Here is a 144,179-nt window from a genome sequence, read left to right on the forward strand (position 1 = left end):
ACCATTTTTTGTTATTCTGTCTTTATACATTATATGTTAGACTTAACTTGAAATGCTATATTTTACTGACAATGAATGTATTTTCTTTCATAAACTGAAAGGGCATTCATACTACTTATCTCATTATCCCTACCACAATTTTATATATACATTAAATGGTCAATATTTTTGAGAAACCCATTAAATTATAGACAATGATAACTACTTTAGCAGTAATTTGAAAGAATAAAATTTAAATATTATTTTCAGTATTTATTGAGAAAGAGAATGCCAGCTTTCAACTGTGAGTTCACTCCTCAAATCCCCAAACATCTGGGGCTGGGCTAGGACCAAACCAGGAGCTGTAGACACAATCCAGACCTCTCAACTGGGAGCAGGGCCCTGCTGAGCCATCACCACTGCCTCCTGGGTCTCTACTGGCAGAAGCTGGAGTAAGGAATCGCAATCAGGAGTTGAACCCAGGTACCCCCATGAAAGACACTGGCATCTTAATCACTTTGCTAAAGCAACAACACTTTATTTACTCAATGTAGATGCCCATAAAATTACTTTCTTGCTTGTAATAAATGCCAAATAGTCAGGATAATAAACATAAAGCAAGAAGATATGAATAAGAGAATTATAGAAAAATACAGTTTTAATTACTTTCTCCTCAAAATAATAGGAAAATGTCACAAAATGTATGCTCCAAAATTACTTCTTTACAAGCATCAGCATCATTGTAATATATGGGTTTTGCCACAATAGAAACTGTGCTTTGTTTTTCTATCTTCATAGATAATGCCAGCTTTATAATATTTTATCAACACCGATTCCAATGTCCTTTGAGAGTACAGTCTATAAATGCATGGGAAAATGCTAACTAAAGTTACTTATAATTGATATTGTAAGGAGAAAAAGAAGAAAAGGTTGGCTTTGATTCAACTTGACTCACATGATGAGATTAAACAATAGCACTTCTGGAGGTAGAAGTGAAAGGCGGTGAAATTCTTATTACCAGAATGTCAACTTGATTGGTATAATCGTTATCTGTGTATAAATACAGGGTTTCTGAGAGCTACAGGACTTGGCTTAGTGATCTAAAAATCCACATTAAAGTGCCTAGACTGGCTGGAGCCACAGGTTTAAAGTCTGTCAACCAACCCTTTCCTCTTTCTGAAGCAGATAAACCAAATTCCAAAAGCCAGCTCATTGGATGGGATGGAGATGGTGCAATGGCAATTTCAAATCATGGCCTGACTACACTTTGGGGACATTTAAGATTATTTTGTCTATTTTAAGCAATAGCACATCTCTGTCCTTGCACTTGTCACAGTTCTGGAACCCAGACCAAAATGCCAGATGAACCAACAACCACCTGATCCCAAGGAGCATTGGAAATTCTAAGATAGCTTCATTTATTTTATTGACACTGGAACTTTCTAAATGAAACAAAGATATGAGGGATGGTTTTGTACAAACTTCAGGAAGATGATCTTTCATAATACAATATTTATAAACTACTTTGTTCATGCAGTTAGCAGTAAAAGGGGAAAAATAAAGCATCAAGTAGGAATAGATGATGGAACTCCTAGGTCAGAAGGGAAATGAGATTCAAGGAAATACAAAAGCTTTGGCCCTCCAGGGAGCTTTAATCACTCAGACATCTGTTGGGCAGCTAATGCAGCCCAGCGCACACACCTCATTAAAGCAGTCCTCACTTACTTGGCTGACAGCATAATGGTGCAAGGGAGTGAGAAGACCCCAGCCAGTGAGCTGAAGCAGCTTTATTTTACATGGTGTTACTTTATCAAAATATGATTTACCTGTTGAAAAAAATCTGAAGGTGACAACATAATTATAGCGAAGTTTGTCTTTTTTACCAGAAATGTTACTACTGTTTACCCAAGTGAAGACGTGTGCAATTTATTTCAAGGAGGTAAAGTGAAATGATGATGCCACTTTGTTAAAAAAGAAGATAATTCAGGTTATGAACACAACTAATAAAGGATGAAGAGCAACAGGTCACATAACTAGTTTACTCTAGAACAAACAACAAAAACTGAGTTGAACCCATGAAAGCAGTGAAAACAGGTAGGTAAGTCTCTTTTCTTTATATTATTAAATCAGAACCAAAATCACTTTCTACATAATCTTTGTTATTCATGTTAGTCCAAAGAATTAGCAATGTGAAAAGTTACTAAATATGAGAAGTGTTTTCAGTAAGTACCAGAGGATTGAAAATCTTCTAGATTGGGTTGTTCTGTCTGAAACTCACTGCAGGTATGCCCAGGGCGATGGGTCGGTGCACAAGTTCTTCCTTCTCCTTTTAATGGCTACATTACGATACTGCATCACTGCCATGAGCACAATCCACTGACAATGCTACCTCTGTGTGGGACTGTGGGCCATATTTAATTTATAGTTATAATATTTTCACAGCTCTCCAGTGGAGGCCATCACAGAGTTCTTTGGCTAAGTAAGAACTTTCTCTCTAAATGCTTCCTCGGCTATTAGATGGGACCAAAACAGAAAAATAAGAACACAACTCAGGAAAGTATTGGCATGGAAGGAGCCATCACATCTTTTCTCGAATGAAGGCTCAGACACTCACCCAGTGCAAAATATTTAAGAAGAAATTGTGTTTAATTCAAAATCCAAGAACTTTGCTTAGAAAAATAATTCCTTTTTTCTCCAGAGCACAGCTACTCTTTCTGAATTTCACCAAGCAGCCAGGAACTCCAGCTATAATCACATATAATGGACATGAATTTGCCTGTTTAGATATTTGTTTACAACATCCCTGGAATCTGCAGGTGCTGTGTCTTGGCCACATTCATCCATTGCATGCTGCAGTGATTGAAAGGGCAATCGACACATCTGGAAGAGTCCAAATGGGTTGCACACATCACTATACCTGTGACTGGGCTACATGACCATCTCCAGTCCCAATGACAATGAAGGCCATCATAGCAACACCATAGGAAAAGTCACTGAACAGTGGACCAACAGGCATGCTCAAGTGAATTCAAGCTTATGGTAAAGTTGTTGAACACACGTCTGTTCTACCCTTTGTATCTTTGGAAAGGAATCTGGATACAGAGCTGTCATTTAATCTTCACACAGATTACTGATCCTTTAACCTGCAAGAACCTTGAAGTAAAGGACTTTAAGTTTTATATAGTAACAACTCTATTTATGAAGCAAAAATCAAAATATATGGATCTTATGTAGGATGAGATATTTTATTTTTGATAGACTCTGGACATTTGGGACTCTACAGTCACTGGACTTTGACATGTTTAAACTCCACATAACCCTTTGCATGTCTTTCGTATATGTGTTTAAAAAATTACTAAATGAATAATTAATTAGTGGAGCAATTAAGGTTCGATTTAAGAGCAATTTGTTTTTTCAGAATTAGAGAGTTCTTCCAGGTTCAGGGAGTTTTATCAATGCAATTTAGAAGTTTTTTTTTCCCCTACATATCTGAAAAGAATTCACAGATTGATAGCATGGATTACCATATTTCCTCTATTAAACTAAAAAGATGAAGATAATGCTGCCTTGTGGTACAGTGGAATAAACTGTTTCCTGTGATGTCAGCGTTCCATATTGGAGTGCTGGTTTAAGTCCTGACTGCTCTACCTCCAAACCAGCTCCCTGCTGATGCACCTGGGAAGGCAATGGAAAATTGTTCAAGTACTTGGGCCCCTGTCACCAGTGTGGGAAACCTGGATGGAGTTCCCAGCACCTGGATTCGATTTGGCCCCACCCTGGATGCTGTGCCCATTGGGGGAATGAACTAGAAGATGGGATATCTATTTCTCTCTCTCTCCCTCTGTAACTTTGTCTTTCAAATAAACAAATCTTTAAAATAAATAAAAAGACAAATATATGAATGTACTTTTAAGTTTCAACAGGTACATTCTCATGTATGAAAATAAACTGTCCAAATCTAATTGAAATGCAGTACAAAAAATATTTAGATTTCGTGATTTAAAAGTGTATTATTATATAAATACATTAAAATCTAAATTGCGGTTGGGCATAAGTTTTACAGCTTTTATGGTTCAGATAAAATGAACTATATCTAATGTGTAAATGGTTACATAAATTAGAAAAAATAATTACTCACACATCATTTCTTCTCATCAACATTGAATATCATTGGTTTTCGAGTTCCTATGTTAACTTTTGCTAATTAATTACATTATTAATACGGCATCACTTTTAAGGGTCAATGAATGCTCAATTGATTTGAGTCACTTCTATTAGTTTCAGAACTGTTTCAGAAAAATAATTGGGTGGATCAATTAACACATGAGGCAGCTGGAACTTTCCAAAAGCTCTACAATAACATTACATACATTTTATTGCATTCATAGAATTTCAGGTTACTCTTTCATTGGGTTTCTACTATAATAGTGCCTTTCTTTTGACAAAAGAAGGCTTCATTAAACAAACCATTTATTTTTAAAAGCATTTACTCTACCTTGTGTTTTGGTTGTGAGTCTCAAAATAACTTACTGTAATAAATTTTATAAATTCATGCCCATTAATTGCTAATGTTCCATGTTGAAAGATAATATTAGCAGTTTTCTTTTTTAAAGGAATCTTGTACCATCTGGATGTGTGTGTGTGTGTGTGTGAGTGTGTACGCAGCATGTTGAGTTCTGTGGGAAGAAAAACAACTCTTCTTTGTACCATGGTTTCAGTGCACAATTAATGAAAGAGCTGGGAGAGTTGAACTGTCATCACTTAATATCTAACTCATATAGAACCGCTCTTCAGGATAATGATGAAGCAGATGACTTTTTTCTTCTGTTCCATAAATATATTATCAGTTTAAGTCAATTTGTAAAACACAAACTTTAGGAAACTGTAGCTTTTGCTCATGTAATTGAACAGTTTTCCTGTGGTTTTATCCTGGAATATTGACTCACACTCTCAATTTCTGTTATAACCCCACTCCCCCCACCCCACATTGTGCTGGTTACCAAGCCATTGTATTTCAGCTTCAAATCCTCCTTACTCTGTTCTAGGAGACTAAGGCTGGACCTCTGAGAACCACCGGCTCCCCATGAGGTTTTACTAGAGAGACAGATGGGAAATCCACAGGGGAAGGAACTGCACTCCTCCTGTGGCTTCCAGAGCCTTCCTCTTCCTGTCGGCATCTTCCTGGCCATTGACCTTCACTCCGGTCCCAGAAGGAGCCTCATGGGGTCTTCCAAACACCAGCTACTGGCCTGCACGTGCTCCTGGGAGGCCAAAGTCTCAGGAGTGCAGGGCCTCATCTGAGTCCGGAGGCACTGACCAGCATGGCTGCCCCCTCTCCTGGGATTCATGGGCCCCAGCAGGGTAGCAGGGCATCTCCCTCAACTTCTAGTCCACGGTCAGTCCCAACCTCTGCCTTCCGCTTCTCCTTCTTCAGCCCTCTGTGTATTGCCCTGTGCTACGTCAGCGCCCCAGTACTTATACTCTTATACTAAGGCTTTACTCTGAGAAAATGCCTGCAGCATATGTTCCTGGCCAGATCCTGACTTATGCCCTCACAAATCCCGACTAATCATAATTAGAGATCTCGCTTAAGCATAAGGCAATGTAAACAGTGGAGCCAAAAGCAAGATATACTTCAAACAGTTTTTAAATTCATCACTTAATTTAATGTCTACAATGATGTTTTATTTCATTTTGATTACGCTATACCTAATTGTGAATCAAGGAACTGTAAAAACGTAGAGCTGGAAAGGGTTTCAAAGATCATCTGGCCCAGTGCTACTATGGAAAAGCACCTGGAAGTCATAATGTTCTTTGTGGATTTTCATACCCATAACAAAAGACCATAAAATGCCGACATATTCATATGAACTGGAAACACTTTTGCCAGCAGAAACATAACTGTATTAGAACTGTGCAAAATAAGTTATTTCCTAAAGTACAAAGAAGGTAAGACAATGGTGGAGTATGATTTACCATTTCCAATTACTTCCACTCGCATTACTTAAGTCCTGTTTCATATGTGCAATGGTTTGCTGGGATATATTAGTTGGTAAGGCAAAAAGGTCTTGAAGCTATTATTGAGGAAAAAAATTTGAAAATTAAGAAAATGATATTGCTGTTCAAATGGGTATAGTTACAATTGGACAATGTAGAGTAACTCAGCCCATTCATTGGGGTTGAATAGCTTCTCAGAGATTTAGTGTAATGTCTTCAGGTTATGAAGGTCTTTTCTCTTAAAAGATATCACCCAAGAATTTGCATGGGCAAAGTCTTCTGATAAAACACACCAATTTGGTCTATCATGATGCAATTTATTGTTAAAATAGGATGTGATGGGGGCACCGGTTCAAGTCTAGGCTGCTCCACTTCCAATCCAGCTCTCTGTTACGGCCTGGGAAAGCAGTAGATGATGGCCCAAGTCCTTGGGCCCCTGCACCCACGTGGCAGACCCTGAAGCAGCTCTGGCTCCTGGCTTTGTATCAGCTCAGCTCTGGCCGTTGCAGCCATTTAGGGAGGATGGAAGACCTCTCTTCTGTCTCTACTTCTCCCTGTAACTCTTTCAAATAAATAAAACAAATCTAGAAAACAAAAAAGGATGTGATGCACTGTTTTCTAACATCAGCTTATTAATAAATGTCACTTAGCAATTAAGGTAAGCCTGGACAAAAATTAGTACATAGAAAATATGGCTTTCATTTTATAAGACAATTTGAAAAATAAGCAACTATACCTGTACTAAAAATAATTTGGTTTATTTTCAGGATTCTTTTAACAGTCTCAAAGCCATAGTAAAGAAATGAGAAAAAGTTTATAATGATGCATAAAACCCCAACATCATACATGCTACTAGAATTGGATATTCATATTTATATATTATAAAGTTTACTGTTCCTTGAATTTATAAACAAATTCAAATATACAATAATTTGTTTTTGAAAGACAAAAACAATTTCAGTCCACTATCTCGTTGGATCCAACATGCCAATCGAGAGTGGACAGGAAGACACATGTCCTCTCTACATGTGAGCACTAAGACAGGCTACCGAAGGTTTTGCATCCCAAGAGGCAGGACTTAGGGGCAGACTCAATTCAGTGCCATGGTTAATTTCTACTGTTTCTTTATCACTGAGACTTTAGTGGTCACCTCTAAGCTAATGTAGTTTACCCTTGCCTGTTTAAATGCTACAGACTCTGGGCTGTCTCAGAGCAGAAGTGGTCTCTCTCTCTCAGCAGCTCTTGTTCCTAAGCAATAGCACTGAAAGCATTATCATCGTTATCTGAATTAAAAATCTTCTGGATGTTATCCAGCTTCAAAGCATGTCTGCCTCATTAAGATGTGATTCGTGAGCCATGACAAATGTTATTACCTACACGTTCCATCGTGGCCAAAATAGCTTCAAGCAAATTTTCCATTTCTTCCCCCTTTGATGCAATAGGAGCCATTTTGGGCAAAGGGAGGAACAACAACAAAAAAATACAAAGAAGCCATCCATTACTGGGTTCTATTTCCATCTATCACAGGGGTTCTATCTCCCTTCATCACAGGGGTTCTGTCTCCCTCCATCACAGGGCTCTATCTTCACCCATCACGGGGGTTCTATCTCCATCACGGGGGTTCTATCTCCTCCTCAATGTTAGACAGTTGGTGCTGTCAGCTTCATTTCCCTTTTCCACTGTGCAAGAGACACGCTCAGGAATGCCCTTAGCAGAAAGAGTTTTAAAACGTGGGCCAAGAAACAGCAGCTTCAGCATTTTATTGATGACTATAGAATAAAAGAAAATTTACCTCAAAAAAGGAAAATAAGACTTCAGACACCAGGAGAAAGGAAAAGTAGGACTCACTAGGGCCATCTTAGGAGGTGAAGGTGACCGATCACTCCAGGTATGTTAGGAAGGGGCTTCCTTCTGTGTCCTAATACCTGACATTGGGTCACTATTTCACATAATCTCTAAGGAGTTCAGAGACATAGTCTCTTCCAACCTGGGAGTTCTGGAACAGGGAAATCTGGACTCTTCCATGCCCAACTCTGAGGTTCTGGGCATGGAAACTTTACCTCCTTGTAAAGACCTTCACCCTCTGGAGCCAGCCTCTCTCCATTCCTGTCTGCACAGGTGCATATCTTGTGTTAAATGATGACATTATCTGTTACTTCAAATATATTTTCAACCACTCATTATCCAGTGTCCCAAAACTCATGCCCACTAACTCAGAGATCATGAATTTTTCAGCAATCATGAATATTTTATTGTCATTAAAGGGTAGCCTGTTTTTGGAGATAATAGCACATTTTTGGAGATATTAATGTTTTAATATTAATAGTATTCATTTATTTTATAACATATTTATCCTACCTTTTCAAAAGCACATTGAGTCATGTACAAACTGATTGCTAGATGTTTTTCCAGATGGTGTAACAAGCCAATGTGTTTAAAAGAAGGCAGCTTCATTTATGAATCTGAAATAATGTATGCACTTTACATTGTGAATGACCTCGGAAGAGATTTAAGTATCTGAAAGTGCATGTGTATTAAGATACACTGCTGAAAACTCCCATTAACAAAACTTAGCTTTTATTTTCTCAGCTACATTTCATCATTTTCATCAGCCCCAAGCAGAGTGATTTATAAACAGGACTTCCAAGAACATTCACAATGTAATTCAAACAGAAAATGTCACGTTGGCATAGTCTAAGGTGGAAGGGTGAGCTAATCTTTCCTAAAGGAAGCTAAAAGAAGAGTGAATCTTCTGCGTTAGGGTAAGTGCATGTGTATGTGGTGAGGGGAAATTAATAGCTTGAAAATTTTATAAAACAATGTTCATTTCAACCAAATTAAAGTTTTATTTTTGCCAAGGAAAAGGCCTGATGAATAAATTCAGAGTTATCCATTTCTTCTTTTTGGGAATTCAACAGGCAAAGCAATCATATGCAATGAAAACCTGCTCAGTTCTCTTTCAACAATTCTGCGCTCAGTACTGGTCATGTCTCATTGATAAGCGAACTGCAACTTCAGGGCTTGATAGGGCTTTGGTGGGTACATATTTCCCACGCGGCATGATGCCTTGTCTCCCAGAATTCTCATTTCAGAGGATGCCTGTGCTGAGGCACATCAAGATGTCTCTCACCAGCAAGAACAAAGTGCCTTTTGACAGATTTGAGTCAGGTGTTGTTAAAAGTAAATCCGAGAAGTTACACTGACTTTAAATCCTGAACTATGTACAATGACTTCAAATTATGCAAATGCTTGAAGCTTTCTAGCCTTACAAAAGGGAAAATACTCTGCATCCTAGGTGGGCATTTTTTAGAAAAGATTTCCAAGATGTGTACTCTCGTTTACCTGAGTTGTTCCAGAAAAACTGAAACGTTTGTGCAAGGAAATCCAAAATACAGTGATACAGAATCAACACTAAGAACATCCACATGAAAGTCTCTTGATATTCACGTTAGCCTAATGAAAAGTACAATTACGAAATGAATTATCTTCACCATTTACTATAGCAGTACATGAAAACGTTTTCTGATTTGAGAGTTTAAAATCAAAATTGTAATTTTGAAAATGTAAACTCACAAGAATTTCTAGGTTTGTCAGCTGAAAAGGGAACAGAGTTATTAACGAAACACGTGAAAGAGACTATTTGTAAATCTCGGTCCAACACTAAAAAAACAGCACTGGTACAAAAATGGTGACTAAGCCAAATTTTCTTTAAAAAAGTTATATTCTGGTGAGGAAAAAGAAATATGAAGGTGCTTCAAAAATTTCATGGTAAAATAGGACCAAAACATGAGTTTATTTTGCTGCCCATTTTTAAAAATCGGTATTTTCTCCTTAACACGTGTGTTCCATGAACTCTTTTGAGGAAGAGACAAAATCAAGCATTGAGACAAAGCATGGTGAGGGGACGGGGACGTTGTGCAAAGAACTATAAGCATCCACTTCTGCTGAGAATCAAAGATGAAAATGCCCCAGGCCTGAATGTGCAGGACCTGAACTGAGCTGCTACTGACAGTGAAATTTTCCAGTAACTATTTTACTACTTAACTAATTGACGGTACCAAATGTATTGTGGGGTGGCCTTTTCTTACCGAGAAAGAGAAAATGGGAGAAAAAGAAAACCATGTAAAATTTTAATAATGGATGATTTTACCTTAGAGCTATATACATGAGTATTGTATGTTTTTTTATTCTGTCAACTGGAAATCTTTCTAAATAAAAAGTTGAAGTGAAAGAAACTTATTAAAAATGACATTAAATCCATCCATTTGCAGGTTAATTGCCAATTATACAAAGTAAATTGATTTTTAAAGTAGGTTTCCTTTCACAAAATTCTCTGTGATACTTCTATTTTAGGACAAAAATAATGCGAACAGTTCCATGTCCAGCAAAAACACACATATTGCCACATCCAGATAACGATGCACAAACGCTTAAACTAGAGGACAGGATGGTGAGTCTGCATAACGTCTAAAGCAGACACGATTCAACCCTGTGCTTCACCCCCTCCTGGCTCCTTGCTGTGTCTGACACATCCCACAATTCCACCCACGTCTCTACCCTGTCTCTCCAACCTCCCTAGTGCTACAGAGATGCAATCCTGGCTTCTGAACCTTGTGTATCTAGTTCTCCACTCCTTATCTTGTTTTTCATGGCTTGGTTTCTTTTCTCCCAACTGGACATCTATATCCCATCACATTCTCCTTAGCACACCATGCATGAGCCTGTAAAATCTGGTTTTCTCCTTGCCTAACTCATTTCTTGCAAAACATTCTGTGTTACTGTTTATTATAAGCCACCCTGAATCACTACAGAGTTCCTCTAAATGCAGGCCCTGACTTTACTGAAATTGCTTTATTTGAAATACTCTTTCCACAAATCCATCTGCACACTGCCTCCATTCGAGTCATTACTCAAGGTTGATTTCTAGGAATTTTTTTTCCTTCAGTTTCTCATCCCACTTCAGAATTATATCATAATTTAATATAATATATAATTACATCATAATTCTGAAACTATTCAGTAACACTTCAATAGTTACATGGATAGCTCTATTTTGAAGTGAACACAATTGTAAAGGAGACACACAGTACCAAGCTACCTGGGTGTCACCTGGAAACTACTGAATAAATATTTGTTGACATAATACATGGATTCAGTCATTATTTCTTCTTCCTCAGTATCATACATCATCTAAATTTCTGCTTGTTCTTAAAAATAGTTCAAATATGTGACGTTCATTCAAGAATATTTACTTAACACTTACTGTGTACAGGTCGAGGGTTAGTGACTAAGTATAAAGAGAAAAATAAATGTCATCGGTGAAGTCAATGGCAGCTATCAAAGGCAAAATTACTTGGAGTAATAAGTGTGTTGAAAAGATAGGCTACTGATCAAGAAGACGACACCTGTCATAGGCTTGAGTTAGAAGAAGAACGTGAATGGTAGCTTTCTTTGAAAAAAATGATGCAAACTCTGAGACTTAGAATGAGTAGGAATCACATAAATGGGGCTGTTAGTTAGCAGACTTAGGCAGTAACTGACCTTTTAAGATTTCCATTACAAAAAGATGACTGACAGCCAATGAGGAGACAGAGAAGAGGAAAAGATACTATCAGTGTATTGACTAAGACGAGCAAAAGGTAGTTTGAGGCTTTGCGGTAACAGCAGCAGCAATAGAGAGTGAGGATTTTGGAAATTATGAGAATTTTAGAAAATAGGATGGGAAGAAAGTGGTGTGTGATTGTGAAAATACATAAAAAGGAGAGAAAGTGAGAAGTTTCTTCAGTTTGTATCATGTAGAGTGAAATATTTGTGAATCCCACTTCTTCCATACAAAGGAAAAAGGGACAGGTGTGGAGTAGAAAGCAGCTTGATTTTGAACATGCTGAATTATTAATGTCAGTCACATTAAAATCCTGTCTCAAAGCTCAAGAAATGATTTAGATTTGAAATACACATTCAGAGATGAGTGTTTGAGTGTTCACAGTTTTTGTGGATGACAGTACTAAAGGCAGCAAAAAGTGTTCCTGGAAAACTTTGGCAGATAAGAATTAAATGTAGGGAAGCACTGGCAGTATCTACAAAGAGAGACGTATTCATCGCATGTGTACTTCAAGGACAAGGAGACTCAGAGAGGCTATGGACCACAGTTTCTAAGGTCTCAGTGGACTCACTAATCATTAAGCAAGCTTGCCAAGACACTAATTAGGTAACAATTTTTTCCTTTTAAAATTACCTCCAAATGTATAGTCTCATTTCTGCAAGGTTTTAAGTTCATTTATTTTATGATCTGTGTTGTTGGTAATGGAGAAACACATTTTTATCTGAATGTAGCCAACGAGCTCTCTAATACTTAGAGAGATGCCTGGAAAGTTATTGATCAAACAGTTAATGGTGGGCTTTGATTGTCTAGTTCCCTTTATTTCTCTGCATTGCATTGTTTTGAAGTTTTATGTGATTTTTGAATTTCATTTTTACAATGAACATATATAAGAAAAATACAAAAACAGAGAATACATGTTTTATACAAATATGTATAAGCACAAAAGAACATTATAGGATGTTCTTTTATAATATATGCACAAATTCAATGTAAAACATATGATTGTGGCTATTCTGTTTACAGAATTAAATTTTCCAAACTAGGTCATCTATATTGAAGCTATTATACTGATGTTTATTTTTGTCCTATATCAATTTTGTAATAAAGTGTCCATAACTTAATCATTACATTCAGTGAGTTTTGATAAATACTTGCACTTCTGTAACCAATACCCTCGAAGGTACTCCTGTCATTATCAAAATCACTATCATCATAGATTAGAATTTTTCTTAAGGTTTGATTGAGAAATGCAATCACTCTGCACTCTTTTGCATCTAGCTGCAGTTGCTTACATAATATTTTGAGATGCTTCTCTGCTGTTGAAGGTTCAGAAATCCATTCCTTTTTTTTAGATTTATTTATTCATTTTAATGGCAGGTTTACAAAGAGAGAGATAGAGAAAGAGAGAGAGAGAGAGACAATGCATCTTTCATATGCTGGTTCACTCCCCCAAATGGTTGTAAGGACCAGTACTGAGCCAGGCTGAAGCCAGGAGCCAGGATCTTCCCCTAGGTCTCATGTGGGTGCAGAGGCCCAAGGACTTGGGCCATCCTCTACTGCTTTCCCAGACGCATTAGCAGGGGGCTGGACTGGAAGTAGAGCATCTGAGACAGGAAAAAGTGGCCATGTGAGATGCTGGCACTGCAGGCTGCAGCTCAACCCATTCTGCCACAGTGCCAACACCTCATTTCTTTATTTTAACTTCTGAATGTGTTAGCTGCTATGGCTATACCACAATTTGTTCATTTTTTCTTTTGTAGATGGACAATGGACAATTGGGTTGTTTGTATTTGGGGATTATTAATAACTTCCTGCACAAGTCTATGTGGAAATGTTTTCATCAGTTTTATGTAACTAAAATTAAATTGCTCTGTTGCTTGGTAGATGTAGCCTCAATTTTCTAGCAAACTGTCAGTTGTCCACTGTGCTTGACAAGTTTACATTCCCAACAATGATGTATGACAGTTACTGGAATTCTCTCCAGTGCTGGTGTTAGTCATTTTTATTTGTCCATCCTCTGTGTTTGAAGTAATATCACATTATGATTTTAATATGCATTTTCATGATAGCCAGCAGTGAGCATCTTTTCATGTTCTTATTGTCAATTTATAACTTGTGTTTTAAAAAATGTATTCAAGTAATTTAACCACTTTGGGGACTGTTCAATTTTTTATTGCTAATTTTTGAGATTATTTATTCTAGATTAAAATTATTTGTCTGTCACATGTGATTGACATGTGACATCCTTTATTTTCTTAATGAGATCTTTTTATGGTCAAAGAATCATAATTTTAAGAAATCCTATTGTGTTATATTTTTTTCTTTTATCATTTGTTCTTTTGTGTCCTAACATATTTTCATACCCTACAGGCATTAAAGTACTTTCTTGTGTTTTGGCTAGCTTTATGAGTCTTAATTTTATTTGTAATCTACAACTTATCTCAATTTTTGATACAAATTGCCAGCATTACTTTTTCCTATACGAATGCCCAATTGTTTGGCAGCATTAAAGATACTGTTTTTCCTCACTGAGCTTCCCGATTTATTAGGGTTTTTTTTCATGAAAATTACTGACTCCATACATTTATGTTTACTTCTGAGTTCTTTGTTCTACTGGTGAATTTGCTTACCTGCATGCCAACCTCACACTATCTTGATTCTTGAATCCTTATGGAAAGCTTTGAACTCAGGTAATAACATTTATAGTTATACTATTTATAAAATATATATCAAAAGAATTCAGAATTCTTTTACATGATTGTGGCTATTTTAGATTATTTTCATCTGCATATGATTTTAGCTTCATCCTGAAACCTTCTAATTAATTGCATAGACATTGTAGCTAAATCTATTTATCAATTATGTAAGAATCAGCATAATACCATAGAGCATTCTTATCTACAGATGTGGCTTACCTCTGCTTTTATTTAGGTCCTGGCTGCCCTTTGCAATATATCCCAGGTGCCAGTGTAGAGACTTGAGTCATTCTTCTCCATTAGATGTTTCATCATGATACTGTTACAGCACATTGCAAATCACCCTCTGATTTTTTACTGTTAGTAGATAGAGCATAGTAATTGCTTCTCAACATTCTTAAATTATTGTTTGTATCAGTTTGTACATTCCACTCTATCCTCTGTGTTCCAGTAAATGTGATCCCTGAGTTTTAGTTCTTTTAATTCTTGCTTTATTGAAAGAACAATGAATACTAAATCTTATATAAAAAACACAAGTATATTTCACAATGAATTAAGATTTTACTTAAATATTTTTCTTAAGTGTATTTTATTTAAATGAAGAGGTTTGTATTTTGCTTTTTCAAATACATTTTAATTATAAAGATATTCCAGTTCTTTAACTGATGAGATTACAAATGTTATTTCCCTTCAATTCTCTTAATGAGGTTTATTATATTGACATATATTGAATTCTGTGGATAACTCCACTTGGTCAAGATACATTATCCATATTGTTTCATCCATTTGTATTTATGATGCACACTAGCCTAACAGTTTTTTTCCTTGTAATATTTTTTCAAGTTCTGAAATCGGGGCTATTTTGGCCTCATAACACAAGTGGAGAGGCAAATGCACTAATTTTGAAGTCAATAAACAAAGTAATGATGATTAATCAAATAATGGTTTTCGTGAAAGTCGTCACTCTGGAAACCTCTATAATTAGAATTCAAAAATAATTCATAACTAGTCTAATAAACAGGTAAGAGTTATTTTCAAAGTCCAGCATTAAGATTAAATGAGCCCACATTAACTCCGATGGCTGCAGCTCCATATTTCAGCCTTTGAGTATTTGGGTGGCCGGCTGCCTGTCTGGCAATAATCTTATGAAGCAGAATAGAATATGCTGAATTTTAAAACTCACTGGAAATTGCAGATCTGTCAGTGCTTAAGGGAGCAGACACTCGGGAGCACATACTCTCAAGTCAGTAAACATGGACCAGATGAGCATCAAATGCAGCTCCCAGAGTTAATTTGAAGGGAGACCTCTCAAGTTTTGCTACGCAAGAGATGAGAGGAAAATGACAGCTCTCTTCAACAGAAGTAAATTCATTTCAAGAAGGCTTATCTAGAATGTGGATTTTTTTTTCTATCATAGACATACCAGAGATACTATAACACTAGAGAAAACACTACAATTACTCTCTGAGCCAGGCTCTGCCCAATCCTGTGAGTTAATGACTTAAAATAATAACAGGAGCACAGTGGAGGCCTTTAAACAGGAAAGTGCATTCGGGAGCATGTCTGCTCTGTTTTCTTTCCCTTTAAAATGAAGTGTATTAATAATGACAGGTGAGTCAGGGCCTGCAAGAGATGTGCCAGAGGTGTGGTGACAGCCTGGTATTCACGGTGGATGTACTGGTGTGCCTCCAGCTTCTGTTTTATACACTGCACATTTTGGAAGCAAGTAATATGACATCCTTCCTTACATTTCATGAGATGTTGTAAGACGGACGAATGCATTCTCCCAGAAATTTGAGGTGGAACAGCCGTTTGTGAACATGGAATGCCAGAATCCCCAGTAAGGAGAATTTCCTGTTGAATCATTTCTAGTATCAGGAGCAAATTGCTACAGTTCTTGTTCCCCAATTCCCTAATATCATGTGCACAACTGATTTACTAGAAATGCACATACTAAATTATCCTCTGGCTAATAGTACTCAGTTATCTGTCCCTCAGAAGGGCTCACAGAGCCCATCTAGACTCGTTATACTTCGTAGTAGACTTAGTCACAAGCAGGCAGAAGCAAGAGTGCCCCCTCCTTAGGATTAGGAATGTGGGGTTTGACGTCCCCTAAATACCAATAGAAAATTAAATAACTTCATGTCACATCACTATAGTCCTGAATTATAGCACGAGGGACCAAGAGAGATTTACTCAAGAAGTAACTAGGAGTAAGAGAGACCGCCACAAAGACCCAAACTGCCTAACCAAGTGCCTTGAACACATGAGGGAGGGAGACAGGGGCATAGCATAGAGAAAAGAGATGGTAGCATCTATTTTTGCCTTTCCTTTTAAAGTTACTTGATATGAGAGAGAAATTTTGAAAGATCAGTGAGCCAGGCACATAGCCAATGTTATGTTCCAACCAGGGTTTTTGAGAACTTGACCTGAAACTTACAAAGCAGATACTCAGCAATATACATCAAGAAACTGCAATGTGAGGTCGATGCTGTGGCATAGCGGATAAAAGCCACCATGTGCATGCCAGCATCCCTTAAGGGTGTTGGTTCAATTCCATCTGTTCCACTTCCCATCCAGCTCTCTGCCATGGCCTGGGAAGGCAGTGGAAGATGGCCCAAGCGCTTGGACCCCTGCATCCACGTGGGAGACCCAGAAGAAGCTCCTAACTTCAGATCAGCCCACCTCCAACCACTGCAGCTATTTAGGGAGTAAACCAGTGGGTAGAAGAACTCTCTCTCCTCTCTCTGCCTCTGCCTCTGCCTCTGTGTAACTCTGCCTTTCAAATTTAAAAAAGAAAAGAAACCTTAAAAAAAAAAGAAACTGCAATGCCCCAACACCCAATTAAATAAAGTGATATACATTAGCAAGTTGGAAACAAGTATGGAAATATTGACATTATTTAAAATGTCTACATATTAAATGTCTTCTTATATGAAAATATATCTATTCTTTCTATATTATAAATATTAAAATTTATAAACAGGTTAATAGGCAAATATAAACTGTTTTGGTTAAAAAAAAGTAGTTAGCATAAGAATATATTTACTAGGGATATTTTATTTGGGGCTTCAAAAAGCTTTCTAATCTCCAAATTATTATGCCTTTTGATGCCATTGTCAAGATCCACCCAACGTGTAGAATCTGAAAAACCTTCTGCTGGAATAAGAGATTCAATGGCGTCGGCCCCAAAAATGTCCACAGGGTGCTGGACACATGGTGTGAATGAGTTCACAAGCCCATATTCCATTAGTCTTAGTTCTTAAAACTGACAAGACCATCACTGGGGTCAAGTCATGCATGAGATGTTAAGAATGGTTCTTTTTTCTCAAATTCATAATACATTTAGCCAGCCATTTAAAAAAGCAAAAATTTTAAAAACAAAATAGTAAAAACTAGGTCTAGACCACCTGATATTTTACAAAGGTAAACCTGCGAACTGTATTACTGGGAATGTATTCTCAGCACCCTGCATACCACCAGGAAGGTCAAAATCGGGGCTAAGATTCTGGAGGAGAACAGAAAGTATCATTTTTATGTCTACATTTAGATTATAAATTACTTCCTAAAATTCAGCTTAAATTCTACTTTTTACATTTCAGTATCAAGTAGAAGAGCAACTAAAGCAATGACTCTAACAACGTATAACATCACAAGTAATCAGAGTATTCCTGGGATGCCGAATGAGAGAATGACAGACTCGACCTGCCATTGCACTCACAGCCATGGACCTTCAGTGAGCATGATCTGGTAGGCAAGCCCACCTCAGTGCTATATTGAATTGTGGGCAAAAGACATCTATAACCTACTGTTTTATGAATAAGTTAGTTTTCAAAGTTCATTTTGTCTAAAAGTTGTTTTAGGCACACATTTTAAAAACCAAGCTCTTCTAATTTGCCAATCTACAATATAAACTTAAGCTATATTTTTTTAAAATATTAAGTTTCATAAAAGACAGTTTATAATTATATATAGAACATTATGCTAAAATACTGCAATATAAAGATATCAACCATACTATTAAAAAGGGATGTCCAAGTAGAATAATTAGCTTCCTGCTACTGCATCTGGGAAGGCAGATGCTTGTGCTTCTGCTACCCACGTGGGAGACAAGCACAGCGTTCCTGGCTCGTGTTCAACCTGGCTCAGCCCTGGCTGCTGTGGCCATCTGGGGCATGAACCAGTGGATGGACGATTTCTCTCTTTCTCTCCATCTCTCTCCCTCTCCACTCCTCTCCCTTTCCTTTTCCTGTTCTGCCTTTAAAACTAACATAAGTCTCTTTTAAAAAATAATTTAGATAATTTATAATTTTTCTTTGGTTAGAAAGCAAAATCAGAGGTCTTCAAAAATTCATGGAAAATATATATTATGAAAAAATATGCAAGGGTTTAAATTTTTTCACCAAAATAAGCTTTGCTTTTAACTCCATGTTCCACAAAGTCTTTTAAGTCCTCTCATGGCTTCACTGTTTCAATCGATGTATGTGTTGTGGAAAATCAGGAATAATAACAGGCTTTTGGGACTTTTGTGAATGAAGTAGCTGATATATTTTGAACACCTGCCAAAATGGGTATGAATATTAGCAAGCCTTAAGCCCAAAATGGAATAATTCTCCAAACTTTCCCTGACAATCAGGGTATCATTGATCAATTTCATTTTTCTTTTTAATTGAATGAAACAACTCATTTTCTATAGTACTGACATATAGTATAAACAAGAAGTAATTGTGATTTTCAAAGTCACCAATAATTTACAATTTTGCTATTTCTTAAAAAAATCAGTAATAGGTAATAGCACCTGGAAAAATGTAAATATAAGCTTGTCATTCCTATGGCTTATCGGAAAGATGGACTGAATAGCCTTCCAAGCCACATTTCAAATAAGAACCCACGTTCTCTCCTCTGGATTCCACGATGGCTGAATAGGAAAAGGATGTGCTGATTTTGAGCATGGGAAGACAGCAGGAGAAGAGTGGAGGAAGTGTATTCCCAGGGGAGAGCTGGAGAAAACTCTGCAACAGAAATTCTTTAGAGAGATGTTGTGGAGCAGTGTGGACAGTACAAACACATGGCAGCTAGCGGCTATGCTACCCATAGCTCCTGCATCTGGGGGCTGGAAGAGTGAGGTGAGGGCAGGCTGTGGCAGCTCCCGTCACTAGTCATGCTGCCCGAGAGAGAACCCTGGGGCACACATTGACCAAGTCCAGCTGGGAGCCTTGTGGGGCAGCATGAAAGAAAAGCCTATCTCTTTCCCCTCACCTCCCCACAAGGTTGCCCAGCATCCAGCAGAGAACGCACCATCTTAATGCCAGTAGAGGCTGCAGCGGCTCCCTTGCATGTGACCAGAGGATTTTATCCGAGGGAAAATCAGTTCCCCAGGGTCTTTGAGTCCAGCATGGATGGTTGGCAGGGGGCTGGACACCCACTCAAGACTGTGAGGTGCTCCCATCCCACCGACCTATCACAGGCTCTAGGGCTCAAACCACAAGGCAGAGCAGCCACAAGCATCTGGATCTGGGGATGCCTCCCCTCTCTCCGTGCATGGGGGAGGCACACGGGCCATAGAGTGGATCCCCTGGACCCTGTGGCCTTGGGATCCTATGCCCAGTGAATGTAGGAATTCTATGACTGCACTATAGAATGGAGGGTGTATCAGTGTCTCTGGGCAATCACTGTGTCAGGCATCAGAGGCTCAGCGCTCTCTGGCTGCCTGGGGTGGGTCACTGCAGAGGGTTCTGTGCTCACACTGAGAATGCACAGATCCTTTGTGTGGTTCCTATGCTTGTGTGTGTGTGTTGGGGGGGTGGGGAGTGGTTGTAGCCACGTGGGCTAACCCTGGGCATTGATCACCTTGGAAGAGATGCAGTGAGGTTGTGATTATACCACCAAATGTGATCATACCTTCCCCTGCTGACAATAGAGATCTACCACTCCCAACATGGACTCCATTCACATACTGGAACACTGACAAGAGCTGCCTGGCCCCACAGCACAGCCTCTGCATATCCACTGGAGGAACAGATTTCTCCACTAAGCCACAGAGTCATAGTTCAAAGATAAAAGCCATCAGAGGAGAAAACCAATTGTTTCCACAAATGCCTAATAATAAGCCAGAAATGTAAGAAGAATAAGGAAGACAGTATGACTCCCCAAAAGGAACACAACACTTTCAATATTAGAATGCAAAGATGAAGAGATTGATGAAATGCCTAAAAATGAATTCAAATTAATGATAAGAGTACTCAGATTACTCAGAAACACAGAGAAATGAATTCATGAGATAAAGAAATCCATATATGATACGGATGAAAGATTTTGGCAAGAGAGATACTGAAGAGAAATCAAACCGAAATATTAGAAGTAAAGAATTTAACATATCAAATAGAAAATACAGTGGAAAGCCCCAAAAACAGACTTGATGAGGCAGAAGAAAGAATATCTGAGCTATAGGACAAATCTTTGGAAATATCTTAGACCAAAAAAGGAGAGGAGGAAGAGGAAGGAGGGGGAGGAGGAGAAGCAGGAGGGGAGAAATAATTAGAAAAACTGAAAATAGTGTTCAAGATTTATGGGATACTATCAAATACCAAACATATGTGTGTTAGGAGTTCCTAAGGGTGGAGGGGGTGGGATTAGAAGGCTTAGTTAGTGAAATAATAGCAGAAAACTTCCATAATTTGGAAAAAGGGTGTCTAAGTACAGGAAGCACATAGCACTCCTAGTAGACACGAACAGAAAAACTCTTCATGACAACACATTATAGTCAAACTTTCAACAATAAAACAAAGAAAATTTTGTAAAATGTGCAGAGAGAAATGCCAGATTACATTCAGAGGATCCCCAATTAGACTAACAGCTGGCTTCTTGTCAGAAACCTATAGGGTAGGAAAGAATTGAGAGACATAGTCCAAGTCCTAAAAAAAAAGAAAGAAACCGTCAACCAAGAAAACTATACACAGCAAAGCTCTAATTTATAAATGAAGGTGGATTAAAGACATTCCAAAATAAACTGAAATTGAAAGCATTTGTCACCACTTGTTCAGCCTTACAAATGATTCTTTAGGATGTGCTGCACACAGAAACAGAGAATGATATTCATCATTCATATTTCATTCATGAAAGAAGGTGAAGACAGAAATTCTGCTAGCAAAAGTTCAAAGTAGATCTAAAGGAAAAAAAATAGGAATATTTATGGAAAAATGGTAGGACCAAGTCATTACTTACAAATAATAACCTTAAATATAAATGACCTAAATTTAAATTATCAAATTAAAAGATGCAGAATTTCTGTCTGAATGGATTAAAAAGAGCAAGACCCATCTATTTGCTGTCCACAAGAAATACACCTCACCAACAAAGATACACACAGACTGAAAGTGAAAAAGATAGAAAAATTTATTCCATGCTGACAGAAATCAAAAACAAGCAGGTGTACCCATTAATATCAGCCAAAACAGACTTTAACACAAAAATTGTTGAAAGAGACAAGGAGTGACATTATGTAATGATTAAGAGATTAATTCAACTATAATATGTGACTATAATAAACTTGTATACCCCAAAAGCCAGGTCACTGGTATTTAAAACAAATGTTAATGAATCTAAAAAGAGACATAGACTCCAATAAATAATAATGGAAGACTTCAAGATCCCATTTCATTAATGGACAAATCAACTAAACAGAAAATCAACAAAGAAACAGTGAGGCTAATTGACACTCTTAGCCAAATGGACTTAATTGATATCTACAGAATATTTCATCATACAGTGCAGAGTACACATTCTTTTCATCAGTGCATGGAACTTCCTCTAAGATAGACTATTTGCTAGACCATAAAGCAAATCTCAGCAATTTTTTTTTTTAAAAAAGAGATCATACCATGTATCTTCTCTGATCACAATGGAACGAAGTTGGAAATTAACAACTTAAGAAACCCTAGAAAACACACAAAAACATGAAGACTGAACAACATGTTCTTGAATCAATAGCTGATCATATAAGAAATCGAAATGGAAATCAATTAATCTACCATTGAGTCATGAAGACAAAGAAAACCAAAATAGACCAATTACCAAGACAAAGGTTGAATCAGTAATAAAGACTCTCCCCACAATGAAAAGCCCAGGACTAGATGGCTTCACTGAATTATACCTAACTTCTTTAAAAAAAAAAAAAAGCAAAAATTCAAATTCTTCTCAAATACTTCAAACCAATTGAAAGTGAAAGAATCTTCCTAAACTTCCTCTATGAAGCCAGCATCACCTTAGCTCCTAAACCAGAAAAAGATACAACAGAGAACTATATATCAATATCCCTGATGAACACAGATGCTAAAGTTTTCAACAAAATACTAGCTAATTCAATCCAAAAACACATCAGAAAGATCACTCTCCTGGACAAATTGGGATTATCAATGGTGTGCAGGGATATTTCAACATATGCAAATAAATAAATGTGACACATGACATTAACAAATTAAATAATAAAAACCATATGATTATTTCAATAGATGCAGAGAAAGCATTTGATAAAATACAACATCCTTTCATGATGAAAACATTAAGCAGATTGGGTATAGAAGGAACATGCTTAAACAGATTCAAGGTAATTTATGACAAATGAATTGCAGGCATGATATTGAGTAGGGAAATGTTGGAAGCATTTCCACTAAGATATGGAATCAGATAAGATTACTCACTTTTAACATTGCTTTTCAATGTAGTTCAGGAAGTTTTAGCCATACCCATTAAGAACAAAAAAAAGGGGGGGATACAAATTGAAAATGATGGACTCAAATTATCCCTTCTTGCATATGACATAATTCTGTGTGAAGGAGAACCAAAAAATTCACTAAGCGCCTAATAGAACTCTTAAGAGTTTGGTAAAGAAGCATGATATAGGCCGGCGCCACAGCTCAATAGGCTAATCCTATGCCTGCGGCGCCTGCACTATGGGTTCTAGTCCCGGTCGGGACACCAGATTCTGTCCTGGTTGCCCCTCTTCCAGGCCAGCTCTCTGCTGTGGCCTGGGAGTGCAGTGCAGGATGGCCCAAGTCCTTGGGCCCTGCACCCGCATGGGAGACCAGGAGAACACCTGGCTCCCGGCTTCGGATCGGTGCAATGCACCGATCGCAGCGCACCGGCCGTAGCAGCCATTGAGGGGTGAACCAACGGCAAGGGAAGACCTTTCTCTCTCTCTCTCTCACTCTGCCTGTCCACTCTGCCTGTCAAAAAATAATATATATATATATATATATATATATATATAAATAAAATAAAGAAGAAGCATGATATAAAATCAACACTAAAATCAGTGGCCTTTATATACAAAGGCAATGCTATGGTTAAGAAAGTACTTGTAAGATAAGTCCAATTTACAATAGCTACAAAAATTTTAAGTATTTGGAATATATTTAACCAACAATGCAAAAGACCTCTATCATGATCATTTCAAAACATTAAAGAGAGAAATATAAGAAAATACAAAAAATATGGAAAAATCTTCCACATTATGGATTGGAAGAATTAATATCAAAATGTCCATACTACCAAAAGAAATTTACAGATCCATTGTGATTCCAATAAAAATACCAATGGCATTCTTCTCAGATCTAGATAAAATGATGCTAAAATTCATATGTAAACACAAGAGAACCTTAATAGATAAAGCAATTTTCAACAACAAAAACAAAGCTGGAGACATCACAATACCATATTTCAAGACATACATAGGGTTCTTATTAATAAAAACAGCCTGTTGCTGGCCCAAAAATAGACATGTAGACCAATGGAAAAGAATAGAAACACAAATTAATCCACACATCTACAACCAACTATTTTTGACATATGAGCTTCAATCAATCCCTGAAGAAAGGAGAGTCTCATCAACAAATAGTGCTGGGAAAGTTGGATCTCCACATGCAGGAGTATGAACCAAAACCCCTTCCTTACATCGTACACAAAAATCAACTCAAAATGGACCAAGGATCTAAATCTATGACCAGATACCATCAAATTACTAGATGAAAACATCAGGGAAACTGCAAGACATTGGCATATGCAAAGACTTCTTGGAAAAGACCCCAGAAGCACAGGTAATCTGAACAAAATAGGCAAAGTGGATTACATCAAGCTAAGATGTTTCCACATGGCAAAGGAAACACTCAACAAAGTGAAGACGCAACTGATGGAATGGGAGAAAATATTTGCAAACTAAACAACTGATAAATGATTAATACCCAAGATCTATAAAGAGCTTAAGAAACTCAACAGAGTCACTTTTTGCACAGCCTTAAACCTGAAGAATCAAGCAGAGCTCTCTGGCCATACCCATCACAGCCTCTAAGGATCCATCAAAGCAGACAGCCCACTTAGAGGCATAGTATAACGAGAAAAAAACACCACAGCAAAAAACAACAACAACAACAAAAAAAAAACATAAATTATCTCCAACATGCCAAACAACAAATGTAGAAGCCGAAGTAACAAGAGCAAGGAAGACACTATGATGCCCCCAAATGAACAAGACACCCCAAACCAAGATTATGAAGATGAAGAGATAGAGGAAATGCAAGAAGCGGATCTCAAAAACTGATAAGAACATTAAGAAGTTCTCAAAAACAAATTCTTCAACTACAGAAATCCTTAATGGACAAGATAGAAAATCTCTCTCGTGAAAATGAAATATTAAGGAGGAATCAAAATGAAATGAAACAACTAGTAGAACATGAAACTGTGATAGTGACAAGAAACCATAATGAAATGAAGAACTCAATAGATCAAATGACAAACACATTAGAAAGCCTTAAAAACAGAATGGGTGAAGCAGAAGAGAGAATATCGGAATTAGAAGACAGAGAACAGGAAAGGAAACAGTCAAATCAAAGAAAAGAAGAAGAAATTAGAAATCTAAAAAATACTGTCAGGAATCTACAGGATACTATTAAAAAACCCAACATTCGGGTTCTAGGAGTTCCTGAAGGCATGGAGAGGGAGAAAGGATTAGAAGGCATTTTTAGTGAGATACTAGCAGAAAATTTCCCAGGTTTGGAGAAGGACAGAGACATCCTAGTACAGGAAGCTCATAGAACCCCTAATAAACATGACCAAAAGAGATCCTCACCACAACACATCGTAATCAAACTCACCACAGTGAAACACAAAGAAAAGATCCTAAAATGTGCAAGAGAGAAACGCCAGATTACTCTTAGAGGATCTCCAATTAGACTCACAGCTGACTTCTCTTCAGAAACCCTACAAGCTAGGAGAGAATGGCGAGACATAGCCCATGTACTAAGAGAGGAAAACTGCCAGCCCAGAATATTATATCCTGCAAAGCTCTCATTTGTGAATGAAGGCGAAATAAAGACCTTTCACAGCAAACAGAAATTGAAAGAATTTGTCGCCACTCGTCCAGCCCTGCAAAAGATGCTTAAAGATGTGTTACATACAGAAACACAGAAAAACGGTCACCAATATGAAAGAAGGTAAAGGTAGGAAACCTCACAGCAAAGGATCACAGGAATCTCAAACCATATATTAGAAAATATCTTTGGCTAATGGCAGGGCAAAGTTACTCCTTCTCAATAGTCACATTGAATGTTAATGGCTTGAACTGTCCAGTTAAAAGACACCGATTGGCTGATTGGGTTAAGGAACAAAACCCATCTTTTTGCTGCTTACAAGAAACTCATCTTTCCAACAATGATCCATACTGGCTGAAAGTGAAAGGCTGGAAAAAGATATACCATGCCAACAGAAATGAAAAAAGAGCGGGCGTAGCCATCTTAATATCAGACAACATAAACTTTACCACAAAAACTGTTAGGAGAGACAAAGAGGGGCACTATTTAATGATTAAGGGATCCATTCAACAGGAAGATATAACGATTATCAATGTATATGCACCTAATTACAGGGCACCAGCTTATTTAAAAGACTTGTTAAGGGACTTAAAGGGAGACTTAGACCCCAATACAATAGTACTGGGGGACTTCAATACTCCACTCTCAGAGATAGACAGATCATCAGGACAGAAGATCAACAAGGAGACAGTAGATTTAAATGACACTATAGCCCAAATGGATCTAACAGATATCTACAGAACATTTCATCCTACATCTAAGGACTTTACATTCTTCTCAGCAGTACATGGAACCTTCTCTAGGATTGACCACATACTAGGCCATAAAGCAAGTCTCAGCAAATTCAAAAGAATTAGAATCATACCATGCAGCTTCTCAGACCACAAAGGAATGAAATTGGAAATTGGCAACTCAGGAATCCCTAGAGCACGTGCAAACACATGGAGATTGAACAACATGCTCCTGACTGAACAATGGTTCATAGAAGAAATTAAAAGAGAAATCAAAAATTTTCTGGAAGTAAATGAGGATAACAGCACAACATACCAAAACCTATGGGATACAACAAAAGCAGTGTTAAGAGGAAAGTTTATATCAATAGGTGCCTACATCAAGAAATTGGAAAGGCACCAAATAGATGAGCTTTCAAGTCATCTCAAGGATCTAGAAAATCTGCAGCAAACCAAACCCAAACCCAGTAGGAGAAGAGAAATAATTAAAATCAAAGAAGAAATCAACAGGATTGAATCCAAAAAAACATTACAAAAATCAGCCAAACGAGGAGCTGCTTTTTTGAAAAAATAAACAAAATTGACACCCCATTGGCCCAACTAACTAAAAAAAGAAGAGAAAAGACCCAAATCAATAGGATCAGAGATGAAAAAGGAAACATAACAACAGACACCACAAAAATAAAAAGAATCATCAGAAATTACTACAAGGACTTGTATGCCAGCAAACAGGGAAATCTATCAGAAATGGACAGATTCTTGGACACATACAACCTACCTAAATTGAGCCAGGAAGACATAGAAAACCTAAACAGACCCATAACTGACACAGAAATTGAAACAGTAATAAAGGCCCTCCCAACAAAGAAAAGCCCAGGGCCAGATGGATTCACTGCTGAGTTCTACCAGACATTTAGAGAAGAACTAACTCCAATTCTTCTCAAACTATTCAGAACAATCGAAAAAGAGGGAATCCTCCCAAATTCTTTCTATGAAGCCATCATCACCTTAATTCCTAAGCCAGGAAAAGATGCAACATTGAAAGAGAATTACAGACCAATATCCCTGATGAACATAGATGCAAAAATACTCAATAAAATTCTGGCCAATAGAATGCAACAACACATCAGAAAGATCATCCACCCAGACCAAGCGGGATTTATCCCTGGTATGCAGGGATGGTTCAACATTCGCAAAACAATCAACGTAACACACTACATTAACAGACTGCAGAAGAAAAACTATATGATTCTCTCAATAGACGCAGAGAAAGCATTTGATAAAATACAACACCCTTTCATGATGAAAACTCTAAGCAAACTGGGTATGGAAGGAACATTCCTCAATACAATCAAAGCAATATATGAAAAACCCACGGCCAGCATCCTATTAAATGGGGAAAAGTTGGAAGCATTTCCGCTGAGATCTGGTACCAGACAGGGATGCCCACTCTCACCACTGCTATTCAATATAGTTCTAGAAGTTTTGGCCAGAGCCATTAGGCAAGAAAAAGAAATTAAAAGGATACAAATTGGGAAGGAAGAACTCAAAATATCCCTCTTTGCAGATGATATGATTCTTTATTTAGGGGACCCAAAGAACTCTACTAAGAGACTGCTGGAACTCATCGAAGAGTTTGGCAAAGTAGCAGGATATAAAATCAATGCACAAAAATCAACAGCCTTTGTATACAGAGGCAATGCCACAGCTGAGGAAGAACTTCTAAAATCAATCCCATTCATAATAGCTACAAAAACAATCAAATACCTTGGAATAAACTTAACCAAAGACGTTAAAGATCTCTACGATGAAAACTACAAAACCTTACAGAAAGAAATAGAAGAGGATACCAAAAAATGGAGAAATTTTCCATGCTCATGGATTGGAAGAATCAATATCATCAAAATGTCTATTCTCCCAAAAGCAATTTATACATTCAATGCAATACCAATCAAGATACCAAAGACATTCTTCTCAGATCTGGAAAAAATGATGCTGAAACTCATATGGAGACACAGAAGACCTCGAATAGCCAAAGCAATCTTGTACAACAAAAACAAAGCTGGAGGCATCACAATACCTGATTTCAGGATATACTACAGGGCAGTTGTTATCAAAACAGCATGGTACTGGTACAGAAACAGATGGATAGACCAATGAAACAGAATAGAAACACCAGAAATCAATCCAAACATCTATAGACAACTTATATTTGACCAAAGATCCAAATCTAATCCCTGGAATAAGGACAGTCTATTCAATAAATGGTGCTGGGAAAATTGGATTTCCACGTGCAGAAGCCTGAAGCAAGACCCATACCTATCACCTTACACAAAAATTCACTCAACATGGATTAAAGACTTAAATCTACGACCCGAAACCATCAAATTATTAGAGAGCATTGGAGAAACCCTGTAAGATATAGGCACAGGCAAAGACTTCTTGGAAAATACTCCAGCAGCACAGGCAGTCAAAACCAAAATTAACATTTGGGATTGCATCAAATTGAGAAGTTTCTGTACTTCAAAAGAAATAGTCAGGAAAGTGAAGAGGCAACCAACAGAATGGGAAAAAAATATTTGCAAACTATACTACAGATAAAGGGTTGATAACCAGAATCTACAAAGAAATCAAGAAAATCCACAACAACAGAACAAACAACCCACTTAAGAGATGGGCCAAGGACCTCAATAGACATTTTTCGAAAGAGGAAATCCAAATGGCCAACAAACACATGAAAAAATGTTCAAGATCACTAGCAATCAGAGAAATGCAAATCAAAACCACAATGAGGTTCCATCTCACCCCGGTGAGAATGGCTAACATTCAGAAATCTACCAACAGCAGATGCTGGAGAGGATGTGGGGAAAAAGGGGCATTAACCCACTGTTGGTGGGAATGCAAACTGGTTAAGCCACTATGGAAGTCTGTCTGGAGATTCCTCAGAAACCTGAACATAACCCTACCATACAACCCAGCCATCCCACTCCTTGGAATTTACCCAAAGGAAATTAATTTGGCAAATAAAAAAGCCATCTGCACATTAATGTTTATTGCAGCTCAATTCACAATAGCTAAGACCTGGAACCAACCCAAATGCCCATCAACAGTAGACTGGATAAAGAAATTATGGGACATGTACTCCATAGAATACTATACAGCAGTAAGAAACAACGAAACCCGATCATTTGCAACAAGATGGAGGAATCTGGAAAACATCATGCTGAGTGAATTAAGCCAGTCCCAAAGAGACAAATATCATTTGTTTTCCCTAATCGGTGACAACTGAGCACCAAAGGGGAAACCTGTTAAGTGAAATGGACACTATAAGAAACAATGACCTGATCAGCTCTTGTCCTGACTCTAGAGGTACAATGTAATACTTTATCCTTTTTAGTATTTGTTGTTGTTGTTGTTGTTGTTGTTCTAGTACTAGTGGTTGAACTCAGTAATTAACACACAATTATTCTTAGGTGTTTAAATTTTAACTGAAACGTGATCCCTGTTAAATTTAAGAGTGGAAAAAGAGAGGGAGGAGATGTACAATTTGGGACATGCTCAATCGGACTTGCCACAAATGGTGGAGTTAGAAATGTGCCAGGGCTCCACTGAAAGCAGACAGTCCACTTAATATAGAGCCATAGTGTAACAAGAAAAAACACCACAGTGAAGAAACCAAATATCTCCAACATGCCAAACAACAAACGCAAAAACCGAGGTAACAAGAACAAGGAAGACACTATGACGCCCCCAAATGAAAAAGACACCCCAATTCAAGATTATGAAGATGATGAGATCGAAGAAATGCAAGAAGCGGATCTCAAAAAATTGATAAGAACATTAAGAAGTTCTCAAAAACAAATTCTTCAACTACAGAAATCCTTAATGGACAAGATAGAAAATCTCTCTCGTGAAAGTGAAATATTAAGGAGGAATCAAAATGAAATGAAACAACTAGTGGAACAAGAAACTCTGATAGTGATGAGAAATCATAATGAAATTAAGAATTCAATTGATCAAATGACAAACACATTAGAGAGCCTTAAAAACAGAATGGGTGAAGCAGAAGAGAGAATATCGGAATTAGAAGACAGAGAACAGGAAAGGAAACAGGCAAACCAAAGAAAAGAAGAAGAAATTAGAAATCTAAAAAATATTGTCGAGAATCTACAGGATACTATTAAAAAACCCAACATTCGGGTTCTAGGAGTTCCTGAAGGCATGGAGAGGGAAAAAGGATTAGAAGGCATTTTTAGTGAGATACTAGCAGAAAACTTTCTGGGTTTGGAGAAGGACAGAGGCATCTTAGTACAGGAAGCTTATAGAACCCCTAATAAACATGACCAAAAGAGATCCTCACCACGACATGTTGTAATCAAACTCACCACAGTGAAACATAAAGAAAAGATCCTAAAATGTGCAAGAGAGAAACATCAGATTACTCTTAGAGGATCTCCAATTAGACTCACAGCAGACTTCTCATCAGAAACCCTACAAGCTAGGAGAGAATGGCGAGACATAGCCCAGGTACTAAGAGAGAAAAACTGCCAGCCCAGAATACTATATCCTGCAAAGCTCTCATTTGTGAATGAAGGTGAAATTAAGACTTTTCATAGCAAACAGAAACTGAAAGAATTTGTTGCCACTCATCCTGCCCTGCAAAAGATGCTTAAAGATGTGTTACACACAGAAACACAGAAACATGGTCACCAATATGAAAGAAGGTAAAGGAAGGAAACCTCACAGCAAAAGATCACAGGAAGCTCAATTTCTCTTTGACATAGAATTAAACTCTGATGCTCTGTTAAAGCAATGTGTTAAAGTAATCTATTATGTTCTCTTGATGTCTGTTAAATTCTAATTGTTCAAAAACAGCTGAATTTTTATTAAGAGCTATGGGTTATTTAAATATGTGCTTTTTTCAAAAATTTGAATAATCACCTTGTAACAATGATCAAATTTGGTCTATGTTATGTCATGATTTTAAGAAATCTTATTTCAACCAGATATTTTGGATTTTGAGCCTTCTTGGCATTCTTGACAGGCATTCAAAAAATCAAAGTTTCAAACAATCTGGTCTCTAAAATTTCCAGTAAATCCTGGACTTTGGATTTTCCAGTTTGGGCCCAACTGAAAAAAATTGAAGGACCTATGTCTCTCATCTTATAGAGACACCAACTAATCAGTCTATTTGGATTAAATTAGAAGGACTGTCAAGATGTGATGTGGTACCAGACTTTAAGTTTCTATAATGGAAAATGCTATTAATACAAATGTTTGAGAATTAAAAAGTCTAATGATCTTGTGTTACTAGACATGATAGTTATCTTAATGAGAAAGCCCCAGAGGCCTAAAGGGTTAAATACTTGTAAAATCCTACAGGTGCTTTCAAAAATACTGTGAAGTAAGCAAGTGCCTCTTGTTGGTTGATGAGTTTATAATTTTAAACATGGCGACTTAAAGTCTTTTGTCATCCACAGTTATATATGATGTGCTGCTCATAAAACTAAAGAGTTATTGGTTCTGTGTTTAGCTGTCCTCCTATAGGTTCCTATGGACTTTTTCCAGCCACTTTTATTGTATTCTGTACTTTGGGATGGCTCTGTAAACAGATGAAGCCAATAATGTATTAACAGTACCAACTGAGAGAAAGTATGGTTAACTGAGGTTACTAAAAACAAAAAGCAATTCAAATCAATTGGCAATCTACAAAAAGAGTTAAAGATTTTAAAAGCTATTATTAAAATTGCTATATTGGTCTATTATGCTATATTATATGTGTGTACATATTGTATGTCCACATGGGGAATTTTATTAAGAGTTTTATTTTAAATGGCTTATAGATAAGATTGTCCATAAATTTAAGCTGCTAAAATCAATCAAAGATACATTTTAATTTGAGTGACCTGAATCTGTGTATCATATGTTTTAAACGTGTTGGTAGAAAGAAACTAAAAACATTTTAGATGATTGTGCTTAAGTTTAATGGCTAAACAAACTACACCATGTTAGATATTTAAGAGGTGTTTTCAAATACATGATTCTTAAAATTTATAGAAGGCATTGGACCTTCTGGTAAATGTTTTCTTAAGTTGTTATCTAATGGTTGAAACGGTTTGCTAAGTATTCATGTGATATTGCTATTGTCAGCAAGCGATCTAGGACTTGCTCCCTCACTTCTCTATTCTAAGCCCAACTTGTTCTTTCATTTCTCTATTCTCTTCAAGGTAGGAAACTAATTCTATTATGAAGGAATCTGTAGGATGCACAATTTAATCTTTAGACCTTATAAAAGAGATGGCTAACATTTTTCTGTAATAGCATAGCCAAAATAAGAACGTAAATAATAATCTCATAGCTAGATTCACTTTGCCATCAGCGAAGTATACAGTAAGTAGAAAAAACCTCCCTTTCAGACCAAAGGGAAAGAAAGTTTTAAAGTGAGAATATAATTTTCCTCAAGGGCATTGTCTACCTTAGAAAAACTACTACAGAACGTGCCTGTGACTATAGACTTGTAGTTCAGGACACCGAAGATTAGAGATGGGAAACGGGCACTCCCTTGACTTGCATCCTCTGGTCTGCTTTAACACAAACCAGGAGGAAAAGAAAGCTCGGCATCAGAAGCAATGGGTGGCAGGCCGATTAATGGCTGATCTGTACAGTGATCTGCCCTCAAGGAGACCCAACAGGCCAGTGCACTGCAGTGGCTTTCAATGTGGTAAGCCTGGGCTTCAGCAGAAGTCAGCTTGTGAAGAGCCCTGGCAGCTCTGCCAAGAGTTGGATCACTGGAAATGGACCTGCCCTGGAGTCGAAGGATGCCCAGGTCAGAGCCACAGATCTTATTGGCTCTAAGCTGAAAAGCCCTTCACTCAGCCCAACTTCCAAAGTGACCACTGCAGCTGAGGGGATGGTCAAGTAGGGTCAGCAACATTGCAGGCAGAACTGTAAATTTCTTGTTAGAGATGCCACCTGCCTTTACCTGGCCAGCTCTCCTCCCAGCCCAGCCAAGTAATGAAAGTCAACAGAGTACCTTCCCCTAGGAGGTTCACACCTCCCTTAGGATATACCCCATGTGAAGAGATAGATAGGTCTGGGCCTCTGAATTTACAAGGCCTAAAGCCCACCAGATTATCAAGCCCCTTCTCTCAGGTTCTATTTGCCTCTCAATCAGAAAACTTAATTGTAGCTTAGACAGCACCTTTCTTAGCTCCTCTAATAATGACTCTGTCCTTTGTTCTAGGCCCTGTCTAGTGCACTTGGGCCTCATTCCTTTGTAATCATAACCTCTACTCTACCACCAATGGCTCTACTCCCAACCTGTGTGTACTGATGGTCCTCTTCCCCACTTAATGCTGTATAATTGTTCAAACCTGGTAAATGCCACTCTTAGGATCATTGGTTACTATCCTCACTCTGTCTTTTATGACCTTGTCTAAATATGATCAGAGTCGGCAAACTTGGAAGGCTTCCATAGCCTTGGCAACTCATGACGACAGCCTAGGATGGTTACTGGCGCCATAAACTAGAGTGTCAATTTTTTGGGTCAACAACAGGAGCCACTGTGCTGTTGCTCCTCATGTGGGATCTCTGTCCTTAATGTGCTGTACATTGTGATTTAATGCTATAACTTGTACTCAAACAGTATGTTTCACTTTGTGTTTCTATGTGGGTGCAAACTGTTGAAATCTTTATACTAAATTGATCTTCTGTATATAAAGAGAATTGAAAATGAATCTTGATGCAAATGGAAGGGGAGAGGGAGCGGGAGAGGGGAGGGTTGTGGGTGGGAGGGAAGTTATGGGAGGGGGAAGCCATTGTAATCCATAAGCTGTACACTGGAAATTTATATTCATTAAATAAAAGTTAAAAAAAAAAGAAATGTGCCAGGGGATTCCAACATAATCCCATCAAGGTGGCATGTACCAATGCCATCTCACTAGTCCAAGTGATCAATTTCAGCTCACATTCGATGGCTCTGATAGGTCTAAGAGTCAAAGGGATCACACAAACAAGACAAGTGTCTGCTAATACTAACTGATAGAATCAAAAAGGGAGAGAAGGATCCAACATGGGAAGCGGGATACACAGCAGACTCATAGAATGGCAGATGTCCTAAACAACACTCTGGCCTCAGAATCAGCCCTCAAGGCATTCGGATCTGGCTGAAGAGCCCATGAGAGTATAGTAGGCATGGAAAGCCAAGATATCATGGAAAAAAAAAAAGACCTAAATGAAAGATCTCTGTGAGTGAGATCCCAGTGGAAAGAACGGGGCCATCAAAGAAGGAGGTACCTTTCTCCGAAGGGAGGAGAGAACTTCCACTTTGACTATGACCCTATCGGAATAAGATCAAAGTCAGCAAACTCTAAAGGCTTCCATAGCCCTGGCAACTCATGACTAGAGCCTAGGGAGATTACTGATGCCATGAACAGGAAGTCACTGTGTACTTACATCCCATGTGGGATCTGTCCTTAATGTGTTGTCTAATGTGAAGTGATGCTATAACTAGTACTGAAACAGTATTTTTATACTTTGTGTTTCTGTGTGGGTACAAACTGATGAGATCTTTACTAATTATATACTGAATTGATCTTCTGTATATAAAGAGAATTGGAAATGAAAAAAACAACCTGGTGTTAAATTGGAAATGGCATAGAAAATTAATTAATTTAAAAAAATATTATGTAGGATCTCTGTCTTTAATGTGCTGTACATTGTTATTTAATGCTATAATTAGTACTCCAATGGTAGTTTTTTCACTTTATGTTGCTATATGGGGCAAACTGTTGAAATCTTTACCTAATATACTAAACTGATCTTCTGTATATAAAGAGAATTGAAAATGAATCTTTATGTGAATGGAAGGGGAGAGGGAGCGGGAAAGGGGAGGGTTGCGGGCGGGAGGGAAGTTATGGGAGGGGGGAAGCCATTGTAACCCAAAAACTGTATTTTGGACATTTATATTCATTAAATAAAAGTTTATTAAATAAAAAAAAAAAAGAACAAGATTCAGGGAACACCACCCAGGTCTCACATGAATGCAGGGGCTCAAGCACTTAGGCCATCTTCTCCTGCCTTCCCAGGCACATTAGTAGGGAGCTGAATTGGAAGCAGAGTAGCCAGGAGTTGGTAGTACTCACACTCTGATATGGGATGCTGGCCTCACAGGTGGCTGGTGACTCAAACTGCTGTGCCACAGTGCCAACCCCAAGACACACGCAAAGAAAAAAAAAAAAAAAAGAAACTCAACAACAACAAAATAAATAATCCAGTTAAGGAATGGGCAAAGGACAGAACAGGTAATTTTCAAATAGCCAAATTTACAAATAGCCAACAGACACATGAAAAAAATGTTCAGGATCACCAGCCTTTAAGGAAATGTAAATAAAAGTCAAAATGAGGTTTCACCTCACCCCAGTTAGGATGGCTATCAACAAAAACAAGAAATGCTAGCGATGATGTGGCAAACAAGGACCTTCTGCAGCTGTTTGTGGGAATGTAAACTAGTATAACCACTATGGAAGACAGTATGGAGATTCCTCAGAAATCTGAAAATAGATCTACCATATGACCATCCATCACATTCCTGGGAATTTACTCAAATCTAAGGAAATCAGCACATGAAAAGTTGCTTGTACTCCCATGTTGCTGCAGCTCAACTCACAATAGCTAAGATATGGAATCAACCCTTATGTCCATCAACTGATGACTACTAGATAAGGAAAACGTGGCACATATACACTATGAAATACTACTCAGCCATAAAATAGAATAAATCCTGCATTTTGTAACAAAATGGATGCAACTGGAATACATGATGCTTAGTGAAATAAGACAATCTCAAAATGTTAAGTATCCTATATTTTCTCTGATATTTGCAGTTAATATAGAATACCAAAACAGGTATAGGAATGAAGTGATCTTTTGGGGTTATGAGTATTGTCTTTAGCATTTGTTTATACTCATGTGGAACTGTGTTCTTCCTACATTTTACTTGTTGAATACTATATTCAGTGGTTAATTAAGCCTGTGAATATAGAGTAGATTAAAATCATGGCTTTGCAAAAACTGACAGAGTGGAGGGAAGAAGTGGGATTGGGGCAGAGAAGTGGAATAAGGGAATCATGGTTTTCTTCTTGGAACTGTACCTATGGAATGCCTAAAATCTCTTCTCTTCATATAAATAGTTTTTTTGAAAAAAAAAAAGAACTAAAGTTCTTGAAATTGTTAAAAATGGAGATCCTTGCAATAGCATAAGGCACACAGATTCAAAACAAATTTGTTTTTGAACCTAACAAAGCTAACAAGATTTTTTAAAAGAAACCAACTTTAGCCACATTGTCTAAAAGCATCCTGAAATACGATGATACACACACCTTCAAATACTGTAATGCTCAAAGCAGTTTAAATATTATGACCAAACCAAGTCCTGCAAATTGTCCCCGATTTTTCCTGTGTTTGAACTTGTTCAAATGGTTGGTTGAGAGACCAAACCTAAAAACTGACTTTGTGACAAACTCAAAATTTACATACCCTGATGTTATCAAGTCTTTTCCTATTTTCTTATCCATAATCTTTCATTAAAAATATGCATATATGTTGGAAAGACTACTTGCAGCTATGCCATTTTAACTTCCCTTTCCTTCAAAATCTCCAGCTCAAACAATTCTTTTCCCAACCCCAATCTACTTTTCATGCAGATGTCAGGATAATCTTCCCCAAAACACATCATGTCTTTCTTGAAAGAGAAGTACTAACATTAGACTGGGGAAAAAAATTCCTCTAATTAGTCCCCCTTACTTCTTGTTTACTTTTCTAGACTTTTTCAATTTAAAGCAAAGTCATTTCCTATAAGTTATTGAACCTCTTGAAAAAAATTCTCCATCTTTATATATTTCTTCTATGTTAACCTACTTTGTCGCCTTTCCTCTTCTGTCAATGTGAATGTCACCAAATTAGAGGAGTGAAAAGGTGTGAGTGGAGCCTGAGTTTTGTCTAAGTTTTTATGTCACAGGGAATATCGAGAAATCCACACTCACTATGGCCACTTGTCCCTTAGGAAGAGACTCCAATAAACACTAACAGGGGAAAAAATGCTCATGCTCAGGGCAGGCCACATTCAATGATTATTAATGCAAGAGTATGAAATCCTCACCATGTGACCCACCATGTGACCCAACATGTGACGTAGCTGAAGCATGGCTCTGACTCAAGTGTTTCCATCTGGGTGACCCAAGGCTGTGGCTGAGCATTTGTTACAGCCCAAATTACCTTTGTATCCACACTTTATCCTATACCTTCTACATGACTTGATCCCAAATGCCAGCCTTAATATTAGTATCCACTACACTAAACTCCAGCATGCATTACAGGTCAACCTACACACCTGTGTACTTTTTCTTCTGCTTTCAATGTGATTTGATCCTAATATCAGCATCTGCTATATTGAAACCCATGAGAAAATTCTTCCTGAGGATCCAACCTGAGAAAAATGAAAACTTCTACAAAATCTACTGCCTATGTTTAAATTATCAAACATAATTTTTACACTGTGAATATATAGAATTGGTACATTTTTGGAAAGGTTAGAAGTTTGAGGGGATAAAAGCCATTCTCAGAAGGAAACCATGATCATAATTTAACAGTCTATTAAGTCAAAAATTAGCCTCAATAAGGACAAAATATGTAAATGGGTAATATTTACTGTTTTTGTCTATTTACACTCCAGAATTTTGTATATATTACTTGAATAGAATCCATTATGTTCAGATGATTGTAACTATTCAGACAATGTATAAGTACCTTCTTTAACTGAGCAACTTATATATACAACAAAAGGTTTGTGATACTCAAAATAGAATGAACACTATGCACAGTTTACCATAGTCCAACTAAGCAGAAATGTGCTAGATTCAAATAAAAATGCATAGCACACTTGTACTATCGACTTGAAGTTCCTCTTTGTTGAGGGATGGTAATCCATCTCAATAATCTCTTCTACTCTCATTGTTTTCAACTGTCTGGGTTTTGCTGAGTAATGTCTTTTGGTTGCTTCATGTTCCAGGCATATATCTGTGGAATGCTGATATTCCCCACATAAATACTTTTAGTTTTTGAATTTCAGATATTGTTTAAGATATTTTTTTTTACAATCTAACAATGAACTTCAATGAAGGCCTACGACCTCCAATGTCTCCTCCACTATTTTGACTGCTTACATTCATGTGGACACCAGTGGGTTCTTCTGCTCAATTTTCTTTTCTTTCCTCATACCAGCCCGTTTCTGGTCTGTGTTGTTTGGCTATTTGGCTAGAGTGAAGAGTGATTCCATTTCTAATTGTCGGGACTCACTTCCAGATACCTGATCCTATTTAAACTATTTTGCTCACTGGGCTGTGCCCAGATCTCTCTTTAGTAAAAAATTAAATACTGGGCTCCCCTGTGCCTCGGTCTAGAGCCTACATTAATGGTGGCTATAGCGTACATGAATTACTCCTTAGCCAGCAATAACAATCACAGTGTGAACCGAGATTCCTGCTTTGTCTAATAATGCTTCAAAATAAAGGTGATTTTATTGTCACATTCACCTCCTTTTTACTTACACAAACTATTTAACAGCTTTTATATTAAACATACTTATAAAATATTCATAAGTAAATCATTAATTCAAGCTACATTTTAGTCTCATTTTCTCCATTCTGGAAGCAAATCTATTGGAAGAATATTAGTGATCAATATTTTTAGAATCAAATGAAAATTAATGCATTTTACATTTAACCTTAATTTCACAATCAATGTTAATACAGTGTCCATAAAGTGAAATAAAACAGCTAATGTTGTCCTCAATGTATTTTCCATTAATAGCATCAAAATTTTTACTAATTCATTTTAACATAATTACCTCTAAATATATTACCAACATTGTAATAGAATTATATATAATCAGGTTTTTAACATGATTGTCCAATAGAATGAGTCACATATATAATTTAAAATTTTCTAATAATCACAACTACAAAAAGCAAAATGAATCAGTTTTAAATAATGTTAATAATAGGTTTTAGATACTATGTCCATTTTTATAATTCCCATATATATTCAATATTTAATATTAATGATGTTTTGTCCTTTCTAATGTTGACTCTCCCCAAAGCACATATTTTATGTTTATAGCACATTGCAATTTGGACCATCTACATTGCAAAGGATCAATAGCCAAATGTGGCTAATGACGATTGTATCAAATAATTAAGATTCTAGAGATAAGAAAACTGAGGCATATAACACTTTAGAAATTTACCCTAAGATCACAGAATTAGAAATGGAAGTAAATCTTAGGTTCAAACCAAAGCTATTTGATCATAAAGTCCAGAGAGATTAGCCACTGAAAATAATTTATTACCCATTCATTAAATATGATGAAATACTTATGTAGCACAGGTGATCAAAACAAATAACTGTTTTGGCCATATCGGTGTGTATCTCACAAACTGGTAGCACCAGAATGCTGCTGGCACACTGTGTTGAGGGCTGTATTTCAATATAAGTCAGCCAAAGGAAAGAGTTAATTATAGCAAGTTTCTAGGAATGCCAAAATCCTAAAATTGGGACAGAAAAGGCACTTTCTATGAAACTGGACGTCTGCTTTTCTATTTTTCTGTGGACTCAAAACTCATAGACTCATTTTGCCAGAGTCAAAATGTCATCTATTTCATAAAATCTTGTGAGACCTAGGAGCACAAACAGCTCTACTCCAATAAGTGGCAGAGGAGATGTAATATTTTCTGCTAGAATATCCTACACATTTGACCAATTTAACACAGTTACTAGGTTAGGACACTCAAAGTAGTAGGAAGTGAGTCAGTAAGAGAAAGAAGAAAGAAATGGAAGAAAATGTGATGATACACATGGGAATAACATTGCCAGGCATTAACACCAGTGCTGGCCAGCACAGCACATTGTATAATACCCACTAGACATGGTGGAGAATTGCAAACACAGCAAAAGATAGGAATGCACAAAAGATAGATACCACTTTTTAGATAATGGAATGTTATTTAAATATATACATGTCATATGCTTGTGTAATAGCAGTATGCTTTGGATAGCAGATGACTTAAATCTATCAAACTATCTTAAAACAATGAGATAAATTTATGTAAGTAGAATAACCAAGACAAATCCAGCTTTGAGTTGTTTTGATCCAGAGGCTACTAGATTTTCAGGATTGCACTCCAATTCTTGAGGTTCTCTTGGCCCTACTCCATGAAACAGTGTTGGTTTCCATTTGGCTCCTCTCACTGAGAGGAAGAGTGACACGCACTTCACCCTCATATGGCTAAATGAAAACTTCCACAGCTATTCAATGAAACCACTGAAATGTATTCTAATGGAGAATGTATTACTTTTTCTTTACTATATCTAAAATACCCAAGAGGAGCTTCTTGGGAAGGCAAAGGTTTATTTTGGTTTGTAGTTTAGAGGTTCACAGCTCAAGATTGGGTGGTCCTATTAGTTTTAATCTGGTGGAGGTTGGCAGTGATGGGTGTTTGTGGAGGAACCATCACAGGGTGAACCAGGAAGCAGACACAAGGAGCACCTCCTCTTCTACCTATATGTAGTCTCTCATTATGCCATCAAGATTTGATCCTGGGCTCTACCCTCGCAAATGAACCCAATCCAGTTACTCTCCCAAAGGCCCCACCTCCAAATGTCATATTAGACTCCACTCTATGAAACATTGGCATGGATCCAATTACTGTTAACATGAAGAATCTGGGGTTCAACATCTGCATAACTTTGAGGTGCCAATTTCTATTCAGTCCCTAATAGGGATCTTCTTAGATTTCACACTCATTGTTGTAAGTTAAGGCCAGTGGAGTAGAGGCAAATCATGTACATTGTTCCAGTCTTCCCAGCAATTCCAAACAAGGCCATCCTATTTCAGTGAACAGATATTGAATCCCAGACCTGTAAAAGAATCCAGTTGAGTACAAAAAAATGCCATAAGGGATATAAAGATATATCTAGATCTTATGTGTGCATATACATATGTGGATTTATATATATACAATATTATATGTAAATTCCTTTCAGGTGATTATCACTTTGGGTGATTCATGGTGCAGTAATATTGTGGCAACAAATAACTCACACATCATGGAAGGAAAGTAAGCTATTTGATCAGTGATGACTGCCATTAGTCATGTTTGTGAATTGAAGAAATATTATCAAGAGAGTATCTTATGCTACAAGATTTTTTTCTTTTTTAGTTGCTCATTCAGAGATGTGGGTATCTGGGCTCTTGGGCTATTGTGAAGTCTATACCAAGACCCTGGGATTAAAGAGTTTATTTTGACAATCACATCAAGCTACATCTTCCAATTTAGCCATTTCAACAGTGTTTGCTTTCTCTGACTGCTAACTTTAGTCTTAAATCTCATTTGTTCCAAACCCAAGGAAAACAAGAATAGAATCATTGAATGGATGCCCACAATACCCCCAAAAAACTAACACAATGGCACCAATTGAATTTGAGAAAAACTTTATGTCCATAAAAATGTTAATATTATGGAGAAGGCTAAGTGTAAGTGTAAAAGCAGACTAATGTACTGCAATGTAAAAACAAACTGCTTATTTTGGCTTCAGTGGACCATAAAACAAAAGGGCTGTGCTCTAGAGTGTAATTTACTGCTCAGATTTTACAGAGGAGGAAACTGAAACCCAAAGAGCTCACATGATGTGCCTAATGTCACATAATGAGTTAGTGTAAAAGTAGAGCCCAGAAATTAACTTGCTGTTGCCCATGTTCTCAAGAGGCGGTAAGGTATTGTGGAAAGAGAAAGAAATCAGACGTCAGTAGACTTGTATTTTAGTTGCAACATCTTTTCTTACTTAAAGAGAAGTTTGGGGTCAGTCACTAGAACATTTAATACTTCAGTATGTGTAAAATGCGAATAAGATCAGTTGTGACTGTCATATGTTTGCATGAAAATCATTTATGATTTTAATGCACCATACTATGTGGATTGAATTAAATTTACCCTAACAGAAATTTATTATGAGTGAGGCATTATACTAGTTATTGAGGACATCTACATAATCTAAGGGAACTTAGAGTCTAAGAGAAAGATAATAACGTCAATATAAGGTGATAAAAGCTAAGTGAATGTGCAAGGAGGTGCAAGGAAGAATGATGTTCAAAGAATATAGAGAATTTAGCTCAAACAGAATAATAGGGGGCCGGCGCTGTGGCCCACTTGATCAATCCTCTGCCTGAAGGGCCGGCATCCCATGTGGGCGCCAGGTTCTAATCCCGATTGCTCCTCTTCCAGTCCAGCTCTCTGCTGTGGCCCAGGAAGGCAGTGGAGGACGGCCCAGGTCATAGGGCCCTGCACCTACATGGGAGACCAGGGGGAAGCACCTGGCTCCTGCCTTCGGATCGGTGCAGCACTGACTGCAGCAGCCGGGGAGTGAACCAACAGAAGGAAGACCTTTCTCTCTGTCTCTCTCTCACTGTCTAACTCTATCTGTCAAATAAAATAAAATAAAATAAACCAGAATAATAAATGTAACCAAGTTGCAGTTAAGCTAATTTACAGAGGATGAAATTGTCCAGGTGAAAATGACCTAGGCAGAGGGGAGGAATAAGGCAACAAAGCACTCCATTGCAAGGTATACTTAGAAGCCTACAATTTGCACCACTAAACCATACAAGAAGGAGCAAAAAGCAGAGAAACTACCAGTAAGCAAGTCAAGTAATGAATCTGGAGATTAGAGAACCATCGAAGAGTTTTTATCCAGGGTAGTGTGTAGTTTGATTTGTGTTTCAGTTATAAAATTCCAGCTACATTGGGAAGAAGACCAACAGTCTAGGGAGAAAATATACAAATCTAACCTAGGACAATACAGTAAGAATGGAAGGAAAATTAAAGACTAGAGAAATTGTTACTCAGTAAATGCTTTATTGCCTTTAGTATTTTTTCCTCATAAAATTTTTTGAGTACTGATGACTCCAAGAGTACTCTTTTCTTCTTATATTTATCACTGGCCTTGTCCCACTCATATGATCTGTTTAACATGATGAATGGAATACTCCCCTTTTTTTATTTTTGAACTTGGCTAGAGTCAAACAGAATTGCTTCACTCACATTTACACCAAAAGGAATGTTGAAATCAGCAAAAAATCCTATTATTTTCTAAATAGCAAGCCAGAAATTCAGTATCCCAATATATCCAAGGCAACACAATATAGATGGTTTCCAGAAAGATAATTGGTTCAGCGTACTATTAAGGGTTTTCCTGGCAATAAAACAGCATTTTTCTCCTTATCATAAATTTTATGCTCTAAGTTCTGTTTCAAATGCCTACGTAGTTGCAAATGTCTGGAGACACATGACACTGACATTTTGTGACATCTACAGGGACACAGGACACGTGATTGACTCCACATTTGCAATGGTAAATCCTCTGTGTGGACAGTCAAATGTGGCTTCTCTCCCTTGTGTACACAATTCCATGATGATTTCTCTTGCCCAAAGTTACATGGGAAAAGATGCAGTTACTGAGAAGCGTGAAGAATGGGGACATAGCATTTAATGGGACTTAGGATTTGATCATGATTCATCAGTTGTGTGGATATCTTCACGTACATCTCCTAAAATTTATTATCAATAGAATATTGGCAAGGTATAACCATAAAAAAATTCACGTGTTTTCAAAGTGCCATATTGAGAGCGTACTATTCCTTACCATAAAGGGGGATTAATTCTTCCCTTGCAGGAAAATGACTAACATGTTTGTTCATTTACATATTTAGCTTAACACATGATTTAATATTCTACCCAATATTAAAACTATTTCTTCTTCATAATATTCTGATGCTATGTAATTGACTTGTCAACTCTTAATTATTTTTAAATAAGAATTTGGTTATGCAGTGCTAGATAACTAACACGTGATATTCAAGGGGTTTGCTCAGGGACTGGAGACTTGTCTGGATCCTCAGTTTTTGTGACTTCTGTGCTCCCACCACCAGCAGTCAAAGCAAAGCCAAATAAACCTTCTGGAACAACCAACTTCTCAATGCTTCCTTGCAAGCCTCATAGACCAGAAGGCTTCAAGAGAGTCGTGTAAACTTTCTCGGTGGTCCTCTGGGTCAAGACCACCAAGTGTGCTTGGATTTGTCCAACATGGCCATGAGCCTGGTTTTCTGTCCACTACCAACTGTTCTGTTTTCACATATTGCCTTCAATTTTGTTTTAGCTAATTTCCTTAATAAATTCATTTTTGGTGTTCACATAAAGTTTAAAGTAACTCATAACTAATTTGCATAACTGCTCTAAATATACACAAACAGTATACACACAAACAAGCCAGCTTTTAAGAAAGGAAGAGACACACATGTTTCAAACAAAAATTACTTGATTCAATCGCTGAGTTCTTCCAAGGCGCCAAGCCACAGTTGAATAAAAAACGTATGTTGGGATTCCATAACCCACGAACACTCTTAGACACATTTGAAGTTGGAAAACAGTTAAAAAGCATGAGGCCGATTTTTTTTTTAACGAGATGGCTGCTTAATTTCTGCAGAGTAACATTTTGTTTTGTTCTTCCTAGGTTATAAGAGGACAATTAACCTTATATAAAGAGCTACAAAGTTTTTAAGTGATAAATATAACTGATGTTTTATAGAAATAAATCATGAAATGCAATATCAATCCCCCATGTTGTAAATTTATAAAAAAAAGTCTCAATCATGTACAAAGTCATTTTACTGAAATTAAATGACATTGCATTCAATCAGATCTATTAGCGCTGTGTTTACCTGCAGTAATATATCTTGTAATAATTATTATGAAAGATATCATCTTAAAAATATCTCCTGGGGCCAGAGTTGTGGGGCAGCAGGATAAGCTGCTGCCTGCAATGCCAGCATCCCATATGAATGCCTGTTGGAGTCCTGGCTGCTCCACTTCCTATCCAGCTCCGTGATAACGCACCAGGGGAAGCAGTGGAAGATGGTCCAAGTACTTGGACCCCTGAAACCATATGGGAGACCTGAATGAAGCTGTTGTCTGGCCTGGCACAGCAACAGCCACTGTGCCATTTGGGGACTGAACAAGCAGATGGAAGACCACTCTCCCTCTCTCTGTAACTCTCCCTTTCAATGAAAATAAATCAGTCTTAAAAGAAAAAGACCTGCTGATATATATATAAAAAAAGAGTGAAAGCAAAATATATAACATAAAATTTTCCTTAAAATCTATTCTACTTCTCTAGAGATGAGCACTGTTAACACCCATCTTCCAAAGAATCAGCCCCTCCAGAAGATGAGCAAGACTGTTTAAGTTTCTCAAACTGCAGAAATAAAGTCGCTGCACGATGGATCTTGTATGTAGTCTTTGGACTATGTCACAAAGTCCTCAGTTTATTCAAATTATTTATACACATTTAATGGATTTTTCTCAATTAAATCATTTTGCTTCGAGTGAAAGAAAACTCGGCCCAAACTGGCTTTTGGAAAATGAAAGGGGTAAGGGAGGGTGGCAATTTATTAGTTCAAATGTCCTATTGCTGCCATGACAAATGCCCCTAAACTTGATGATTTCAAACAGCACAAATTTCTTCTTTTAAATTCTGTAGGTTAGCCACTGGACCTGGGGTCACTGGGCCTCCATGAGGCCAGCAGGCTGTTCCTGGAGTCTTGAGAGCAACTCCTGGCTCTCTGGCTTCTGGAGCAACACACACACAGCAAAAGTCCTGGCTCTTCTCCTCCAGGCTCTAGGGCATCAAAGCGGAAATTTTCTGACCATTTTCCCATAGTGACATCTCCCTATCCCACTTTTTTTTATAAAAGATTTATTTATTTTATTTGAAAAAGTTACACAGAGAGAGAAGAGGCAGAGAGATAGAGAGGTCTTCCATCCACTGGTTCACTCCCCAACTGGCCGCAATGGCCGGTGCACTGATCTGAAGCCAGGAGCTTCTTCCATGTCACCCATGGGGATGTAGGGGCCCAAGGACTTGGGCTATCTTCTACTACTTTCCCAGGCCATATCAGAGAGCTGGATTGGAAGTGGAGAAGCCGGGACTTGAACCAGCACCCAATGGGATGCCAGCACTGCAGGTGGCAGCTCTACCAGCTATGCCTCAGCACCGGCCCCAATCCCTCTTCCAATTTTAAGACCCATTAATGGGGGTGGGGACTGGTGCTGGCATAGCAGGTAAAGCCATCACCCACAGCGCCAGTGCAGGCATCTCGTATGGGCCCCTATTCGAGTCCTGGCTGCTCAACTTTCAATCCAGCTCCCTGCTAATAAACCTGGGAAAGCAACAAAGGATGGTCCAAATGCTTGTGCCCCTGCACCTACATGGGAGACCCAGGAGAAGCTCCTGGCTCCTGACTCAGGACAAGCTCCGCTCTGGGTATTGTGGCCATCTGGAGAATGAACCAGCAGATGGAAGATCTCTTGATCTCTCTCTCTCTCTCTCTCTCTGTAACTCTGCCTTTCAAATAAATAAATCTTTAACAAAGGAACTATTAATATTAGGTGACTTTAGTTATGGCAGATAATCCCAAATAATCTCTCCAGCGGCTGGTGTTTGTTTCCTGTGGCTATGTGATGAAATATATCCAGATTCCAGGGACTGGGATCTGGCCCTCTTTTGGGATATTATTCTTCATTTCACACCCATACTCCTAAGCAGTCTGGTGAATAGAACTGGTCAGGCACAGCTCTATCAAAAACATTTGCAAAAATGACAGCAGCAGGGCAATGTGTCTGTCCTAATCTCTTGGATATTGCTCGGAGCACCTTCCATGAGCTCACCAGGCTGATGGGGCTGCTGTTACAAACACAGCAGCTCTGTGTAAAGAATGTGTTCATATCTCTTCACTGAAACGAAAGTTTGCCTGTGGTCTTCGGCTTTGCCTGCCTGCCTGGAGTCCTACATGTGATCATTGCTTCTGGGGCACTAAGGATTCAATCTTGGGTCATGTTCGGCATCTGAACTCTGTCAGGTGCAGCAGAAACAGATGGGTGAAAGGGTGGTGTGGAGTCTCAGGGCAGAGTCTCCTGGCTAAAGTGGCAGTAGAGTTCATGGAAACTGGCTGGCAAAACAGCAAATAACTAGGAAAACAGAAAAGCATCAGCTACTCCATCATTCACTAGCCAAGAAGGAGCAGCGGCAGCTGCTATGTGAAACAAGCAGAGAACACTGAAAAACAAAGCAGCAAACAAAACCTGAAAGCCAAACTGTATTGTCGTAGATAAACCTGAGTCCTTAACCGAAAAATCTTCCGGGGCAGACATCTGGCCGAGTGGCTGATGCTCAGACCCCATGTTGGAGAACACAGGTTTGGGCCCTGACTGCTTCCGACTCCAATTTCCCACTAATGTAAATCTTAGAAGTCATGATGATAGTCAAGTACTAGGTTACCTGCTACCCACACCAGAGACCCAAGTTTAGTCCCCAGCTCCTGGTTTCACAAATGCCAAGGGGGCGAGGGGGGGATTTGAAGAGTGAGCCAGTGACAGGGAGATCTCTGTTCTCTCTCAGAAATAAAAATAATTTTTAATCTTCCTCATCCGAACTTTTCTCATCTTTCCCAGTTAACCACCTGAACTCCTGGTTCCACTCCATTTAGACCCCTTGCTCCCCCGCTGCCACTGGCAGTCCCATCTCTGAGCCTTAGAGAAGCTTCTTCCTCTCTTCCCTGCTCTACAATTTCATAGATTCTTTGGGTCTCACTTCCACATACTGCAGAAGGAAATGATGCTAATCTTAAGAAAACTCTTGTTCTGTTTTTTAAAATGTAGATACTAGAAATTATTACCTTTGTTCTCAACATTGCTAATGTTCACTTTGAACTTATAATACTTTGTACTTTAGCCTATTTTCAATGCTTTCACATTTATACTTTTTACCCAAAAATGTAAAATTTGGGTTCCTTAAGAATAAGTGATTCTTCTCTTTGTGGTTCCCACAACACTTTAGTAGGATAAGTTCCCATTTCAAGGCACTGCTGTTTACCTGGAAACATAGTTAATACACATAGTATAAAATAATTGCTAATAGGTATGTTTCATTTTTTAAAATAAGGAAAGCTTGGAACCTATTAAATAAAAAAGAAAAGGCTTACAGAAGGCATTTGAACATGGTATGTCCAACTCAGTGTGCTGTTAAGGGTATAATGCTCTAACCCACAAGGGCATATAAGTATTTTTTCTTTTTACTAAGTGTTGTTTTAATCTCAAATATTTGAGATAGCGACACTCCATTACCTTGAGTCCAATGCCTGTCTACTGGACACAGTGAGATAAATGTGCTTGTGTGGTTGTCTTACTTTTTTTTTTTTTTTTTTTTTTTTTTTGCTACACAGTTAAGATATATTGTGCATTTGGCCATGGACATTTATCAGGAAAAGGTAAAATTTAAGACACAATCATTTCAGAGTGTGACTTGACTCTTACTGGTAAAAACTAGGATATGACTGCATTTTTGCAATCAATTAGAAGGAAACTGATAACAGTATATTATATATCTCTGTACTTTTCACTTGAAGATCCCAAGGAGGAAAACAAAAGTGCTCTGCAATAAGAATTAATGAAACCCTCAAAATTCCCCTGTGAGTTAGGTAAATATTATTTCAGTCATTTAAACATCTGCAAGCCAATGACTTTGACAATCTAGCAACCTAGGCAAGGCTACAGGTTCAACAGAAGTCAGGGCTAAACTTGAGCTTCCCAGCACGGCTGCCAGGTTTCCATGGTACTGTTTGTTGTCTCTTACCAAGAAAGAACCACATTTCAGACATGGAAGAGACATGTAGTTTTAATTTAAATCAGATTTATCAGGGACTTGACTGCCTCAGCTTTTAAAGTGCCCGTCTTGTTCTGGATTTGGTCCACAGGTCTCCAAAGTGCCACGTCACTCTACCCCTTGGCTGCTGTTTGTCTTCCCCGATTTCCTGCTAACCTTTGTGGATTCTTGAAAGCCCGCCTATCTCTTCCCCTATGTTCAGTGCAGATTCCTCTGGTGCAAAGGAATTTACATCAAATAGGGAGGAATTCTTTTCCATGTTGGAGGAGGGCCCTCGGGAGTTAAAATTGAGTGGTTGGCAGGAGGTCTTCCACACTGTACACTTCTTTCGGCCTCTTAAAGTCATGCCAGTAAAAGAGTTTTTCTTTTGTTTTAAATTTCTCTGCTATGGTATCCTCTTCGTCATTCTTGTTCTGGGGATGAACTTTGCACTCCTGACATGAGATACAGAGGTGTGCAGTATAGATGGGTTTGAAGGAATTCAAAAACTATGCATATTTTAAAGGGGATTATCTATAAACACACCCAAAGGTAGCCAAAATTTTGACAGGAAGTATGTAGAAGTTAACATGATGAAATCGTAGGGAGGAATATCTGTCTAATCAGAAATACAAAACTTGGTGGAAGTTAAACATGATTTTAAATTATAACAAAGAAAGTACTAGAGAATCTACAGCTCCCGTGCTATTACATAACTGAATTCACATGATTTCTAAATGTCATCTCCTTCCACTCGGAGGATTATCTAATTGGAACTCTCATTGATGACAACCTGCTAAGAATGACAGCTTCTTCATTAGCATCTTTAGAAATAGGTGTGATGCTTTAACCCACTTAACCATGTTTGCTGCAATCCTTCCTGGCTTTACTGCCAGACAGACAGTAATTCTCACCAGTGGCTACTGGGAACAAAGGAGGAGCCAGAAATCAGAGGATGGGGAATAACTGATATTTTGTGACATCTAGGCCAATCTTCATGAAGAATGGCAGAATATGAAGCCAATACTCAAATGTCAGAATTTGAAGCCAGAGGTTAATCTGAGGTGAACATCTATACTTTACTTTCTAGGGGACTATTACTTGGTGGAGAGGAATTTTAAGGTGTCATTTTTCTTAAAATATCAAAGCTTGAAGTTAGCTGTATGATAGTGTCATCATTTGGAGTGGCTAATTTTTTGGAGCAAAAGCCAAACAGCACATACTGCCCCCATATTAGTTTTCTATTTCCATATAAAATTATACAACAAGTGAGGTAGCTTAAAACAACACCCATGGTGTCACAGGTGTGTGGGTCAGCCGGGTTGCATTGTCGTTCGGAACTCAGGGTCCACTTTCAAACACATTCCCATGGTCAGCACAATTCAGGGCTTTGCTGCTGTGCAGCTGAGCTCCTCAGATGCCAGAGGATGCCAGTCCCTGCAACAAGGCACTTGCTTCTCCATGGCTCGCAGGTACATGTCTCTGGCTTGGAATCTAAATTCTGGATTTCAATTATTTAAAATTCTTTTGAGGGACAATATGATCAGCTCAGGCATTATCCAGGATAACCTCATTTTGGATAACTGAAAATCAACTGACTGAGGATTTAAAATCTTCACAATCACTTTTTCTCTCTAGCATACTGTACTCATGGGAATGCCGGCTTATTGTTGCCATGGAGCCTGCTTATATTCAGGGGCAGAAGGCTATAAAGGGCACATATATCAGGACACAGTAATCTTTAGGACCACCTTAGAATTCTGCCTAGCACATTACATATGTAGAAAGTCTGTAAATATGTGCATTTGTCTTAAGTAGGGGGTGAAGCGTAGATCAGTTACTCAGATAAAAGCCAAGTTTTATGAGCTCTGTAGAAGTGAATCTTGGCAGCAGGCAGGTATCTGGGGTTCATCCCAATCAGGTACATTAATAAAGGGAAAAGGATAGCAGGAGGTCTCATCCACTGTGGAGAAGTCAACAAACTTGGGCTTTGAAATCAGATTGACTTGAGGTAAGATCTAGCTCCGTCTGCAGTCTCTGGGCAAACTTCCTCAAGCAGACATCGGAGATAATGTCAGCTACTGGATAAGGTTTGGAGCATAGCACGGAGGATACAGAAAGTTCCGTGTCAGTCCCCTTCCCTTCGTTGGCTCAGGAACTTTGTTAGTCTAACACTCTGGCTGAATCTGCAGCTGAACCAAAGTAAAGAAGGAAGTGTGTCTGACATGGATCAGAGGGAGTACTTCAAGTGTTAACTGAGCTAATCATAAATTGTTAACTGAGCATCGTCAAAAGCAAAATGCAGAGATCACCTTTTTATAGATGCTAGGTTTTTTTAAATACAATGTGTGCATTAAAAGCATGAATTTTTAAAACATTAATTTAATGGAGTGAAAATTCATCATGGAAATGAGTTGCTTTTTGCTAGTATAAAACAGAACTCCACAATTTGAGTAGTTTTCTTTATTCTAGTCCTATTCTATTATGCTATGAAGAGATGAATAGACACATTAGTATCACATATTCACCAATATGTATCTAAGCTATGGGAAAAATGAAAACAGTGGCCCTAATTTGGCCCTACATACATGAGAAAGGTGGGCGTGGTTTCCCCCATGCTCCAAGCTGTCTTTTCTGCAAGCTTACTTTTGAGGAGCAATTAGATAGGCACAGTCAGGTTGCCTTTGGAATTTTCTGTAACAGCCTTCCTAGCTTGGCACTCATCAATGATAAAAACATGCCAAAGATAAAACTTTTGGTCCAATAATAATATACAAAGAATGACTTTTTTATAAACATAACAACCTTCCTAATGACAAAATAGACATAAGTATTTCAAAGACATTTACCTGTAACTCAATTGCTCTTGAGACATCTTGACTAAAATATTAGTATTAATGTTCATTTTTCATAACTTATTCATAGCAGTGTTTATCATTACAATTTTATGTAGAAGAGTTACGTTAGTAAAAACAGAATTAGGGGGGCTGGTGCTGTAGTGCAGTGGGTTAAAGCCCTGGCCTGAAGCACTGGCATCCCTTATGGGCGCCGGTTCTAGTCCTGGCTGCTCCTCTTCTGATCCAGCTCTCTGCTATGGTCTGGGAAAGCAGTAGAAAATGGCCCAAGTCCTTGGGCCCCTGCACCCACGTGGGAGACCTGGAAGAAGCTCCTAGCTTTGGATCAGCACAGCTCTGGTCATTGTGGCCATCTGGGAAGTGAACCAATGAATGGAAGATATTTCTCTCTCCTCTCTCTCCTCTCTCTCGTCTCTCTCCGTAACTCTGACTTTCAAATAAATAAATCTTTAAAAATAAACAGAATTATGTTATTCTCCAATAGATAAGAACCTGAAACTTTCAGTGTCATATGACAACAGTTCATTTCCTTCTCCACCTACATAACCATCAGGGGAACTCTGTTTCACTCTCCCTTACCTGGTAACCAAGACTAATGAAGCCCTGGCTATTCAGAATTTGAGCAATAGCTATGAAATGAGAAAAAACACGTAGCTCTTAAAAATTCCTGAAAGTCGTACAAGGCAATTCTATTTGAATTTAATTAGCCAAACCAAGCAAGCACCCCTGCTTAACTTCAAGAAGGTGAATGAATATATTTCCAGCATAGGCTTAGAGACAGCATGAAAACATAATTTGTGGCATAGCTAATGTCTATCCTAGTCTCTCTCCTTTCAACATGCAATATAAACTGACCCTGTCCTGCCAGGTAGGAAACTCAAAACACTAAAGTCAAGGCACAAACACACATACCAGATCTCTGAGTGACATACAATGACCTCTACATTAGGGGTTCTGCACAGTAGGCTCTCCATCTGGTTCAGATATGTCCTCGTTAGATATGGCGACGTATCAAATTATCTGTTCCACCACATCCATCTTACAGGAACAAGACAGAATCAATACAATGGCAGAAACATTCCCACTTAGAGAAGGGAAGAAAAGGAGCCTCCGACAGTCTCTGGACCACAGGAATTCTGAGATCTCCCGTAGCAGGTATTTTGAGGGAACCTCACTCTGGAAGTGGACATTTCCCCTTGCCTGATTCCAGTCCCTGGGTAGATTTTCCTTGACCACAGTTCACTTCCTGCTTCATCACTTGTGACGTTTCTCCACTGCCATAATCATTGTTACCAATGTTTTAGTTGCAGACATGCTGAATGTAGGAAGGTGAACGGTGGCCCTAAAATTTGTAACTCTTATCCCAACCCCCTGCACTTGTGATTATGACTTTACTTAGAAAAAAAGTACCTTTACAGTTAAGGTTCTCAAAATTAGATCAGTCTGGGTTATCCAGGTGTGCCCTAAGTTCAATGACTTAAAGGCACAGCTACATGAAGCCTGGGGTAGATATTGTAATAGCCTGCCACCCCCCCCCCCCAGATCTGAGCGAATACAATTGCTTGCTGTTTTAACCCACCAGGTTTATGGCAATTAGTATAACAGCCCCGGGAACCTAACATATTCTATGGGGCCTTGTGACTGTCTTGGTCAGGAAAATGTGCATGCGAATGGTGACAGCTGCTTTCCAGGTCGAACCATTTAATCGCCAGTGCGAGACTGCAGCAGCCACTCAGGCAGTGAGTGGACCCGAGAGTCAAGGTGATGCTTCCATCCCCTGGTCTCTGGTTGACTTAATGAGCAGATTACATCTGCTCCTCTGTCCTGCAGGCATCCTAGACTATAAAGAAATAAACTGAAATGAACCATTTAAACTCAATTAGTTGATGGTAACACACTCGGGATTAAAACAGTCAACAGATATTTAGAGATTAATAATTTCCCTCTGATGTTCATATGAAAAAAAAAAAAACCTTACTAAGGTCCTTATATTTATTGCCAGTTCACATATGGCTCCATAGAGGGCCAAGGAATATTAAAAAGGGAGGATCAGAGAAGCTGGAATCAGAAACACCTGTATGAGTTCAATTATTCTCATTTTCTCCGGACAAGTCCCCTGAGTCTCAATCTTTTCCTCCTTAGCCTATGAATAACAACACAGGCTCTTTTCTCGCTGGGTTCTATGAGGCTCCAGGATGATAATTTACAGCAAAGACTTTGCTAACAATAAAGAATTTTGCACATGTAAGTGATTTCCCTTCCACATCTGTGATAAACGGAAGCTACTTCATCATAATATTTTGGGGCGAGTATTTTAGGAGGTAGACCAAAACTTCCAGTCTTTACAAGGTGAACAGGACATATTCTTGAGGTTTCCACACAACCATGAATCCCAGGAACATATATCAGAAAAAGGATCAGAGAAGGTTAAAGCCAGAATAGAATGAATTAATTCCATAGACAAAGTCTGCTGAGTCCCTTTACAATAATTCCTCATCTCCAAGAAAATGGAAGAGCTTTCTTGGTTTGGAGAGCCTGAGCTATTCTGAGAATGGCTGCGGGATGCTTCAGAAATCAGACACAACAATCCCATCCAGATCTGCTGAGGCTCTCCTGTTTGTAAAGGCCTCGAAACCTGCACCAGTCCCCGAGAACTCTGAGAAATCTCTATGCTGTCATTTATTTAGAAAATCAGTCTGCAAATACAGCCTGGGATGGAACTAAGGGGTAATTGTGAGATGAAATTAGAAAATAAAGTTAGGACACCATGAAGCGCTAGAAACAATATTGGTTATTTGCTGTGTTTGCTGCTGTGAGTGACAGAAAGTAAGAAAGAAGAACGGTTAACTTGGTAATGGTACTGTAGGCACTCAGGATGGTTGTTTTCTATCGACAGCAGTTCCTGAGAAAGTGGCTCCCGAGGTCACGTGATGGTTCAATTACTCCATGAACACAGACTCGCTCTTTCTAGCGTCTCCACCTTCCTTGTTCATGGCTCTTCTCAAAGGCATTTCATGCCCTGACATGACTGTGAGACCTGGAGCCATTGCAAATGCATTCCAGCAAGAGAAAGCAGGAATGGGGGAAGAAAGCCCACTGTCTTCTTCAAAGGACTTCCCGAATTACCCCAGCACATTCCAAGTATTTATCACCGTCCTACCACGAAGTCACCACGACCAACCACTGCAGTCTTCAGCTGCGCGTGTTGCCACATGAAGTACATGAGGGGTCTTCAAAGAAAAGTGCATGGAAATGCTTATTTAAGAATAAACATTGATTTCAATTTTTTGCACCCAAATAACTATTTTTAAGTCTAATTGTTCCATGAACTTCTTTGTAGTCCCCTCAGATTTGTCAGTTTAAAAGAGACTGAACATTGAAGTAGATAAAGCAGCAGCCGTGCTACATAAAATAAACCAAAGTAGAAAAAGATAGAATAATCAGAGAACAAACAAGGAAAGAAACTGTTAGTCAATATTTAGTTAGAAATTCATGCATCCAATATACATTTACAGAGACTAACCGAATATAAGACACATGTCAAGTCCTAAGCCATGGCGTTTGATCCTTGACAAACTGTGAACTACTGAAGGAGACATAAAGACACATAAATGATTGCAAAATAAATGGCAAGAATGAGGTACAAAATGTTCTACTGCAGATAATCTTTTCAACAACTTGGAAGTACCTGTCTGGTTAACCTTGATCAGAAAAAGATTTTAAAATAAGGTGGAAGGATTGTGTCCCCTGGGAACCAGAAACAGGAGATCAATATCAGTGTTTTGAGAAAAGCAGAAATAATGGTGCTTCAAAATTGAATGCATGTGTGGTGATGGAAAAAGCAGTAGTAATGATAAATCAAAGAATACATGTCTCCTAATTGAAAAAATACTGCTACATTCAACTGGAAGAAAGCAGATCAGAAAGATAATCAGGGTCAAGAAATAATAATACAGGGTCAGCGCTGTGGCATAGTGGGTAAAGCCCCTGCCTGCAGTGCCAGCATCCCATACGGGCACCGGTTCAAGTCCCAGCTGCTCCACTTCCGATCCTGCTCCCTGCTATGGCCTGGGAAAGCAGCAGAGAATGGCATAAGTGTTTGAGCTCCTGCAACTGTGTGAGGGATCCAGAAGAAGCTCCTGGCTTCAGATTGGCACAACTCTGGCCATTGCAGCCAATTGGGGAGTGAACCAGCAGATGGAAGACCTCTCTTTATCTCTCCCTCTCCTCCTCTAACTCTTTCAAATAAATAAATATTTAACAAAAAAAAAATGATATGACAAAGTTGGACAAATAACTTTACCCTACTGGAAGACTTCCCTGATGGCGACGGACATGCCTCAATCAAATAATTTATCATTCTTTGCTAGAAACGATCTGTACAACCAGCTGAGTGCAACAGCCAAGTCTTATCTACTTGCAAGAGCTAAATGTGTGCATTTCCCCCAACCTCTAGTTCAGTGACTTCACAGGTAGCTCACAGTGCAGTTCAGCAGGAGCACCTACAAGTTGGCAAGTGCTTCAAAGCGGGATCTCCCTTTCCCCTGAGGAGCCCATTGTTAAGAATCTTCCAGCACATCCCTGCATGGCGTCCTCTCCTCCTCAGACTATAAGCTTTCCGCAGGCATGGCTTGTGCCTTATGCATGCATGTATCCTCTCTATGGGCTGAGCTCAGTGTTAGGTAGAGGCAGTGGGTGGTGGTTCCATTGGAGTCTGTGAGCAATGTGTGTTGAATTAACAATCATAGAAAAATGTTCAGCATGCTGCTGAAAATGTGGCTTGTAGTTTCCTTTTGACAATGCTGCTTAAACTATATATGGACTTGGTGATAGGCAACTTTGAGAAAACAAGAAAATAATACATATGTGGAATGTGTTATAAAGTTGATACAGCTGATAAGTTCTAATGTCAAAATTCAAGAGAAAAAAAAATTTGGATCAAGAATCTAAATCCACGGCCTAATACCATCAAATTACTGGAAGAAATTCATTTTATGTTACAATAATCTTGGAGTCCACAAATATATGGTCATCTAGAGACAGGAGAAATGGGCTTTACCTTAAGCCCATTTGAAAAAAAAAGAAAAAAAGACACCATATCATGTAGATAGTCACAAGAGCAAAGTCAATGAAATTTATCTCTCCTTCCCCTTCAAAACCACACTGCCTTTGTCATATTCTCTAACCCCTTATCCAATGAAATAAGACAGGCTCTTTATTTGCACAATTCAAGCTATCTGAAGATCCCTATAAAGTGATTCCATTTTAAGAGGACAGCTGTTTCCTCTGAATCAGGGAGTAAATTCCTAAACATGAAATATAAATTTGGTGAGCTGCATAAAAAGGGGTTGGGTTGACTTTAATTTGATCCAAAAATCTGACTACACACAAGTCATCATCTTTTACACCATTTCGTAAGATGGAGCAGAACAAGGCATACAAGAAAATTCAAGTTCCCAGGTCACACTTGCTCTTGACACAGTTAGAGTCATTTATCCTAAAACAAATAAATGACAAACAACCATCACATTGGCCAAATATAAATCGAGTGCACCCAGTGGAATTTTGTGTTATGTGTTTTGTGTTTATTTAAATGATGCAGTATGAATTAATAAAAGTGAAGTCATATCAGTTATAAATTTAACTAGCCACCTTTGCAGGATTTGGTGATATCTCGGCTGTTACAGAAAATAAAGAACATTTGGTTATCATAAATTTCAATACATCTGAAGTTGTGCCTTTCAGGGAAGCATAGTTAAATAAATAAGGTTTCTGCTCCTTCCGACATCATTTCTGTTATCTATGTCTCCAAAGTATGTCAGTGGATTCCACATTTAAGTGACACCCTTTCATCAAAATTAATTAGTATGTCTTTTCCAGAAATTACCTGGACTACTAAATGCATATTTTAAGAATCTCCCTGGCCGGCACCCTGGCTCACTTGGCTAATCCTCCGCCTGTGGCGCTGGCATTCCGGGTTCTAGTCCCGGTTGGGGTCCTGGTTCTGTCCCGGTTGCTCCTCTTCCAGTCCAGCTCTCTGCTGTGGCCCTCGGAGTGCAGTGGAGGATGGCCCAAGTCCTTGGGTCCTGCACCCACATGGAGACCAGGAGAAGCACCTGGTTCTTGGCTTCGGATAGGCGCAGCGCGCCAGCCGTAGCAGCCATTTGGGAAGGAAGACATTTCTCTAACTCTGCCTGTCAAAAAAAAAAAGAATCTCTCTGTTGGTCTGTTAATAATGTAATCAACAGGATCTACTTAGAAGTAATATATGTTTCTACGGTAAAAGACATAAGTATCATTATGCAAAACTCGTTTTCAATATTGTTATCAACATTTAAATGTACCTGACTCTTGTTTGAAATGCCTAATTATTTTTAAGCCTACACTGGTTATATGCACTACTATATGGCTATATATTTTAAAGATTATTATTTATTTCAGAAGCAGAGCGATAGAGAGCATTCCAATCTACTGGTTCACTCCCCCGATGCCTGCAATGAGAAGGGCTGGGCTGAGTCAGCCAGTGGTCAGGAATGCACTCAGGTCTCCAGCATGGGTGGCAGAAACCCAAATACTTGAACCATCACCTGCTACCTCCCATAATACCTGCTCCCAGGAAGCTGGAAATCAAGGAGTTGCATGAACATTCTTTGATAGGGGACGTGGGTGTCTTAACTACTGAAGCTCCACTCCCCTCCGTGTTTTCTCAATTCTGTGTTCTTAAATAACCAGAGATCTTAATTTGTAGTTGTGCCATTTAGAAGTCTTTAATATTGCAGAATCATAGATTGACTACAAGAGAAAGAATGGTTTTGAGTGTTTCAATATGAACAGCTTATCAATTTCTAAAGCAACCAGTTCACAGGACTATTTCAATTTAAAAGTAGGCTTTGATATTTCACAGTAGTTACTGTTCTCTTTCTATGCCCCTCACCAGCCTTGTGTCTCTGAATTCATCTTTAAGGTGAGAAGATTTCCAGTAACTGTTTCATAATACTGGAAGTGAACACAGGCAACAGGGTTTAACAGACTGTCCACGTTAATGACAGCTACAGTTAACAGTATCCGATAGTCTTCGCTTTAATTAATGTGCAAATTGAAAACATAGAAGATGAGGAAACAAAGGTTTCTGGAAATCACTTCATCATACACAGAATAGCTATGAAAGATGATAGTCATGAAAAGATGTTCACTAACATTGCTTGTTTTTTCTCAAAATAGTTCAAGTATAAAATCCCATATAAAAGTGTCCATTATCACCATCAGGGTTTTCTTGTATCTGGTGTTGATGTGAATGCATTGCTCTAACCATTAACAGGAAAAAAGAAAACATCATTAAGCTCTGAAAGACCACACCCTTCAGAAAAACCATTTAGGACCTCTTGCGGGAAGATATATACATAGTGACCAGCAGGTGGCAGTATGCATATAAAAGTGCATCATGAGTAACTGCAAATTGCAGGTTACTGGCTATTACTTCCAAAGGAATATGCATCCACTTAAGAAGAACTACTTAGGGGAAAAAGCCATGGGATTCCAACTGCTTTGAGATTCCTTGCTATTATCTTACTTTATGAGTATATGGTTGTCATTTGTGAAACGCAGTAAGTCTTAAATCTACTCCAAGCTTTCAGGGAAGTGAGAGTTACTGGCTGACCTTTGCCTGACCCCTCTCCTCTGTGTCATTTATGATAATATAGCACATTTGACGATGGGATCTTCTGGTGTACGTCCTCATGACTGATTATTTGGGGAGGCTTTCTCCATCCTGCGCATGTGCAGTGATTTATGTTAAACACATAAGAATACGGACAGACAAAAATAGAAGCCGAGATAAAGAGGCTACGATGCAATGTTAAACAATCAGTTTCTATCTTTTCAGCAAACCTGAAGAAAATGTAAGCCTGTCTTAGGCTGATATAGATGCCTAAGGGTTAGGCTGACATGTTGCCCCTCTTGTCTGTAAAAGCAAAGTGTGATGACCAGAGGTGGGTATCATGGCCGCATTCCATCGCCACCACCTCGGACTGGGGCAGGACTCTGGGCTCCACAGAAGACATGTGGGCAGGATAGCAATGTTTCAGAGCAGGCAGGGCTGGTGATCAGCAGAGGCTGAAGAATGAAGACAGCAGTAGCTGGAAGGCCACAGGTATCTAGGAAGCAGTGGTGATGGAGGAGGTCACGTGGGATTCATGGAAGCTGCTTTTTTGTTTCCACTAAGGCAATGTATCTGCATTTCTCCACGTTGTGTATCCTACATTTTTAAAAGCATGCATATGCAAACGTAAATGCATGGAAGAAGGCAGGAGTGAGGTAAACAAAGGAAGGTGGTATTAAAATTCTATCACTTTCAATGAAAATTTTTAAATTTAATATCCTAAGTGTTTTGTGAATTTTTAACTGGGATGCAAATCTGAGACACATAAAATTTTGAAAATCGTGTGGTTTACCTATTTTTTCCTTTATTCAAGAAAGGCAGCATGAAAGGACAATGAAAAATATTTAGCCCCATAAATTATTTTTCAGTTCTATTTGACTTTAGTATCCTAAAGTTACTACCAGATTTATGAATTTATCTCAAAGATACGGAGCATTAATTCCACTCTGGAGCCTGCTCTGCCTCCATCCCTGTGGAGGAGGCAGGTTGTTAACCCTGGCCCCTTGCTGCAGCGATCTGTGCAACGGGAGACATTCCAATAGTCCCAGTGTCTCTGCTTCCCTTCCTTCTCCTTCCCGGGTTTCTCTCCTGCCTGCTGTCTCAGTTTCAGTTCACTCCGGAGAGTGACTTGGGATCTAAGCGACTCATACTATTACACCATTAGGTAAACGTTGATTGAACTACAAAATCATCCAGTAGAATAATGATCCCGAACTGCTTTCCAATCCACAGGGAGTGGATGGGGATGTTGTCCGTAAACAAGCTTTCTCAACAGACCCTGAAGTCACAGTAAGAATGACAGATGTGCTGCCTGACAAACCCGAATCAGACACAAGGTGGCTCACACCAAAAGAAGCATTTTTCCACACACCCGACTTAGGGAGATGGCTGACATGGCTAAGTGGGGACAAGCAGGGAAGCACTTTTATTCCATAAGTTTTTAAAACATACCTAACATGTTTTACATCTTACATTCCAGGGACCAAAGTTGATTTTTTATAAGTTGTATATGATATGCATATAGGAAACTATACAGATAAAAAAAAAATGTGTAGGTTGGTGATTTTATTTCCCCACCAAACAAATGCACCTATGTAAGTTATAGCCTGGTTTCTGATACCACATAATAGCTTTGAATTTTTTTGAACCTTATGTAAATTTTATAGTTTGCATGCTTCTGTGATTTCATTTAACATAAAATTCACAAAGTTCCATTCATGCTGTAGCTTGTTCATTGTCACTGCTATATAGTATCCCACTGTATGAATTTATCATAAGTTTTGCCCAAGTTGGCACTATTATGAATAATGCTTCCAGGAGCACATCTTTCGACGTGCATGTGTTTGCATTCCCACTCTGTATATAACCCAGGTTTGTAAGTTACATGGATTAGAGGATGTGGCTCAAAAGCTTCTCAGAGTGGTTTTAGTAATTTTATATTCACTAATGATGATGATTTCAGTATTCTACAGCCCCGAGAGTGCAGTTATTGTGTGTGATTTTCGTTTTGGTACTTCTCCCACAGCACTTTGTAAGACAAATTTTGTAGGATGTAAAACATGAAACTAGAGAAAGCTCGAGCTATACACGGCTGAAGCCATCAATCTGTAGTGGAATAAACGGTTGGCGTGGGTGAGCGTGAACCTGCTCCCGACCTCCTTTCTCTGTCCCATACCTGAGCTCTTTAAAGGGTAGCAAAAATAAGAGAAGATCACGCAGAGGATCCCATTTCATACTCTGGGGGCCAAACTGGCAAAAGGAGACTTGATGATCCCTGGAAAAGAGCCCTGCATCTTTGCCAAGTGGCTCTGGAGCACGTATGTCCCAAAGCCCTGTCAGGATGCTGGCTCCTGAGATGCTCTGGGGTGGTGACTCTGACACTGTGCCTGGCAGAATGGTCTGCAAACAGGATCCGAAGCCCAGAGAGCAGCTCCAAAGGGACTGCAGTGCTGCGGGCCCGCAGGATTAGGTGTTAAATACAGAAGCACATTGCAGAAACAACTCCAGGACTTTAGCGACTTGAATTTTGCATCTCAATCCAGATGACTCTGCATCCTTTAAAATACAGACTTGTAAGTTTGTTTATTTCCTGGATTTTTACACTGGGATCACACTGCTGTATGTTTTGATAAAGGGATCCAAGAGGAGGTTTGGGCCATTTGGCCTTCTCGGTCTCTGGTTCTAAATGTAACTGCAGAGATTTTGCCATACCATACAGCAATAAGAGCAAGTCAGAACCAGATCCACTTCCCTAACGATTTTGGGCAACAGAATCAGGCATGCTTCTGCCTACAGAGCAGCAGACACCATGGAGTCAGAGCGACAGACTAGATCTGCGCGGTCACTTCTCAGTCTTAGCTGCTTCCTTCGGCAGTTGAACACTGTATGCTAGTTAATATAAAACCGATTATTCAATTATCTAACTCATGTGCAGACTTGACGCTGTGTGTAACACGCATTGGGCTTGAGTCATAGTTAACGTTACTAGTTTTACTATTGAGGTTTTACACCTGGAATTTCTATTTGAATCAAAATGGCATTGGGGGCTGGCACCATGGTATAGTAGGCTAAGCCTCCACTTGGTGATAGTCAATATAGTTATTATTTATCAGTGAACATCGCCTACAAAGTTTGCCCACCTTTGCAATGAATTCATATATTGCACAATTTCTTTTAAATTATTTATGTGAATATATGATAAACTGAGGATCACATAGACATAATTATACTTTCAAGATTCAAGGATAAAGCATAGAATGATCAAATGATTATCCTGTATCAGAGTGTCTGGGTTTGAGTCTGGTTCCTCTAATTCCAATCAGCTCTCTGTAAAGCAAACCCGGGGAGGCAGCACATGATGGCTTAGGTACCTGGGTCGTGCCATGTGCATGTGAGACCAAGATGGAGTTCTCGACTCATGACTTCAACCTGGTCTAGCCCCGGCTATTGCAGTCCTTTGAGGATTGAGTGAATAGATGGATGATGGCAGGCTGGCTCTTTCTCTCTCTCTTTCTCTGTCATTTTAACTCTGCCCTTCAAGAAACTAGATAAACAGTAATAAATAAAACTCAAAATTAGTGGAAGGAAAGAAGTAACAAAATTTGGAGCAAAGACAAATGAAATAGATACTAAAAAATACAGAACTTCAATACACAGCTGGTTTTTTGATAAACAAAATTGACAAAATTAGTTAAACTATAAAAAAGATTAAAATAAGTCAGATAAAAAATAAGATTTTACAACTGATTCCACAGAAATATATTTTTAGAGGCTATAAAAACTATACAGCCATGAATACAGTAACATAGAAGAAATGGGCAAATTCCTAGATTAAAAATAATTATCAAGATTGAATAAGAAGAAATAGAATGTCTAAACAGGTCAATAACGACAAGTGAGATTGGAACAGTGAGAATAAATAAAGCAAACCATCAGAGGGAAATGCGGGACCCAAAGGCTTTATCACTGAATTCTTCTAAACATTTCAAGACAACACAAAATGTTAATAAATAATTCCAAAAAATAGATGATGAGGACAATCTCCCAAACTCATGCTACAATGTCAAAATTTACCCACTAGCAAAACCAGACAAAAACCTAACAACAAACTCCAGGCCAAAGTCTTTGATGAACATAGGTGGAAAAAACCCCCAAAATATTAACAAATTGAATCCAGCATCTTGTTAAATTATTCATGAAGATCAAGTGGAATTCATCCCGAGGATGCAAGAATGATTCAGTTATACCAATGAGTGAACGTGATACACTTTAGCAACAGAATGACAGAACCACATCATCTCAATATTTGCAGAAAAGGCATTTGATAAAAATCCAGCGTCCCTTCACAATAAAAACACTGAACAAATCAAGTACGGAAGGAGCATCTCTCACAGTAATAAAGGCACATTTAGTAACTCAACAGCTAGCTACATACTGCATGAAGAAAAGCTGATGGCTTTGTAAGGTGTGTAACAAGAAAAGGATTTTTTTTTTCCCACCACTTTCTACTGACATAAGACTGAAAATCTCAGAACAATCATGCAGGAGAAATGGCATCCAAATTAGGAAGAAAGAAGTCAAATTGTCACAGTTCTCAGACATCATACTATATATATATACAAAACCCCAAAGACCCCATAAACATATTAGATCAAATAGATTCAGCAAAGTTGCAGGATACCAAGTAAACACAGAAAAAAAAAAAATAATGTTAGATACCAATAAAACATTTATCAGAAAAAAAATCAGGAGACTAGTTTTATTTCTAATAGTTACAAAAAGTAAAATAAAACAAAACACATAGGAATAAATTTAACCAAAGGCGTGAGAGATCTCTATAATTGAAAACTATGAAACTTTGATGTAAGAAATTGAAGACAGGGCCAGTGCTGTGGTGTGGTAGTTTAAGGCCCCAACCTGCAGCGCCAGCATCCCAAATGGGTGCCGGTTCAAGTCCCAGCTGCTCCACTTCCAATCCAGCTCTCCGCTATGGCCTGGGAAAGCAGAAGATGGTCCAAGTGCTTTGGTCCCTGCACCCACATGGGAAACCCAGAAGTGCCTGGCTATTGGCTTCAGATCAGACCAGCTCTACTTGCCTTCACTTTTCTCTCTCTCTCTCTCTCTCTGACTCTAACTCTATCAAATTTTAAGAAAAAAAGAAGTTGAAGACAAAAATACATGGAAAGACATTCCATGTTCATGAAATAGAATTAATGTCTTTAAAATGTATGTTCTGCCCAATGTGATTTGCATGGAAATCTTAAAGATCCTGAATACCAAAGCAATCCTGAGCAAAAAGAACAAAGCAGGAGGCATTCTACTACCAGACTTAGATCTTCAAAAGCCATAGTAATTAAAATAGCAAGGTATTGGCATTAAAATACACATACCTACTCACAACAACATCATGATTAATGGTGAGAAACTCAAAGCTTTCCTACTAAGACCTGAAGAATCTAAGCACTGTTTTTCAACATCTTACTGGGGGTCCTGGATAGTGCATTAAGATAAGAAAGCAATACAAAAGGCACACATAGTAGGAAGAAATAAACCACCAACCTAAGTTTGAAAATTAAAGCTATAAAACTCCTGGAAGACAACATTGGAGAAAACCTAAATGACCTACAGTTTGGCAATGACTTTGAAAACACTGCCTCTGTCTGCTCCTGCCTCTGGGATAAAATATTTCAGACAAGTAACCTATAAGTAACAGAAGTTCATTTCCAACATTCCGGGGTGCAGAAGTCTAGGGTCACGATGTCTGCTGCAGGCTCACTTTCTGCCCCACGGATGGCACTTCTTGCAGTGTTTCCATGTGGAAAATGCTGCGTCCTCACGACGTGGAAAGACAAAAAATTCCTAACAAATTCCTGCAAAATCTTTTATAAGGACATTAATCCCATCTGTGAGGTGGAGACCTCACGACTTCGTTACACCCTAAAGGCCCCACAGCTTCATATTTTTGCACTGAGGTTAAATTTCAGCAGTGTTTTGAAGGGGCACAAATTTTCGAACCATGGCAGATACCACCCTAGAGGCACAATCCATGAAAGAAAGAATTGATAAGCTGGACTTCATTAAAATGACAAAGTACTGTTATGCTGAAGGCACTGGCAGAAAATGAAAAAAAGAAGCCATAGAATAAAATATTTGTAAAACATATCACAGAAAAGGTTGGCCAAAATATGCAAAGAATTTTTAAAACTCAATAAAAAAAAAATTCACCCATTTCAAAGTCAAAGGTCTCAAGAGACACTTCACCAATCAATATATACAAGTGGGAAATAAATATATGAAACATTGGCTCACATCCTATGTGATCAGAAAAAATGCAAATTAAAACAATGAGGTACCACTACAGATCCATCAGAAAGGCCAAAATCCAGAATGCAGACAAAAATCAAACCCTGGAAAGTATATGAAGAGATAGGAACTCTCATTTGAGGTTGGCAAGAAGGCAAACTAATTCAGTCATGTTGAAGACTATTTGTGTTTTTTTAGACTCTAGATATACTCTTATCATATAATTCAGTAATGAAGATTCTTGGTACAGAACATACATCTACACAGAAGCCATCATATGGATGTTTGTAGCAGCTGGATTTGTAATTGCTGAAACTTGAAAGCATGTGAATTTACAAACTGTGGTATATCAAGACAGTGGAATATTATCCATTGCTGAAAATAAAGGTGCTATAAAGTCATGAAAAGTTGTGGAGGAAACAACAATGCATGCTACTAAGTCAAAGAAGCAGTCTGAAAAGTCTACATGTTGTTCAACTTTGATTACATCAGTTAATGTAGGCTCATCATGGTAAAAACTGTGCCAATCTGATGGGGAAAGGTAACAACGGAGATGGCTGTGTGCGAGTGGGGGCAGTGGGAGGAGCGTATTTGGGAAACCTCTGTATTTCTGCTCAGTACTGTTGTGAGCCTAAAACTGATCTAAAACTTAAAGTCTATTAAAAATCTAATACCAGAACAAAACACCATTAGCTACTTCAAGTACAGCTCAGTAATGATAAAGCAAATAAAAGCAGAATTCATGTAGGTATCTCTAAAATAAAATATGTGTAAGGCTTTACTAGTATTGTATGAGGTACAAATTATTCAGGGCCATCCAAGATAGCTGAATACTTGGAGGCATGTGGACCTCAGCCAAAGGAGGATATGAAACAAGCAAACAAAAAAATTAAAGGAAAGACCATATTTCCAGGAGACAGACTGCCAGAAATTTTTGGTGGAAAATGATGGAACAAAGACTCCATGGGAAGGCGAGGAGACAAGAACAGACACTGTCCAGGCTGGCCATGCAGTGCAGTAGTGATGGGGAATCACCATTTCCCAAGGTAGGAAGAAGTTGCCAAGCGCCTGCCACCAGCAGCTTCAGCTGACCGAGAATTCCACAATACTCCAATGACTTATACAAAGACGTTCTTTGAGATGGTGTCTGGGACTTATTAAGAAATGATACTGAATTTGCATATACTTGAATCATTGTTAAGCTGTTTGTCAATTTTCACTTTGCTCACTTATACTCTCATCATGTTTTTATTATAGGCATCTTAACATAAATGCACCAAAAGCAGAAGCCTTAGAGCATACAATTTGCATTAAACATCCAACACTTAACAAAAGTAACCACTTAAACAGTCTATTGCAAGGCATCCTAAAAATGTTGTCTAATTATACCACAAAGAATTCGCTGCACTGAGCAGTATTTCCAACATCTCAATGGCTATATTCACTTTCTACTGGTTTGCTCAAATTCAGTAAAGTTCTCCCTTATTAGGGGACTGAATCAGAAGAACCAGACCCCACACACAGCCTAATATAATGAAGGGCAATGTTTGTTTTTCTTCTCATTATATATATTTTTAAAATTCTATACAGAGTCCCAAGAATTTAGGAAGCTTTTTACTCAAGTTTGTCTTCATGGTGGTGGCCATGATTTCACAGGGATAACCGTGTGAACAGCTAAGAGCTTAAGAGCAAAACTAAACGAAGGCAAAGAAAAAATTTCTTCAAGGAGGAGGGCACACTGCCTTTACTGAAAGATGTTGGACTCCTGGGAGAGAAACAACATGATCCAGTGTTAATGAAGGATGTTAAGAAAAATAAATTGGGCATTTAAAATTTCTCCCAGTCAAAGCAGCAATGAGAGTTTTAATAAAATTGTATGAGATAATGCATGCCATGTTCTCATGAAGTGATATCTTGCCCAAAATAAGACATGATATGGATAAAAATATTTTGGAATAAGTAGCCAACTAATAATGCTTTAAGTAGCAGCAGTATTATAATAATAATTCCCCAGAAGTATCAGATACACTAGTGTTGTTCACAACATTTGTACTTTTAGGATTTTTTTCTTTTGCATTCTATTTGTCATAGCTTTGTCAAATATTCCAAAGTGGAAATAATACTTATCTAATTGATTTATACTATGTCATGCTAATTCTAATTTCAAAATTGTTGCTTTTTTCATTTGAGCGCAAGATCTCCCAACTACTGTTTCTCCCCCGAAAGTGATCATGATTGCCAAAGCTGAAAGCCAGGAGTGTGATCCAAGTCTCCGTCATGGTGACAGGAACCCAATTACTTGAGCCATCATCACTAGCTCCCATGGTCTCCAAGACATGGAGTCAGAAGCTGGAGATGGAAAACAAATGCAGATACGTCTCTGCAGGCTGTGGGCTTCTCCACTGGTAAGATGAATGCCCATTGCTGTTACTTAGTTTTTATGTTGTCTATGTATACTGGTCAATAGTGAAGTAGACAAAACACTACCTCTCATGAGGCATGTCTTTTAATAGGGAAAACAATAAACACATAAACAAAATCAGATGTGCTTGTAGATACATAGAAAAAAAGTAGACATGGGTGTTCAGAAAAGAACGACAACTCATTCAGGAAAAACTCAGGAGCAAGAACACCACAGAAAGAACCAAGATCTATTGTAGAGGCCGAAACGCAGGAACCTACCGACTTGACCAAGGCACAGAATGATCCATCGTGTGGCTGGAGTCAAAGGGACATGCAGGATGGAGGAAGAAATGAAGTTAGAGGCAGACAGGGGGCAGGGCTCACAGAGTCTAGCATCCCACTGTAAGTCATCTAACAGCATGAAAGCCCTATAATGTTAAATAATATGATCAATTACTAATTGATTTACTCTGATTAAGACTTTAAACAGAAACACCATTGAAGATTAGGAAATGAGTTCTAGAAATTCATGGCGTAAAGGAACAATTCCAAAATGAAGCCAATGGAATGGTCCTTCGAATAAAACTTTGTAGCCTTGAGTAGAGATGACTGCAGTAGAAATGCAAAGAACTGGATATATTTGAGATGCTTGTGTCTTGGTATTAGAGTGGCTATGAGTGATGAAAGAGAATAGAATAATCCAGGATCATTTCCTGGTGTTTGCTTGATGACGTTGCTATTTTCTAGATACAGGAGAGATGGTGTGGAGCAGGTTTCGAGATGATGGTAGAAATCTATAGTTCAATGCTTAGCCACTTTAAGTCTGAGCACCTACTATAAATTTAAGTGGAAGTTTAAGGTTGTTACATACTAAAGTATGAAGCTTGGATAAGAAGTAAGGGAGGAATAACTTAAGATAGGAAACTATGAGGGCTCTTGAAAAAGTTCATGGAAAGTGAATTTTTATAAAACTACACATGGATTTCACATTTTTTGTACATAAAAATTTTTACTACACTTTTCTTGAACTTTTTTTAGTATCTTCACACTTAAATTAATGTAATGGGATAAATAGAAATGGATCTACATGGAGAAAACAACCCATTAAGTAAAAAAAAAAAAAATCATAAAAATGTAGACAGTTGACAACAATTGTAAACTCACCTATTTGGGAATATTATCAAGTTTTCAGAAGCTTAAACATAATTTTAGAAAACACTATAGGAAATATTCAGAGTATATTGACCAAGAGGAGAAGGAATACCATCTTTATAGAAGGAACAATGAGAAAATTTAATCTCCATTGAGAACCAGTGGATCACAAACAAAACAGACCTGAAAATCCCACACATTATCATGCAATTTCAATTCTTTAATAAAAACAGATTAGCCTAAAATAACATAAAAGAGAAGAATCTCTTAATATTCCCTAGTTCTTATTTGCTTACAGTTAGTAGATATTGTGAAAATATGGAGTTTATTTTTTATACATGTATAAAATGTTTCCTCCTTTGGAAGTTTAAAGCATGCTTCCAAGAAAAATTTCTGAGAATAAACCATTTTCTTCATAAAATGAAAGCTAATGAGTTGAGTATCCATATAGTGTGGAACACTAGCTTGCCAAGATGTCAAGGCTGGTAATACTTTATGGTTGTAGATGCCATGAGCTCCATAAACAGTAATACGAAGCAGTTTTGGGGGAGAACACTTTTCTTTTTTATAACAAGTCTGTACATTTTGAGGCAATCCATCTTTACACACAATTTTTGGATGAAAATAAAAGGAATTAGGTGAATGTGTGCCACGACTAAAATGAAACACTAAATACTGCTACCAAATCCATTAAGAGACACAGTTCAAGCAAAATTCAGATCCATCCTCCACAGTTTTTAAGGTGTTATTTTAGCCTGTGTATGAATTCTATGATACATGGAACTGAACTTTGCAGATTCCTTATCCTAGAAATTGACAAAATATTTAATTCTTTGATTGATCTACATCTCCTCTACCGCTGCAGGTCCCTATGTATTTGTCTAGTTGCTTTCCCTACTATGCTTTTCCCTGATCTGATGAAAACCTATTATAGCTAAGGACAGACCCATAACCACAAATCTCTAAGTAAATGCTAAAAGAAATCTTATATTAAGAGCCATTAAACTTGTATGAAAACATGTTGCAAGTTTTCTGTGAAGAAAAAAAAATCTTGGGTATTGCTACGCTTATTAAACGTTGCTATTTACTTTGATCATTAAAGAGATGTGTGAAAATAAATACACAATTTTACTCACCCGATTTTGTGAGCCCTCTGGAAAATTACTCACAGACCCAAAGGAAGGTTGCAACGCCCACGGGCCCTTACCAGAGTGTCCCGGTCTCTGTAACATCCATACAGTGAGCAGGAACCTGTGCTCCTAGTCCATGTCCTTGGGCAGGATGCCCTGTTCAAGTGCCAGGTGATGTGCAGCAGGATCAGAGTCCGACATTACAAATCAGTGGAGTTATGGGAAACATAAAGGCCCCGACTATAGCAAATCCAACAGCGTAAGAAATCGTAACTTGGAAGGAAGGTTCTGTAAGATAAACAAAATTATCAATCAGACTTGAAGGATAAATCTGATTTTCTGAGTAATCTTGATAAGTATTAATTTTCCTGCATAATCACACAATAGTAAAAGTCACTAGATTATCCCCATAAATAAATTCCACCTACTCCAAAATTGACTTAATATTCAATAATTTCAACATAGTATTATTTTAACATTAAAACAGGTAGACATTTTACATACTGCAAATTTATCTTCTGAAAACTGAGGCATTTTTACTTATTTTCCCAACTTAGAAGGAAGTTGTTAGTTTCTTGGGTAGTGACCTTTCACCCCTCAATGATATTTGTGATGGGACAGATGTCTTCATGTCATTAATGGATAATCTAGTTCTGGAGTTGGAAGTAAATTGATGATTGTCCACTAAGTTTCCAGAAGAAATTCGGTTCTCATCGGATTAGTTTGTTCCATTTCTTCTGTTCAAAACTTCATGCTTTACACACTATAATCTTGGAAATAATTAAGCATGACTGATTCCAAAAATAAAAGCGATAACACAATAGCATAACATGCCAGTAGGTTTCTAAACTGGTAAAACTGAAACCGCTTTAAAATGGTGAGTGATGGCCGGCGCTGCAGCTCACTAGGCTAATCCTCCGCCTTGCGGCGCCGGCACACCGGGTTCTAGTCCTGGTCGGGGCACCGGATTCTGTCCTGGTTGCCCCTCTTCAGGCCAGCTCTCTGCTATGGCCCGGGAGTGCAGTGGAGGATGGCCCAAGTGCTTGGGTCCTGCACCCCATGGGAGACCAGGAGAAGCCCCTGGCTCCCGCCATCGGATCAGCGCGGTGCGCTGGCCGCGGCGGCCGTTGGAGGGTGAACCAATGCCAAGAGGAAGACCTTTCTCTCTCTCTCTCTCTCACTGTCCACTCTGCCTGTCAAAAAAAAAAAAAAAATTAAAATGGTGAGTGATATCAAATCAAGATTTGTCAAAAATCTTTCTGAAAATCTCTTTCCATCTTTGTTTTTCCATGTTAATGCTCATTTCCCTTTATAAAGCAGGCATTTGAGTATTTAAAAAGGGAAGCACTTGATGTTATATGAAATGTAAATTTACATTTTCATTTTTAACTTTGTAGATTATAAACCATGATAATTAGTTCCACCCTATGCTCATCAGTATTACTTCATTTGCACAGAAATAGTAGACATTATAAATTCTGCATTTAAAATTTGATTTTCAAAAAGTTAAAAATGTGGTTTTTCGAAATAAAATTAAAAGAAAAATTTAAATGAGGTTATATGCAAAAGTAATGCTTATACCACTGAAATGGAGGTAGGAAAGACAATGTGAATTTCAAATCTGTGGCATATTTGGTAAGAAGCCAATGAAAAGCTATAATTCCAGTTCTAAAAATGATGGAAGATTTATAACAAAAGGCAATTGTCTAGCAGAACAGTTGGCATATTTTCAATTTGTTTGTCCATAGAAAATTAAATTTTAGAGTTTATTTTGTCCTGACATTGATATCCGGTTCTTTGACACAAGAATATTTGCGGGGACAGTGCTGTGGTGTAGTCAGTTAAGCCGCCTCCTGTGATCCCAGTGTCCCGTGAGTGCCGATTCAGTGCCAGCTGTTCAACTTCCAGTACAGTTCCCTACTAATGCAGTTGGGGAAGCATCAACAGATGGGAAAACTGTTTGGGCCCTTACTGGCCACAAGGGAAACCTGGATGGAGTTCTGGGCTCCTGGCCTCCTCCTATTCTAGCCCTGGCTGTTGGTAGCCATTTGGAGACTGAATCAGTAGATACAAGGTCTCCGTTTCTCCCTTTCTGTAACTCTGCCTTTCAAATAATTAAGCCTTTTAAAAAAGCCTTTTTAACATTGCAAGTATTTATCAACGGTTTTCAACATCGTTTGTGTTACATGCCACATTTTATATAGACACCAACCAGGGGTATGATTGATGAGTATTTTCAATGAAATGTATTGCAATGAGTCTGATTTGACTTCCCCAAGAGAATGACATTCTGAAGTCTACAGGAATTACCAAACCATGGCAGACATATTTCTATTGAGTCTGCCATTCACCCAACGGAGTTTCTGGAAATAGTCATAAATCTTATGAAAATACTATTTAAATTCTATATCTAGCAAATTTGGTTTATAGTAATATTTAATAATTACATAAAGTAATTTTAAATGGATGGTATAGTTAGATCTACTTTAATAAGAACAATCAACAAATATTTTGTAAGGCACGTCTATGGGACAAGACATCTACTGGCATTTGTGAGTAATGTGTATAAGAAAAAGTCATTACTAATGTAAGAAGAAATCATGTTTTAGCAGCATTCTTATGTATACAGTATGATTTAGAGTTACAATAGTTGCTCACTGTAATTCAACCAACACATAAGCAGGGTTTTAAAATCTACAACTTACTAATACCCACACTGTGGATATAAAGGTAAGTATAAAAAGAACAATCTGCTTGGAATGTGTCTTAAAGCAATATTGCTTTCATTCATTTGTTGTATACATGGGCACTGAGTAAGACTGCCCAAGTCCAAATGTTCACTTCTAGTCTTGGTTGAATGATGGTCTCAAAACAGTATGTCCACATGCCAATTCCCAGAACCTTTGAATGTTATTTTCATTGGAACAAGGGTTTTGCAGATGTAATTAAATCAGTGGTACTGAGATGAGGAGATACTACGTTACCTAGCTGGGTGCTAAAACCCATGACAAATGATGCTTACAAGGGCAAAGCAGAAGGACGTCTGAGACAGAGGCTGGGATGGGAACATGTGTCCCCACACCTGTCAGCTACCAGAGCCATAGGAACAAGGAACTGACTCCTTCCCTAGAGGGAAGCATCCCTACCAACACCTCAGTTGCAACCTGTGACCTCCAGAATGGTCAAAGAATCAGTTCTGTTGTTTTATGCCCCAGGTTTGCACTGACTTGCTATGACAGCAATAGGAAACTAGCACACTCTTTCCTTGCTAGCCAGAAGATCTTGGGCACATTACTTGTGTGTTCTCTACCTCATCTATAAAATAAAAGTGACAGTAAATACTATCTTATAGGCTTGCGTGGTTCAAGTTGAAAAACTGTACAATGCTAGTGCATGATGTGTGTTCAACAACATTAATGCCTATTCCAGTGCATCTCGGTAAGCTCAGGCTGCCACAAGACACCATAGACTGAGTGGCTTCCACTATAAATTTAGTCCTCACAGTCCTACAGACTGGGATGCCCAAAATGAAGACGCCAGCAGCTTTAATTTCTGGTGAGGGCTTTCGTCCCAGCCTGGAGCTGCCACCTCCCTGCTGTGTCCTCACATGGCAGGATGAGAGCCAGTGAGGAAGCTCAAGTGTCTCCTCCCAGAAGGGCATTCATCTCAGCGATGGAGATTTGAGATAGTCTGGGTATCAGTGTGACAGAACAAATGTTTCTTGCCAATATTTGGTAGATCACTGCAGAATCTTCTTCTAATTGTATGTTTCCATAACATTAAATGGACGCCTTTTTAATGGCAACAGGAAGTCCATCTTTTCATCCCCTTCCTACAAGGAGCGCAGAAGTTCCAATTAATATTCTTTGGTACATTTTACCACAATGGAAGGCTTGAAGGCCCAAAGGGAGTTTTACCAAAGCTGAATATTTGTGTGTTTTAACCCATGTACCACTTCAAGGGAAGTTTCCTTCAAACTTTCTGTGCCAGTCTTTCATTTATTGCTCCGTGTCTAAGACATTTCATTTCTGTGGTATTTCCTTCGTGTGGTTGAACCACACATCAAACATCCCCCCGCTAACACTCTGCTTCCCGGCAAGTGCTCAGTCACTGAGTCGACCATGGGCTGCACAGCCTGCGTTGTAGTCCACCCCAAACATCGTGGTCTGCCACTGTCTAGTGTGCCCTCTGCCTACCTTTGCTCTTCTGGATCTTACGGTCTCTGGCAAAGATCCTTAAATCTTGTCCTCCTCCAGAGGAATGGATCGACTTCTTGAATGTTTACTTGTTTTTATGTGTCCTTTAATTTGAAGTTCTATTCCTAGAAAAGTATTAAATCTCATGTACTCAGATATTCACTGAGTAAATTAGTTTGTTGCATTATAATTAATTATTCCAGTTAGTAAGGTGTATGTTTGGTGGCCACCAAGCAGTGTTTTCAAACTTCACTCTGCTAAGCCCCGGGCTTCTGTGGAGATGCAGGGAGCACTGCTGGAGCACCAAGGAACCCAATTCAGAGTTAAATTTCTAGTCTTCAGGGGTGGGTGTTTGGCACAGTGGTTTAAGTTGCCACTTGCGGCAACTTCCAGCTACCTTGGTAGCTCTCTGATAGTGTTCATCCTAGAAAGAAACATGATGGTTCAAGTTCTTGAGTTCATACCACCCACATGGGAGACCCTGATTGAGTTACACAAGTCAAGTTTGGTCTGGCTCAACCCTGGCTGTTGCAGGCATTTGGGGAACAAACTGGCAGATGGGAGATCTCTCTCTGCCATGTACACATGCGTGTGCTCCCGTGTTCTCCCTCAAATAAAATGAAAATAGGTAAAAATTTTAAAATAAGAAAACAAGTCTTATGCTCCTCTGCTCAATTCGTCATCTACAACTGTTACAGGTCTAAGATTTTAATATACCTTCAAATCAACAAGGAGACCATAGGCTTATGAGTTCTGCCAGAATACACAAGACTCCTAGTCAGAGACTAAAGAATTTCATTCATGGCTTCTTTTTCACATCTGTTCTTTTGTCTCTAATTCCCAAGGGGCCGGATTAATGAAGTATCAGCACAATAGGTATGCATCACAGGATCACCCTGAGGGAATGAGATGAAGGCAACCTTGCCTGATCCTTGCTCTATCTTACATTGTTATTCTATGTACAAATATTCTTGAAAAGATAGTTCAGAGGTAAATAGCAGTTGTTGTCTATGCTTAAAATACAAAAAAACGAGCAGAACCAGAGACATCACCCAAAACTTGAGTTGTGGAGTTCCAGTACCTTCATTAGATTTTTCAGACCTACTTTCATAATCTTCAAAGTAATACAAACAGTCATCTGTATATCTTCAATTGGTTGTAAAAATATGCTTGAAACTATGCTATGGGCTGCAAGACACTCTACACAAATCTTATTTTAATTGTTATCTTTGAATTCATATAAATAAGCATTTTTCTATGCCCAGCAAGTACCTGATCATTGGGTGGATCTTAACTGCTGCAATAGACGCCAGAAATCTACTGGAATAGAGTAAGCTCAGAGTGATAGAATTATGATTGTTAGGAGACACATTTCAGAGCGAGTTAAAAGAAAAATCAAAGCATCGTAAGGCAAGATGATAATTCATGGCTAGAAAAACATATCTAATTCCTAGAGGGAGAACAGGACATATTTTTCTCCTGATAAATATCTGTATATTTTCAGTATTTGGTACTATGATTTATACCTGTTACAGTGATATGAAAAGCAGCTTTACTAACATTTGGAGAAATGTGGATGACCTATACAATAGAAGTACTCTAATCATTCTCATCTCTGGAGACCTTACTAATAACTTGAAAAAGTCTAATTTGAGTGGCATGCATTTGGCTGAGTAGTAGGCACCTGTTAGAAGGTCCATATCCAATATCAGAGTACCTGGGTTTGACTCCGGACTCCGACTCTTGATTCCAGTTTCCTGCTAGGGTAGACCCTGGGATGCAGTAAGTGATGGCTCTAGTATTTGAGTCCCTGCCAGCTACATGAGAGACTGGGATGAGTTTCGCTGTCAGTTGAACCTCCCAGATATTATAGGTGTGAGAGAAGTGAACTAGCAAATGGGAACTCCCTTTCTCTGTAAGTCTCTCTCTCTCTCATTCTGCTTCTCAAATATATGTATGAATAAATGGATAAATCTTTTTAAAGTCTTATTTTCTGTAAAAACATTGCTTACTCTAATCAGACTTCAAATATATAAAATGCTATTTTATATACTGTTGTACATATTGGATTAATCAACATTTATACCTATATTTCCATTTAACACAATTATGATTTATATGTTTATATACCTAATTTTTAAAGAGACTAAATAAAATAAGCTTTTTAAGGTATGTAATTAAGTTACACATCTTTCTGGATTTATTTCCCTATGGAAAAACTAAAATTTTATGTGACCACTTGTCGAATGAATAAGTGTTGCATTCACTTTGTTCTATTAATATTTAGAGCAGTTAGATTTGTTTTTCTATTACTGATATTTCTAAAAAGCATAGTATAAAACATTCTTTAGTTATAATAAATTCCATACTTCATACATTCCCTGAAACTTTATTAAAAAAACAGGCTTGAAAGCTTTAGGTTGTCTGCCTTTCCCCAGCCCCACAGAAACATCTGACAATACTATATTTAAATATATTAATCCTATTTGGAGTACAAGAGAAAGGAATAAAATGTATCAACTGAACAAATTATAGAGAAAAATACATTACTCTTCATTCAATTTCTAAGATGTTTGGACTCAAATTTACTTATGAAGAACATGAAGCAAAAATAAAAGGATGTCTGTGGATGCTTGGGATTTATGTCAAAGTGAAAATACTAGAATAAAGTAAAATAAGATGGGAAAATAGAATTTTTCTTAACAGGAATATAGCATATATAGAAATCAATGTGTTTATAAGTTTAATTTCTAACAACACAATAACCATTGGTGTAATCAACACTCAGATAAAAAATAGTCTTGGTACTACCAAAAATCTAATAGACCCCACTCTCACAGAACTCCCTTTATTTGATTATCTGATATAGATAATATATATTAATGATAAAACATTGTTTTCCTACATTTATTTTTGACATTCTATAAATGGGATCTTTCTATACACATTCTTGTGATTTTTATCACTTGACTTTTCTTTAGTTTACCTATTTTTGCTAATTTAGTTTTAACTCTTTATTTTCACTGTTGAAATTTATTCCCATGTACAGTTGTTACATAAAACTTCACTCGTATGTTGTGTTGGTGATGAGCATCCAAAGTATTCCAGGTTTCTAGGGTGCAGCGCCAGTCTTTTGTTACTCTCCACACCATTCTGCCTCTTGTATCTGACTCCTGGACCACATATGCAAGAACGTTGTTAGTGTATACATGTATGAACATGTAGCATATGAAGATGTTCAGCCATATTGGTTTTGCCATTTTTCCAAAGAGCTGGCAGTCAATTTTAACTACCACCAGTATAGATCTTGTTCCATCTGCACCACATCCCTGCCCATCTTGACAGCTTTTGCCAATCTGAATAACTTCTAGTCACCATTTGTACCTTTCTGAGTACTACTGAAAGAACAAAAATAACACTTGATATTTACAGACCCTTTATATTTTTTATTCCAAGTATATATATTTTTCTTCATTCTTCCAACTACTTTCTTGTGGCATTCATTATTAATTCTAAGGTATTCTTTATATATTCTAGATCCTAATCCTTTATTGTTTTTATAGGTTGCAATTATCTCTCTCCAAGTCATAGCTTGTCTTTTTGTCTCACTTAACTTTCATGTGCAAAATTTAATTTTCGTTGTTTGAGGACAAGAGATGGACAGACAGGCTGATACAGATCCCATCTGCTGTTCAGTCCCTCAGTGTCTGCCATAGCCAGGTTCTGAAACTAGGAGTCAGGAATAAAATCCATCTCTCTCACCCGGGCAGCAGGCACACAACTACTCGATTCTTCACCACTGTCTCCTAGATTCTGCATTGGCAGGAAGCTGGAGTCATGAGCTAAAGCCAAGCATGAAACCTAGCTACTCCAATGTGGGATGTGGTCATCTTAACCCCTAAATTAATCTGTTATGAAGTAGATAACATAGGCAAACCACCACTCCTAACAAAATTGAATCTGTAAACTTAAGCTTCTAAAAAAGAAGATCTGTAAGCCCAGATGGCATTTGTGGAAAAAACAGCAGAAATTCTTCATAAAGATTTAGAGAAGACAAGAAGACAAGGAACAATTCGCAGTCTTTTATATGGCCAATGTTAGCTCAAAGACAACTCAAAAAAAAAAAAAGATATCTACAGACCAATGTATCTCATGACCTTTGGCACAAAAATCTTTAACAAACTATTAGCAAATAAAATTCAGCACTACAAATGAAGATTATACTATATACTATCATCAAACAGGGTTTATTCAAGGAATGCAAGGCTAGTTCAATATTTAAATGTCTATCAATGTAATCTAACATATCAACATATCAAGAAATAGAACACCTGATCCTACCAATAGGCACAGAGTAATTATTGAACCAAACTCAACAGATATCTATTCATAAGTAATGTTTTACAAAACAACTTTCCAACAAGTGAAGAACAGAAAGGTACTTCCTGGACTTGAAAAAAAGATCATCTGTATTAAAAACCAACAACTGAGAAACTGAAGCTAACACTATACGTAGGGTAAAAGACTCAATGTTCTCTTCTACAATTAGGTACAAAGATACCTTCTCCCGTTCGACATAATCCTGAAAGTCCTACATTTTACATCAAGAAAAGAAAATGAAAGGCATACAAATTGGAAATGAAGAAATACACTTGACTCTTACTATAGATCATCTTCCTGTCTTTGTAGAAAAGTGGGAAAAAAAAAGTTTGTGGATCAGTAAGTGTTCAGAAAGGACACACAAGTAACACTCACATACAAACACAAGCGGCCAGACAAATGTACCCATGTTTGTTAGCAACAAGAGAATAGAAAGACAAACTAAATATGTAATAACATTTTCATCTCTTCAAAAAGAATGATATACCTGGTTATTAATATAACAAACACTTAAACTATATGCTGCCAATTACACAACACTGATATGAGAAAACAAAGATCAGAACAGGTAAAAAGGTAAATGAAGTTCATGGATTGGAAGTCTCAAGACACTAAACATACAATCTCTCTCCAAAATTGGTCAATATATTTAACCTAAGTTCTATCAAAATTCCTGAAAAGCTTTTTTACATAGAGGCAAATTTATTATAACATTTATATGGAAAAGCAAAGGAAATAGAATAGCTGAGAAAAATTTTAGAAGTGGGAAGAATTATTCTACCCAATATTAAATCATACTATATAGCTACAATTATCAGTCCAGTGTGGTATTGGCAAAGGGATAAACACATAGATTTTTCATTTTTAACCATTTCAGAGAACTACCTAATCTCAAATAAATGCAGACTTTAAAACGGTGAGAAGACTGTTCTATTTAGCAGTGATATATCAATTTCCTGCACTACATAAGATATGTTCATTGGGGAAACCTGGGAGAAGGGTACATAGAACTCGAAAAGGAAGTTGCAAAAATAAGTCAGTCTATATTTCAAAATATGAAGTCTTTAGAAGGTCATCTTAGCTAGAAATATTTATTCCTGCATGATTTTTAACTGTTTGCAAATCTCAGGGAAAGTGATCAACATGCTGTTTACCAAATCCCATTGTCCCATCTCAGCCAATATAGTGTGGATAGTATGTGTGCATGTGTGCATATTCCTGTACATACATTAATTTGCTCCAACATCTGGTCTCTGCCAAAAACATATGAAGACCAGCATCCATTTAGGTTCGGCAATTAAGTTAGTTACATTAATTTAAATTATGTCTTTGTCATTGAACCCAATGCTCTATCAAACTCTCAACTCAAAATTAAATATTCTGATTTCAAAAAATAAAATAAATCCCCCAAGGACCTAAGTACAGTAGATGCCATGAATCTATTAAGATATTCTACACCACTCCCCAAATCCTTTCTTCAAATGCCTTTTGATTTTTTTTTATAGTATATTTTAAAATAAACACTTTTATGTCCTTAGACCATCTTGATGGGGTAGTGCGTGGGGACAGATTACCAATGTACACAAATTTCTGTTGTAAGATCTTATTGCAATGGCAGAATCCAGAGAACAATGAGAAGAGGCTTCTAAAGAGCAGCAGAGCGGAGTTCAAGGGCAGCTTATGCAGGCTGTGGTTTAATCAAAGGGTCCAGGTGTCAGGCCACAGACAGTTGTTCAGCCTGAATCCAAAGAGGATCCTAAAGTTATTAAGATGTACATGTTTCCCAGGTTGTTTTTAGGTGTAAGAATTACATGAATAGGGGCATTCTCAATTTAAACAGATGGATAAAACATTGGAGAAATATCAAGTACCCATAGGGAGACTTTAAATTGCCTTCTTGGCAATGCACTCCCAAGCTAAAGATTTGCTTTTCCACGAATGATATGGAACTAGAGCTGAATTGTTTGAGAAAATAAAAAGAGGCAAATCATGTTCTCCAGTTAACCACACTCCCTCCTCTCCTGCCACATACAAATTAACCTTCGGCATGCATGTAGAAGAAATATTTTTAAAATATTGGTTTGACGGAGTGCCAGTTCATTAGCTAGTCTGGGGTGTCCACATGTCTGTCTGGCCTTGGCAGTATGTATCCATGATATACATGTGCACATGCGTACCCACAAACATTTCTAAGTATGTAGTTTCTTCCAGTTAAAGAGAATACTTGTTGATAGGGTAAACTCTCTCCTGCATCCAGTGGCTTGGGCTTTTACAGCCACAGGCTCATCCAGCCTTTTCTACGTGGGACTAACAGTCCTATACACCAGCGCTGAATTCCAGCACATGCATCCAGAACACATTTGTATCTTTTAGCATTTGGTATTCTTCATCACACTGGAAAACTGCCACATGGCAAAAAGACTCCGTGCTTATATATCGGAATTTTTTCCAACCTTCTCCCTTCTCTTAGTCTAAGATTATGTTTATTTATGTGCTTTTAAAAGCCCAGGTAACTCTGGCCACTCTAAGTTGGCAATATGTTACACCCATACTGGTCTTTGATAATTAGGAGTTTCAGACCAATTGCTGATGGTTAAATTTATTTTTTCTTTACCAAAAAGAAAAAAGGAAATCTATGCATGGAAATAATGCAGTCTTTTATCAAAATCTGCTACAAATAATGTTCAAGAACTATTTCTACTGTCAGTCTTTTATTGCATGTATAATTTTGTATTTTCATGTATAATCTCACACACACACACACACACACACGTCTTAACCAGAACTGCATCCAGAATCAATGTTAAAATAAAGAAATCATATACATCTATCTAACTTGTAGAAAAGAGGCCGAATGTTAGCTTCACTTTCCTATTTTTCAATTACCTTGAAAATGCCCTTAAATGAGATTTATTTCATTCTGGTGGTTATAGTTTCAATTACTATTTTTTTTTAAGTATCTGATAGCATAGCTAAATACCACTAGCCAATCACTTGTTTATCCATTCTTTCCACAAATATTTATTGTTCCTATATTCAACAGTCTCCTAAGTTCTGAATGGAAAAACAGACATCATCTTCAAGGGAACTATAGTTCAGGAAATAAAACCCATAAACAGACAAACACAGACACATACGTAATCATAGCACAGTGACGGCTAAGACGGGGAAACATAAGCAATTTGGTTCAACTGTCTAATAAGTATACTTACTCTTACTTCAAACTCTCCAAATTGCCTTACAATTACAATTTGGCTTTTCATGGCGATTTGTCTGCAGGGAAATAACATGTTGATTTATAAACTGAGACTCTAGGTCTCTTATTTTCAGATTATAAAGTCATAGATTGACATTTTGTTTTTGCAAAAGTAAAAATTCTTACTCTAATGCACATACTGGGAATGCAACAGACTTTTACTCACTAATGGAACTTAAGCCCCATTTCTCCACGATGCTCTCTCTGCCAACATATTCTTGTATAAGTTCATAATAAACAATCAAATGTTATTGCTTACAAATTCTGGGAGTATATACATTTTAAAAACAACTAAAATGTCATTAAGATAGGATACTATTTATTAGTCTTTAATAGTCAGTGTTACACAAGTGTTAGACCTTAAAAAATGTAAAATCATATGTTCTGGTTTAATATGATCTAAACCATAGTTCCATTAAATACTCACTACTTAATGTTCTCTGCTCAAGACTATTAACCAAGATCATCCAAGTTACATAGGGACTGTAGATGCCACGTGGTAGTTCTACAAAAGCCACCGAACTTATTCAGAGTGCACATACACAGACCCTTATATAGTATTTGTAGGAATATTACTAATAAACATCACTGCATTACATATGAAATGTTCTGAATAAGTCACATATTTTACACATGTAATATTCAGCGTAGCTTTTGGAACAATTGTCAAAATGGCAATACCAGCGTTGCTAGGAAGGTGCTACTCTGGATTCCTTTAGCAATATAGCCACAGAATTGAGGTTAAATCTGAGCCTAATACATCTCTAAGTTCCCTTTGTGTTTGGATTTCCATTAAATGGACATATTTAAAAAATACGAATACAATCCAAATTGAATAATGAACTTCTCTTTTTAATGTTTTGACTATGAGTTGTCAATCACTTGGAAGATACTTTTTTTAAAAAAAAAAAGATTTTGAGGCCGGCACCGTGGCTTAAAAGGCTAATCCTCCACCTTGCGGCGCCAGCACACTGGGTTCTAGTCCCGGTTGGGGCGCCAGATTCTATCCCGGTTGCCCCTCTTCCAGGCCAGCTCTCTTTTATGGCCCAGGAAGGCAGTGGAGGATGGCCCAAATGCTTGGGCCCTGCATCCGCATGGGAGACCAGAAGAAGCACCTGGCTCCTGGCTTTGGATCAGCAAAATGCACTGGCCGCAGTGGCCATTGAAGGGTGAACCATTGGCAAAAAGGAAGACCCTTCCCTCTGTCTCTCTCTCTCACTGTCCACTCTGTCAAAAAAAAAAAAAAAAAAAAAAAAAGATTTTGAGAGGTATAGTTACAGACAGTGAGAAGAAGAGACAGAGAGAAAGGTATTCTGTCCACTGGTTCACTCTCCAAATGGTCATAATGGCTGGAGTTGGGCCGATCTGAAGCCAGGAGCCAGGTGCTTCTTCCCGGTCTCCCACATGGGTGCAGGGGCCCAAGCACTTGGGCCATCTTGTACCTCTTTCCCAGGCTACAGCAGAGAGCTGGATTGGAAGAGGAGCACCCGGGACTAGAACTGGTGCCCATATGGGATCGGCGCCATAGGCAGAAGATTAACCTACTGCACCATGGCGCCAGCTCCTTGGAAGATACTTTTAATATGTTAATGTTTTATTTCATATTTTTTTATACATGAATGTGAACAAACCATGGTGTAACAATAGACTGATTTTCTCCATATCTACTTATCGCTAACTAGTTTCATAGCCAATTCCAGAATCAAATTCCAGACGACAGTAGTTCTTTCAGCTATCCTACAAACATTGTTAGGGATAAAAGATTTTAAGAGTTATACCATTTATGGCCCATGATATTAAGGTACTTAAATTATGAAGTATGTGACCTTTATTTCTCATTTCATATCAAAATTTTATATCATATGATTACTTAAGGAATTTTTATAGCCTTTCCCCTGTTCCCTTCTAATACGAACGATCCTGTTTCCTAGTCCTATCATTGTGAAGTATAGAAAATATAATTAACCTTTCCTTTTCTCCCCCTCTTCTTCCTTCCCTCGCCAACATTTTCCCTTTACTTCCCTTCCTCCCTCTCTGCCAACTTGCCTTCTTTCTTCATATTCCAACCAAAACCATAACATGTGGAACATAGGCACATTACAAATTACCCTGACTTAAAAAATTTTTCTATCTTCCTGTCAAAGGTATAAGTTAACCGGGGGTTTTAAGGAAATTATTTGAATTTTGGTTCCTCCCTGAAAAGAATGTATGCAGTTGTTTCGTTGCTGCCAAAGTGGCCCATCAAAACATTTTTGTTCCAAATGGAACAAATTGTATATTCAAAAATTCAAGTCAAAGTCTCAAATAAAGGTTAATTATTTTTTTGCCATCCCTTGTGGAGAAGGATTATTTTTCTTAGAATGCATATTTAATTTTCCTATGAATAATTTAGATATGTAAGTCCTGTTGGAATTGGAAAGAACTTATTTGTTCATTGTTTCAATATGAAATATTCTAAGTGTTCCAAAAATATTAAAATTAGTTCTTTCTAGTAATTGAGTTTATAATTTGGAGTTTGTATTTATTTTACTTTCTAAAAGGAAGTGTGTGTTCACTGCTGATTTAGTATGGATTTTTTTTATATTATGAGCATCGAAGTTTATATTTCTAAAAATTCAATTTGATTAATAGTGAACTCTTAAAATGTCTTTGCATGATAAATCAGTTTTTAAAGCAGTTCAAAAGAATAAAGGAAGGGAAATCTTGAGAGGAAACTGGCTTACAATTCACTGTGGATCTTCTGTCTAATGGAGAAAGATGTCATAAAAACACGCAGAAGGATATCAAAAAAGTAAATATTTTCTATGAAACCTTAGAGAATATTTATTATCCTAAGCAGCTTTAGTTGCTTTTCCAAGGTCAGAAATGAGATTAAAGGAGTATTCACGTGGGTTTCTTAGGTTTTCAGTGTGAGGTTTGCCTTAAGTTTTTGTTGTTGTTCCTGTGTAGCAAATTACATTGAAAATGAAAGCCTCTTATGATCCACAATGTCTTTTACAATGGCATACAATTAAATCATATTTACACATTAAATTACGCATTTTTTATCTGCCAAATGAAATCAAGTTACTAGTGAATAGCCTGTTGCTCTTTTATACATTTTCAGCATGTATGAAGGTGACAAGTACAGATAGTCAACAAATTAATTTTTAAAATATTTATTCAGAACCTCTCATTCTATTGAAAAATGGTCACAAAGTAGGCACACATTCTCTCAAAAAATATATATTCTCCCTGTAGAAAGTTGAAATTGACTTAATCCACCCAAACTTACATACTTACTTCAGTGAAAACAATGGTTTAATGATGATCTAGTTCAATACTCATTTTGTTAAGAATATCATTCAGTAAATAGGTTAGTTCATTAGTTTATTTTTTGAAGAATTCAAATACCAACCTAGTCTGAATTCAATCCTTTACACTTCATTAGCAAAATGTCTGAGTGCTATCTTAGGGACACCTCCCTGGTGGGAAGAGAGACATGGAATTACCCCTCTTCAAGACCTGTGCTTTCCCTGCTACTCCACCTCCAGGGGCAAAGCAGGAATAAGACTAGAGACCTAGGGATTCATATATTGACACTTATGCCACCAGGATCTCTTACTTAATATTAGCTGGCTGCTCTGCGTTATCTTGAAGGAATGTCCAAATGCAAATGAATTTATAGTTTTAGGACTATAACTATGCAAATATTAATAGCATCGGGTGGCTCCTCTGGGAAGCATCATTTATACCAGAGTCATTGTAATGCATGTCCCATTGAACCATAGAATATGGCAACTCTGTAGGATCTCAGAGTGATTAAGGGGCGTTGCCCAAGTAACACAGCTGAGAGACGTTAATAGATTACATGTAAATAAGTTTGTCTCTAAATCCTCATACATTTTCACAAAAGTCCCAACTAGACGGGAACCAAAAGTAGGTCAACATAACACTGTCATCTAGACAGAATTCCAACCGAGGGCTGCAGCACTCAACTTGGCCGCCTGCAGTTTGAGAAGTTTCAGCATTCGGGGTAGGGGAACGGAGGGAGAAGGCGCAAAAACAGCATACTATAACCGAAACCTTCTGTTGAGCCAATAAGGGCAGTTAGTCATTTTCAGGAAAAAAAATTTAAAAGAAAAAAACCTCTAAAATAGGCGCCAAATTGCACTTATTGCCATACCAGACTGTTTGAAATTCAGATGGAAATTGCTTCAGTGGACTGAGGAGAGGGAGGGGACGAAGGAGGGTACAAGGTCGAGCCTAAGCTCTCGACTCTAGAACTCCATAGAATCAGAACTGAAGCTGGAAGGGTACATCTGAGCCCGATATTCATGATTCATGCCAAAGCAACGAAAGGAGTGATGGGTGAGAGTTATCAGAAAGGTTAGAGAAGAAAAGTGAAGACAAAACAGCACAGAATGTACCACACTTGCCAGAGGCTGAGGTAGTCACCCTGTCTTTACTGATTTAGATAAAATATACCTTGAGAACTTCAGGGTCCCACTCACCATTCAGAGTTCTGGGAAGTCGTCTCTCCCACCTTGCAAGGACAACCTGGACAGACGGAATGGATTTGTTTTCTTGGGCCCATTAGAGAACTGAACTTCAAGGGCACACCAACACCCCAACATCTGGAGAGGCAGGCACATCACGGAGAGCAACCAAGGTCGACCTTGCCTGGAGCAGAGCTGCTGGAGACATGGCTGATAGGAACATGGAGAGGGTGGTGTTGAAGGCTTGCGGGAGGCTGAGTGTGGGAGGGCACGAGAATGAGAAACTCCTGCGTCAGCAGCCTTGGGCAGGCCCTCTACATGGCCATCCTGCAGTGAGCAGCCTCTCTCAGCTCTCACAGTTAGGGTCTCTGAAGATTCCCTCATCACTGCAAGGAGGTGCAGGTGGAGAAGCCCAGAGCATTTGGGAAATTAAACACCCAGGACCTTCTTGTGGAGGGCAGGGTGGACCATGCCGCAGCCTAATTCTGAATCCTTGTTGCAGCTGGGGCTTGGTAATTCCTCCACGCTGTGGTCTTCTCCACCTTTTGTGAGAAATAAACATGGATCCAGGCTCTGAAGAAATACTGGGGAAGAGAGTAGAAGGCAAAGGGAAGAAAAGACGGCACAGTTACGAGACCCAGATCTGCTTAAAAGACTAAGGCCTAATCATAAGGTTGTAGAGCACTACCTTGTCCCACAACTTCACACGAAGCTTCTCAGGTGATAACAGTGAATAAGAGGACTTGTGGGAGCCAAGGACCAGGAGGGGAAACGCAATCAGGGCCCTAGCAGAAAATGGAAATCTCTGGCACCCACAAGCACAATAAACAATTAAAGGAACACACATTCTAGGCATATTACATAAATCCTTACATTAAGAGCTTATTTACCTCATTGCCTATTACCCGAAAAACGTCTGGTTCTCAAAAAATTCCTAGAAGGCAAACCAAAAGTTCTGAAAAAGCATGGTGCAATGAGAAAATGCAGTCATCAAGGACTAGACTCAAATGTGACACAAATGTAGGAATTATGAGACAGGGAGTTAAAAATAACTATGATTAATGTATTATGATTGCTAATGAAATAGGCACAATGTGAGGACATATGGATCAAGTAAGCAGAGAGTTGGAAACTACAAAAGAAGGCAATGGAAATTCTGGAAGTAAATAACAGCAGGGGTGAAGTGTGAGCTCATCAGTGAATGTGGTACAGCTGAAGTGAACCTGAAGCCAGGGCAAGAGAAACCTTCCAAAATGAAATGCAAAAGAGCAAAGAAAATCATTTTAAAAAACTGAAACAGAACATTGGAGATCTATAAGAAAATTTCAAAGGTATAACATATGTGTAATTTGAAAGATACTAGAGGGGCCGGCACTATGGCGTAGCAGGTAAAGCCGCCACATGCATCGCCAGCATCCCAAGTGGGCACCGGTTTGAGTCCCAACAGCTCCATTTCCGATCTTGCTCTCTGCTAGAGAGAAAAAAGCCATGGAAGAAGGCCCAAGTCCTTGGGTCCTTGCACCCACGTGGGAGACCTGGAAGAAGCTCCTGGCTTCTGTCTTTGGATCGTCGCAGCTCCGGCCATTGCAGCCAATTGGGGAGTGAACCAGCAGATGCAAGACCTATGTCTCTCTCTCTCTCTCTCTCTCTCTGTCTCTCTGTCTCTCTGTCTCTGCCCCTTCTCTCTGTGTAACTCTGACTTTCAAATAAATAAATAAATCTTTTAAAAAGATACTAGAAATAGAAAACATACTAGAAAAGGAAGAGAGAACAGAGGAAAATAAATATATGATGAAATAATGGTCAAGTATTCCAAAATCATAACACACATCAAATGAGAGATCAATAAGCGAGTTCAGGGACTACCAATAAGGATGAATATCAAAACACAATCTCAGCATGTATTATTAAAAATTAAGAAATTAAGACAAAAACAACATCTTCCTGAAGGAAACTAAAGGAATAAAAATATTTGCCTATATAGAAATAGATAAATGAATTATATCAGAGACTATACAGGCAAGAAGAGAAAGGGTAAATATTTTGCATGTCAGTAGAACTTTACCTGGAATTCTCTATGCAAATGTGTTATCCTTCAAGGTTGAAAGATAAAGACTATCTCAGTCAAACAAAAAGGGGAGCAGTCTATCCCCGCAGACACACACTGTAAGAAATGCTAAGAGTTCCACACTGAAGACAAATTATGTGGTCAAAATCTTGGGTCGGGCCATGCCATGGTGAAGTAGGTTAATCCTCCACCAATGGTGCTGATCCCATATGGGCACCAGTTCTAGTTCCGGCTGCCCCTCTTCCAATCCAGCTCTCTGCTGTGGCCTGAGAAAGCAGTAGAAGATGGCGCAAGTGCTTGGGCCCCTTCACCCGCTTGGGACACCAGGAAGAAGCACTTGGCTCCTGGCTTCCGATCAGCACAGCTCCAGCAGCTCCAGCCATGGCGGCCATTTGGGGAGTGAACCAATGCAAGGAAGACTTTTCTCTCTGTCTCTCCCTCTCACTGTCTGTAACTCTGCCTCTCAAATAAATAAATAAAGTCTTAAAAAAAAAATCTTGGGTCTACATAAAGAAAGAGTGAGCACTGGAGAAAAAAACAAATGAAGGTAAAACAAAAACTTTTATTTTACTTATTATTAATTAGTCTAAAAATAACTTCACAGAAAAAAGCCAACATTGAGTGTTCATAGCATATGGATACGTGAAAAGAATGACAGCAATGCTAAGGGAAAGGAAGGGATTGGAAAGGAAGGAATTGGGAACATGATTATATAAGCTGTATCACAGGTGAAAGAGTACTGTGTTGTTTAAAGTTGAGCCTTTATTAATGCAAATGTATATTGTAAACTCAAGAGCAACCGTGATACAAACATTTTAAAGAAGCATTTTGTTACTAAGAAAGGGATGCTAAATGGACTCATGCAAAATGCTCAATAGAAACAGGAGTCCAGAGGAACAAATTAAACAAGCACAGCTCAAGACACCACCTAGGAGGCTGGGAACACCAGCCAGCCACAGGAACCCCGTTTTGTGTTTCTGACACCTTGGAAGCTTATAGCCCCGACTGCTAAGGACACAGCCATTTACCCTGGACAAAATCTGAAGGGCAAGAAAGAAACCCAGGACAAGCAGACCCATTGGGCCTCACTGAACCAGCTGTCGTACTTGAGGACACTGGAGATACTGGGGAGCACTTGCAAAGCTGGGCATGTGGTCCAAAGAGGTTTTCAGGATACTTACTAAGGGTGTGAAACCCTGAGGAGGAATGTAATAAACACAAGGTAGTTACACATGTAGCACATGTTGCTCCAACTGGATCAGTGATAACTAAATGTGAGTGATCGAAATACACCAACTGAAACACAAAATAGTTCAATAAAAAATCAAGATCTAACTGCTATCTCTAAGACATGAATTTTAAATGTAAAGACTCAGCGAAATTACAAGTGACAGAGAAAGGTCTATTACCACGCTAGCACAAATCGAAAGATGGAGTAACTACATTAACTTCAAAACAGAAATCCGAATGAGGAAGATTATTGGGCATAAAGAGAGGCTTAAATATCAACTGACCAATTCTCCGAGAATATGTAACAAACCTATGTATCTTTATACCCAAAAAAGTGCCAAAGGCTGACGAGACTCAGGCCAGGGTGAGCTGATATTTCAGTTCAACTTTGGACAGCAAAATACTGATATTTACCTCTATGGCAATAAAAGAGAGAGCTCACTTTCTCTTGCCCTTTCTCTTCTACTTAAGCCTTCAACTGACTTAATGAGGTCCACAATCTACTTACCTACCACAGTCTAGCAATGCAACTGCTAATCTCATCCCCGAAACACACACACATGGCAATGTTTGTCCGAATGTCCATAAATTAACCATCACAGAAACTATCCAAAAAGGAACCAGGAACCGGTGTTTGGCCTAGTGGTTAAGATGCGAAAATTCCATCTCGAAATTTCTGGGTTCAGTCCCTGGCTCCGACTCCCAGTTGCAGCACCCTGCTCACATGAAGCCTGAGAATTCACAGGCGATGGCTCAAGGACTTGGGCCCTTGCTGCCGCATGGGAGAACCGCTCCCAACTTCTGGCTCCCTGCTTCAGCCTGGGGCAGCCCTGACCACTGCAATGGGGAGTGAACCAGCATATGCAGGGGGTATGTGCTCCCTCTCCTCCTCTCTCTCCATTTGAAATATATTTTAAAAATATTTTTTGGAGACTTTTTTCCCCTTCCCTTTGGAAGCGTGAAGAGGTTAAAAAGAACCAATTAGGATTTCCAGTAAAGAAACTTCCTGACATTAAGTGGTGAAGCAGAAAATAACCACTAATGTTGACAGGCACCTGACAGCAACAGAGACAAAACAGCAATCGTCTGCCAAGGACTACAAAAGGTGGAGAGCAACTTCTTGAAAACTATATTGGAAGAGAAACAAGGTGACGACACCTTCAAAAGATTCAAAAAAGGTTCAAAGTCATTATCTAAGCAGGATTATATTCCCAACTGAACAACCAAGAATGGAGAAGCAAAGAGAATTTAAGAGGAAAAAAATTTTTTTTCATTAACCATTTTTCATAAAAGAAATTTCCAAAAGGTATTCAGAAAGAAGGGGAAAAAAATGAGAGCACCAAGAAAATAAGCATTGTACTAGTGAATAGACAGCAAAGACATCTGTGCACAGAGGAATAGAATTCATTATAGTATGCAAGAATCATTTATATATTAGTAATGTTTTCATTTGGGCTTACCTTTTATGAGGTGGAAAAAATATATAATATTGGAATGTAGAAGCATTTAAAGGACTCAACATGGCGGCCAGTGCTGTGGTGTAGTGGGGTAAGCTTCCATCTGCAGCGCTGGAATCAAATATGGGTGCCTGTTCGTGTCCTAGATGCTTGGCTGCTCCTTTTCTGCTCCAGCCCTCTGCTATGGCCTGGGAAAGCAGTGGAAGATGGCTCAAGTGCCCGGGCCCCTGTTACCCATGTGGAAGACCGGGAAGAAGCTCCTGGCTCTGGATCGGACTAGCCCCGGCCCTTGTGGCCATTAGGGGAGTGAATCAGCAGATGGAAGACCTCTCTCTCTGTGTCTCCCTCTCTGTCTGTAACTCTGCCTCTCAAATAAATAAATAAATAAATAAAGGCCAGCACCATGGCTCACTTGGTTAATCCTCTGCCTGTGGTGCCGGCATCCCATGTGGGCACCAGGTTCTAGGGTTCTAGTCCTGGCTGCTCCTCATCCAGTCCAGCTCTCTGCTGTGGCCCAGGAAGGGAGTGGAGGATGGCCCAAGTGCTTGGGCCCTGCACCAGCATGGGAGACCAAGAGGAAGCACTTGGCTTCTGGCTTCAGATCAGTGTAGCTCCAGCCGTGGCGGCCATTTGGGGGGTAAACCAACAGAAGGAAGACCTTTCTCTCTGTCTCTCTCTCTCTCACTGTCTAACTCTATCTGTCAAATAAATAATAAATAAATAAATAAACCATAAAAAATGAAATCATAATGAAATTTCCCAAGATCCTTGTGTTTTTCTAGTGAAAGCTAATATACTCATCAATTTAATATCCAGTTAACTCTGCATACTGTATTTTTAGGTGTAAAAATTGAAAATCAAAGTTGTGTTTGTAATTCTTACATCAGCAGATGTAATAAATAAAATGGAAGCAAAAACATCCAAAAGTTAATCCATAAAATAATAAATATTATAATGAAAGAATATAAAGTATCAAAGGCATAAGATAGAAAATAACATCAGTGTAAAATGGAGATAATGAGATGGATTGGAAAAGGAAACCAGAAATGAGCAAATATGGGAAATCTGACATCCAGTGATGAGTGTCTTTTCAGAGACAGATCCAGTCACTGCGGAAAAGCTGTAAGTAATAAAATGGAGGGAAAAGGACATCAAATAGCAGCCAAAAGAAACGGTAGTGACTGTATATTTTTCTCAGACAAAATAAATTTTAGTGCAAAAACAGCTTCATTAGAAGTGGCTTCTATACAATGATTTTGTCCAATCTCACCAGGGAGATACAATAGTTCTTGACTTGTTTTTACCTAATAAAACATTGAAAAGAAAAATTATAAGACTGCAGGGAAAACAGACAAATCTCCTATTGTATGACTGATACTTTCACATACTTCTATTTATTATTAACAGGGGAAATAGAGATAGGGACCATAAAGATACAGAATATTTGAACAGAACCTTGGCTCTCATTTTTACTTGCAAAATTCAGAGCAAGAACAAGTCTTTGAAATGGCCAAGACTTGTCTGAACCAACCCCTTGACCTGGTCCAGCCTTATACACTCTTAGACTACTATAGCTCTTGGCCTCCTCACTTCCTCTCCGGGCCTCCGTGCTGGCTGCACTGTCCCCAAAGTGGTCCTCTCCAAGCCTTGCTCAGAGATCCCATTCCCAGTGACCACCCTCTCTAACATGCCATGCTCAACGCTCCCATTCCTCACTGCAGATGCCCCGTGCCTTCCTCGACTTCTGTCTCACTACTGATCTAGAATGTTATCTCATGTGCCCATTTCTTGCATTTCTGTTTAATTGGCTTCCTACCCCTGCCTGTATGAAGATTGTACAACGGAAGGGAGATGTGATTCCTTCAGTGATAAATACCAAGCCATTTCTATAGTGCCTGGCACATCAAATGCACTCAGTAAGCACAAGCATTTGTTGATTGAGTGAAAGGACTAGGACTTCAGCTGCGTTGGCCAAAGTCAAGCCAAATAGAGAGGATGTGGTGACTAAGACAAAGATTTTTTCCCAAAGGAATTCAATGTCTAGCAGTGACCAGCGGGTGTAGGGGAGTCGGTTTGTGAAGCTGGGATAATGCTGGAGCCGAGCACATGAGGCATTGTCACGTGAGGCATTGTCATCACACTCAGTGTCTGTAAGAGCTCCACGTGAGGGATCACAGTGACAGCGCCTGGGACACTGGAGGACGTACTTACACACGAGGCCAGTTCCATGTTGAGTGCACACTTCCTGCCTTGCAGTGGTGGGCACATCCCAGAGCCCCAGCTCCAGGAACTCACACTGGTGCAGAAAAATCACGACCACCACACAGTGTTTACACAAATGGAACCAGTGTGCACGTAAAGCTCCTGGAGGCTCCTGGACGCTCGGACGGAGAAAGATTGTATCTGAATAAACTGTAGTTACTAAAAAACAAGAGCACATCAAGCAATGCATGATACCCAGGTGTATCTTTTGAATTAAGAAAACGTTACTCAGAATCTACATGTACAGAAGGATCACAGGATTTCTTGAGAGAAAATACTCTACTGAAACATGGGATTTCAAGCTAGAATTTACCAATCAGTTATTTTGAAATATTGACCATTATTGTTATGCATCTCCAATGTCTGATGTCATTGAAAAGCATGCAAGCCTTTTGACTTGTTGTTGATCTCATATTTACTTATTTCTTCTCTCCCCCTCTTTGTAGGCACATTTCTTAGAACAGGATATCAGTAGCTTCAATTTCCTCCTCTACCCTCTAACTACTTAAATGGAAAAGTTAACTCCTTAGGATTTGTGGCATCCATTATTAGCATCCTCCCAATGCTAAAATTGGGATGAGAAGACCAAGTAAAGAAAATGGGAATAGAGATGAGATTGGCTTTCTTTGGACACCATACAAGACTTAATTTGAGAGAATCTCCAGCAATCCAAGAGCTGCTGTCTCTATAGAAGATTTCATAATTGTGGAAATTTAGTTCAAGTTCATTTTGACAGTCTTGGCTTTAAAACAGACTCATGGAATTAGAAAACAGTCATAACTGGACAACTGCCTAGTTTTTAAAGCACATGTATTTTATCTATTCTGTAAAGCATTTTGCCTTGTCATTAATTTTTCCAGCTGAATGTTCTATATTGGACAGGAAACATGGTGACTTTTATCCCTTATTTTATAATCCACATGAGAGTCATATCCATCCCTTGTGGTTTTACCCCTAAAATACTGAGACCTTGATTTTATAATACAGTACTAATTTTTGCTCTTGTAGAAGATGATATTTTACTAATCAAATGTGTAGCTTATTGTTCTGTTTCAACACAGAGACACACATATACAAGATGACAGGAAAAATACCACATTTTCATCCACAATTGTCATTGTCACACTTTTTTAAGTTAAGAAGATTTCTTATAAGTAGAATGAAACAAATACATACTAATTTTGATTCATCATTACTGAGATGCAATATATTTTTAAGTCTAAGAGAACCCCAAAAGTATATTTTCCACAGCAGTTTGCTGTGACTGCATAATGCAAATTTATTTACACCATTTCCTCAAGTCAAAGATAATTCTGGGTAAAGGATGCATCACCACGTGCCATCAAAATATTCCAAATGCTTCCAACTCTTCTTTTTTTTAAGATTTATTTTATTTATTTGAAAGAAAGAGTTAGAGAGAGAAAGAGAGAGAGAGGAAGAGGAAGAGAGAGAGAGAGAAAGAGAAAGAGAAAGAGAGAGAAAGAGGGAGAAAGAGAGAGAGAGAGAGAGAGAGAGAGAGAGAGAGAGAAAGAGTGGTCCTCCATCCATTAGTTCACTCCTCAGATGACCACAATGGCCAGAACTGAGCTGATCTGAAGCCAGGAGCCAGGAGCTTCCTCCAGGTCTCCCGTGAGGGTGTAGCTACCCAAGGACCTGGGCCATCTTCCACTGCTTTCCCAGGCCATAGCAGAGAGCTGGATTGGAAGTAGAGCAGCCAGGACTTGAACCAAAGCCCATATGGGATGCCAGCGCTCCAGGCTGGGGCTTTAACCTGCTGCACCACAGCATGGATTGTAAGATAAAAGACACACTTAGTAGGGCAAACATTGTCTTCCAAGTGATTTTTAAAAACATGTACCAATGTCTCATTCACATTTTGATTATATTCCAGAGGTAAAATTATTGGATTTGCATTGTTTTAAATGTAGAAAATTTCATGAAAATCAGAAAATATCATTGGTCACAACTCCATATTGTTTGGGATGCAAACATATTTTTAATGGTAGTTCAAATGAACTCAATAGTCTTCCTGTTATTGGGAAGCTAGTTGAGATATTTTGAATAACATCATTCTTCTGAGAGCTACATATGTGTCTTGACTTCCACTAGAGTGAATGTATTCTGCTAAAGATAAATTTACTTGGAAGATTAGATAATGGCAATTTATGCAGGAAGTTCTGCTTCCAGTATTGAGAGAAGCTCTTGTCAGACTTTTCTTCCAACACATAAGAATTATAATCTCTTGGGGGGAGGGAGTCAAATAAGGCAATTAACTAGCAACAATAGAGAATGAGTAAAAACCTTAGAAAATAATGAAGGGAAGTTACTGCTGGAAGGAAGGAAGCAGTAGTAGGTGAACTTTTATGTTGGTTGTAGCTTTTATCCTGAAAGTCACCCATAGTCTATGGCATATGAAGTGTCAAAGACTTGGAAACTTACAGGCTACTGGAAATATTTCATGGTTATCACAATGTGAAAGAAACCAGAGAAAAGAGTGATTTCCATGGGGAAAAAGCCCTAGAAGCTGCAGATGGACTCTCGGAATCTCTGCTGACCAGTACAGTGTGCATGTGCGTGGTAGAGTCCCAACAGCCCAGCTAAGGTTTAGTGAGTTAAGCTGAGTTCTTTACTGCGACCGCCCTCAAAATAGCTTTAAACTTGAGTTTGGCCAATTTCATTGTGGACTATCACAAACAAAAGCAGTATGCTTTGTGGGAAGACAGCACTGCACCACAGCTGACTAACCTGCTGCTTAGGATGCCAGCATCCCATAGCGAATGCCAGTTCAAGTCCCAGCTTCTCTGTTTCTGATCCAGGTTCCTGTTAATGTGCACGCTAGGAACCACAGAAGATGGCCTGTGTGCTTGGGCCCTTGCCAGCCATGTGGGAGACCCAGAGGGAGTTCTAGGCCTCCCTGGCTTCCACCTGGCCCTGCCCCAATCTCTGCTTGCCCTTTGCGGATTGAACAAGTAGAGGAAATATTTCTCTCTCTCTCTCTCTCTCTCTCTCTCTCTCTCTCTCTCTCTCTCCCCGCCCACCCCTTCCATTTTTCAAACAGATACAATAAACCCTTAAAAGTTATTTTAATATGTGGATTAGCAAAAGTTTTATGGGAGGAAATAGTCACAGAAGTTAGAAAATTAAATGCTAGTGATAGTTCTATCCCATTATATATGGTTTTGTAACTAAATGTTTGAAATTTCTATCAAAAATTTTAAATTTTGTTTGGATTTTTGGTAACACTAACATTGTACTATGCAAGTAGTCATCAGAGTTCAATTCAGATTTCTGAGAAAATGGGAATTAAGTTAAAAAGTTGGGGAGAATGGATGAAGGTTTCTCAAAACTGAAAAATGGAATATGTAGCAGCAATCCCACCGCAGGGTAGATTTACAAAAGTAATGAACTGGGTATCGCAGTGAGGTGTCAGCACACCTGTATTCACTCAAGACGTGTACCCATGCTCATACCTGGGAAGGACACATGATGAAACAAGAGTGTACAGTTTCAAAACATTGTCCACACAAAAGTGAACTTACCTTTTAATTCCATCTTCTTTTTTAATTTATTTTTAAAAGATTTTTCTTTCTTTTTCTTCTTGTAATTTTTTAAAATATTTAATTAGCTTTTAACAAATTCAATGTGCTTTGATTTTTTTTCATTTTTCTGAAAATATTTTATTTTGTATTTGAATACTAAAACTTCAAATTTAATTTAATTATATATCCAAATTTATTGAGTCACACTTTATAAAAGACATCAGAGAAAATAGTTTAGCAGATCATAAGAACAATAACTCCTTGCTAAAAAGGATACTGTAATTTAGTCTTCTAAATATGGAAGTCAATGTGCTTTGTAGATGCAGTTCTAGCAACATAAGGATATTCCCTCCCTCTCTTCCTTCCTTCTCCTTTTTTTTTTTTTTAGTTTTTTAGATAACATAGTTTAAATTTACATTACAGTGAAAAGGATTAATATGCCACTGCATAAGAAAGTTAACAAGTAAAAAGCAAAAAGACCCTATTGGAAGTATCTTCTTACTTAATAGAATACTCTTCAGCCATGAAAAGGAATGGAATCCTGCCATTTGTACCAGCATGCGTGAACCTGGATGCTAGGAAGATAAGCCCGGCAGACAGATAAGGATGGCATGATCTCATTGTTGTCTGGAACCTAAAAGCTGGATGCACAGAGGTAGAGAGTGGTGGCTGGGGAAGTTGGGGAGAGTGAGTCGGGGGAACACAAAATACAGTCTACTGGGAGGAACAGCTTCAGGAGGGCTATTGTACAGCATGGTAACTATAGCTAAGGAGAGTAGATGCACAGTGTCCTAAACACAAAAATGGTGATTGTCTGGGGCCATGTATATGTGAATCAGCTGCCTTTAACTGTCTCACAGTGTAAATATACTCAAAAATCTCATGTTGTACACAGTAAATTTATGAAATTCTGTTGATTTTCTAAAGAAGAAAGGGACAAATAAAATAAGATAAAAATTGTGTTTAAAACAAAATTGCTGACTTTTAGGTGACCTGGTCTTTTATAGACTTAATCTAGCCATGCTCAAAAGGAAATTCAAAGAAAAAATAATTTAATAAAGAATCATGGAATTGTTAAAAGAGCATTTGATGTTCACATTCAGTGTTTCCCTTGGCTGAACAAGGAAACCCAAGAGATCTAAAAATTTTGTTGTTGTTTTTTGTTTTGTAAAAAAACAAACATTGGAGAGTATATCCCCAATGGGTAAAAGTGGAGAAAAAGAAGCATTAAAAACAAAAAGAATCCAGCAAAAAGAATCTATTGTGTTTTCAAAATTTTGATTTTAACATGAGGAAGCAGTTAGTGCATGAATTATAAAATGCTACTTATACACAAAAATTGTTTGGAAATGCTTAATTTAAATGTATTACTCAAGAATTTTATAGAGAAATGATACCCTTTGCCTACTCAGAATTACTCATAGCAAAAGTTCCAGGGAGCCTCCTCTGATGTTTCAAATACATGCTGTGACCTGCTCTTTGTTTAGACACTATAATTAGTAAAACATCATTGAAGCAGTGATGACTTCAAAACAATCTCATCAAAGAGGATCCAAAAGAGAGATTGTGGTCAGTCCCAACCCCAGAATACCTTTTCCTGAAAGTCACCCAATGGCAGTTACATTGTTCTAAAAATTTACAATGTGGCTAATGTTGTCTTTGATATTTGAAGACATCATTATTTGCTTATAAGCACACAATCATAAGTTATCCAGAAAAGCTAAGGCCATCACATAGAAAATAGAAACATAGTGTCATGTTTTATGCCTACTTATCATTTTCCAGGTAGTGATGGCATGCTCCCAAAAGAATTTCAAATTATTAACCATTAATACTATTATGAATTTTCCATGACTATAATGAAGAGAAGATACATTTTAACACTAAAAAAATATACTCAGGAATATATAGTATAAGTCAAAGTAGAATTTTGAAATTAAAGAAAAAATTTTAAAACTTGAAAGGTAATTTTGGAAGTAATTTTTGGTTTTGCAGTTCTAAAATTTTAGAAACTATGGCTTATTTGTGACAGATTACAATGTTGCTATAATTGCTCAGATATTAGAACTGTGGATAACAAAACTTGTTAGAACTAGTTTTATTAGGTGAAGTTTGATTAAACACCAAGAAAGAGCACAGTTCTACAGTTTATCCAATTATTGCTGTCCAACAAGACTTTTGAACTAAAAGATACATTAAGTGTATTGTTAGGTCCATAGTTAACAACACAGTTGTTTATATAAAGAGTCAGTCTCCAGAGTCATTTAGAATAGGAAAAAAGAGAAGGGGAGGGGAGGGGAGGGGAGGGGAGCAGAAGGGGAAAGGGAGGAGAGGAGAGGTGGGGGAGGGGAGGGGAGGGGAAGAAAGGGGAGGGGAGTAGGCCACAGAAATAGCTGGCAACATACAAGTCATACACATTCCGAATTTTAAGTCAGAATAAAACCTATTGAAACACATTTAGGGACTAAAAAAGTAATTTGAAGAATCAGAAATACGATATAGGATAGTGTAAAAGTTCAGTTGTACCATAGGAAATGAGTAACATTCTGCAAACTGTTTTCCTGATCACAATGAAAAAAAGAAGACGACTTTTCACAGTGGAGAAACTTGCTAGAGCATGATTTTTTTGTTTTTTAATTTATTTGACAGGTAGAGTTATAGACAGTGAGAGGGAGAGACAGAGAGAAAGGTCTTTCCTCCGTTGGTTCACTCCCCGAATGGCCACTAGGCTGGTGCTGCACTGATCCGAAGCCAGGAGCCAGGTGCTTCCTCCTAGTCTCCCACGCGGAGTGACCCAAGCACTTGGGCCATCCTCCACTGCACTCCCTGGCCACAGCAGAGAGCTGGACTGGAAGAGAAGCAACTGGGACTAGGACCGGCGCCCATATGGGATGCTGGCACCACAGGCAAAGGATTAACCAAGTGAGCCACAGCGCCGGCCCTTAGAGCATGATTCTTATTTTTCAGACCCACTTGCCAAAATGGCCTTTGACTATTTTAGGTGAACATATTTGCTTCCTGATGATTGCTGATTTCTAAGTGAACCTTGTTCTAGAAGTCATCAACATAATGGAAATTTTGAATTCATGACTCTAAAATCAGTCTTCAATTTGTGGTGATATCTACCATTCAACGGAGCCTAAAATTTTGAGGGAAAACAATTTATTTAATTAATATTTGCATTATACTGACATTAGCACATTTGGTGAGCACACCATAGTCACCTATTATTATTTCAGTAATGAGTGAAGGAAGGAAAGAAAAAATAAGTGAGTACAGATATTATGACCATTTATTTTGTTTTTTAAAGATTTATTTAGTTATTTGAAAAGCTGAGTTGCAGAGAGAGAGGAAGAGACAGGGAGAGAAAGATCTTCCATCCACTCTCCACATGACCACAACAACCAGGGCTGGGCCAGGCCGAAGCCTGGAGTCAGGAGCTTCATCTCAGTCTCCCATGCGGGTGCAGGGACCCAAGTACTTGGTCCATCTTCCATTGTTTTTCCAGGAGCTTCATCAGGGAACTGGATGCTGGTGGCCTTATGGGATTCTGACATCACAGGCCGTGGCTTAATCTACTGTGCCAAAATGCTGGCCCCTAGTATGAGCATTGCCATCAATCATCGCACTCCCAAGCTTGTCAGCAAGAATGAATTCAAGATAAATTCACTGCAAATGATTGCAGCATAAAGCAGTGATTATGGCATACTACATATTGAAAATCATATAGCATTGCAAAGAAAATGCTTTTATCCTGCTATTTAACAACTTTAGTTATTACCTGCAACTGAATTTCCAGTCCTCTCTGGATTTCCTACTCTCTGTTTTCAATTGACTACTAGACAAACTGCCTGGGAGAATTCATGGAGCTACACACTCAATATAAGGAAAGCCAAATCCACTCTCCTATCCCTCAGTTTGTGAAAAACATCTGTGTTGAACTAGGTCAAACTCAAAATATCAGAGAATCTTAGCACCCTCTGTCAAATGTCCTCCTGAACCAGTGAGGCTGGATAATTTCCACATTTCCCGGGACACTTCCCTCTGTCCTTCCATTCCTTTATTCTCTACCCACACGTTGTGTCCTCCTCTCTCTCCAGCTCCTCTCTGATCTCATTTCTGTATTCTTTGCTGGTCTATTTCACTCTATGCAAGATTCCAGAGTAATTTTTTCTGTATCAGATATATAATTAAAATGAAAAAAGGCTACTCTGTTAGATATATATAAATATTTATATTTACATATAAATATGTATTTATATATTTATATCTATTTTTATATTTATATATATTTATGTATATATTTATATATATGTATATATATTTATATATTATATATAATATATATTGCTCAATCAACATGAAAATCAAAGACTGACATAGCTTTTCAGGACTCAGACCTAATCATAGTCACTTGGACAACATAGCCTAACATGGTGTTATTAGTTCTCTCTCTGAAACAGGTGCTCAGGATGTTTCTTCTATCTGTAAAGTCACCCTCTCCTAAGTGTTGAAGTCCCCAGATCCCACAGAACGTGGAAGAAATGTTGCTGTCTTTGTGAGGTCTTCTTCATACATCCAAACAGATGTGATCTCTTTTCCTTCCAAGTGCCCCAAACACTGTTCGTTGGCGTTAATTATGTCTAGCGGTTTAGCCTTTTTATGTTTTCTTAAACTCATCTGCTGTATCCATGCACTGGCTCATCACGGAAACTGCTCTGTTCCACTTTGTATCTGTTATAGACCTTAGTGCCATGCTTTACAAAATTGGTCACAAAAACCATTGAATGAAATTTGAAACTCAGCAAACTAAAATAAAACCTGGCCACTGACTTTGGTGTCTCCAGAAAACTTGGATGTCTACTTAGGGAATCCCTCACCACAGTGGGTGATACCTACTCTGTGAGTCAGAGTCTGACTGTATCCATCTTTGTGGCTTAGTCTTCTTTGACACAGAATATATTTGAAATACTGTTATCACTGGAAACATTTTCATTCTGTTTCCATACAGGTACTGACCACACCAGTAGACCTAGATGACTCAAGTAGTGGAAACCTTTACTCTCATCCAGCTATTTTTTGTCTAGAAGACTGGTGACCATCCTACAATCCATGCTTGTTGCTGAATCAGGAAAAGGAGATGAGAGGGAACCACGGGTAAGGTTGGGCTGGTGGCCCAGACATCCGCCTACTCCATGGCCACTCCAAGAGGAGGACGGGGAAGATACCACTGAAACCACCATGTTCAATTGTTTTCCTGGTAAACATGAAGTAGGTGTTTAGAAGATTGCATCTAAAACAGCACTGAAGCACATGCAGTTCTAAATTTAATGCAGTATTTTTATTACACTAAAATCATTAGCCTTATTTTATAGAACTGTATTTTGAATAATATTGCATTTATGAAGTGAAAATCTAGATAAAAATATAAAGAATCCACTATACTAAGTAAAACCATCATCTATTACATTTAAGGGGACCAATAAAAGTACAAACATTTGGTAGAAATTACAAATTGTAAAACGTAGCACACAATAACCAATTTCTGTAAACTAAGTGGACCTAGGAATGCATTGTTGTATATTTATAGATGGCAAGCCTGAAAAGGAGTGAGGTAAAATACCCCAAAGTTTATATAATTTTAAGTGAATAAATTAATAAGAGAGATGTTATCTATAACCTCACAAATAGAACCACTGAGAAAAAGAAACAGCAAATCTCACTTTTCTCGATGGATTTTGGACAGTTGTGTGTGAACACTGCCTCTGGCACCTGCGTTTAATTCATGATTATAATCGTGAACTGAGCACAGAGCCTGAAAACTAAAAGATAATTAAAAAAAAAATGAAAAACATTAGAATCAATAAATGAATTCCATAAAGTTACAGAATATAAAACAGCACTAACAACAAACTAAGATAAAAGGAAATTGAGACTATAAGCCCATTTACAAAACCATTAAAAGAAAAAATACTTAGAAATGAATTTAACCAAGCGGGTGAAAATCTGTATGTTTAAAACTATAAAATATTGACAAGAGAAAGTGAAAGTGGCACATGTAAACAGGAAGATACAGTGTGTCCCTTGATGGAATAATTTATATTGTTAAAATGTCCATACTATCCAAAGCCATCTACAGATTAAACACAATCTCAACAAAAAGTTGCAATATTTTCCCTGAAAACAGTAAAAAAATCCTAAAATTCCTACAAAATCACAAATATTTCAAAGAGTTTCAAAGAGTCAAAGCAAGGTTTTTTTTTTTTTTTAATCAGAAAAAAATTTGAAAGGTAAAAATACAGAAAGAGAGACAGAGACATACACACATACAGAGAGAGAGAGAGAGAGAGACCTTCCATCTGCTGCTGCACTCTTCAAATGGCCACAATGCCTAGAACTGGGTCAGAGATAAGTTAGGAGCCTAGAATTCCATCAGAATCACCAGCGTGGATGGCAGGGATCCAAGCACTTAGGCCAGCCTCTTCTGCTTTCCCAGGTGCATTAGCACGGAGCTGGATCAGAAAAACAGCAGTTGTAACTTGAACTGGTGCCCATTTGGAATAACAGCATTGCAGGTGGCAGTTTAACACTTTGCACCACAATGCCAATATTTTTTAAAAAAATTTATTTGAAAGACAAAGAAACAGAGGTATACGTAGATCTTCCATCTGCTGGTTCTCTCTCTCCACACATGACTGTATCAGCTGGAGTGTGGCCATGCTGAAGCTGAGTCTGGAACTCCATCCAAGTCTCTGGAATTGGTGGCAGGGACTCAGGCACTTCAGCCACCACCTGTTGCCTCCAAGTGTGTGCATTAGCCGTGGCTGAAAGCCAGAGTGGAACTGGGATTTGAATCCAGGCATCCCAGTATGGATGCAGGCATTCGAAGCCATGGCTTAACTACTGCACCAAATGCCTAGCCCAGAAAACACAATCTTAAACAAAATTAACAAAGCTGGAGGCATCATACCACTTGATCTCAAAATATACTACAGAGCAACCAAACAAATGGTTCTGGAATAAAAACTGACACTTAGGCCAATGAAAGAGAATAAGAGACCCAGAAATATAGCCATAAATTTATTGTCAAGTGATTTTCATTAATGTCGCCAAAAATATGTAATAAGAATCATATCTTTGATAAATTATATGGGACAACACCATAGTCATGAGTTGAATGCAAATTCAACTCAAAATAAAAACTTAAACATAATACCTGAAACTATAAAACTTCTAGAAGGAAATACACTGTGTTCTAGGCGGTATTTTTTGATCCATGATCCCAAAAGCACAGACAAAAATGGTTTAAAGATAAATGAGATTGCAACAAACTAGAAGCCTTCCACAAAAATAAAATTCACAGAATGAAGAGGTAATCTATGTAGTAGGAGAAAATATTTGAAACAGTAATTTGATAAAAAAAATGATTATCCAAAATATACTAAGAACTTAAACAAGTCAGTAGCAAGAAAACAAATAGCATTGAGCCAATCAAAAAGTGTACAACCTGAATAGATGTGTTTCCCAAATAAGATATAAAAATTACCAACAGAAATGTGAAAAATAGTTAACTACACTAATCATCAGGGAAATGCAAATTAAAATCAAAATCAGTTTTCTCCTCATATGAATATCTGCTAGAATGATTATTTTCAAGATCACAAAGGAAACAAATGTTGGAGAAGATGTGCAGAAAAGGGACTCAATGTTCCATGATAGTGGGAATATTAATTAATATTGCAATATTTGAAAACAGCATAGAGATTCCTCAAAAAAATCTAAAAATAGAACTTCCATATCAGCTGAAACCATGGCCCTTAAAGGACCCTACACACTCACACACACACCCCTTGTTCCAAGAAGCTTCCCCAGCTATCTGAAGTATTAACAACCCATACTATTTATTTGCCTGTGTGTTGCTTGGTAACAGTTGTTGTTTGTACTAAAAATATGCTGAGCTGTTATCTTAGGGTCCCTATTAAAACTGGACAGAACTGGATGTAGCCAAAATTGTACCCGGGGCCTGCGCAAATGAACTCTGAGCCACAGGACAGCTACCACATGTTCAGTATCATGTTAAATGACACCCTCCCATTACATTTCAGCAGACTCTGAACAGGCAATGCAGGTAAAGGCATGGTGTGTTAATGCGCACCTTCAGGAGATGTATAGGAGTTATTGGCACTCCTCTGTTTATTGCAACAATATTCACAATAGCTAGGATATGGAAAAAGCACAAAGCTTGGCCGGCGCCATGGCTCAACAGGCTAATCCTCCGCCTTGCAGCGCTGGCACACCAGGTTCTAGTCCCGGTTTTGGGGCACCGATCCTGTCCCGGTTGTCCCTCTTCCAGGCCAGCTCTCTGCTGTGGCCAGGGAGTGCAGTGGAGGATGGCCCAAGTGTTTGGGCTCTGCACCCCATGGGAGACCAGGATAAGCACCTGGCTCCTGCCATCGGAACAACGCGGTGCGCCGGCCGCAGCGCGCTACCGCGGTGGCCATTGGAGGGTGAACCAACGGAAAAGGAAGACCTTTCTCTCTGTCTCTCTCTCTCTCTCTCACTGTCCACTCTGCCTGTCAAAAATAAATAAATAAATAAAAAAAAAGCACAAAGCTTCTTCAGGGGATGAATGGATAAAGAAAACATACCCTATGCATGTAATGGAATACTATTCAGCTTTTAAAAAGGAGGAGACCCTGTCACTTACAGCAGCGTGGATGAACCTGGAAGGCATTATGCTAAGTGAAATCAGCCAGTGCCAGAAAGAAACCTGCTGCCAGATGTCAAACTGGCAAAAACGTTGAACTCGTTAGAGGCAGAGCTGAATCAGGGGCCATAGGAGTGAGCGATGGGCAGATATTGGTCAAAGGGCACAAAACGACGGTTACAGAGAATAAACCTCTTTCTAGGCATTTCTTATGCAGCATGCTAACTTAATAATACATTGTGCACTTGAAAATTACCAATACAAATGATAAATATATGAGGTTATAGATAAATTAATCATCTTGATTTCATAAATTCATAATGAATGCATTTACCAAAACGCTTTGTACATCATAAACATATGCTGTTCTTAATTGTCAATTATACTTTAATAAAGATGAAAAACAGAGGAAAAAATAAAGAAAGGATTTAAATGTGTAACAGTTCTGCAGATTTCTTATTTGGCTGCCATTATTAGATCTGTAAGACAACTTTCTCAAGTCTTAAGAGAAATTACAAATTAAAACCCTAAGGTTGTTCCATAGATGCATTCTTGTGTAGGAATACTGATTTTTATCTCAGTGAGTTTACAGAATATACTTTTCCTAGAGGATGAGATGCAGTATTTGTGATTTTTCATAGCCAGGATTAGAGATTGATACCTAAAGCAATCTATTACTTGGAATTAAGAAGATCTGTAGATTGCATTTTCTGACTTTGGAGAAATGTGACGAATCACTGCGGATCCTGGCAGATAAAGCAGCCCTGATGATCATTGATGGACATCTTATTTTTTCAGAACATTTCAGTTATAGAGATAATTTGTATGATGTTGGAGCATTTCATTTTTTTCTACATTTTCCAAAATGACATATCATATATTTAAAATAAATTCACACAATATACAAGTATGTTAGCAAATTCATGTACACACATAATACATTTTTACACCACCTTCAACATTTTTCCTTTGTCCCAACCAGTATGTTGTGATTTTCTTGTAGGTTGAGAATGTACTTTATGCCACATATTAGCTATTAGTTAAGGCAATTGCTGTACTTCAAGTGAGAAATTGTGGTACATTGGCAGGGTGATAATTATTGAAACTTGGAAGGTGAATGGATGTTGAAGACTTGGCAGGATTTGCAGATAAATTTGTTGCATGGTATCAGAGAAAAATTGATGTCAATAGAGACTTCAAAGATTTGGTTTTCATAATTGACAGAATGAAAAAGGTCTGATGCTAGATATGTTAGAAAAATAAATATTTGTTGATGAGATTTATCATTGTGTTATCAGCAGCAATTTGTTCTTGTTACGCATTGAAATTCTCATGAATGTAATGCAGCACATTGTCATAAGCATTCAGACCACCTACCAACATTGAGTGATCTGGCATTAATCATTTTAGCTCTTTCTGGGGACTTACTATGCAGCACGCTATACAAGCAAGGAAGAATCGGCCGACTGTAAAGATTTAGTTTGCCCAATCAATGCCTGTGAACGAGAAGTCTAATATTTATTACTTCTATTGCCAATTGAGTTGCATTGACAATCTTAAGAAATGGGTTTGGTTGAACCAAAAAATATAAAAAAGAAAGTTAGTGGAAAGTCTGCTAGTCTTCATTAATATAGTGATGCATAGAAATCCAATCTTGTATGTGATTATAAAATAAAATGTGTAGAGGTTGTAGCACTGCATAAATAGAAAAACAAAATTGTTTTTTCCTTACCTTAGGAAGTAGGAGAAACAGAAGTACCGTCCTGCTACATATACTTCAACTTATGTGAATTCAATGACCGTCTGCATTTTTTCTCATTGAGTCCATGTAAAAGTTAGACTGTTGGAGCTGAGTGCTGTACATACTGCTTGACTTGAATTCATAAATTATGAAAAATGAGAAGACTTTTCTTCTTGGATTTAAGAAGTGCTACTACACTCCATATGACTATACCAACCTCTGCTTTAAACTTTTGTATTAGATACATTATCCATGTAAAGATGCAACTTAGTTTTATGTACTAATAATAGATTTACACATGATCATTCATTCTCTTTTGCTTATTTTTATGATGTAGATGAAACCAGTGATAAGTACAATTTATAGGTTTAAAAGATTATTATCACCACTAAATTTATGCAAAAGGAAACAGTCTCAAATTCAGAGCATGTTTACATGGTCTGTGCAACACACATTGATAAAATGTACAATTAAAATTAAAAACAACCTGAATGGTTAATAGACTCCATTATTGAATGGAGTCTAAGAAATAAATCTTTAAAACCACCTTTCCATCAGATTTTACATTTTCTTCTAATGGAAGTTAGCAGTACATATCCTGGTTTGTCATAACAGAAACAAAATACACTATTTCTATGATATGTATCCAATATATTTTGGAGTATATACATTGTTTTGCAGTTAGCATACTAATTTATATTTATGAAATTGTATATCCATTCTTTAAGAAGATTAGATTAGATTCAGAGGACTTCATTATTTAAATTAAAAAGTAGGGGCTAGAGCTGTGGCACAGTGGGTTAAAACCCCAGCCTGAAGCACCGGCATCCAATATTGGTGCTGGTTCTAGTCCCAGCTGCTCCTCTTCCAATCCAGCTCTCCGCTATGGCCTGGGAAAGCAGTGGAAGATGTCCCAAGTCCTTGGGCCCCTGCACCCACGTGGGAGACCTGGAAGAAGCTCCTGGCTCCTGGCTTCGGATTGGCACAGCTCCGGCCATTGTGGCCATCTGGGGAGTGAACCAGCAGACTTCACTCTCTATAATGCTGTCTTTCAAATAAATAAAATAAATCTTTAAAAAAAGAAAAAAAATTAAATTAAAAAGTGGTACTAAATATATTTGATTAAATTCTAAGAATCAGATTGGTACAATCAAGAAGAAGTTTCAAGGATGATACTTTTGTAGATCCCATAAATAGCATTTCTCATATTCATCTTCTTTGTTTCAATGGTAGATATATCATTTTTTTTTAATTTTTTTTTGACAGGCAGAGTGGATAGTGAGAGAGAGACAGAGAGGAAGGTCTTCCTAGATATATCATTTTAAACACATAGATTTCTGTGGATGATCCTGTGTTTGGCTGGGGGATTGCTTGGCTAGCCATGTAGGAGGTTAGGAGATCCTGGCACACACCATGCCTCCTGGGATGGCCTGAAGACTGGCAGGTGGCAGGAGCCCAGGCACATTTCCCCCACCCCCGCCATCCCTGTTGAAGGGTCTTGTAATTACCAATCAGGTAAACAGCTCCTGGGTGTGCCCCAGACCCATTAGGACCACCTGGAAAGCTACTGTACTACCTGACCTTCAAGCTGATTGGAGAAGCATGGTGGTGCCAATATCAGCTTTACCCTATAGAATCAGTGTTGCTCTATGCCCGCTCTGTCTGCCCTTTAAAAGCTTATGCTTGATTGTTAATAAAGGGACAAGTTCATGGAAACTTGTCTCCCGTGCTTCTTGTCGAAGAATGCAGTAGCCCCACCATTCCGGCAGTGTGGACCTTGCAGGACAAGTCTGCAGATTTCTTGTAAAATGTCAGTGATTTCATGAGGTCTTGATTGTTAACTGTTTTCCTAATCAGAACTTACTAAAATTATCACTACTACCATGTGGATAGCTGCAAAACATTTTGACATTAAAATTCAGGCCCTTGGACTTGAAAAAGTTTAAGTTTTAATCTATTCCATTTTAATGAAGTAACTGTCCTTAGCTGGCAAAATCTAATTCTTTTTTTTTTTTTTTTTTGTCTATTTAGTGGAGATAGAAACCATCTGGTTATGGTCATATTCATAATCTTCTCATTTAAAATTGCATGATTCAGGGTTTTGTTTAATATCTTTGGAGAGATAGTCAAGTTAACCCTGGAAAGTTCTGAACCTCTTCAAGCTTCGTAGAAAGTACTGTTGACTTATCTTTAAAATTCTTTCCTTTTATCTTACCTGAAGGATGCTAGCATTTGACATAGCAACATAAGTTAGGCAAGCACTGCACCAAATTCTGTATTGAACAAAACCTAAGGCTTATTGCAACTCAACACATGTCAAATACAAATAATTAAAGTTATGGTAGCCCCCAAGCAAAACATTAAAATTTTGCATTTCAAAAAGGACTCATTAAAACCAGATGACCAGCTTGGCTCTGAGAAGGACTTGGCTAGATTGTATTCCCTCCAAATCCATACTGTCTTACTTGCTAACATCACAGAATCACTGACTCAACAACCTGAAGGGTCCTCCAAAGTTGATCTCACTTCTTTCCAACCAGGGTTTTATTTACAATGTCCTGCAGAGGCAAGCAAACCTCTCCAGAGACTCACATGCAAGAATATTCCAAGACACCCTTTAGCGTTAAAATGTATATTTTGTCAGTGGTTAAAGAATGAGAAGAAGACTCATTATTTTGTTTTGTGAAAACTCCCTCAGTAAAATCAGAGTCCACTCATCTCTGGCCTCAGGACAGTGAAATGGAATAGCTTGAGCTGTGCCATTGAGTCACACCCCACCCTACATTATCCCCAATATGCAAACAGCACCAAAGATGTGCTCTTCATGATTATAAATCACAAGACTTAAACTCTTAATGAAAGCACTCAAAATAATTTGTAGAGCACAAATTTGGTCACTATGCATTTTTATTATGCATGAGTAGCTTTTATAATTGAGTCAATTATTTAGCCACTCTGAAGAAAAAGTAGAATGAAAGCAAATTAATACAGTTATCTTAAAGAATATCCACTTGGAAAGCATGTATTTCCTTATATTTAATAGGTCCCTCATCATAAATATCTTAATGAGGTAATAGGTAAATTATTGCAAGCATTGTATGAATCAAGTACTGAAAATATTCAGATTGCATTGAAAATAATCTCTTCAAATTAGATTAGTTAACAGACTTATTTTTGAAGCTCATAGGGATTTGTAATTTAGCAAATACTACTAAAACCTACAAGTCACGTAGCGAAGGAGAGTGGTCTCTTTCCTCCTAATGGCAGTTTACTAAGAAATAATCAGTGCAGAGCCTGTCCTTTCTAGCGGTCTGCCTCAGGTCAGCATAATTAAGCAGTTTGAAAACACAGTTCAGTAGGAAAGTACAGTTTATGACACATCACACCCAACTTCGATGATGTGAGGGAAACGACAGTCGTTTGAAGTCCTGGTAAATATTGAGTCATGGTCTCTGCTCTTGCGCCTGTTTGTGTTGGTTGCAGTCTGTTAGTTGAACACAGGATGACACTGACTTTAACTCATTGAAAACATGGACCAGGAAGATTCCTTTCATCATTTAAGCAGAGAAAACGGAAAAAGCAATAAAATGAAGGTGTTTGATCTTCAGTGTGCTTCATATTACACACTGCTATTAAGGTATCACAGTACCGATTTCCTCAATACGTCATTTGAAAAACATGATGTATTTAATATACTGAATTATTTTTATCTGGTGAATTGGGTTAATGCTGGAAGAATTCTATTCATATTCTTACCATTAAGTGCAATGTCTCCTATTAATGTAATATTTGGTCCAATATAAATATAAAAGTATGCACTTATAGTAATAGAACACAAAATTATGCTTCTGATTGTGTGAAAATTGCATTTTACCTTTATAAGAACTTGAGAAGATAAACTTGTGTTTCCTCCTGAGTATTTCTCTTGGGATATGTTCTTCAACGACAATAAATGCCTACCAATAGAGCAAATTTTGCTCTACCTCTGACAATAACTGCATTCTATGTGCAACATAAAAGTTCAAGTCACTTAATGTAAGTCATTATTTTGATTATCACAAGCAATCAAAAGTTTAACAAAATCATTAATTTTCTAAAGATTTTTATTTTATTTTATTTATTTGACAGGTAGAGTTACAGGCAGTGAGAGGGAGAGCCAGAGGGAAAGGTCTTCCTTCCGTTGGTTCACCCCCCAAATGGCCGCTACGGCCGGAGCTATGTTGCTCCAAAGCCAGGAGCCAGGTGCTTCCTCCCGGTCTCCCATGTGGGTGCAGGGCCCAAGGACCTGGGCCATCCTCCACTGCACTCCTGGGCCACAGCAGAGAGCTGGACTGGAAGAGGAACAATCGGGACGGAATCTGGCGCCCCAACCGGGACTAGAACCCCGGGGCCTATATGGGATTCCTGCGCCACAGGCAGAGGATTAGCCAAGTGAGCCATGGTACTGACCCCAAATCATTAATTTTAATATATATTAATTGTTCAATAATTTGATAACCTCTAAAATTATGTTTGATTCTCTTTTTTAAATTTGTTATTTATTTGGGATGCTTGAGAGAGAGAGACAGAGACAGACGGAGAGAGAGAGAGAGACAGAGACACACACAGAGAGAGAGAGAGACAGAGACAGAGAGAGAGAGAGACAGAGACAGACAGAGAGAGACAGAGACAGACAGAAAGCTTCCATTTACCAGTCAACTCCCCAACAGCCACACCAGCCAGGGTTGAAACATGCTGGAGCCAGAATCAGAAACTCAGTCCAGATTTTCCATGTGGGTTCAAGAACACAACTACTTGAGCCCAGGGTAAGCACTAACAGGAGGCTGGAGTCAAAACCAGACCTAGGAATTGAGCCAGGCACTCCGATATGGGATGTGGGTGTCTTAACCACCAGTCTATATATTTTCTTGACAGGCAGAGTGGACAGTGAGAGAGACAGAGAGAAAGGTCTTCCTTTTCCATTGGTTCACCCCGCAATGGCCGCTGCTGCTGGTGCGGTGCAGCCGGCACACCATGCTGATCTGAAGCCAGGAGCCAAGTGCTTCCTCCTGGTCTCCCATGCGGGTGCAGGGCCCAAGCACTTGGGCCATCCTCCACTGCACTCCGAGGGCCACAGCAGAGAGCTGGACTAGAAGAGAAACAACCGGGACAGAATCCGGTGCCCCGACCGGGACTAGAACCTGATGTGCTGGCACTGCAGGCAGAGGATTAGCCTATTGAGCCAGGGCGCCGGCCAACCGCCAGTCTAAATGCCCACCCTGTGACATGAATTTTAGGGTGTGACAAGCTGAAACATTTGTCTTTTCATAAAAAATTTAAATTCCATTGTGACCATGACTTTCTAAATATCCACGGCAAACTGCCCAAATACGTGTAGCTCAAGCTGTTCAAAGAGCTGGGTTTACTGCGAGGGCTCTTATCATGCAGCAGGCTAAGTTGCTGCTCGGGATGTCTTCAGCCCTTATCTGAGTACTTGGGGTCAATACTCACCTCCACCTGCAGTCTAGCTTCCTGCTACTGCACTTGGAAAGCAGCGGATGATGGCTCGATTACCTGCCACTCACCTGGGAGATTTAGTTGGAATTCTGGGCTCCTGGATTTTGCCTGGTCCTGCCCTGCCTGCTGTGGGCTTTTGGAGACTGCATCAGCAGACGGAAGATAACTTTCTGTGTCCCTATCTCTCTGTCACTCTCTTTTGAAAAAACTTTTTTAAACATTTAAGTTTCCATAACTTAAATCCCTGCCTGTAACCCATGATTTCCATATTTGGTTCTCCTGTGATGCAGGATCCTAGAGAGTTTTAACAAAGGGACAATTAAAGGCTCCATAGGCCTTAGGGGACACATGCCAAGTGCGTCATTCTGCCTCCTGTCTTTATGGTCTCTGTTTCTTTCTCTGTGTTGGGCATTTGGTTTCTCCCTAGGTAAGATTTCCCTGGGTAGGACGATGTGTCTAGGCAAGGCGCTAGACATAATAGCAAAGCTTAGTGAACTAGTAGAAAGATGCTATGTTTCCCTTTAACTTCTTCATGTTAAATCCCAGGGAAGAGTGTAAGATACCATCACTATGCCAACGACTCGTCAAAGCAATACATAATAGGGTAAGTTAAACCTACTTTTCTGGTTATAGAAAGGAAAGGAAGGTGGGAGCACAGCCATGACACTGGTTCTGCTAGGACCACATGCAGTCGGAAAGACAAAGATCCCCCAGAAGGATGATATTGGCTGTCAGTATACGAAATGGAGGAAGCCAAGATTGTCAAAATTGTGTCCCTCTCACTTCACCTCTCGCAGCCTAGTTAGCACACATTTGTACAATTCAAGGAATAACTCCACCTAACACAGTTATTTGCTACAATAAACATGTACTCATCCTCTCCCCAGTGGGCACAATGCAAAGATGCTTTTGAGACATCTTGTACTAAGGCCAGTGCCTCTAGCTAAAGTGCTTGCCTCTTAATCAAGTCCAGATGTGAGTTCTCACAGCACTATGGCCAAATTCTAATTGTAAATATAATCATTTCTATCTTACCCAACAGACAATATTAGGGAAAACAGAAACAGCCCCCAAAATGCCCCTATTGAAAAGCCAAAAGAATGTTTTACAAGCTCTTCCTTCTCGGCTCATGGCATAAAGTATTGTTTGGAACCATGACCTGTGTCCCCTAATCTGCATTTCCACTTCCATACCCGTAGGAGAACCAGAGAGACACTTGTTCCCTGCACAAGGCTGAGCAGCCCAAGTGAAAGCAAAGAGTAACCTGGACTTACTGCTGCAGGTCCTTGAGGGAATCAGACACAGGATTTCCACGTGTGGGTTTCCCCAACAACACTGCTCTCTCAGACCCTTAGTCACCTTCCCGGTTGAGTCATTCAGGCTATTTCTATTCACTACTCATCAAAAATGAAATCTTTTTTTTTTTTTTTTGACAGGCAGAGTTAGACAGTGAGAGAGAGAGAGAGACAGAGAGAAAGGTCTTCCTTTTCCGTTGGTTCACTCTCCAATGGCTGCCGCAGCCGGAGCATCACACTGATCCAAAGCCAGGAGCCAGGCGCTTCTCCTGGTCTCCCATGGGGTGCAGGGCCCAAGGACCTGGGCCATCCTCTACTGCACTCCCTGGCCACAGCATAGAGCTGGCCTGGAAGAGGAGCAGCCAGGATAGAATCCGGCGCCCTGACCGGGACTAGAACCTGGTGTGCCGGTGCCGCAGATGGAGGATTAGCCTATTGAGCCGCAGCGCCGGCCCAAAAATGAAATCTTAACACGCATGCCAAGCTTCTTAAATCAATCCCTTGCCCTTGCATTTTCACGCTCTGATCACCACTGGGGATTCTGGCCGTTTCCCTATGTACTAGCTCAATAACTACTCTCTTAGCTCCCACCTTAAGCAGCATGAAATCAAAGGCCAGAATGGCAAACGCAGAATCAATTGCTTCAATACCTCTAGGCTGGATGCTAGAAATCTTGGAAGAATATGAAAAGTCAAATATCCAGGGCCCTCCCAGATGACTTTTCTTTCTCCTCTATCTATTTACAGATGTCTTAAGTAATACTTCACTTCCATGAGCGACAGTATTAACTACTCCCGGTGGTCTCGAGTTAAAAGCTGATTTGCTTCCTAGATGAAGAACAAGATCCTTATTAAACTATTCTCTTTCTTTAAAATGAAAATGGCAGGGGCTGGCATTGTGGCATGGTAGGTAAAGCTGCCACCTGCAATGCTGGCATCCCACATGGGTACCAGTTCGAGTCCCAGCCACTCCATTTCTAGTCTGGCTCCCTGCTAATGTGTCTGGGAAAGCAGTGGAAGATGGCTCAAGTGCTTAGGCCCCTGCCACCTACGTGGGAGAAGAACTGGTTTCTGATTGGCCCAGTTCGGGCCATTGGGGCCACTTGAGGAGTGAACCAGGTCTGGGGAATCAATGGATAGAAGATTCTCTCTCTCTCTCTCTCTCTCTCTAACTCTGCCTTTCCAATAAATAAATAAATCTTCAAAAATAAAATGTACATGACAATGAAAGAAAACCTTAAAGAAGTAGTAAAAGCACATGGTAAAACAAAATTCAAATAATCCCCAAAAATAAACAACTTGAAGGAATTCTCCCTATATCCCTGAAACCCAAATTCTTGTTCCCTGAGTAGAAGCAATGTTTGGCGTTGTACCTGTATTTCCAGAAATGGTCCCTGCACATGATAGTCTGAGTACATTATCCTAGGTGAAATACAACAATTACAAAAACTTACTGTGTGATTCCACTTACATGAGACACCCAAAGTATTCACATTCATAAAAACAAAAAAACAAAAAAAAAAAAAGAAAGAAAATACAATGGTGGTTACCAGGGGCTGGGAGAACCAGAAAAGAAAGGCTGTTGTTTCACAGGTGCAGAGCTTCAGATATTCAAGATGAAAAATTTCTGGAGAAATATTTCACAAAAAAAAATTGAATGTAGTTAACACTGTCTCACTGTATGCTTAAGAATGGCTAAGATGGTAAATATTTAAGTTATGTGGGTTTTTGCCAAAATAATAAATGAAATTAAGCATGCTAAATCATAGACCTAAAATAGATTTAATATTTATTGTTCTAAACCTTGCTTGTCTTGAGATCTATTCACATTTGTTTATGTAAAGAAACCTCAATTTTTTTTTTTTTTTTTTTGACAGGCAGAGTAGACAGTGGGAGAGAGAGAGACAGAGAGAAAGGTGTTCCTTTTGCCGTTGGTTCACCCTCCAATGGCCGCCACGGCCGGCGCACCGTGCTGATCCGAAGGCAGGAGCCAGGTGCTTCTCCTGGGCTCCCATGGGGTGCAGGGCCCAAGGACCTGGGCCATCCTCTACTGCACTCCCTGGCCACAGCAGAGAGCTGGCCTGGAAGAGGGGCAACCGGGACAGAATCCGGAACCCCAACCGAGACTAGAACCCGGTGTGCCGGCACCGCAAAGCGGAGGATTAGCCTGTTGAGCTGCGGCGCCGGCCGAGAAACCTCAATTTTTAAAAGCCCGTTGCATACAAGTGTAACTGCTTCTCCATTCTACTAATGGACGGTAACTTCCCACTATTATTGATAGCTGTGTAATGGGGGGGGGGCGGGGTGAGACAACCCAACAGAAACAATTTTATCCTCTTGATCAAAGTTGAAAATGTGTATTACTGAAATTCAGTTATTTCACTTCCAAGAGATACGCCTGCACATGTAGGCCAAGACGTATGCACAGAGACATTCATTGCTGCATGCTCTAGCATGCTCGGCTGCCAAATGAAAGTGGAAACCTGTCTGTGTCTCTCATTTGGGAGTGAGAGCCTTAAAGTATGTCACACTAAGTTATCTTTCAACTCACAGCCTTCAGCTCCCTTGGCAAGACAGGGATTCTCTGTCTTCTGCTCTGGTAACATTTTTTCCTCCAATCACAAAAGCAGAGAATTATGGCTATGCTCTACTTAGAAACACGAGGTTGCTTTGTCTCCTGTTTTAGCACTTGACAGCACAATAAAAGGTTACAGTTTCAGGATTTCATTTCATTGGGACACACACACACACACACTCAACAGTTATTTCTTAGTGTACTTCATTTCCATAGCTCTCAGTTCTTGATCTGAAACAAATGAGAAAATTGTTATTAAATAATACAAGAGATTTGTCTTCTAAATCCAGTGATGTAACCTCTTCTAGGAAGTCCTGATCATGCAATGTGGTAACAACTGACCTGGGAAATTAGGTTGGGATGCTGTGTTCATCTCATGTTTCTGATACCCAACGATAGGTGCACACAACAGAAATTCAGTGATGTCTTTGTTGTCAATGGTGGTGATGATTGTTTTATTTCTGTCTTCCCAAAAAGACAAATGGAAAAGAATTATAGTATCAATAATACGATAAAATATTTTACTACAAATACAAGAGTAGTAGTATTAAGAGTTAATCAAATTTTTACAAACTTGGCTGTTTCGGAGACTATGTTTGACCTTTGATATAAATTATTTGTAAACACTTAGAAAAATCTTCCAGGATTAAAGTTCCTATATTTAAACCAGGATGTTAGGATTCAGAGCGTTGAAGTGAGTTATCTAAGAAAACACAGCTCCAGAGAGTTGCAGAAACACAAGCCCTGATCTCCCTGGCTTCTGGTCTCTCACACCATTACATCATTTTGCTTTAGAAAACTGTACTTGCTAATTATATATTTTCCAGCAATATTTAATCTTGAATTGAACTTTTGATGGTTTCTCATGCTAATAGCAGAAAACTCCATCCACCTAGTGTCCAGGGCTGCCATTTATACAATAAGCAACTGTATATTAGGAACCTTTTTGATGATTTAAAATATATTTATAATTCAAACTTAGTTGAAAATATACATTAGAAACAGAGTGATCCAATCTCCGGTCACAGAGATCATGTAAAGTTGAACTTTGAGTCAAACTTGTTTGCTTACCAAATTTGGGATATGTTAAGTGGCATGTAGCTCCCAAAAGTATAGAGAGCACAAAGGGTCTTCCCCACATCACAGTCTGGCTAACACTTCATTTCACCCAACGCAAATACAATATAGCTTCTCTATTCTATATTTATGGGGCAGGTGTTGACCATATAATAATAACTTTACTGCCGTAATGTCAACTGCAAAGTATACCCCGCGAGCAGTATTGGTAAATGCAGTAGGTTCCTGAGGAAAATGCATGTTTATTTCTGTTTTCCAAACAGGAGGAGAGGTTACAGCACATGGTAATTACCTTGAGGCTTTTTGCTTCACAAAAGGTGGCTTCCAATTTCATTACCACAGCTCTGGAGCATGTGGTCTGTTATGGTCCCAGCCCCCAGGGCCCACCTGCCAGTCAGGGCCCAGCAGCCTGCTGGGGGTGTGGATTGGTGCATTCAGGCTACAGCTTGCAGAAAGAGACTAAGCCAGCACTATGGGTGAGGCTGTTGCAAAAACAGAGTCTTCACGTGAGAAGAGATGGGAGCATTGAGCTCTTATCAATGTCCCCTTAGCTGGCAAACAGCCACCACCAGCACCAGAAGGCTTTCCGAAATAGAACTCCTTAAGTGGAATTAACTCAGAGTAGATCAGCCGGAAACAACAAACGTGTGTTGTTGGTGTAATATGTGAAAATTGTGTGCTACTATTTTAGGAACTTTGATATATGATACTGATTGGATATCAAATGCTTAATTTGATAGCATTAAGCCAACTTAATTTAAAGGAATCCAGTACCATGCGAATAGCTATATTGACTCTTTGTCCTAATCACTCCCGTGCTGTTTGCAGAATTGCCACATATAGAATGCACTGGGATTTATTTTCTTTAAAGATTTATTTATTTATGTATTTGAAAGGCAGAGTGACAGAGAGGACAGAAGAGAGAGATTCACTCCCCAGATAGCCCCAGTGGCCAGGTCTGGACCAGTCTGAAGCCAGGAGATAGGCTGATGGCAAAAACCCAGGAACTTGGGCGTCATCCACTACTTTTGCGAGTAGAAGCATTAGTAGGAAGCTGGATTAGAAGCAGAGCAGCTGGGGCTCACCCAGCACTCCCACATGGCAAACTCTCAACAGCTTAACCCACTGTGCTTGCAATACTGGCCCAGTAGGATTTAAAGACTGAAGCTTTGTACATTCATTTATCCTGAATAGCAAACGATGTTCTTTGTATGACCAAATGTATGTGTGACTGATATTCTACATTGTATGTGTAATAGAGAAAAGTGAACAAAATGACCTTCACAATCAAATGACTGCTGTAATAAAGGCATATGTTAGGGTTACTGGGTTACAAAGGGAAAAATAATTCTGACATCATCAGGAGATGACTTTCTGTAGAAAATTACAAAGTCAAACAAGATTGTGATTTAAATTACTCTAAATTGATTTCTCTTAGGGAATTCCTACTCAATAATTTTCTTCCTATTTTGATACAGGTCAGCACAACCGCTCACACTACTGCAGGAGGTACTTGTGGGCATTGTTTTACTTAACATGAATCTGAGTATGACTTTTCAGATTAGAGAAGATAAATGTATCCGTCCAGTGCTGTGAGTTTGAAAGATGAGACTAACATAAAATAACTTTAATGTAGAAGTTTTTTATTCTTAATGACTGAATTTATTACATTTTATTTTTATTATAAATATTGCATTATCCAGTTTCTGAAACTAATTTATGCAAATGTCACATGCTTTAGCGTTTCTTTAGAGGATTATAGTTATACAACACAACTGCCACAACACTGACTTTTATCATGTTCACTGAAAAAGAAAAAAAAAATTAATTATAAGCAAGGGTCACTTGCCTTCCCAGAGGGAAAGAAATGAAAATCAAAACAATGAAAGTATTTGATAGTTGTTTTTCCGTTTTATGTGATCATAAGTCTGCTGTGATTTTTGCTAACAGCTGTGAGTAGGAGTTTAAAGGAATATTTCTTTCCTGTTTCTTTTGGTGACATAAGTCACTTTGACTTTTCTCTTGGATTTTGATATGAAGGAAAAATTTGTTCAGTCCAAATACTTTGTATTACCTGAACAAGTGATTTTTTTGTATTTTCTAGAGGAATGGAGAAGGTTAATACAAAATTAAAAACAAACTAATAATTTCAAGTTTTATATGTTCAAATTTCATAGGTAATTTAAATATTTGTGCGAATTGATACTATCCCACGATGCTCACAGGAAGGATCATAAATTAACCTAAACTTGTTTTTTACCTGAATGTTTTATATCTGGTAGTATGTTTAAATGATTAGTGTGATTCCAGGAGGGAATAATTTGTACAGTGGCTTTAATGGAGAAACAGTGGCTATGTGGCTGGCTTTCTCTGAACTCTTTCCTTGAGAAGTAGGGCATTTTATTTCCAACATACACAATACGTAGAGTGTATTGATGATACCAGATAATCAACAATGATGACAATGTCTTAACAAAAAATGTTGCTGCCCTTACTGTCATAACCTCTTTCCTCTCCCATTTCCCCTCTTCCATAAACCTCAGCTTTTCTACCTAGCTATGCTGTTTTTCAGATCATTACAATCTAATTTTGAACTAATTTGATTTTTAATAAATCTGCTTCAGTTTTTGCATATATATATATAATATATCCTGCTAAAGAAAAGATAATCAATCTGGAAGTACTAAGGGCATCAATTATACGTTGATATTCAGTGTTATGCTTTTTATTCACATCATTGTTTGAAATGTAGGCAAGTTCTAGATATTATTGATTTAACAACCATATCAAAATAAATCTTAATATCTATTCAAAGGACTCACAGGATTCACAGGAGCCCATAGGACTGTCACCAGATTACATATCTAAATTTGTAACTATCTATCCACTAATCAATTGATTAATCTATATATTGATCTATCTATCCCTCCTTTAATCCTTCCAACCATCCACTATCTTTCTGTCCATCCATGCACCTATCTGATATCTAGCTCTATCCATCCATTATCTATCCATCTATCTGTCAGCCTCCTTCATATCCTGTAACCACTACTGCTGATCATGTGGCTTTTTCATGATATTTAGGAACAAGAAACTCACAGTCTATTGTCAGGTTTTCTCTCAATCCAAAATCAAAATCTATGAGAACAGACATTCCTTGTTACTCAAGCTACAGAATCAGCCAAACAAAATTACGATGACATATCCTTTAACTTTCCATCCAACTCATGGCATTTTTCAAGAAATAAAATAAAATCTTCCCAGGCAAACTTTGTTTACAGGTAAAATAACTGCCTCAAGTAGTTTCCTCCCTATAATGTACCGATTGCATGCACGCTTATAATAAACATTCATTTAGTAGTTTATCTGAGCTGTCAGAGGAGTCAATGAAATCCCGTTCAGCATAATGATCGGATTTGCCCTTCTCACACACTGGAGAAATGTTTTGCGTTCAGAAAGGGGGAAACAACTCACATAAAATTAGTATAGTAAATTTTTCCCACAGTGTTTATTCTGAGCAGACACTGTAAGGTATGTGAAAAAAAAAAAAAAGTCTGACTAGACTTCCACACCACAGCAGTGGGCAATGGGAGTTGTTTTTAGAGTAGTGGAAGCACGGAGATGGATGACTCCTCCTTTTCTGAGTTAACTCACTGCAGGGACATGAAAGGAAGCTGTGGGATGGTGACTAACGCAAGTGGGGAGCATGGAGAGGCTGCAGAAAACCAAAATAGAGTCAGTGTTTAAGACATTTCCTTAATTGTTGCTCTTAACTCCCCCTCTCTTTTTCCATCAGACATCTTTGAATTGCCTTGACTTCAGTTTCTGAAACACTGTTCTGTGGTGTATATTAGTTTATATGCAGTATAGATAATTTTATAGGATCTGGTTTTAGGGTCATTTTAGTATATATATTTTAAACACCAATAAGAAGCTATTTTCTATAACAACAACTGGAAATATTAAAAAGTAAAGTTCTACTAGATACAAAACCTATTAAGTTAACAGAATATAAAATCAGAAGAATAAATATTTTGGAGTCTTTCAAAATATAGATTTTAATTAGAAAAGTTACTTTTGTGATATTTTGGTGATCTATCCAGTTACTTCTTTTTTTTTTTTAATTTATTTATTTCACTTGAGAGTCAGTTACATAGAAAGAGGAGAGGCAGAGAAAGAGAGAGAGAGAGAGCGAGGTCTTCCATCCGATGGTTCACTCCCCAATTGGCCACAATGGCCAGAACTGTGTGGATCCGAAGCCAGAAGCCAGGAGCCAGGAGCCAGGAGCCAGGAGCTTCTTCCGGGTTTCCCACGTGGGTGCCAGACTGTCTACTGCTTTCCCAGGCCATAGCAGAGACCTGGATGGGAAGTGGAGCAGCTGGGATTCCAACTGGCGCCCATATGGGATGGCGGCACTGCAGGCCAGGGTGTTAAACCGCTGCGCCACAGCACCGGCCCCCAAAGTTACTTCTTTAAATCAAGTAAAAGGTACTCAAGGACACTGACAACTCAGGAAAACAGTGGGTTATATGATTTTTCTTAGTTCCCTTCTCCTAGATTCTGCTACTGGGTGTTCTCCTTTATTGAAACTCCTTTACCCTTTATTGATAAAATCAAGTTTTGTTCCTTGCCTCTTCTCACCCCAGCAGTCCTGTCTCCTCCTCTTCTCTAAAACACAGAAGTGTCCTGTAACCTGCACCGCTCAGTGCGGTAGCTTCTAGCTATACGGTGCTGAGCAAAAACTGGACACATAGCTAAGAAAACATTAAAGAAAGTGAATGAAATGTCCCTCTCTTGGCTACCATCACTCTTTCTTTTATTCTTTCTCCTTTACTTTTTTCAGTATGGTTTTCTGCTTTGACCTATTTTCTTTTCACTCAACTCAGTTCCCTTTAGATCTCCCGTATACTCAAAGACTCATGGCTACTGCTGCTGCGCCCCAAGTCACTATACATTCAGTGATGTATCCGGGATGTATTTACTAAGCAGGTAGTAGTGTTTAACTCCATTCAGACCTAATCTAAAGGAGAAGACTGTCTAACATCTGTTTTGTATTACATAATGAACTACAAGTGCAATGGCTGTTTCAGGAAAAGCTTATTTACATACTAGAGATTTTTTTTGCGTGAAAATATCCCACAAATTCATGTAATTTAACATGTTCATATATGGGAGTCATTCAAGAATTTTTAGGTAATTAGATTTTTCCTGAGGCTGGAAAATGTGATTCCCAGTTGTGTCATAGCATTCCTTTTTCCAAGGAAACATCACTTAAATGGATAAAAACAGCAGCAGAAGTAATAATGAAATCACCTTAATCCGAAATCAGCTATTAAGTATTGTGATGTGCTCCTATAGATTGAGTTCACTGTTTAACTAGGCTTCTTTTAAATATCCTTTCAAGACAGTGTGAGGACAGACAGGAAAAGCAAGAAATAGCTCCTGTCTCTCTAAAGTGGGAGGATAAGGTGCAAACTCAAGTGTTCGTCAGGGTGTGTGTTGTTGCCATGGTGACTACCGCTTGATTGCTCAATGACAGAGTTCTTGGTACAGGTTGGGAAGAGAAGGCATATTTACTTGCAGAAAATTAGGTGAAAAGGGTAAAAATGGAAAGGGTATCTCCTCCACACCAATTTTGTACTTAAATGGTAATTTCTGGTCTATAGAGGACTGAAAATCATACAGTGAGTAACTCTCACTTAGATTCATGGTGTTTAGACTGTCCATCACTACCTTGTTTCTATACACACATGCACTCATTGTTTAACCATTTGAGATTTATATATTGGGTGGATGATTCTTCATAAATGTCAGTATACTCTTTCTAAAAATAAAGACATTCTGTTCTATGGCCATAAAATCACTATTAATCCCAAAATAGCAAAAATAATTTCACCAGCACCACGGCTCACTAGGCTAATCCTCTGCCTGTGGCACTGGCACCCTGGGTTCTAGTCCTGGTTGGGGCGCCGGATTCTGTCCCGGTTGCTCCTCTTCCAGTCCAGCTCTCTGCTGTGGCCCGGGAGTGCAGTGGAGGATGGTCCAGGTCCTTGGGTCCTGCACCCGCATGGGAGACCAGGAGAAGCACCTGGCTCCTGCCTTCAGATCCGCGCAGTGCGCCGGCCACAGAACACCGGCCGCAGCGGCCATTGCGGGGTGAACCAACGGAAAAGGAAGACCTTTCTCTCTGTCTCTCTCTCTCACTGTCCACTCTGCCTGTCAAAAAATAAAAATAAAAATTTCTTAATATCATTGAGTATAAAGCCCACACTCGTAGCCCTGAATTGTCCCAGAAACCACGTATGGCATTGTTTTCCTGATGTGGGTCCACTCAAGTTTCATCTTTGCATTTGATTGTCCGCTCTAGTCTATTTAGCCATTAACACACATTCTCATTTGTGTCATTATGTTGTCTTATTTTCATGACTTTATTGGTTTTTGTTAATTTGTTTACATTTTGGTATGGAAAGCTCAGCCCATTTGTTCCCTTGAACATTCTACTTGATTGGCCCGATGTTCCCTCCTCATAACGTCATTCAGGTGAAGTCTGTTTAACAATTTCACACGGGCAAGGCCGTGCACCCCATAGTGTCACATTCAGAAAGTGCATGGTACTGGGTGGTCCCACTTTGTGTGAGACTGCTTGGCCACGTGGTTATGGTGGGGTCCATAGCATCTCTTCCTGGTAACACCCTCCCCTCTGTAGTTATTTAGTAATCTGTAGAGTGGTTATTCACCACCAAGCTACGGCCTCCTTCCTAACAGTTTTACTGTTACTATCCAAAGGTCTCAGCATTCATTCCATTTATAGCAGTTGCCTAAATCGGTTCTTACACTGGGATCTACAAGTTGGTAGTCCCCTAATTTCGTAACACCCTCTGTGCTTACTGTTGGCTTCCTTCTGCAGAAGGAGCTTTCTCTCTCCTTCCGTCCTTGCCGTTCTTCCCTGCAGGAAGAGCTCGTATGGTTCTGAAGAATTACAATCCAGGGGCCAGTGCCGTGACACAGCGAGGAAAGGCAGCACCTCAAGGCCGGCACCCAGGACGGGGACCAGTTTGAGTCCCTGCTGCTCTGCTTCAGGTCCAGCTCCCTGCGAATGCAGCAGAGAGAGCAGCAGCTGATGGCCCAAGTGATCGAGCCCTTGCACTCCCCCAGGTGTTTGGGCTCCTGGCTCCTGGCTTAGGACTGGCCCAGTTCAGGCCGCTGTGGCCTTTGGGGGAGTGGACTAGCAGAAAGGAAGACCTTTCTGTCTCTCCCTCTCTTTGTGTATAACTCTGCCTCTCAAATAAATAAATAAATAAATAAATCTTTAAAAAGAAAGAATGGGCCGGCGCTGTGATATAGTGGGTAAAGCCAATGCCTGCAGTGCCTGCATCCCATATGGGCGCCAGTTTGAGTCCCGGCTGCTCCACTTCCAATCTAGCTCTTTGCTCTGGCCTGGGAAAGCAGTAGAAGATGGCCCAAGTCCTTAGTCCCCCGTACTCGCATGGGAGACCCAGAAGAAGCTCCTGGCTTCTGGCTTCAGATCAGCCCAGCTCCACCATTGTGGCCATTTGGGGAGTGGACCAGCAGATGGAAGATCTCTCTCTCTTTCTCTTTCGCCTCTGCCTCTCTGTAACTCTGACTTTCAGATACATAAATAAGTCTTTTTTTTAAAATAAATAAATAAATAAATAAAAGGTTGATTGAAAGTGCTAGGCTATATCAAGATATGAGTAAGAAGTTCTGGGCTTCTAGTCCACAGTACCCCACACATGTGCAAATTTTATGTCTGTTAAAATTCTTTTAAATTAAAAAAAAATAAAAACAAAAAAAAGCTATCCACTGAGTCTAATTTGTTAGCACAGAGAAAATGAGCACTGAAACAAAGGTGTGGGAAATATAGTGGAACAATTAATAATTCGGAAATACGGAAAGAGAAGCTGAATAAATTTAATAGGAGCTCCCAAAACACAGAGCAGGATCAAGAAATAATGATTGAGAACTCTCTGGAACTTATTAAAGATGTCATTCAGATTCAAGAATCTCAATGGGTATCAGATTTTCACACAAACACACACGCACACGCACACACTAGCTAGATATGTCAAACTGCATAAAAATAGTAGTTAGTTTGGGGGGTTAAATGTTTTAATTTTCATTGGTAAGATCCTATGAATTTTATGATGTAGGTTTTTTTTCAATCTATAATCACAGGCCTAATTCACCACTAACCATAATATCTTATTGTCTCTAATGGCTGCTTAGTTTCTGTTTTGTATTTGTACTGTGATTTATTCAACCAATTTCTTATAGGTGGGTATTTAGGTTTTCAAATGTTGCTATTACGCAATCAGATCATAGTAAATGACACTTTGCATACAGTGGTTTGTATTTCGGAAGGTCTTGATTCAGGATGAATTTCCTAAGTGGGACTGCAGGTCAGAAAATTCAAGCGGATGTGGGTTGTATGGTATATTGCCAAATTCTCCTCTACCAGGAGGGACCATTTTGAAATGAGAAAAAGTGCCTGCTTCCCAAATGCTTTAACTACACAGACTGTCAGCTCTCTGAAGTGGTCCAGTCTCCTAAAGCAGAAATTAGCAATCTCAGGACCATTTTCCTTTGCATTGTACAAAGTGTGAAACAGTGCATGCTTTCACGTTTTGTAGCCATTTATTTTCTCTACAGAAACTCTATGGGTGTCTTTTGTACATCTTTCTGTAGGCATTATTTCTTTTCTTAAAGGAATCTTTCCTGTATTAGAGAGATTAGCTAAAGCAAACCTTTCTTTGAGACATTTGTGAAGGTTTTTTTTGTTTCTGACCCTCGTGAAGTTACTGTCATCAGAACATAGCTTTTCCCTACCTTATTATAGAGCAATGGACCAATCCAGGTTATTAACTGCGTGCCTGTTACCTGGCTGGAGTCTTCTGATCCTTCTCTCCCTGTTTACAACCTCCTGCAGCTCCTCCACCCCGGAAGTGAACTTTTTCTTTCCTCTGTCAATTAGAGATGAAAGGCCCCGAACAAGATAAAGACCTTGGGGATTTGAAAATGGAGGCTTTGTCGGTGGGGTTACCGAGGCAGTGTGTGGAGGTCAGGACTGCTGTCCAACAAGGAAGCCCCATAAATTCCTCCTCCTCGTTTCCCCTGCGGCTGCTGTGAGTCTCCTGGCCGATGGCCTTGGCACCTCTGTGAAGCTGGAGCCGTCGCCGTCTGGTTTAAGACCAACCTGTCTGAGCCACAGTCCCCGTCTGAGCAGAGGCAATGGGGAGGAAGTAACGGATGGAAAAACTGTTTAGAAGTTACAGTTTTAGGGTGTGGTGATTGATTGCTTTGGACTAGATTCTGTAAAGATACAGGAAAATATTTCTCAACCGTGGTACACATCAGAGTCCCTTGGGAGCTTGTACAAAATTAATTTTCCAAAGCTCTACCCCAAGCCTCATGAATCAGAAGCTCTGTGGCTGTGTCCAAGGTTGCTGGCACGGATGTGGCGCTGGAAAGGTGGGGATGCTGAGGGCCGGAGGTGAAAGTGTCCCTGTAGGTGTTCTGATAATAGGCACCGTTTCAGAGATGTACTGGCTGTTCAAATACATTGGTTTCCCCCGTAGATTTTTGAACCAGCATTGCTGTTTTCTTTAGGTGCTCTATGAGCTTTTTTCAATTACATGTATGACAGACAACTTTTCCAAGTTGGACCTTGTCTGGGTTATGTACACAGTGTCTTTTCATTTAGTTAATTTTAGATTTATGCATCTTTACTTGCTTGTGGTACATGTTATTTAAGGAATAGTTCTCTGACCTGAGATAATATGCTCTATTGTTTGTAAATGTTTTTGAAACTTTTAAAATTTTACCTGTTACATTTCTGTCTTTAATCTTCCTATAGGCAATCATGTGTTTAATATTGTGAATTCAAAGTCTTATTTCATTATCGTCCCGTTTCCCAACACCCTTCTAGACAACTATTTCTGGAAGTCCTGTCTGCGAGGCAGGATTGGTCATTGCCATGGACATAGGAGGGAGGCAATTGAAAGCTTTCAGCTCATGCTTACAGACAAGTTCTAGGGACAGGGCTCGCTTCAGGACACTTGTTCAGAATCCTAGGTCTACAAGGGCCCTGAGATTAATTTAATGTCATGATATTGCCATGCTGAAATTTTGGAAAATTCTTTAACATTAACCCCTGCCTTTTGCACTTGGCCCTACAAAGTATGTGGTGGATGCCATCGAAGAAACATTGGCAATGTTTGTCTTTCTCCTGCTCTTATCATTTCCTAATTTTCACTGGTTGAGTTCTTACTCTGCTTTTTCAATGTATTTATTTGAAATGGAGAAGGAAGTTGCTGATTCTCTCCCCAGTTGCCTGTACTAGCGAGGGTTGGGCCAAACCAAAGCCAGTAGTCTGGGACTCTATCTGGGTCTCCCACATGTGTGGCAGGCACCCACCTAACTGAGCCCACCACCTGCCACCTCCCAGGGTGCATAATAACAGATTACTTGACCCGAAGCAGCACCTGGACTTGAACCCAAGTCCTCCAATATAGGGTGTGGGTGATCAAATGTTTAACCTGCCGTGCCAATACCCTCTCCTACTCTTCTTTCCAAGTGCAGATTCAATCTTTTTATTTTCACTTCCAATATTAAAAACTTTCCATTCATTTTTCAGATAAAAAGTGTTAAATAACAACTCAAATGTTGGCTTTAATGAAAGCTGGCAGGATTTCACCAAGATTTATTTTGCCTTAAGAAGTGACAAAAAGCAATCCAGCCAGAGTGAGTGTAAGACAAGGGCTGAGATGGAGCTGATGACTTTTAAAATGTGAGGCAAACTACTGTGACTCAAGTATTTTCTTGGCGCACATTGACTGATTTTTCCCACCCTACTGAAATCCAACAATTCTAATTAATTTGGCAATCTTCAAAACCGCAGGAGTCCTCAGCAGAGATCCATGACCCTACAATTTGCTTCCCTATCTGTATCCAGCTGTGATCAATAAACACCAAGGAACTGGGAATTCAGGTGGGTGAGGAGTGGAGAGAGCAAGAAGTGCTGGCTCCCAGGAGCAGAATGCCATCAGGTAGATGCCAGGAAAGAATGAACACAATGAACACAGGTGGAAACACTTGTGTCCATCTTCCTGGAGGTGTCTGGCAAAGACCAATGCCCTTTGTGTTGAAGGCAACGTACTCCATTCCTCATGAGGATGGATGGGGGCGGAAAGGCAGACCAAAAGGTCTCAGGTAGGAAATAGAAGGGAGAGTAGAGGTATTGAGGTTCACAGCCATGAGGGCGTGTGAGCTTGAGCAGACACTGTGGGCAGAAAATAAGAGCTGCCGTTCCCTGTGTTCTCAGTGGAGCTTGGGAGTAGCAAGACCCTAGGCTTCGTGCAACCCTAAGAGATGATACCCTGGAGTTTCTTTAAACAAGGAACTATCCATAAATTTCAAGCTATCTACTTAATGTAATGGCCTAATATTTATCTAGAAACATGATACAAAGCATTCAAAGAGGCAAAAATTAGTAGTGGATTTATTATTTTCTTATACCAGTAGAGGGACCCATTTGTCATTATAATATCTTCTCATTTCTCCATCAATGGGAAGTTATTTTTCCTATCAGTATCAATCCCAACCACTCTAAGTCATTTCTATTGGTGTTTCGGCCTCCACAACATGAAAAAGAGACAGGCGGTGGTCACAAGGAGTAGTAACCAGGAGCGTGTGCTAAGGCAAGGACACATGGGTGGAAAAGGAAAGCCAGAGAGAAAACTGAAAAGTGGCCAGAGTGAAGTGTGTGCACAGTGGAGACAGGGACCAACTTACAAAATTATGTAAGTTGGAAAAGATTAAATAAACTGGAAGCCAAATGTGAGGTGATAAACAGGAGATCAAAGAAACAGAGCTCCAAGGGTAGAAGAGGCATGGGCCTGAAATCTGTATCTCAAGATTGAAAAATTCTCCTTGCTCTCAATGGGATGCTAGAGTAGCGGCACCTGCTTCTGTGGGAGAAGAGCAGAGAGAGGTGGGAGGGAAAGATAAACTTAGAGCAATAATAAGATTTTCAGCTGTGCCGTGTTTTCTTTTGTATAAAGTGCAACAGTTTTGTTCCACCTGTAGGTCAAAAACCCTGAGTAAAGTGTGAGCTTAAGTAAGTGGGAACACACCAACACCTAAAAAACAAGCAAACCAAGAAGCAAAAGGAGAACATTTTAGAAGAGAATTGAAAAGGAGGAACACAGAGTTGAAAGTATCAGCAGGCACTGACTGCGGAAAAGAAATTTTAATTTCTGAAATTTTAATTGTACATCTATAAATGCATTTCTTACTCTGAATAACAGTGGAATACATAAATGTAGCCTCTAGAAATTCTTTTAAATTTTCTTTCAGCCTAAAATGCTGAGAAATTGGCTGCCTCGGTACAGACAGCTCATTTCAGGAGACTAGGAAAGGGCAAAGGGTGAAGATAGGGAAACCAGAAGATTCTAAAACACACTCCACACACAAGATAGAAAAATTGTATCCTAGTCACAAAGAGCTTTGAATGATGCAAAAAGCATTATTTTTTACTTAATCAGCTCAAGAGCTACATTTTGTCAATGCAATTTTTAGGCAACTTTCAAAAATGTGTTTTTGAAGACAGGCAGTTGGAAATGGGGTGGACAGAGGGGAAAAAGAAAGCCTAAAGGAAAATGTGCAAGCCACTTTCTTTAATTCACAGCACAGAGCAGCTCCCTGGTACACTCACCAACTCAGACTGAAAGCGCTCCACTTGCACTATTGCCTCCTCGGCTTCCATCGAGTTGAATTTGTGCGGGAGGATCAGAAGGCTGCTTGCTAAACCAAAAATTTGTGAAAGTGGTAAAACTAAATAAGCTTCTGCTAAAATATTATATACAATCCACAGGCATTTATGTTTCACTGCACAAATGTTAATCCTTAACTCAGACACTGTCTTACCGACTGAGGGAAAACTGAAGCCTGTTAAAACCCAGACAGTGCAGCTGAACCGGAGAAACGGGGAAACGTATAAACAAATCAAATGCTTAACCTTGCAATGAAGACGTGTCAACATAAACACGACTGTACTTCTCGCTTTCCTCACTTGTGATATTGGCAATGGGATGAGAACTAGCTGCACTGTAGCAACCATGCAATGGCGTTCTTTCTGTTCCCAACACAGTCCGGAGAGTCTCCCCTAGTCCTGAGTAGGTAAGAGTTCCTGGTTTTAGGTTTCTCGTTTCTGTATGCCAGGAAGCTCTAGCCAAGTTTTCTTAAAAATATGCATTTATGAAAACAGAGACAGCAAAGGATGTATCAAATATTTGTGCTGTGTGACAAGATACCTCAAAATTCACTGCCTTAAACCAACAAGCACTGATCATTTCTCACAATTCTTTGGATGCCTTGGACAGATCTTTGCTTTCCAGGTTGATGTGGCCAAGGCTTGGTGGCCTAGAACGGTTTCACTTGTTAACAAGCTGACTAGTCTCTAGGATCCTCCTTCCCGGGCTAGTCTGGGTGCAGGAGAGCAAAGAGTGAGATTCGGGGCATAAACTGTTTGCCGGTGTCTTTTAGCATCAGGTTTGCTAACATTCCTTTGGTCAAGGGAAGTCACATATGGATAAGTTGGTAAAGGGTAGAAGATGACTCTACTTTTTTTTTTAATTTAACTTTTATTTAATGAATATAAATTTCCAAAGTACAGCTTATGGGTAACAATGGCTTCCCCCTCCCAAAACTTCCCTCCCACCCACAACCCTCCCCTTTCCCGCTCCCTCTCCCCTTCCAATCACATCATGATTCATTTTCAATTCTCTTTATATACAGAAGATCAGTAGATGACTCTACTTCTTAATGGAAAAGCTGACACTACAAAGGTCACTGTGGACAGGAGGGGTAAAGTCTCTGAGCCTTCTTAGGGTTGGCCAAAGAAATTACCTGATAACAGCACTAAACATATGTTTTTGACTATTGAATCCAAGCAAGATCACATGCAGGAAGTTGAACCCCACCCCTCAAGTGGCATCTTGATCTGAAAAAGAAGAAGGCTGGGTTTGATTTCTAAGGTTCTGTACAAGCTAATACGTTGAGATTCTATGGCATTGATTAAAGGATACTGTTTGTAAGGTTGTGACATCATTTAGGATATTAAAGGAATATGCCAGTTTTATTTTCCCTTTTACTGTAATATTTTGTAAAAAGATTTATTTATTATTTGAAAGAGTTACTAGAGAGAGAGAGAGAGATCTTCCATCTGCTGGTTCAATCACCGATTGGCCACAAAGGTCAGGGCTGGGCCAGGTGGAAACTAGGAGCCAGGAGCTTCATGCGGGTCTCCTACAAGGGTGGTAGGAGCCCAAACACTTGCACCATCCTCTGCTACTTTTCCAGGGCATTAGCAGGGAGCCAGATCAGAAGTGGAGCAGTCAGGACTCCAGTTAGAGCTCAAATGGGGTGGTCTTTACCTTCCACACCACAATGCAGGCCCCTCTTCTACTGCAACTTTTATTTAGCAAGTGATAGTCTTCCTCCTCTCTGGAGATACAGGTGGAGAGGGTATGAATCCTCGTCCCAAACCTGTGTTGCCGTACAACTATCAACTCTTTCCTCACTGAGGACCTTGCCATGTCCAAGGACTCCTGGCAATTCAGGTTTCCATCCCGGGTAAATGCTGCGATGAATGGAGGGAGGGAGAGTGGAGTGAGAAGAGAAGCTGGAAGGGGCTCTCCTGGCACCTTCATAATCATGTGTATGTAGGCAGTTAGGTTGTTTGTGGATGACACCCACCCAAAAACACCCATGACACCTGGACCCAGGTTCACAAGTGTTTAGAAATAAACCATGATCCGGCCGGCGCCGCGGCTCAATAGGCTAATCCTCCGCCTGTGGCGCTGGCACACCGGGTTCTAGTTCTGGTCGGGGCGACGGATTCTGTCCCAGTTGCCCCTCTTCCAGGCCAGCTCTCTGTTATGGCTCGGGAGTGCAGTGGAGGATGGCACAAGTACTTGGGCCCTGCACCCCATGGGGAGACCAGGAAAAGCGCCTGGCTCCTGTGTTCGGTTCAGCACGGTGCGCCAGCCGCAGCGCGCCGGCCATGGTGGCCATTGGAGGGTGAACCAACGGCAAAGGAAGACCTTTCTCTCTGTCTCTCTCTCACTGTCCACTCTGCCTGTCAAAAAGTAAAATAAAATAAAAAGGAAATAAAATAAACCGTGATCCATGTGCAATGATAGCCACAGTTCTTGATACTCACACTGAGCTCTCTCAGTGTGATGACAGGAGGTATGCAAATCTCCATACATTAGAAATATTCTCGGAAAACCAGACCTTTCTTTCTTAGGTTGGTCCTAATACGCATAAAGAAAGTAGACCAAGCAGTAGAAAAAGAGGCTGCTGTCATGCCATATTCATTTCCAAGAGTGTGTTGGGCCGTGAAAAATTACAAATATCATTGTGAGACTGTATCTCCTGATAGCGCCGAGTGACTCAGTGCTCAAAATATGGAGCCATTACACTTGATTTTAATTCTAGCTTTGCTGCCCTGAGGTCATAGTCATTTAACCATTCTAAGCTTGAACTTTCTAATCAGTGTAGTAATAATAATAATAATAATAATATTTTAAAAGTCAGCATGATTTGGGGAAGGTTAACATGTCACATAACAGCATACTCTATTAGCTATTACTTATATGATTTGGTTGTTAATTTTAGTCTAAAAAACAATGGAACAGTTATTCCTGTCACCAAACACAACCAACCGCAGGACCAATTACATATACAAAGATTAACACTAAGAATTCTAAAATGTAACAGAATTCATAGAGCTAATTTCCAAGAGCAGAGTTCTGCAAACCCTTTCTACCCGGCCCTGGGTCTTGATATCCAGTCCCAGTGACCCGGTAGTTTGGCAGGTGCTGGGTCTCCCATTCCTTCCATTGGATTGGGAAATCAAGCTGGAGTGTGGGGGATCATCATCCATGAAGTTGCTACTACAGGGAAGCCACAGGACAAGCACGCACACGTACACACTGTAGCCGGGAAATAAATGAAGTCCTTTATAAATTGCCATACTTCCTGTTTATTGTCTCGGATAATTGACCAGGTGTTCACAGAAGCCAACTTTGAGGTTTCTAAATTCTTTCCGTCCTATGGAGACCCCGAGGGCAGTGCTTACCTTGGGAAAGATCAAATTCCCTCAGAGCTCAGGAAGAGGGTTGTTTTTGATAAGCAGTGAGTGCCAAAGCATTATTGGAGACACGGCAAAGGCTCCTACACCCTGCTCCACAGTGAGCACCTGGGAGTTCTGTTGTTGTTGTTGGAGCCTAGTGTAGCTGACTACCCTGCAAAGTGATACCACAGAGTTTACGTGAGTGGAAAAGTCACCGTCAACAAGAGCACCTTTTCTCCATCAACCACCTACACAGTCCCACCAGGTAAATCGACAAAGGCAACCACAGACACAGTACATTAGCCAAGAATTAATCTCAGCCAAGTGTTAGAAGTTCACAGATCACTTCCCATTGCCAATGTACTTGAACGGGGGGGGGGGGGGGGGGAAGTCCATAATCCTATGCTAATAAAAGAATTTCAAAGACTTTCATGGTTGAGGAAGCACAGTCAGAAAATCTTTATATCATGCTTATAAATGCTAATTTTTTAAACAAATGTATAAAGGGAAAGTAAGTTTGGTGTGCAGCAGTTTTGTAACTAAAGCCTTGCATTTGTAGTTCTTTCAATCTTCACATTTTCAATAATGTTTGGAACCAATCTTATTTATTTACTTATTGAAAAGCAGAGTGATAAGAGAGTGGAAGAGACAGAGTGGGAAAGAGCTATTCCACCTGCTGGTTCATTCTCCAAATGGCCACCATAGCCAGTTTGGGCACACCAAAGCCAGGAGCCAGGAACTCTATCCTGGCCTCCCACGTAGGTGGCAGGAACACAAGTACTTGGACCATCTTCTGCTGCCTCCCCAGGCTCCTTAGCAGGAAGGTGAATCAGAAGCAGAGCAGCTTGAACTTGTCTGGTACTGTCACACTTCATCACAAGTGGCAGTGTAACCTCCTGCACCACAATCCCAACCCCCGGTCCCAAGTTCAGTAATGACAGGTGTAACATCAGCTGAGATAAGCAGACATCCAGACCTCGGAGCACTCAGTTAAGATCACTACTCTTCATTTAAACTTGCTGACCTAGATTTCATTCCCTCTAAGCCTAACAATCTAAATCATGTCAAGTGACAAAAAGCGAGAATTGCAAAACAACTAGGGTTCATAAGAGCTGTGTGTGTGAATTCAATAACACACTCACATGTGAAGAAAGCACTTACAGATACATACATTAAGCTCAGTGTAAAGGTTTTAGAGATGTTTAGTCCTTGGTTCTTCTTTCTTGACTATTGTTCTACAATAACCCATATTCACATTCAGTGTCTCTCATTTGACTTCTACAGGGCAATTTTCACTTCCACAGGCATAGGTCCATGTCTTAAAAAGTCCAGGGATGGGGCTGGCGCCATGGCTCACTTGGTTAATCCTTTACCTGCAGCACCGGCATCCCATATGGGGGCTGGGTTCTAGTCCTGGTTGCTCCTCTTCCAGTCCAGCTCTGCTGTGGTCCAGGAGGGCAGTGGAGGATGGCCCAAGTGCTTGGGCTCCTGCATCCCCATGGGAGACCAGGAGGAAGCACCTGGCTCCTGGCTTCAGATTGGTGCAGCGCTGGCAGTAGCGGCCATTTGGGGGGTGAACCAACGAAAGGAAGACCTTTCTCTCTGTCTCTCTCTCTTACTGTCTAACTCTGTCAAATAAATAAATTTTTAAAAAATTTTTTAAAAAGTCCAGGGAAGCAGTGTCCGCATTCATGTGCTACTGGACTGGCGGGGACACGTTCTGAGAAAGGCATCATGAGATGATGTCCCTTTGGTGTGCCTTACACAAGCCTGGATGGTACAGCCTACTGTACACCAAGGCTATGCTGTGTGCCCCATGGCTCCTGGGCTACAAATCTGCGCAGCACGCCTCCACCCCGAATACTGCAGCTGTAGCACAGTGCTAAGCATCTGCGTGTTTAAAACATCTAAACGTAGAAAGGGTACAGGAAAACAGCAGGCATCTATGCAGTTTTTCATTGACCGAAACCTGAGGCCGAGGCACACGATTGCACTTTTGTGATAAATGTAGTAGAGAAATGTCTGAAAAGATTATCTGAGTCTTGTCTTTCCCCTGAGTGAGCTGAATTCAAATATTCCTCAGAAAACAACCTTGAATAACATATTCACTAGAAACAGTCCCAAGACTGTACTGATGAAAACCTTTTCTTTCCATTTTAACAGCTGCACCAATGCACAGATGCTGTGTTGATAGTTCATCAATGTTGAGTGACCAAGGAAAATCAAAGCACTTCTTTTCCCCATTCTTTGCTCCTTTCTTCCTTCTTAATAGAATTTATTTATGTATTTTTAAAGATGTATTTATTTATTTGAAAGACAGAATTACAGAGAGAGAGAAGGAAGGAGAGCGAGAGAGAGAGGAAGAGAGAGAGAAAGGTCTTCTGTCCGCCGGTTCACTCCCTAGATGGCAGCAAAGGCTGGAGATGCACAGATCTGAAGCCATGAGCCCAGAAGCTTCTCCAGGGACTTCACCAGGGGTGCAGGGGCCTAAGCACTTGAACTATCTTCTACTGCTTTCCCAGGCCATCGCAGAGAGCTAGATCGGAAGCAGAGCAGCCAGGACTCATAGCGGCTCCCATATGGGATGCTGGCACTGCAGGTGATGGCTTTACCTGCTACGCCACAAGAGCCAGCCCCAGTAGAATTTATTTTTAATAAGCTTCCAAATTCTGCCATCTTATAAAAGTTCTGCTTTACTGCCATGCTCAAAGCCTTTCTAGTTATAGTTTATTCTAGATAAGAAACTCTTTTTAAGAAATAACAGTTAAAAAACAAAAATTAAAACCAACCCTTGACAGATTTTTTAAACTATATTTCACATTACAAGTTTGCAAATTCAAATCTATTGTAAGGAGGCTGGCCTTGTGGCTTGGAGGGTAAAGCCGCTGCCTGTGATGCCTGCATCCCATATGGGTCCTGGTTCAAGTTCCAGCTGCTCAACTCCCTGCTAATGTACAAGGAAAAGCAGTGGAGAATTGCCCAAGTGTTTGGGCCCCTGCACCCATGTGGTAGACCAGACAAGGCTCCTGGCTCCTGGCTTTAGACTGGCCCATCTCTGCCCATCACACCCATTTGTGGAGTGAACCAGCGGATGGACTATCTCTCTCTGCCTCTCCCTCTCTCTCTGTAAATATGCCTTCCTAATAAGAAAGAAAGAAAGAAAAAAAGAAAGAAAGAAAGAAAGAAAGAAAGAAAGAAAGAAAGAAAGAAAGAGAGAAAGAAAGAAAAAGAAAGGAAGGAAGGAAGGAAGGAAGGAAGGAAGGAAGGAGGGAGAAAACCAACTGTAAGAGTTGTGTTAGAATCAGTCAGAACGTGGCTATACAGAATTGATAGGCTGTGCGTGTATGTCTTTGAGGGAGAATTTATTGCAGGGCTTGACTCACACGAGTACGGCAGCTGAGAAGCTCCATGACAGGTCATCTGCAGGCTGGCGAGCCTGGGATGCTCTCAGCATGGCTCAGTCCCAGTTCAAGGGCCTCAGCACAAAAGGAGCCAACGATGTGTCTCGGTTTGAGGTTGACAAAGCCTGAACGACAGTGAGGGGGACACGGGTGTATTCCTGGAGTTCAGAGGCCAGGAGCTGACGATGGAGACAGAAGGCAACTGTGTCCCAGCTCTCTCCCTCTGTGAGGGTCCCCAGATCACCTCCCCAGACCCCCAGGCCCCTGACGACGTCCACCCAGATGGGGGCCAGCTTGTCCCTCCTAGTGCACACAGATTCACTTGCTAATCTCATTTGGAAACACCCTCCAAGACACACCCAACACAAGGCTTTTCCAAGTTTCTTCTAGCTATTGCTTAATCCAGTCAAGTTGACACCATAAAATTAACCAAAACAAAAACTCAGCTTTAGGAAACAATGTTTCTGGTTCAGATGTTTTCTTTTATGTTTTTTATTGTAGTAAAGAACACATAACATAAATTTACCATCTGAGCCATTTTAATAGTTCAGTAGTGTTAAGTATTTCCACAGTGTTGTGAAACAGATCTTGGAAATCTCAAACTCTATATCCATTAAACAACTCCCTTTCCCCCTTCCCACCAGCCTGTTAGCCACCATTCTACTTATAGTTTCTGCGAATTTGAACTGATTTAGACAGCACATATCAATGAAATTATGCAGTTTGTCTTTCTGTAACTGGCACATTTCACTTGGCATAATGTTTTGTGACAGCATTTCCTTCCTTATAGGAGAAATAATATTCCATGTATGTATATTCCATGGTTCCTTTAGTGACTCATCGTCACGCATCTGCGTTTCTTCCACCTCTCTACCCTTAGGAACAACACTGTCTTGAACACTGATGTGGAAACATCTGTTCAACTGAAGTTAGTGTTCATTTCAGCTTTTATTTAAAAATCTCTACTTGTTTTGAAAATACTCAAATGATGTAGACCACCTCCTCTGTTTCTTGTAAGTTGTTACTGGTTTTAGGGTCTATTGAGATAATCCCCAGTATTCTGCTGATACTCCATATGAATTGGCTGCTACTTCACTAGATTTGTGGCATAGAACCAACCAACTCAAAATATTATGCATTAACCATAGAGAGTGTGGCAATTTTAAATGAAGAACAAAAGTGAAAAGTAAATTTTGAATATGTGTGTATGTGTTTGAATACATACATATTTATATATGTAGACAGAGAGAGAGAGTTGAAAATATGGGTTGTTACTATTGTTTTCAATCAAAAAGTTTTCATATTTGTTTGTTTCCATGGAAAAAATAACAAACACCACACAAAATGAGTTAATTTTTGGTCAATTCTGTTTGCATTCAAATACATGTAATTTTTTAAAATCTGTTGCATTAATGTGCTAAGTAATAACAGCCAATCAACTGAAAGCTTTTTTTAAAAATTTTCTATGTTGTTTCAGTTGAAAAATTCATGGCATGCTTCAGATTCCACTTGAAATAGAAAGACACATGGTGTTGGCTCCCTTTGTTGACAGTAAGGGAGGCAGCCTTGGTGTTAGGAAGAGAACAGACCCAGCGAACCAGCATCATGCCATGCTATATGCGTATCTGCTTCCTTTCTTGAGTGGTCCATCGGGTTTTCAGACTCCAGTTCACAGTGGTTAGCATTCTTAACTAAACTCAAATGAGGCGTCCTTGTTAAATATCATTTTAAAATCCAATACCTGTCTTGTCTCAGTTCCTCTACCACAGCAGTGCAGAATTTATGTTATGGAGTCGGGCTGCATGTCCTAGTACTCATTCTCTGGGCTGCTAGAAACTGAGTGGTTTGAAAGCATGAGAAATTTATCCTATCCCGGTTCTGGAAGCCAGGAGTCAGATTCGGGTGTCAGTCTTGCAGGCTTCTGCAGTTATTACAATAGTTTTTCTCCACCAGGTTCCTATCTTGTGTCCACAAAGAATGAGGAACACAGGCAAGGAAGAATGGGTGCAGAAGAGGTTTGCTGAAAGCAAACAGGGAGGGGTCGCTTAGGGAGCCAGCTGTTGAGGGCTGGTGGTCCAGTTCTTACAGGCTGTCAGAAGGGGAAGCTCTAGTGATTGGTCTGGGAGAGGGGTGGGCGGTTAGGACTGGTTCCTCAGTAAAGACAATAAGAAAACACATGAAGCTCCTGGCCCCTGGCTTCTGCCTGCTCAGCCCTGGCCATTGCAGCCATCTGGGAACTGAACCAGTGGATGAAAGATCTCTTTCTCCCTGTCTCTCCCTCTCACTGTAACTCTTTCATAAACATAAAAATAAATCTTTTTAAAAATAAGTATTTTTAAAAGGAGGTAATGCTTTCCCTTTTCAGCATGAAAACAGGGGCAGAAAGTCATGAGGCAGGGGGTGGGAAGGGGTGGGTCACTTCCGCTGCACCCTGTGGCCATCTTAGAGCCTCACTAGTTAGCATGAAACGTTTAGAAAATCTACTGACTCTAAGACGCTTTATAAAGGTGTTCCTTTTAAGAGGAGTGGCTGCTGGAAACTACCCGTTAATATTAAATATTAAAATTTTACTACATTGTCCAGTAGAGCATGTATTTACAAACTTTAATGGTATTAAGCATTAATTAATATGTAAAATATTTATTAATTAAAGATTAATAACATGTTAGTTAACCTTTAATAAATTGCACTGGAAGAGAAGATATGGTGCAAGCTGCATATTTATCTGGACAAATAGCAAAGTTAATTTTTTTGTTAATATGAAGAAGGGAAAGTTCTTTTTTTTAAAAGATTTATTTATTTACTTGAAAGTCAGAGTTACACAGAGAAGAGAGGCAGAGAGAAAGAGAGAGAGAGAGAGGGAGAGAGGTCTTCCATCCGATGGTTCATTCCCCAGATGGCAGCAACGGCTGGAGTTGGAACGATCTGAAGCCAGGAGGCAGCAACTTCTTCCAGGTCTCCCATGCAGGTGCAGGGGCCCAAGCACTTGGGCCATCTTCTACTGCTTTCCCAGGTCATAGCAGAGAGCTGGATCGGAAGTGGAGCAGCTGGGACTCAAACAGGTGCCCATCTGGGATACCCGCACTACAGGCAGTGGCTTTACCCATATGCCACAGCACTGGCCCCAGGGAAAGTTCTATAGAAAGATTTCAGTATAATTTATGGTTCTTGAGAATTGGGTGCTACCTCAAAATATAGCATCCTGTGTAATGTTTTTTTTTTTTTTTTTTACAAGAAAAGGGAGAGAATTTCAAAAACAGCACATACTTTTTTCAAAGTGATATTTCAGCTTCACAAAGTTATATGTAAATATAAAAATATATGTAAATTTGAAGCTATATATATAAATTGGAAGGTGTTTTTCCCAATTACAAATTATGAAACAAAGATTTTCTAGAGTACCAATCTCATGTTTCCATGAGAGAAGGATTAAAAGTTAAGTTCTTATCATATGTACTTTTAAGGAAAATCCTATTTTTTTATTTTTTATTTTGACAGGTAGAGTTTTAGACAGTGAGAGAGAGAGACAGAGAGAAAGGTCTTCCTTCCGTTGGTTCACTCCCCAAATGGCCGCTACTGCTGGAGCTGCACCTATCCAATGCCAGGAGCCAGGTTCTTCCTCCCGGCCTCCCATGCAGGTGCAGGTGCAGGTTCCCAAGCACTTGGGCCATCCTCTATTGCTTTCCTGGGCCACAGCAGAGAGCTGGACTGGAAGAGGAGCAGCCGGAACTAGAACCCAGCGCCCATATGGGATGCCAGTGCCGCAGGCGGAGGATTAGCCAAGTGAGCCAGGGCGCCAGCTCCTATTTTTATTTTTTAATTGACACAAGTGTATGTGTATTTAGTATGTGCATTATATTTTGAAATATATATACATTGTGGAATGACTAACTCTAGCCAATTAACATATGCATTTCCTCACACAGTGTCACTTTTGTACTTCTACTCTAGAGTATTTTTCCATAAGCCAATGTATTAATAACTATGGAAGATATGGAATCAACCTAATTGCCTATCCATGATGAATGGATAATGAAAATATGGATTTATCCACAATGGAATATTATTCATCCATTAAAAAAAGAAATTCTGTCATTTCTGACAACATGGTTGAACCTGGAGGACATAATGTTAAGTGAAATAAACCAGGCACAGAAAGACAGACTATTTGATCTCACTCACACGTGGAATCCAAAAGTCAAGGAGACTTCAAGAATTTTCTTTGAAGTTTTAGACAGAAGTAGACAAAAAAAAAAAATTTGTTTACATCAAAACAGAAGGTCTGTGAAATTTTAGATAAGACTGAGTATGAATGAGATATCTATATAATTATGGTTGCAAAAGATCAGGCAAAATGTCATTTTTCTGAATGTTTCTGAACAACTCATTCTCATGAATGTAGTCAGTCTTAATCTTTCAAATTCGAATATATACATATATATGTACAATTTTCTTGCATAGAAAGCTAAAGCTGAATTTGTATTATAAAGTACTATATAAAAGAGAACATACATAAATACAAAATATTTATAATTCAGAAATCCTGGCTGGTGTGGCGGCTCACTAGGCTAATCCTCCGCCTGTGGCACTGGCACACCGGGTTCTAGTCCCAGTTGTGGCGCAGGATTCTGCCCCGATTGCTCCTCTTCCAGTCCAGCTCTCGGCTGTGGCCCTGGAGGGCAGTGGAGGATGGCCCAAGTGCTTGGGCCCTTGCACCTGCATGGGAGACCAGGAGGAAGCACCTGGCTCCTGGCTTCAGATCGGTGCAGCGCGCCAGCTGTGGTAGCCATTTTGGGGGTGAACCAATGGAAAAAGGAAGACCTTTCTCTCTGTCTCTCTCTCTCACTCTGCCTGTCAAAAAAATAAATGAATAAATAAATCCTGAATAGTTAAATCATAAATTTGAGTTGCTTGTAACATGTTAAATTTCAATACTTTATTATTAGCTCTAACATACTATGTAGAAGTCGGGTGTTTATTTTTGACAAAACTCATTGATATTGCCTCATTAAAATTTTTAAAAAGAATCCTATAAGCTGTTTGTGATGCAGTTGTCCTGTTCCTCTGACTTGGAAGTCTGGGATGTGGGGAATGGCAGGTCAGGAGCTACCTCGGTGGGCTTCTCACCTACGCTTCCTTTGAGACCTGAACTCTACAGAATCTTCACCTCCCCCCATTTCTTTTCATTTAGAAGTTTTGTGGAACTTGCGTGTATTTATATGAAAGCTTATGCTTAGTCTCTTTTTACTCTTTAATAATAAAAAGGTACCAGTATGTACAATGAAAGTTTATAAGGTAAAACCAAAAATATCAGATTCTGGACAACTGCATCTCTTTTGCTTAGCAATCCTTTGCTTCACATCGGAAGTGTAGCTTTGTGAATGGACTTTGCAATCTGGGCCAATATTTTGGAAACAGAGAGTCCAGCCATTGTGTCTCTATGTGTGCTTGTTTACATGTCTGCACAGTTTATTAGTAAACAGAGCTGGATAACTAAATTTCAAAGCAGATTCTAGAGCAAACAAATTTGACCTTAGTTATCTTGCTACTATGTTCACCCTGCAGTGGATCCATCTTTTCATACAGCAACCTGAGCACTAAAATGAGTGTTGGTACATTTCATTAAAGTCTTCTTACACAGAACTATACCTGCACAGACTGTGGCCTCCTAACCTTTACCTTTGGCCTTTGGAAGCATCACAGAATGTTGGCATTTTTTCCAAAGGTTCAATTTCGGAGGGGGAAGTATTCAGTTAAGATCATCAAATTACATGATATAGAAAAAGTAGTTGACTCAGAGTTAAGTTATGTCAAAAGAACAGCAGGAAATTGTCATAAACCAATCTGGACTTTCTCAACTCTGGCTTCCTGGTAGCAAATTTATTTTAAAAATATATAGACTGAATGTAGTTGGTGAATCAGTTGCAACTATGAATATTGGATCCAGTAATGTATCTCCTCCAACAAATCTCTTTCATATTTCCTCCTGGTCCACTTCATGTTCAAATAATAATTCATTTGCACAACTGGATAAAAAATAGCAAATCTAAATAGGGAGTAATAGTGGGAGGTTGTTTAGGAACCAAAACACTTTAAAATATCCCAGCTGTTCTGATACAGTTATCATACCAGCTATTTCTGATGGTTAGATGATGGTGAGAGGCAGAACAAACTTTCAATGCAGCTATTTTG

Source organism: Lepus europaeus, chromosome 20, assembly GCF_033115175.1.
Source record: "Lepus europaeus isolate LE1 chromosome 20, mLepTim1.pri, whole genome shotgun sequence".
Classification (NCBI taxonomy): domain Eukaryota; kingdom Metazoa; phylum Chordata; class Mammalia; order Lagomorpha; family Leporidae; genus Lepus; species Lepus europaeus.